The 144,179-nt window shown below is 36.3% G+C and overlaps 2 protein-coding genes and 1 pseudogene across 10 annotated transcripts; 2 read left to right on the top strand and 1 right to left on the bottom strand.

Annotated features, from left to right (window-relative positions):
- Positions 1-5,946, top strand: part of LOC108406447 (carboxymethylenebutenolidase homolog pseudogene) — a 7,109-nt pseudogene extending 1,163 nt beyond the window's left edge.
- A 27,170-nt stretch (positions 5,947-33,116) lies between these two features.
- Positions 33,117-38,706, bottom strand: CCDC59 (coiled-coil domain containing 59). Of its 2 annotated transcripts, none has more exons than XM_017675146.3 (4): positions 38,545-38,706; positions 37,346-37,631; positions 34,769-34,868; positions 33,117-33,684 (listed from the first exon to the last, which is right to left on the bottom strand). In XM_017675146.3, exons 1-4 carry the CDS (start codon positions 38,699-38,701, stop codon positions 33,523-33,525), a joined length of 705 nt encoding a protein of 234 aa, XP_017530635.1. In that variant the 5' UTR covers positions 38,702-38,706; the 3' UTR covers positions 33,117-33,522. The 2 variants fall into 2 exon arrangements, with proteins under 2 accessions (XP_017530635.1, XP_073070885.1); XM_073214784.1 differs by lacking the exon at positions 38,545-38,706 and adding an exon at positions 38,379-38,538.
- A 181-nt stretch (positions 38,707-38,887) lies between these two features.
- Positions 38,888-131,629, top strand: METTL25 (methyltransferase like 25). 8 transcript variants are annotated; one of them, XR_012121983.1, is made up of 14 exons: positions 38,888-39,146; positions 53,971-54,135; positions 54,740-54,846; positions 56,020-56,619; positions 59,950-60,097; positions 74,875-74,975; positions 78,226-78,255; positions 82,393-82,466; positions 109,046-109,139; positions 118,705-118,823; positions 119,329-119,510; positions 119,774-119,878; positions 125,231-125,305; positions 125,871-125,932. XR_012121983.1 is itself a non-coding variant. In XM_073214783.1 (13 exons), exons 2-13 carry the CDS (start codon positions 49,635-49,637, stop codon positions 127,572-127,574), a joined length of 1,578 nt encoding a protein of 525 aa, XP_073070884.1. In that variant the 5' UTR covers positions 39,020-39,146; positions 49,488-49,634; the 3' UTR covers positions 127,575-131,629. The 8 variants fall into 8 exon arrangements, 4 of the variants coding, with proteins under 4 accessions (XP_036866531.2, XP_036866532.2, XP_073070884.1 ...); XR_012121984.1 differs by lacking the exon at positions 119,329-119,510; XR_012121982.1 differs by having other exon boundaries at positions 118,705-119,510.
- Positions 131,630-144,179: the final 12,550 nt, after the last annotated feature.

The following is a 144,179-nucleotide window of genomic DNA, read 5'->3' as shown; positions in this document are numbered from 1 at the left end:
AATATTTTGCAGAGATGTATTTCATCTCTTGAAAGTTCACTAAATTATGAGATTGGATCTTTAACTTGTAAAAGTTTTTAAATCATTTCACAACTCCACAAGAGACTTTCCTTATATCCCTGTTACATGAAAAGGTAACCTATATTAACTTGGAAGGATACCATCATGGTCTAGAGCTGACAACAGGGACAAGAATGAACCAAACATCTTTGGTTACGGAACAGGCTGAACTGCATTAGAAGATTTCAGACTGTTAATTATATATTTTTAAGTAGAAGCAAAAGCATATTAGAAGAGATTGAAAATCATCCTAAAGTAGCAAAGCCTCCAGAATAATCAATTAATGGTTACTTGTTTATTTTTTTTTCACTTCAATCATCGTAAAAAAGAAAGTAATTTTTAAAGAAAAAAGATGACAAATCTGTAGAATAAAAGGAAAAATCCCAAATGGATTTTGTTATCTGAGACCTAGGGAGAGAAGCTATTGACCGCTAAGCTAAGTTCAATTATATTTCAGAGAAAAAGTCAGAATTAGCAAATGCTTAACAAGCCACTCTGGTAGGCAGTTAATTGTTGATTAAATAGTATGATTATAAAGTGAAGGACTTGAATTTATAGGGATCCAAATTTGTATGGCATCAAAATATACTACTTATTTATAAGAATTAAAGAACAACTTAAAATAGCATAAAATGATGTTTTTCAGTAGCATTAAAAACAACTTAACTGGCACCACCTAATGATTTCTGGTTAATACTTAAATATTAAATATTAGCATGGGTTTGGAAATGTAATTCCTACTAATGTTCTTACACTTCTGCTTCAAACACAGCAAAATTTTCCATTGCTGATTTAAACACACACATAGCAATAATGAAGAGAAAACTAGATGAGGTATCAAAAGATTTAGATGGCTAGATTCAGATCTTTCTCCAAGTATTTATATCTTTAGGCCTCAAAATCTTTTATGTGAAAAGCACTGGGCTGAACTAACTTGAGTAGAGGATTAAGCTAAAATTTAATATAAAGATATTCTCTGATTATACAGGATAAAAGGATAATGATTAAATTTAAATGGTAGTCTGTTTAAGCTTCTATTCTCAAAACAGAATTTATAGAAAAGCTGCATAGTGAAAAAAGTATTACCTGTCTGTGCTGAACTGATATTTAGATGAGGAAAAAATATGTTACTATATTGTAATGTTACTATATGACATCACCCAACCAGATTTTATTCCAAAGACTCAACAGAAGCCATTCTAGTGTATCTTCCTAATTATTTACTTTGTAATAACACCTCTTAATATATATTTTGTTGTACTTACAATTAGTATTCTCTACTTGGAATGCAATACTTAAGAACTCCAGTTATTGAACTTTTGAGAAACAATTGTGATGGGACAGGATTATTTCATACAACTGGGAACAAAGCTTATTTCATTATAGATTCTGAGTAGGAAGCAGAAAATACTCTAGACTGATGTTGCTCAGTGTAGTCTCTGGTTCAGCAATCTGGGAATTTCTTATATGTCAGAATTCTTGGATCCTACCGCCCCCACCCTCACTCCACTCACTCCATGCCTGACAAATCAGAACTTCTGGGAGTGGGGCCAACTAATGTGTCTTAATAGGTCCACCAAGTCATTCTGAGACACACTAAAGTTTGAGAACCACTGGTTTAGATACTTTCTGTAGGAATAAATTAAATACAGGTTGGATACTTACAAAGAACAGGATAGAACTATGGAATTCCTCTAAGGAATTGCCACTTCTGGATTCACTGATGGACCAATTGACTGCAGGGAGTAGCAGAATGATGAAATTAAGAAGCCACCATTGCTGCCTCCACAAAGGTGCCTCTCCATACCAGAAGCTGGAGAACAGAACCTGAGAAGCAGCGGTGGAATGATCTCTCCTCCAGTGGAAGGATCTCAAAGTCTTCACAAGACTTTGTTTCCCACAGAATAACAGCCAAACAGGAAGATTCCTGCTGCCTCCCAAATCTTACACCAGTGTGTATGATTGGTAGATCCCAGTAGCATCCAGACATATGACCAACAGGTTAAACTTAGTGTTATATACTTTAGGGTATCCAATAGGGCAATATAGTTAAATCACTACCTGGATATGATTCACACTATTTTGAAGTTTGTTAACTAGAATTATCATTTGGTTTCATCACTGTATCGATGCATATTTTAAGAAATACTTAAGGAAACAAAGGTTTAGAAGCAATTGAAATATTTAAAAAGAATCATTGCTAACTTGTTACATGTTATTACCATCATTTATTAATTTGTACACTTTTAAATTCATCGGTGAAATTGACCAAGTGAAACAAAGCCTAGCTATACCTTGGAAAACACACCCAAGCAATTTATATTAAAGTGATTGATAGAATGATAGCAGTAACTTACATTTGTAAAATGAAGTCCCTTACTCTTTATATGTTGTAATGGAAATAGAGTATAATATATTCATTTTCTTATGAAGAAACTCAGTTTCAAAGTTATAAAATACCACATGGTCACAGAGTTGAATAATAAGTAAAAGAATATACATCTTCTAACTCCTGGGACAGTGATTCCAACATACTTTAATGCCCTGTCTACATGTACTCTGAGAATTCTTGTAACAGCAACACATTATGACAGAGAAAAATGGGTACCAAGCCTAGGGCAGGAAAATAGTATGAGTGCAGGCCCAACAGGAACAAAGCAGTGGCCTGGGGGAGTTTAAAATAACAGATCAAACCCAAGTGAAAATATTGCAAAGCTAATACAATTCCAGGTATATTTACATATTAGTCAAGCAGGCTTGGCTACACTGCGGTAGAAGGAACTGCAACATCTCAGCGACTGAAAACAATAAAGGTTTATTTCTTGCTTCATTGAGATATATGTGGGGATGCTAATCTGGCGTATCTCCATTCAGGAACTCAAGCTGATGAAGTAGCCATTAACCGTAACATTGCTGAGCATCAAGGCAGAGGAAAAGCACACCCTCGGGAATCTCTTGGTGGTGTTTAAATGACACACATCACTGCTGCTCACACCTCATTGACCAGAATGAATCACATGGTCTCACCCAACTAAAATGGAGCTAGAAAGCACAATCCTATCACCTGCTTGCAAGGTGGAAAAGAAAGTCAAGTATCTGATGAATAGTGTTAATGATTACCACAATTTCAAAGCCAAATTCATAAAGAAAGCTTTTATCAACAACTTGGAAGTGACTTCAGAGACAGCCCATTAGGGCAGATGAAACAATGTTGATTTATAACTTGGCATCTGTGAACCATTTTTTCCAGCATGATCATGAAGAAACAGAAGATGCCAGTCTACAAAGAAAGAAAAAGTGAGGCAGATGTTCAAAATAAAAGAGAAAAGTGACAGATTAAAGTTAGGAGTTCTGATGGCTTTCTTGATCTCGACTCTAATAATTTGAGAGCCCTAGCTACCTACCTACCCTTGAGTTCCATTGGCTAACTCAGTATCATTAAATTTCCTAGTTTTCCTAAATTCACTCAAGTTGGTTTCTGTTGTTCACAATCAACAGAATTTCAATTAAGGCAATGATATTAACTAATTCCTTAAGATTTCTCCATCAATTAAAATACAATAGAGAGTCTAACACAATGTACTGAAGTAATTTCTCACATTAGTGGGTCTTACTTTATTTTCCATATATCAATATGCTGATAGAAAAAATTATTGTGAATTTGGAATTACTATTGCAATATTAGAGAGGAAGATAACGGCATTCAATAATTTGGATTTTCTACTCAAAATTAAAAAGCTGAATCCCATTAATCTAGGTGAACATCCACTAAAATAAATCTTCAATTTTTAAGATATTTTTCTCAAAACAGAAACAAAAACACTATAATTTTTTAAGAGCTGAGAAGGTAAAAAGCCAAGCAGCTCTCATCTAAAACTTAAAATATTAAAATTCATATCAGCCATAGACAAAGTATTGGAATTCACAATGATATTAAGACAGAGAAATGGAAGACAGAAAGCTTTAAAAGTGTTCAAGTCAAGCAAACAAAAGGAAAAATGTTCAAATTCAGAATGAAATACAAATTCTCCCAGAGAAAGAAGACAAAAGAAGAAAGTTTCTGAAGTTCTTAATATGATTCTTCTACTAATATTTCATGTCAACTATTTATGTCCTTGAGCACAACTATGATGTTTCTATATATTCTCAAATTGTAAAGTAACAACTGTATGGGACAACACTTTTCTTTTATTAACTATATGCAAGAAAATCATTTGGTTCCTACTGTGACAGTCATGGGCAGGGGCTGTGAGGCAGTCCAAACTGTCAGTTTGATTTAAACATTTCTGAAAAAATGAAGTAATTTGACCAGAACTGCCAAAAATATGCCAACTATTTTAGTTCATGCTTGAATGAACATGAAATAATATTTGGATATATTGATTAAAAGACAAGATTCTGCTATGTATTTATTATATTCCATTCAAAAAGTGTTTTTGTAGAGCCAATAATGCTTTAGAATATCAAGCAAATACTGAAATCTGTTTCCTAGAAGATGTGACATAAATTAGAGTACGATATTAATTACACAAAGGTCAAATGATCTGAATATAAACACATATTGCCTACCATGAGACTGTCAGTTGATAATTACATCTTCTGGCTTAACATCCCAATTTTCAGCAGCAAAACATACTTGTCCACACATAGTATTTTTAAATATTTTTCTTTTCAAGGGTGTACAAATTGTGGTTTTCTTATCTTCATAATTTCTAGTCTCAAGAAAGTTCAAGAATACTGACCAGCTACCCCCTCCTCCTCCCTCCAGGCCCCCTGCTCCCTCCCCCTTCTCCCCTCCCCCCAGATCCCCTCTTTTTCCTGTGCCCCCTCCACACTCCCCTCCTTTTTCCTCCACCCCATCTCCCCTTCCCCCCACCTCCCCTCCCTACCTCCTGTCCCCTCCCTTCCCCCCTTCTCCTCTCTTTCCCTACCCCCTTCGCTCCAACCTTCCAAGGAGCCGGGCACGCCAGGCACTGCCACTGACCCTGGGGTCCCGCCGTGCTCCGTCACCGTGCCCACTTCTGTCCAGAGGGTGGTGCCTCCGACAGCCTCCCGGGTCGCCGACCGCCTCTCGGGTAGAAGCTGTGTCCAGGAGGCCGGACCAGGCTCCCAGACACTGAATGTAAAAGAATAGAGCCCAACTTCATTACCTCCAATAGCTAACGAAGCTCAGCCTTGTCCATGTGACATCGGCCACAACATACAGTATGGCAGGATGGGGCATAAAGTCCAGGTCCAGCACATCAAGGCTTATGTCGCCAAAGCCTCCATTGACATGGGCAAGGCCATGGTTGTCATTCAAGATATCAGCTGGCAATTGCCCAATACGAGATACATGGCTGGCATGATTGCAGGAAATGGATACACAACCATTGCTCCAGACTTCTTCATAGATCAAGAGCCCTGACACCCCTCTGGGAACTGGTCCACTTTCCCCAAGTGTTTGAAAACAAGAGATGCCCAAAAGATCAATAAAGAGGTAGAGGTTGTCTTGAATTATCTGAAACTACAGTGTCACGCCCAGAAAATTGGCATCACAGGATTCTGCTGGGGTGGAGTGGCTGTCCATCACGTGATGATGAAATACCCAGAATTCAGGGCAGGGGTGGTCCATCTATGGCATTGTCAGGGACTCTGAAGACTTGCACAGCTTAAAGAACCCCACGCTGTTCGTCTTTGCTGTAAACGATGCTGTGATTCCTCTTGAGCAAGTCGCTTTGCTGACTCAGAGGTTGAAAGAGCGATACCAAGTGGGAATATCAAATTAAAATATTTTCTGGGCAAACCCATTGGTTTGTGCATTGAAAGAGAGAGGATTGTTTGCCTGAAGACAAGCCCTATATTGACGAGGCAAGGAGGAGTTTAACTGAATGGCTGAATGTTTAGCAGTGGCCAAGTGCAAACTTCTCAGATTAGTTTGCATCCAGAAATGTGCTTTGAAACACCAGGTCATTTGATTTAATTTTCACTTTATATAAAATAAATCAAGGCATCCTGAAGCTCATTATTTCATGTGAAACACATATTCAGTAGGAAATGTTAATGTATTAAATAATTTAACACACACATGAATCAAAATTTAAACAGCAGGTCAGTACCTGCATAATATCCTAACTACCTGGCTATTCAGGGGCTGACCCAGCTCAGGCCTGGCCTTTCTGGTCTTTAACTGAGCACATCCTGTGAAATGATCAATATGGCAAAGCTATAAAGAATGTGAACTATAAACTCAGATTAAATGCCCAACTTAATTAGACATTTACCTCTATCTTAATACAGATTAACTTCTCATGCATATATTGCATTATGAGAAATATTGAGATTAAAATAGGGTTCCATTGACCTAATGATGTCAAACCAATAAACCTCCTTTTGAGTTTTTGGGAAAAAAAAAAAAAAGGCAGCATCTGTCTGGTTTTCCAAGTGAAGAAAAGGCAGAACCAATAAGGCAACTAGAAGAAAGTGTGAAGTGCTGAGGGCACCGGGGAAGTGACATCACACTTCTGACACCCCTTACCAGACGCATGGCCTCAGCAGTTTTCTACCACCTCAGAAACTCTGACCTGAAGAACATGCCAAATGTGGGACAGCGCAGAAACTGCTCATACCCCCATATGATGAAATTAGAAACGAATGTCAGTGAAAGAAAACTGCCAAGAAGAGTCTGAAGAACGCTTGTAGTGTCACGCCCCACCTCCACGCAGCCTGGAGGGAAGCTTGGCTCTGTCCTTACCAGGAAACAAGAGCATTCAGCATATACCTGCTTCCATACTACTGCCACATCACAAAGCCTCTCACCCAGCCCTGCCAGTTTTGATCAAACTAGAGGCACACACACATTTGTTTGCTTTCTCCATGGAAACAGAATTGCCAAGGAAAGTTCCATGGAGGCCTCTTAAGAGTGATAGTTTCACAACCATAAGCGAAGCTATAATATAGTACACTTTTCAAAATAAAAGAGAATTGCATCCAAAAAAGAAAAAAAGAATACTGACCAGCCACAACATCAGCAGACAGAGACCCAGCAGTGCTTGGCTGTCTACAATGTGGTGGTACTAATTTACTTTAAAAATAGTTGAATGTTTACTGAGTGCCAGTTGTTTTAAGTGCTTGGTATTCAGCTGGAAACATGGCAGGCAAGGTCTCTACTTTAGTAAGTGTTACTAACTAGTTAGGAAAATATTTTAAACAAAAATATGTGTGATATAAGTGCTGTGAAGAGAAATTAAGTCGGGCAATTGACAGAAATAATGCACCAATGTCCCTTTCAGGACTCAAATTGGGTATTCCAACACCTCTCTTAATCTCACTTTGTAACTTCAACATTATAGTATTCACTTATCTATCAACATTTTTAGTAGATGTACATAGTAATCACTGTTTTTCCACATAAAACCGTGGTTTAAATATATATTTGTTACCATTAGCCTGTTCTATCCTCAGAATGGAGTAATAGCAACTTTTTAATATCCATTTTATAAACGGGAGACAGCAAGCCTTAGGGACCTTAAACGGCTCACCCACGTCTATGTAATTCAGCTGGGACATGAACCTAAATGCACTGAAAAAAATTTTATTGAAATTCTTTGATATGTCAGGCACATGATGGATATTATAAACAGATATAGCCCTGACTTAAGAAGGTTTTGTCCAGGAAATGGTTCACTGTTCTTAATCCCTGGGTAGAAACAATCATGGTTCTAAAATAAATCTAGAAAAAAATCTAACCCCTGGAAATAAGTCAGAGGCTCGGTTTCATGCTTCCTTCTGATAGACTATTGGCTCACCTCCAGAAGTCATTGAAGATGGCACAAAAATTCAGGTTATCTGTCTTAAAATTTAACTTCCCTTTTTATAACTTGCAAACATTATCTAAAGTGAATGGAAGAAACAGAGGGAGCTCAAGGGGGCACATTAGCAGACTTCCTCATCTTCCCCTCACACGACTGACGCCCGCTGGAAGGCTCCTCACACTCCAGTGGTCATAAATAGTTGTTCTCAACATCCTGTGTGGAACAGAAGTGGCTCTTTTTTATCAGTTTAAATGTGATTTGATACAAGTAGCTCGTAGAGATCATTGATGTGCTAAATGACTTTTTGGAGAAATGGACTTAGAAAGCTAATTGAGAGGCAATCCAATAGATTTCCCTAGAGGTAGACCAGATAGGTTTTCAAAGTGACAAGAAGGGTTGTTATATTCCTCTAGGTGTCATCTTTTGAAAGAGATTCAAAATGGAAGTGTTTTTGCTGTTGCTAAAAGGCTCAATACGGGCTGATGTCCACAGCAGGACAGAACAAATAGGAAATTTAGAAAATTGCTTTCATTTATGCCTCTAATAATACATGTAAGGTTTCCAAATCAAGTTCTTCCTTGCTTCAGTGAATTCGTGTTTATTAACAAATATGTAAGTATCTTTTTAGAAGTATATTTGACTTTATTATAACCTAGCTCAGTGAACTCTTACATATTATGTCAAAACATTACAAGTTGCATAAAATAGCATCGAACCTTTAAAATTAAAATACTGGAAGGGGAATAATTCACTCATTTTCTAGTTAAATTGTCTATTTTTACTCTCCTTCCAGAATTGTCTAGTGGATATGGCCAATTACCTTGGAGAATATGCTTCTATACAGCTTTTTGCACATAGGACCCCAGTTGTTGGAGGAGGTCGTTGAGAGGATGTGACTGCCAGTTGACCTCAAGCTGGACTTGGGCAATCAGAGGTTCTTTACCTCCTCCCCTGTCTTGGGTGTATGTTTTACCCATCATTCCCATAACTGGAGCCATTTCAAGGACACAACTTTGAGAGAGTAATGTGTTGTTAGGACGATCTGGACTGTACACATGACTGAACCCAGTTAAGGCCTCTAAATAAACCTCTAAGATTATGGTAGGCAGGTGTGGGGATCTACTCATCTTGCAGCCACCCAAGACAACCTTCATATGTAAGTTCTCTTTTTTAATAAAACTGGAGTGGCCTGCCTCTCTCTTCAGTCTCTCCTTGTACTTCATGCATGGGGACCAGTTTCAAATTTTACCTGGGAAATTCCCAAGGCTGGGAACTGACACTGGTCAATCAAGGTTTAAGTAAATGAGGACAGGATTCCAGGAATCTCTGTGACAGTTATGCTCACAACAATTCCCTCCAAGGCTCCCATCTTATCCTGGCACAGTCCAGACCATCTTTGGAGCTATTGAGTTCAAAGAAAGTGGTGGTGTATGTACTATAAAGAATAAAGGATGTTGATTTTTCAGATAGCCAAAACGTAAGCCCTTTGTGTGGGCACCTCCTCCCAAACTCAGGATTAATATTTTCCCAAACTCAAAGTCACTTGGCACTTAAGAAGCACTAAATAAATAGTTGTTTAATTAATTAATGGTTAAGGGAAAATGGCAGAATCCAAAAAAGAATCCAGAAATTTGAGTGTAATGGTATCAAATTTTAAAAGCAAGCAAAACAAAGTCAAGGAAAGATAACTTCCTATTTAATTAATATGCCTTTGATAAATCATAAAATGTGCAATATGCTAAATGTGGCAAAATCCTTAGACCACAAGGGAGCCTAAGATTGCATTAGCTCCACTTCCTTTTTTTCAGGAAGGTAAGCTTCTAAACTTACCAAAAGAATAGTTCCCTTATCTCTTCAAAAAAATCTCTATGGGCAAAAGACTCCACATCTTCCTGAGCAGATTGACATAAAAATTTCATGAGGATAAACCTAATGGTGTTAGATATAAAAGAGATCATTAATCACTCTGTCCTTTTAAAACAATTTTTCTTACTTTCCCAATAAATCATTTATAAGGTCTGTTTCTATTTAATTTTTATTTACTTTTTCATAACAGAATTGTAAATATAAAAATTAAAATTTATTTTCTTTAGACATTTTGGAAAACTCCAGAAATTATGAAGAGAAAACAAACCACTTGTATTCCTATCAACCAGCACCCCATTAAATTTTCTTTAATATTTTGGTAGATTTCCTCATGGACATTTTTAACTCAGAAACTTAAGCAAAATTAGGATGATTTACTCTGTGTGTGTGTGGCTGTATATCAATTCACAAATACACATGCACAAAAATAAACATGGTTTGCACCATCCTTTCTTAATTAAACATTACATCATGAACATTTCTCAAGATTTAAACGGTAACTAAGATTTTTAATAGCACTATAACAGTGTAACATTATTGTAGTATGTTGAATGGTGGCCTCCCAAAATATATGTCCTCTGGGAACTTGTGAATACGATCTTATTTGAGAAAAGGTTTTTTGAAAATGCAATTGAAGGCGTTGGGATGAGATGAGATCATCCTGGATTCGAGGGGCCCTAAATCCAGTGACCAGCACTTCATGAGAGGAGAGAAGACACAGAGAGGTAGTGAGAAGTTTGAGGCAAAGTGATGTACCAAGGATCGCCAGCAGCCACCACAAGATAAAAAACATGGAACGGAATCTCCCTCAGAGTCTCCACAAGGGCCAATCCTGTCAGCACCTTGATTTTGGACTCCTGGCCTCCAAAAATGTCAGAGAATAAATTTCTGTTGTTTTAAACCACCTAGTTGGTGGTAATTTGTTACAGCCACTCATGGAAACTAATACACATGTGGATACAACGTGATTTATTTAACCACTCCCAGACACACTGGAATTTTTCCCTTTTATTTTTTGCTATCATAAATAATCCTGCAGTAAACATCCTAGATAGGCATTTATTCATTCAACAAATACTTATTAAACATCTGTATATGCCAGATGCTCTTCCAAATAATCGGAGGAACAAGACATTGGGGAACAAGAGAGACCTTTCATTACTTGTTGAGCTTGTATATCATGAATACACCTGATAAGTACATAAAATAAAGTACGTTGGCAGGAATTAGGTGCTACTAATATATAGAAATAAAGAAAAAGAGCAGAATAAGGAAGCAGAGGATGGAAGGGTGGAATCTGCAATTTAAATAATGGCTACAGAAGGCCTTACTGAATAGCTGATTGAAGATGAATGAGAGGTCAGTTAAGGGAACTAGCCACATAGTTATCCCAGAAAGAGCTTCCCAGTAATGGGAAAAGTCAATGTAAAGTATCAATTCCTGATTATGTCTTTAAGATACATTTTTAGAAATGGAATTACCAAGTCAAAGTGTGTGGATATTTTTAAACTTCTTGATACATATCATCTGCCTGAAAGATGGCATCAGATTAGATACCCACTACAAGTGCATATAACGACTTCCCCAAATTTAAACACTGTACAGTTTTATTTACCAAGTTGAAAAACAAAAACAAAAAAACACCTTCATTGTTCAAATTTGTCTTTTGTGGTGAGAATGTATTTTTCATGTATTTAGTAATCATTTATATTTTTTGAGAAATGCCTACGTTAGAAATATACACTTTTTAAAAATATTGAATTGGAAACATTTATTTTGTGATTTGCAATCTTAAATACATGGTACAAATGTCCTTTCCCATTTGGAGGTTGCCATTTAATTTTGATTATGTTTATTTTTACATAAATAAATATTTTTTAAGTTCATGTAGTGAAATATCTCCACCTTTTTCATTATGATTATCTCAAAGATGGTCATTTATCTGCCAGAAAAGATAATGAAGTATATTTCTTCTAATTGTTTTGTAAACCTATTTTCTATTGAGTATATTTTACAAGAATACTTGCAACTTTTCATGAAAAATGAATACAAACTTAAAAGTAGTTAAATTTGTGTTTCTTGCAAAGTTCAAAATTCAAATGCTCACCTTGGGTGAAATATTTTGAAAATGGAAATGTGGGAAACAAAGCAGTAACAATAGTTAAAATGTATTGCTCCAGATGTTTATTTCAAAACTGAATCCTGGCTGCACTACGAAGTATATGTATTTGGGAAATACTAGCTTTAAAGTGAATTTTTAAATTATTGTAACACATTATTGTACTCTTAAATATTTAATTTATAATATCCTGTATAAAATACATACTTTATACATTATATGTATATTAACACAGCATATAATATACTGATAACAAACAAAATGTGGAACAAAAATGAAGTGGATGTATCAAACTCAGAGTAATAGAGTTACCCTGATAGAGCATTAAATTTAACACTAATCTTCCTGACCTAAAAATATCTGATATAACAAAATCAGGTCCACCTCAGCTATCACATAAGTAGTGGCCCACAGGGCTTTTGCAACCTTTGTTTGATTGAGTTACTGCTTTACTGCTACCGTTACTGACAGGTTCAGTGAAGCATTTTCTGCTTCGGAGTGGTGGCCATCACCCTGATATTTATAAATATCAAAGAGCAGCAGTCTGCAGACAAAATCTTGCATTGGAATAACAGCTTTTTCAAAATACCCAGTGTAAATTAGCCGATCTATAAATTCCTCCTAAAATGTCAACCTCAGCTTATCATGTTTGCAGTATTTTCTAATTTTCTTCCACTTTAAAGAAATAAGTACCTCAAAAATGTTTGGCTATGTTATTCATCCAAGACTTTCATATGTTTATATCTATGTTCTAGAATTGGAAAACTGTGCTATGTGATCAAAAATAAGTGATGAAATAATAAACATTTATTAACTATTCAACAGTAATTTTCTCTGAATTTTTCCAGAGTTTGGTTTTCCAGAATAAGTCTAAATCCCATTTACGATACATTATTTCAATTTTATGTTATCTTCATTGTTATACATAAGTTTACACCAAAAATTCCCCTCATTCAAAAGGAAGTTTAGGTTCTCCTCTTAATTACGTGATTTATAGAGGATCTATAAAAATTTAGACAAGTTTTATTAGGTTGGTAGAAACTTTGATCAATAAAGATATTGGATAACAAATATTTTTGAATATTGAAATTTATTCCATAAATCAGTTAAAACACATTTTAAATGATTTTTAATTCCTCAGTAGTAAAATGGTGCCTTGCACTCCCTCTGCTGGCTTTAAAGAGCAATTTAACTTCAAAAAGACCATGTGTTTGTACCAATCTAGCATAAAAAAAACAGAAGCTCTTAGAAATACTTTACAGTCATATAATGACTACAACTATGATAAAAACTCAAGTAAATATAAGCATATTTATGGCCTACCACACTTAAAAATTATAGCTCAGTATAAGAGTGAATATTGAAAGAATATTAACATAGAATAACAGTTATCAAAACTGGACAGGACAAAGAGAGAGAGAGTTCAGAGTAAAGCGTCTTAACAAGTGTTGTAGGAATTTAACAAATGATAAACATAACAATTTCCCCACACAAGGGGGGAATAGGAGTTTGACAACAACATATACTGACACCACTAGCCATGCGTCTGGAACAAACAAATGTTTCTCTACTTCATATTTGATACAAAAGCACTTGAAATTTAAAGTACCTATAAATTCTAAACCCTTATAAACAGTAGAATAATATTTCAGAGAGCTTCATATATCTAGATGGGAAAGTTCTTCAATAAGACAGGAGATTTAAAAGTCATGAGGGAAAAGGTAATCCTAGTTAACTTCAGATTCATTGTCATAAGAGGGAAACACCATAAAGTCACAGGAAAGTGGAGGACAAATACTGCAACAGGTATAATAGGTAAAGGCATAAATTTCCTAACATATGAAAAGTTTTCATAAATTGGTAAGAAAAAGAAAAGGAATGTAATAGAAAAATAAAGTTCATAGCGGAAGAAATCTAAGTAATCAGTAAGCATATTAAAAGCTGCTATCTTCCCAAGAAGTCAAGGAAAATGAAAAACACAGTGAGAGCTATAAACCATTAATAGGATAATTACCTTAAGCCTTTTGCTAATTGGCAAAACTTCGATATATAAAAACATTCAGTGCAAGCTGTTGCAATCTTTTTCAAAATATTTGTCAATATCTGTAAATCAAATACCTACACACACACATTTTTGAGAAAATACTCCCACTTGGGGGAATTTATCCTATAAAAATCCAAGTACCCAGCAGCTAGGAGCATGTGTCTAGTGACATTCAATGTAACATACTTATAATGGCAAAAAACAGAAAATATTCAAATATCAATCAAAGATAAAACATGTGGTTAAATGTGTTAGTCATTCTATTATGCAATTACTTAAAGGAAAATTATACATATATTTATATATCAGAAAGGAGTATGTATTGATCATGATAAATCATTAAGATGAGTCATGATGAATGATTAAGGAAAGCAATAATAATGGGCCATTGTTTTGCCAGTGGGTTTCAGCTCCAGACAAGTTCCCTCTTGATTCAGTGAGCCTGAAAAATGACAATTGAACATTTTTGGGGTGAAAGGGTTTCTACTCAACTTTATTCCCATGGTGGTAGGTCAATCACTAGAATCCCGTCCACTCAGAGCGAGTCTGCATGCAGCGAGCCGGTCTCTGCCTCCGAGCCTCTCTGCTCCTGCAGCCGTCTCAGTGTCTGTCCTCAGCGCTGCCACCACTCCAGCCTCTGCTCTCCTGCAGCCTTGCAGCCATACCATCATGCCACTCAGAGCACTGAGCGGAGCTCTTTATATAGAGTCAATAACAACATATTGCCCACACATGTGTAGTGAGCAAGCCGACCAGGGCCAGGTGAGAATCCCGGCCACAGGAACCTTCACTTTCTCCATAATAATAAAAATATCTCCTTCTCAGGCAAGATCTGTTTGTGGTCATTAGATATTCACAACTAAAGAAATTTTAGTTTAGGGTTGCTCAGCGGTTATTAAAAAGTCCCACAGCACACACAGCATCCACCTCGCCTTCACTACGTCCCCTGTGGGAATTAGGGCTTAGAGAACTGGTGCAAGAAAATATACTCTGGTTACTGCTATTGTTTTAAGTAATCAACTGTCCTTTGCCTCAGAGTAAGGAGTCTTGTATCTTCAGCTGGCATCCACAAAATGTGGAAAGCTAACTTGTTAGCTTTATAAGTAGGGTAAAACTTGAGCTCTTCCATCATTCTTTACAGAGGGCTACAGTTTCTCCACATCTTCATCAACCCTTCGTATTGTCTGTTTTCTATTTTAGCCATTTTGGTAGGTATGATTTAATTTGAATTTCCCTAATGATTAATTATACTGGACATCTTGCCTATTGTTATCCATATATGTTAACTGATGATGTGTCTGTTCAAATCCTTGGCCACATTATTAATTGGGTTGCTTGTTTTCTTATTGAGTTATAAAAGTTCTTTATATATTCTGGAAATAAGACCTTTATAAAATATATGATCTGAAAATACTTATGATTTCATTTTCTTAATGTCTTCCAAGAACATAATTTTTAATTTTGAGGAAGTCATATTTATCAATGCTTTATTTTATGGATCATCCTTATATTGTCATATCTAAGTAACGTTTGCCTAAACCAAAGTCATAAAAATTTTCCTCTAGAAGTTTTATAGCTTTAGCTTTTACATTTAGGTCTATGAGACATTTCAAGTTTTACATAGATCAAGATTCTTTCTTTCTTTTGCATATGGATATCTTATTGGTCAGTACCATGTATTGAAAAGAGAATGCTTTCTCCATTGAATTATCCTGTCACCTATGCAAAAAAAAAAATACTGATCATTTATACATGATTCTATTTTTGGACTTTATGCTGTTCCATTTATGTTTATGTCTATTCTTATGCCAATAGCACACAGTCTTGATTACTGTAACATTGTAGCAAGCTTTGAAATCAGATGGTTAAGTTCTCCAATGTTTTTCTTCTTTTTCAACATTGTTTTGCCTGTTCTAGGTCCTTTGCATGCCACTCTTTTAACGGTAGTAGCAATAGATCCATTCAGATGACAGGTTGGAGTTGTTGGGTGTATGTTCAAAGGAGTTGAATAAAAAGAGATGCTATAGATTGTTGGGCATTAAGGCTGGGAGCATGTATACATGAATCTGGTTTGTGCAAGGTCAGTAAGTTATTTTCCTTTTGTGGTATCAATGAATGGGAATCTTACGGTCTGACCATTTGGTGATCTCTCCTAATTCTGAAATTTGTGGTTGCTCTGATAGATTAACTACTTCCATTCATCTGTCTTAACAACTGATAATTTCTTCTTTCCTTTGTTTTTTTTTTAAGGCTCTGCTATATACTATATGCAAAAAATGAGTCATTCTCAGACTCTGAAAGAACTGTACCAAGTAAACTTTCTAGAAATAGACTCATGATTACTTTGGAGTTTAAATAGACATTGCTCAGACAATTTTCAGGCTGCCCAGAAGACTAAATTTTGATTTCCAGAAATCGTTTTAGTTCAGAAGCACAAAACTTCAAGAGAACGGATCCATAAAAACAGGAATTAATTGCATAGAATCAATACACTAATGGGGCATATTTGTCCTCGTCTTTTAGCATATTGTTAGTATTTTTTAATGCTTGAAATATTCTTGAACATTTATTCAGGTTCATTTAAGATATAGTTCCATTAAAGTTTGCCATGAGATTTACTGGAAGCTATAAATCAATTCTCATTTTTCATTCAAATGAAATGTTCTTGCTCATTGTTACTTGTCGGTAACAAAGTAAACATTTCTCTGCTTGTTTACTCATTTACACTGAATGTATATTAGATGTAGATTAGCTTAATCTAAATGTTGTGAGTTTCACTTTTTTTCTTGTTGAAATTATAGTTGATATACAATATTATATTGGTTTCCGATGTACAACACAGTGACTCGATAATTAATACTGTTAGTGTTATTTCCATAGTTCTATTTTCTGATGGACAGGAAGTCTTTTCCTTTTTTATTAAGTTGTCTCAAACCTTCAATTTAGTTGGCTATGCTTTTGTAAATTGAAATGAAACATTTAAAAATGATATCTGATTCTCACTGACCTCTCAGAATTCAGAAATAGATGCTATGATTGAGTCTTGTCACTATTCATAGTAATGAATTTACTCCTTGGGTTAGAAAGAATTCATCATTCCTTTTACCAGGACACAGCTGACAAATTGATAGTGGAACCAAGGTCATAATGAAGTATTACACTTACTAATAAATCTCAGGAGCTTCTCATTAGGGGATAAGTGTTTCCCTTCACATGTGGAACCAATACCACAACAACTTCATCCTAAATTGGACTGGCACCTATCATATAAATTACAAGGTCCCAGACCCACAACTAATAAGAAAACTAAACTTCTTAGGAAGCCAGGGATCTCAAGGCTCTTTTGGTGATTTCAACTGAAGAATTTATCCAAACGTACAGGCAATGCAAAAGAGACTTTTGTGCTAGGTTTTCTAAATTCTAAATAGTAGAGCCAATAAAGAGGATTTTTAAAGTCCAATCCTACAGTCCTTATGAAACTTTCAGACAAAGGTAAATTTCTAGCCTTAATTTACTCAAATTTGTATGTTCTATATGTTCTATGAGGCTTGTATTAATTAACAATTCTCAGTGCACCTATGTAAAAATTCAGGTCAAAACACAACAAGACTAGCCACTTTTGTGATTAGGAATAATCTTTGGAGATTACTTGAGATCATAAAGGGAAAACTCTAAAAAATTACCCAAAATTCAGAAGTAAGATATATTAGAATATTGTTTAACAGATCAACCCAAGGAATTATCGAGGGGAATCATTATTGCTATCATTTGTTTAATTCATTATCTACTATTGATCAAAGATTCGGCTGTATGATTTTATGTGTTAGCCTGTATATTTTTTGCCTGGGATTTTCTTTCAGTAAAAAATATAATTCCCCTAAAGTATGGTTTGATTTCTCAGTAGGATATTAGCCAGTTTTGTATCTAACAATAAGCTTATTCACTATTGTGTTTCTAACAATAAAACTCCAGTTCCTTTGAACCAGCTTAGACTTCCTGCTAGTTACCTTATTAATGAGTTGAATAAATTTTGACAGGTGTTCATTCAATATTTTATGGTAATAACATTCTTAACCTTTAGGAAAATATACTCTGACATGTTCAATGATAAAAAATTTTTAAGAGCCGTTGCTCTAGCTAGATGCTTGAAGTCAGGGAAGTCTATGAAATTGATAACTGAAATTCATTCATTTATCATTCAACAAGTCAATCAAAAATGTTTCTTAAATATCCACTATACCAAGTATGAGGTTCTCTTTTAGACATTATAGATATAGAGGTAATTATGGCAGATCAATTCCCTATGTAAGAGAACTTATATTCATCTGAAAAGACATACAGTAAGCAAACACCATACATGTAAGGGAACAGTAAATTTTGAAAAATAAAGCAAATGAGGATAGGGGATACATGTTTAGGAAAAAAGGATTTCAGTTTCACTTATAATAAAGACCTAAGGGAAGTTGAGAGAATGTGCTATCTGGCAAAATAATGATCTAAAGTACTGTTGCTTAAATGTTTTTTTAATCTGACAACTCCTCCCCTTTAAACTCTTAAGACTTGTCAAGGGAAGAACTGTTATAATGTATATCTATATCTATATCTATATCTATATATATATATATATATCACTATTTACTGTAATATAAGTTAAAACCACACAATTTCAAAATATGTATTTATTACTTTATTTGAAATTAATAAATCAGGTAGTACAGAGGCTTACATGTTAATATAAGTAATTTGGTTCGTGAAGATAACTGTATTTTCTAAAAAATATATATACAGTGAAAAAAAAAGACACTGTTCATATTTTCACAAAACTCTTTCATACCAGGCTTAACAGAAGACAGGGTGAAATTCCATGTATGCTTCTGCAATCAGTTTGTTGCAGTATGTTGTTTTGGTTGAATTATATGAAGAAATTCCTGCTTCACACACATATGTAGTTGGGGAAAGGATTATTTTAATAGCCTTTCAGATTGTTTATTTTATTTTTAATGATGGCCATGTTTACTAACCAGTTCACATCTGCCAGGCTGGTAGCTTCCTCAATAACACATTGTTCAGTGCCTTGATGAAGGAAACATCCTCAAAGATTCTTTTCTGGGACATGGTAAGAAGGGGCTGGGAGCCTTCCCAAAGGTTCTGTCTTCTTGAACAGTGTTGCCAACAAAGTTCAGGCATTTCCCGTTTATCAAATATGTATGATTAATGAACCCAGGCTCCAATTAGCCAATTTGCAGGTTATTAACACCTTTCCCACATTTCCCACATACTTCAGCCAATATATAAAATTCACTCAGCCACACCACCACCTTATATTTTGTTCTCCTTGATCTAATTCCTTAAGATCCACTCCCACACACAATCTCTGGTTTCTGACCCATATGGATTAGAGAGGAGCTTCTGAAACCCTTTGGGTGTGGGCTATCTCCTCTTAGGGCAAGCCTTATACTTTTCATCCATGCTGTATCTGGAAGAAATGATGGGTGTGTTAGGAGGCAATTGCAGTCATTGAGGGGCTTTCATGCAGAAGAAGACTGCTCCTTTTTTTTCTAGATATCTTTGTATTTAAGGGAATTGGTTGTAGGAGTGTGGAGAATAACAAGGTTCTGAGCTTCATCCATGATGCCCATGTGTCCCTTTCTTATGGTTTAAAACTCTACCCCTTCCCCACCCACCCATTTCTGTAAGTGTAAGAGACCTAGGAAGCTTGGGAATTGTTTGAGTTAGAGCTCTGAAACCCTCACAGTTGGACCGTGGACTTGGCCCTCGCCCGTATCTCCACTTTGGTCACAGAACATAAGGGACTCCTTCAATAGTCCCTTTAAACTTTTTGATCATCCATGCCAGATATTTATAGTTTTCAATTGCTTATTTTCCACGTACATACTCTCTAGGGCCATCAGAAGGACCTAGGCAACACCACCAACTTTATAATCACTTATTTTACAGTAACCACTGACTTCTACCATCCCTTGATACCCAAGTGCCATATCCTGCCCATGTACTTTATCTCATACCAACCTCGGTGATGGTCTGAGCGATCATATCGTCAGCGAACGTCACGTGTTACCCGCGCTCCGTGCCTCCCAGCGCTCCTCCCACATGTGAGCAGTCAGCCCCACGGATGTGAAGTTCTGTTTCCTGGGGTCACTTTGGTATGATTGGCACCCAAGGCCCTAGCAGGTAACAGAACACAGACACCGCAGACCGTAAGGACACTGTTCGCACAGGTACAGACAAGGTGCGAGGAGGCCACAAGGGAACATGCGGAACCCTGGTTACGGCGACATTTCCAAGTTCCTGCCCCCTCTTCTTTCAGGACTTCATTTTATTGTGTCACACAACATAAAAATTTGGGAGTCATCAAAGATTATCCCTTAAATATTAATTATCCCCACTTTCAATCAATTAAATACCACATCCTCCTGAACACACATGTAGATTGTCTTCTCTTCCCCACAGTACCGCCCCACCCAATGTGGCATCGTGGCTCACTTCTTAACCTTAAGAACTTGAGCATAACAGGTTGCATGCACAGGAGCGGCAGGAGAGGGAGAGGGAGAGACCAGAGGGATACTAGGTCGTGGAGAATAAAGGAGAACTTTATTCTCCTTTAATTGACAGCAAAAAAGAAAATTGGGATTGTCAAGCCCTTTGTTTTCCCACATTACTTGTGCTATTGCGACTAAACTCTCAACTTGAGAAAATGCATTAATACCACATCAGCAGGAAAGATGTGAATTTTAATTCACATCTCACCCAGTTACAGCAGAGAATTAGGAGAAAAGCATCTATAAATATGCATCTTCATAGCTTAAGCCATGTCACACTGTGACCAGAGAATGCACATTATCTGGTCTCATCTCATTTTAGAAATGAAAATGCATTATATTGAAGGCCAATCTATATGGTGACCTGGGAATTATAAACTTTAACACAATTCAAGGAATATTTAGACTCGGTTCTTCATTTTGATCAGTATTACTGAAGGAAATGTTAAGCTATATGAGACAGACAGGGCCAACATATCTAAAGGTCTTCCTATTTCAATTATGGTATCATTTATTAACAGTAAAGTATCAAGGTGAAATACGTCCACTGTGCCCCACCTAGGGTGTATTGCCTATATCTTTTATATTAACTATAATATAATATAAACGTTGATATTAACTGTAAAACATGAGGGTAACACATGACCATTGGTGTCCTATCTGTGTTATAGTAACATTTGTTAATAGAAAGTGTGGATTGCATGTTACATGTTAATTGCATGTAAGCTAAATTTATGGATCTACATCTTGGTTATCATGTAAAGGTTATCATTTTATAACAATTTGTGTTTTAAAATAGAACATAATAAAGAAGTAGCCTTCTATGAGACCTCTTTAAGAAAAGCAGAGTAATACCCAAATAAAATATGAACCTGATGCCTCATCCCTGAATTTATTTATCCTATTTTTCTTCACTTAATAGCACGTCTCTGGCTCACTCACTTCAACCCCAAAACAGAAGACATAGTCTGTGAAGAAGAATCTGTGCCACAAACAGACACAACTTTCCATAATACTAGACACACCTTGCTGTGTTAAGCACTTTGATTGCTAGGGGAAAAAAACAACAGATCTTGGGATCCTGAGCCTTTATAAAGCATTGTAGAAAAGGACATTCATGAAACAAGATGAGGCTAAGTAAAAGGATCATTTTACCTTCTCTTCTAAGCTCTATAAGGAATTTATCAGGCCAACAGCTGTTAACAACTGTCTAGCTTTGCTTCAAAGAGGGACACCTCTTAGAAAGAAAGAATAAAAGTCATGTGTTCCAAAAAATGGATTCACTAGATGTCAGGATGATAGCTGCATGGTGCTATTATTCTGAAATTAATCATTGCATTGTTAAGGTTCTTTATGTGCACAGGAGGAGAAAGAAAACTAGACTTAAGGATATATGTATACAGTCCAGGTGCCCATTCTCTATATAACCTCTGCACCTCAAACACCAATTCTTAGGTTCCCCAGTCTGGGTTTACATCCTTTTTTCTTTTTAAAGCTACTGTCCTTAAATCCCAAAATGTCATTTTGAGGTCTCATGTTAATTGCCTTAAACAAAAAACAAAAAATTGTTTTTCATTCTGGAAACCTGGATAAAATGGAACCCTCTAGAGGACTAAAAGTTCCAGTAGCACACTACAACATGTAAGGTAATTACTGAAAAAGAATGTGGTAATTATTTTGTTTCATGTTTTTTTTTGGACCCTAAAGCCAATGGAATGAAATGGTTTTTTTTGCTATCTCCCATTTGTATGAATTGCCTTTTGAAGTAATTGGGCAAATAAAACACCATTTCTTTAAAGAAAATAATGAGAATTATTATCACTTTACAATAATATTATTAGGAAATTCATCCTTCAATAAACCTATGTAAGAAGGGGCTGGAAAAAATAATCATATTTTATTTCACTCTTTCAAAACTGAAAAATATCCAACATGATTTTTCTCCATTTTTTCCACTAAAATTGATTATTTGTATGATGAGTTTTTTTAAAAAGCTCAAAAAGGAATACTTGGCAACATGCACTTGATAGATATTTATGGTGGTAGTTAATATGATAAAGCTTCCCAAATACTTAGTTTGACATGAAATGTGGTACGAATTTCTGTATAGATAGATATTTTATATAAAATAGAAATCTGTAAGGAAAAATTTATACAAAAAGTGTTTAAGGATTTGTATGTGCACATTTTCATTACATTGATTTTTTTTTTAATTTTAGGATAGTCATACTCTAAAAGTCAATAATTTGCAATTAATTGAAAGATTATGGTTCAACATTATAATAAAATGCATTCAACTATAAATCATTAAAATGCTGACATTATGTAATGATGCAAAGATGCATTTGTAGTATAGTAAGTAGAATATAAAATTCTATACTAGGAAATTGTATGCCAATGCATTAATAGTTCATAATTCTATATAATTTTCCTGTCTTAAAAATTTGCATTTTCTTCTTTAATACTTAGAAAAATATAATAAAAATATACATTTATAAAATGTAAAGCTACTCAGCTTCTTCTTTAACAGAATTAATACTGTAAAAAACTGATAGCTGAGAACCTGTTTATGTATATATTTGATACTATAAAATAAGAAAAAGCAAGTAAGTATAGTTATTCTTTGACTAGGATTTCTTTGGAAACATATTATAAGTAAGTTTGAAAGCTTTGGAATATCTTTTCTTTTTCATTTTTGAAATTGTAAGATAAGTCATTGGCTTAAAAGAAACTTTTGTCAAATCAGTAATGAATATCACTCCTCTTTGGACACAAGATGCTTAAATCAACCAGGGTACAAATATTGAAAAATTTTTACACTCAGAACAAATTTTGAGGAACTTAATTTGGGTGAATACTAATCTGTGTATGAAATGTATGAAGCCTGGCTAAACGTCAAATAATTTACCAAATATGATTAAGGAATTATAACACAAAGAATAATTTCCTCAACTGAAAATGACAACAGTAAGAGTATTTATCAGAGAGTTGTTAAAGGGATTGAGTGAGATTATGTATGTCAATGTCTTGGTATAATGTTGGGCAATATTAATGGTACTATTTTCACCATCATCATATTATTGTTCAATCAATCATAAGGTGGGGTGGAATCATACAGTTCACTGAGGATTAAATGAGATAATATTCATAAATCTGTTAGCATAGTGCCAGGTAATATACTAACAATAATGTTATTATTTGTGACATGTTTCAGATTAATAGTATCTCAGTACTGGTTTCTCTAAAATTTCTCTTTCATGACCTCAGATTACTAGATTACTATTAATTAGCCTCAAAATACCTATATTTCATGTGGAAATATCTAGTAATTATAAGAGGAAAAATAATGTGTTTAACACTAACAAACTAGTTTCAAAAGTCCAAAATGTCTAAGCTCTTAGCTTATATGGATGTAAAAAAATATTTAGAAATCTTCATTTGCAAATGGATTTCAAGTTAAATTATATTTTTACTTTTTAAGTGCTGTAAGAATTAGCCTACTTAAAGAAGTCTTTGCAATTTAATTTGGAAAAAGATAAAGTTGAATTCATATCATATACTTAAAGTCTTATTTTTTAGGTAACCAAATTTTCAAAAGATTTTAGGTATATATGTATAAAAAAAAGGTGGATATTTTAAATATTGATAAATTTTTACCTGTATGACATCCAGAACTCTTAAGTGTCATTTGGAAATTTTTTATGGTCCCTTAATAGCCATTATTAGTTCAGTGGGTTTATATAATAAGACAAAGACAACTTGCATGACTATCAATGGCCATGTAAGAACTGTTATGAATATTACTGATACAGAATATAATGTACTTTATATCGCAAATATTACAGGCAAATAACTGCAATTATAGGCAATTGCAAGTGCTTCATACTGACAACATATATGCTTTTTCTAACGTTTTTATCATTTTGACTATAAATTTTTTCTTTATAACACAAATTTTGTCAACAAACCAACCAAATCAGTCCAAGGCATATTTGGTGTGAACTTTGGTTAACTGACCATATTTCATTACAAATAAGATGGTTAAATCACTGTGCAACACGTCAAAGAAAAAGTGAAACACACAATATTAAAATAATAATAGAGCTAACATATAGAGAACTTAATATGTGCCAGTTACCATTCTAAATGTTTTGCAAAAAATAACTTATTCGCACACTTAAATTACCCTATGATGTACATGTTATTTCAGGTTTATGACCTTTACCTACAATTTGGAAAGGAAAAAGACTCTGAGGACTTTGTTTTGCTTTTTCTCACATAGGCAGAAATTTGACCTGAATTAACATGAAGTCATTTATGTTCTTGATTTATGTCTTTGTTTGAATATTTATTCATTTTGCTACAGTAATTTAAATATTTTAATATGCTGCTTAAGACCCTGCTGTGACTGTTATATAAATATATGGTGCTTGCACTGAGTTGCCTATTTAAAATCCAAGACATTCTGAATTTGAAACACCCTTAGACTGAAGGGTTTGGAAAATAAGTTACAAGCCCACATAATCACACTCATTTTACAGGTAGGTAAACTGGGGCACAAAGACAGTAAGTCATTTTGCAAAGTCACACAGCTGGTAAATAGTAGAAATGTGAAATGTTCATGTAAACATTGAATATGGTTTTAAATGTTTTTCCCATCCCTCCTTACTTTTCAATGGGTTCCAAAATCTCAAACATGGAATGTTAGATGGAGGCCTATAGATATGAGTGTCACATTAAAATGAAAAAAAAAAAAGACAACTAGAAAAGTTTACTGCTCCCCATGTTGCTAGCTAATAATTTTGTATCCTAGGGAGGAGATCACATTGGTCAACCAGTGAGCCAGCTGAGACTGGGACATTAATTTATTTGCATGTGTGTGTGTCATGGTTACTCCCAAAGGGTGCCAGTGCTGTGCCATCATGTGCTGCCAGAAAAATCCAGAAAACAACAAAATCCCCACTATGAGTTAGTGTATAACAATTAGTCTGAAATGCAGAAGTACAGTGCAAACAAAGTTTCCAAAGGGCTTTAAATACATCTGTCTTGACTGAAATTTCACAGATGGAATTTCCAGGTATCCATATGGCATCTTGGGATGGATGTGAGGAAACAGTTTCTTGCTCAGAAATCGATTGCTGTGTAACCTTGAATAAATACTTAAATGATATTTTACTTCATATATTTCCATTTATAAATTACATTTTGAATTCTGTTTCCATGAAATATAGATGAAATAAATGTACATCAGTACAGTTAATTGAGCCATTTTTTAGGAAGGATTAAAAGTATATTTTTTACTATTTCAATATCTGATCCCGAAGCAGTTGATCTGATTTCCATAGTATGGAAGTGAACCTCAGATTTGTCATCTGCAGGAGGTCCCAAAATGAAACTTTGAAGCTAGTTCTCAAATTCTTTAATAGCTTCTTTTAAAGTGGCAAACAATAATTTTGTAATCACAATTCTACACATAGATTCCATCCAGTCAAATTGTAAATATATGTTAATAATTCAAATATATTTATCCCTATCACACTGTGCATAAATTCTTAATGTTTCCCAGTTTCAGTAATTGTTGGGACCGCAAACTTTTAAAGTATTTCAATTAACAGCAAAGAACAATTATTTCCTTTTACACTAGATTAGTGGCTTCTGATTTCTAGAACAGTATATACTCCATTATTGCTAAAACCTCTACGAACACCAAAGAGTTGTCATCATGACTTATGTGGATGGCTCACTTACTAGGCCACTAAGGTAAAAACATTCTTATCAAATCAAGAAATCTGGATAAGCTATTAGAGCTGGTGATAGATATCCTGAAAGAATATATCAATGTTCAGAATTGTGAATTACTGTAATTGATATTGCAGAATACATCCCAAAACCTTTTTAAAGAGCAAGGCATTGGTTGCTGTGAATTACAAGCTCTCTTCTATGATTCAAAACTGAAATTTGTTATTAGGTTCTTAATAAAGTATAGCAAAAATAAATTTGCTGAAATGGGGGTAAGAATCTAATGGATGAATTTCACAGTAGTTTTTCACTTTTTACTAAAGGAAGCAGTTTTTGTGAATGTTTATAATTTAAGATGAAAGATTAATACTTCACCAAATTATATATATAGATTAGGAAAAAAAAAAACCAAAATACTCTTCTTAATATGCAAGCATAAAATGCAAGTCACACAGATATGCTGTTTTTTTTTAAAGGAATTCAAATTTCAATCTACATTTCAAAAAGCATGAAAAATAACCTTCAAAACCTACAGCCCCATTAATTAACTCAAGCAGAACTTCCAAAAGACTTTTTCCTAAGGATGGCAAGAGGGAGTAGATGGTATTAAAGATCCTCTTGACTTTCTCCACTGCTGTGAACAAATAATTGGAGGTTTACTCAGACATACATCCAAAAAACTCAACATTTTTCAACCCAAGCCAGCTCCTTTTAATAGTTTCTCTATTTCTTTTATATTAATTATATATATATATCATATAAAATAACATATAATAAAATATTAATGAAATTATATATACATAGTAACAGACCAAATACAGGAGGCTTTTATAGAAGTTTGGGGGAGGAGAAATAGGGTAAGTTTTCTATAACGACAAGATCACGAACTACCTCTGTTTCATATTAGGAAAGCAAGATCTCTCAAGAAGTCTCAATAGACTGGTTGAGGCTGGTTTTATCTGGATTAAGTAAGCACTGAGCTGCTTGGAGTGTTTGTATGTTGCCCATTGTAGGATTATACCACCCAAGTATAATTTGGGATTACATCAGCTCTGCTTTGTGTGTGATTTCCCCAACTGGGGATTATGGTATTGGCTGCCTCTGATGTGTGTGTGCTGTGCTGGAGAGGTCCAAGTTCACAGTCCTTTCTTATGAATAGATATCCCTCTGTTGCCAGGCAGCTGCATCTGGAGAGGTCTCTCCCTGTGCACTAGGTGAAGCACTAGGAGAAACCTCAGCCTGCACGTGAGTTCTTGACCCTGAAAGAGAAAGAATTCTAGAGAAGGTCAGAAGAATGTAGGTAAAGAAGGAATTCATTAGAGCAAGAGCAGCAGGAATGGCAGCTGCCTTGCAGGCAGCAGAGAACAGGATAGAGTGAGATTATGTTCTGAGAACTTCCCAAAGAAAGGAGGTTTTCAGGCAAGCGACTAAGAGCAGATGGCACAGCTGCAGTTGCGTCCAGGTCATCCAGGTGATAGAAACATGCAGTTTCAAATCTGAGCACTTAGCTCTTTCCTACTTATTAGGAGCAAAGTGGAGACAGAGTGAAGACTTGAAATAAAATGAAATAGCTCAGAGACAGACTGCAACAATCTGAGCGGTGAGAAAGCTTTATTTAAAGGTAGGCACTTAAAGAAAGGAAAGTGCAGATGTCCTCAGAGAGGAGGCATACTGGAAGTTTGGGGACTCTGTCTTTTAAGACTTTCAAGAATGGGGCAAAGAGCAGAGGGGAGGTTGTTGGGCATAGGCTTGACTCGTGGTCTCAAGATGCTTTTCTCTGGTGAGAGACACTGTGTCTCCTCCTCTATTATCAATCTTCCAGCTAATTTTGCTAAATAAACAAACAAAAGTGATTTATTTATCCTGTTCTTCAGCAAGATAGTGGTTACCTCAAGCAGTGGGGACATACCAGTTAAGACTGCCTGCCCTGCCTGAAGGTAGGCTGTTGGGCTATTTCTGATTACCAGAGATTATGTTAGGAATTTTACTTCTCAACTCTGCTTTTAAAAAATGGAATCTTAGCCTTACAATGGGGTCCCTGCTGTTCTTAACTAGACTATTTATATCTCAGCATTTTTCATCACAGACAGAAAAAGTTAATTATGATGCTTGTCCCATGTCCCTGCCCCACCTCACCTCTATCCCGTAGGAGAAAGTTGACCATAGGGCGTTTAGTCTACTCTTGCACAGAATCATCATTTGAGTGTCACTGTATACATCAGAGATTCAACTATAGAGCTGGTTCACTGACATAACAATTTTCTGAAACCTATATAACCGTACAATATTAATGTAAAGACAACCACAGGTAGAAGTCAAATGAATGAATCCTTCCAACCAGTGATGAACTTTTCTTGATGGATGAAATATTGCTTTGCCATATCTAATAGATTCTGTACAATATGCAAAGCTTGACAATAGGTAGGTGAACTTACTAAGACTAATGAGTTAGCAGGGAACACCCAATAAGCTCTAGTTCCACAAACCAAATATAGGGAGAAAGAAGTTACTAAAAAGTCAGCCCTTTAGAAACTGGCACTAATGTCCTTTCAGGTTATTCCCTCCTATCATTTTTATATTATTTTTCATCCCTTGAACATTACCGAAAGTGGCATGTGTTTGTGATGCCCATTCTCAATAGTTTCCAGCCACTGAAACTGAGTTATCAATTTTAAAGCCTGTGTCCACTCAGACCCCATGACCTGTGTGGTTTTTGATCAGGTAAACTGGGCCTCAGAACTACAGGAAGGGTTTCACAAACCTCACGTGAACTATGGTTACTGGGGACCAAAGCAATCACACACGCCTGTGCATAATAACGGGAATTACAAGGGACTGGTAGCATGGAGGTGTTCCCTGTATGAAAATAGAAGTTCCCATATACCAAACCATTTTTACACGTATGCCATTACAAATGCATGGGTTACTGTAACCTTGTGTTTCTGAATATACTAAGAACTGAATATGATTGAAGTCAACTATGCTGATAGAAAATAATATCATGATATTTGCAATAAAGGACTAAATACCAGAACAGTAGTTACAAAAAAAGAAAGAATTTTATTTTTAAAAAAATTCATTCTGGAATGTCTCGTTTTGTCAATCTCAGGCTTGAACTAGATATCCATTGTCATTTCCTTGGTTTGGAGTTCTTGGACAGTCTTCAATCTTCCAACAAGGAGATTTATTTTAGCCTCAGTTTAAGGTCTCCTATGAGTGAGCGAACATCCACTGATTTGGGTTGGTAGTTTGCACTGTGACACATGAGCCCATTTAAGGACTAGGAATGTTCCAGTAATTGTGGTAAAGCACTTTCATGTTGGTATGTGGAATGGGTTGAACTGTGTTCCCTAAAAAAGATATATTGGAGTCCTAATCTCCAGGACCTCAGCATGTGACCTCATTTGGAGATAGAGCTTTGTAGAGGTAATCAAGTTAAAATGAGATAATTAAAGATGAGTCCTAATACAACATATAATATAATATAATAAAAGTCCTTAGAAACAGGAATTTTGGGCTCAGAAAGATGCACACAGGGAGGGCACCGTGTGGACTGGCGTTACGCTGCCATAAACCACGGAATTACCAGAGCAGGAAAAGACACTTGGAACATCTCTTTCCCTAGAAAAGCATGGCCCTTCTGACATTTTGACTTCAGACTTCTGGCCCCTATCCCTGCGATGGCCAATTCTGTCTTTCAGAAGGCTGCCTAATTGCTGTCCATCAACCATGGCCAGCTTAAATTGAGACAACTATCCACCTGAATGTTTGAAGAGAAACAATCAACTAAGAATCTCATATGGTAGGGATGGCAGAGACTGCTCATTTAGCACGTAGCACTGCAGGGGAATGTTGCTGGCTTTGTCTGACTATGTGCTTCTCCCTTAGTAACCATTGTTTCCTTGTGAGTTTTTAATAGTGTCCACTAAGTCATTGTTATGTTTCCCACTATTAGTCAAAACAATTGAAGTCATAAGTCCTTTAGGGTTCATAACATTTTCAAACCATGAACAATTCTTAAAGCCTATCTACTGTCTTTGGTCTTTTGCCACAATAGGCTTCAGTCTGAGGTATTAATTCTGCTCTGGGAAGATCAAATACTATGTAATAGAGCTGCTTTAATGGTTACATTTCAGAAGACACAATAAGATGTCTTTGTCATTTTAAAAATAAAATCCATCTATACTATATTAATTATCAAGTGTGGGGAAGTGGATGGAGTTAAAATGGATGGAGTTGAAAGGTACAAACTTTCAGTTATAATGTTAGTCATGGGGATGCAATGTGCAGCATGATAACTATAGGTAATGCCATGTTACATATTTGAAAGTTACTGAGAGTAAATCTTAGAAATTCTTATCACAAGAAAAAAATTCTGTAGCTATGTATGGTGATGGATGTTAACTAGACTTACTGTGTTGATCATTTCACAATATACACAAATATTGAATCATGATGTTATACACCTGAAATGAATATAATGTTGTATGTCAATTATAACTCAATTAAAAGAATAAGATTGACCAAAAGGGTGTCTGAGATCACATTGGGGCGTGCATTCCTGAATTATTGCTACAGCCATGTTAAGAGGGAATCAAGTTCCAGGAGTATGTCTGAGTTATATTAACTGGTGGTATGTAAATAAGGAGATAAAAAGGGTTTTTTGAGTATTGCCTAAACATAACAAAGATTGCACAGCAGGGGTAAACCACAGGTAATGAGAAGCAAAGACCATATTGGCAGAAGGTTCACCCAGTTTGGCAGGTGCTGGTGGGTCTTAAAAGCCTAAAAAGTATGCTTCTATCACCAAGACAAGGGACAAAGAGGCAAAGCAGTACCTGCTACGATGATATTCCTGCTGCGTGACCTTGGCCCGCATCAGCAGAGGCCATCAAGGAGGCCCGGCATGCGTTCTGTACCTTTGCTGAAGCCCTCCACCACTCTCACCTGCCATTCTGCTGGTTTGTTGAGGCCTTTTACTAACGGCCCAATACTGCACCCTGCCTCTGTAGAAAAAAAACAACTTTCTATTGACAAAGCTACTGTAAACTTCACGTCAAAATCTGGCGTCCCTTAAGGCTTAAAGCATCTTGCCCAAACCGCAGCAATTAAAAGCCTACTGTACGTTTATAAAAACGCAATTAAGTCTAGTATAAGCTTCTACAAACTGCCAAGATCAAAACTCCCCATGTGCACATTGAAGTCTAGGTCTGAAACCACAAGCTTTGGCCACCCAAAACTTCTCCACTGTGTATTATGTCCCATCAAATTTTATTTACTTCTCGATGTACTGACTCATGAAAGCCCAATTTGGAGTTTGAGCCATTATATTCCCCGTCTTCCCCCTGCTCTGCCTCCATTCCTATCCCTCTCCCACCCTTCACATACAGCCTTTTCTTTAGTTTTCAGTGTAAGAACAGTAATTAAGCCTCCACACACTGTGGAGACCGGGAAGGTCCTCTCCCAAACTTATGTAGGTAAGTCACAACCTCCCTGAGGGGAACACGCACAAACAGTAAGGAGCCCGAGGGTGCGGGCTGAGGGCGCCCCTCCACGTGGAAGGAAACATTGCCATGGATAGGAAGTGATAGCCCCCTCAGTAATGATCACCTATCTTTTTAACTATGCTTAAGACTTTAACATAAACTTTTAAATACATTCCCAACTTTCTTCTTTTTGTAATTTTCTTCTCAACCTTTACGGATTTTCTCACGTGCCATCTCATCCATGAAACTTTCCCTGATGTCTTCAACCAGATGAAACCTCTGAAGACTGAGGCCTTGGTCCACCACTTTGTAGAATGTGGTCTGAGGATCCCAACACAACCACAGGGGATGCTTGTTGAAATGGGTTGCTATTGAACCCATCAATCCTGTTCAAAACTCAGGGCAGCGCCCTGAATGTGCACTGAAAGCAGCTCTGCGGGAGGGTCTCTGGTGCAATAGTCTGAGCCTTCTGCTTGTACCTGATCACTGACCGCTTCTTGTCCTATGTTATTTGGTGTCTACTGCCCTTTAAGTTCCTTGGAAGAAATTATTTTTTTTTTAAAGAGTAATTTCTTAACATGGACCTCACATATATAGCAGCTGTTCCACAAGTTAATATGAACTTTACTGCTTATTCATACATCAGTAGTTAATCCTCTTCCCATGGAAAGTAGATCTCTTTCCATGTTTTCTCCTATCCTGACAGTCTCTAAAGAAAAACATGTGAAATCATAAAGCAATTAACTGAAATAATTTACTCTGCTTCACAATGTACTGCCTTCACCAACAGAGCCAAATTTAGACTGAGTTGGTTGTTTTAACGCAATTTAAAAATGTATTGCAAATTTCTTAGCACTATTTTTCTATGCAATAAAGTCCTTTTCTTTATTAAGTTGCGCTTCCTCAGCATTGCTTATCAGACTTTTAAGTTCAATGATCAGTTCAGTGCAAAAGGCTCCCTAAATCAGGCCACATCATTACCATTATATAACTCTTACACAGTGCTTTACAAATACTATAGTTCTTTTTGTTTATAAGGAGTCAAGCCTTTCTCCTTGGCTGAGACGCAAGTGAACAGGAGAGCAGCCATATTCCAGCACTTCCCCAGGGCTCACAGAGGTACCAACAGAGACCCCACTGGTGCCCGGTGATGATGTTTGCACAGTGGGATGCACAGGGTCTGGAAAGCTTGATTCTTCCTGTGACACTGCTGGGTTTCCATTATCATTCACAAGATCTTACACTAACAAGCATGTACTTCCACTTACAGGAATGATCTTAAGTATCAGACTCTGAATTCTTACACCAAACTCTACTTTATAAAGACCACACTGTAATCTGGTGGGGGCAGAAGGCAGTTCCAGCTACCTGGTAGCTGCTCTCAAATTCCTAGAAAGCCTATCCCTCTAGAGCATGTGCTGAATTTAAAATAAAAGGGGAGTCAATCTCCTTCATCATTAAAATGAATTTTAATAACATAATAATTGATTACTAAATTTAAACATTTCATTGAAATGATTCATTGAAAGCTGTGTTCTTTTAAAAATATATTTCATCTGAATTTCATATGGTACAAAAGTATTAGATACTTAAACCTGTCATTCCAATTGAAGGTTCTTTCAGTTTTTTAGGCCAACTATCCTTGAGGCAAATAAAACACAAATCATATTATGTAGAACTTATGTAGAAAATTTTCTTTTACAAGAACAAAAATATTTGGACATTTTATATGCAGTATAACTTAGCAACATGTTTGTGTTGACAAGTTTAGTTAATTGTTAGAAGGTATAGTACATATACAAAATTACTCAACAGACAGCAGCTATTTTAACCGATGATTAAAGACATGTCTGATTTAATTTTTTTCTTGTATTTTTTTAAGAAGATACTCCATTTGTAAATTCAAGTTTGGTTGGCCCTTTTTAGTCTTTTTACTCAATATTTTGAAAACTTCCATTTTCTTCTTTTTGTAGAGCCTTTGGGCTTCTTCTCTCTCTTGTTTTCTCTTCTCAAATTCCTGAAATAATCGACATATGTAACCTTCATTAGTAACAAACAGTAGATGTACTTCAGTAATTGTGTTGAAATAGCTGTCATCCTGCAAACACTCTAGGTTTGTCTTATATTTTGTAAAATGTAAGGTGTTATCCTTAACTGAAATAGTGCATCCTCTTTGCCTTTATGTTAACATTTAATTATTTGTATACAAATAAAATGAGAGCACACCGCTTCCAACAGTGGCAGATATCAGATGGTTGATTAGAGAAAAAAACAAGCTCTGAAACAAAGGTCCAGTATGTCCGTGGAGAAACGCGACTGCTTCATCCCAGTCTGCCATCAGTTGAAGAATAATTGTAAGGATTTCAGAGGGTAAACTTCCAGATTTCTTAATTATACAAATTCTAAAGCTAAACCATGAAAGAAATATGTCAGTGACATCTCTGGGGTATTTTTGACTGATTGATGTGCTATCCTTTATTTAAAGTAATAGATTAATACAGCTTCCATACACAAAATAAGAACTAACCACAGATTAAACAAAATAATTTTGTTGAAGCTGTGTATAATTTTGTTCTAACTCATTGAAAATAGCTATTATAATTTTGGATTTCTGAATAATAGTGTAACTTTATGCTAAATTAATCTAACAGGTTTTTTAATAGGCAAGACCTACTCTTGAGAGAATAAAGAAATATTTTATTCTAACACCTTTTTCTGGCTTTACTTGCTTCAATGTAAAATTCCTAAAATCGTTTATATTTTTCTTATGTCAGTTCTCAAATTTTATTATACATAAGAATTTTATTGAGACATTTGCTAAAAGTGTAAGTTCTTGGTCCATACTTTTGTAAACATTGTCCCAGGTGCTCGTATTATTAATCTAAGAGCAGTATCTTTAAAATCTTACTCCTGAACTACCAATATCACCTCTCCAGGAATCTGGACATTTTGAAATTTTCCAGCTCTGCTCAGACCATTCACTTATTCAACAATATTCATAGAGGACGTACTATGTGCCCCATACTAAGAAGCATAGCTTACATACACATACAAGAAAATTAAGAGAAAATGATCTTAGTTATTTTAAAAGTAAACTTTACTTGTTTCTTAGCAGCACGCTTAGCTTGTATCTGTTCATATTCTTCCTGTGCTTTTTGATTCGATGTTTTCTTTTTCTTTTTCTTTGGAACAGTAATGGAGCTTAATAAGACAAAGACAAAAAAAAAATCACAAGGATGAAAAATGACATAACCAAAAACCATTACACAATTATGTCAAATATAGCACTTCATAGTAAAATCTCACTAATGCAAATACAGGGGGGAAGGGAGGTTGAAAGAAGACAGAAATCTCATTAGTAAAATGTCCAAATAACATACTAAATATATAACTTTCAAAACATAATTAAAAAGTGGTTGAATGTTATTTCTCCAAAAGACCATTAGAGCATATTTCAAGCAGGGAAAATGCAGAAAGTTTTGACAAGATTCTAATATATACATATGTATATAAAAGTAAGTCAGAACAAAATACAGGAAACTGGTGTATGAATGGTAGAAATGAGACTGAAAAGGGCATTAAGTTGAAGGAGATGTGGGGGTTGTGGGTATATCTGAAATTTAATCCTACAGTTCCCTGACCAGTTCGTCTCTATTCCAGTTCATCTGCTTAGTTCTGAAGGACCACACCTAAGGGACTAGCCCCTATTTAGAACTGTTCTATCTTGAAGTACTTCTCACTCTTGCCTAAGCTAATTCTCAATCACCCAGGCCCAGATTCCATCCATTTCCTCAGGGTATCTGATTCTGTAATAATCTCCCTTCTCCCAGTCACTCAACTTTTCTCTATACCAACTCCAAGTCCAATTTAACTTTAGCAGCTCCCTTCTTAAAGTAATCAAATATGCAAATTACTCATCAACACTCTACATCTCTCTGTTACTTGTCTCTCACTCCCTGTCTTTTCAGTCAGACACCCAGAAGGAACAGCAGAGAGACAGCAATGGTCACTGCCAGTGCACTCCTTGCCTCTCCTCAGTCTGACTCGCTCTCACCTCTCCAGTGAAACTGCCCAAGCCTAGACAGTGCGGACATTCTAGCCAAACAGGGTCATCCAGTCAACGGGTACTGAATATTCAGTCTCATTTAACTGACCATTCACTGCTTCTGAAAATGCCACTTCCTTAGTCTCGGTGACATTCTCCTCCCCTAGAGCTCTTTTTCTTCCTTGCTCCTGGTTTTTCCCCAAGTGTTTTTCTTTTCTTGGTCTCTGTATCTGGGCAGTCATGTCCATGCCCATGACTTCAGATGCCACATGTATGTAAGACCAGAGACTTAACCAGGATGATCTACTGAAAATCTCTCAAAGTCACCAATGATTGCCCAGATCACAAGTCACGAATCCATAAACCTGTTCTTGGTCCTGTTTAACTTGGGCTTCATAGTATTTGACAGTTGACCAATCCCTACTTCGCACAACTTTCCTCTGCTGCTTGGCTGTCACTGGATCCCCCTCTCCAATTTTTGACAATTCTATTTAACTTCTAAAGCAACTTTTTCCTGCTTTTACCTCAAAAGAAGTAATCTTTAGGAATATTATTTTTACCTTTGTGTCTTGTCTCAAGATCTAACACTCTTCACTTGTCTTATTACTAGGAATGCCTCAAATCTACACTCCTATTGCTACTCACTTGCCAGAGATTTATAGCCGTTATTCAATGATATGATGGACAAGTGTACCAAACACTGAATTTTCAGTGTCTCTGTCTTTACTCCTGAATGCACTTTTTTCTAGGGTCTTATTTCCCGTTACTTTTACCACAAATAGTTCACAACTTTGAAGTACAGAATTTCAGTGAAACAAAAAGTTATCGTATGTAACAACTAGCTGCTCTGCAAGTTTAGATTTAAGTACAGTTTTTTTTTAATTGAAGTATGTGCAGAGAATGCTTTGTAAGTTTGCTTTTATAAAACTGAAGTTTTATGGAGATGTGTCATTTGCTTTTTAATTGCAAACCAGTCTATGTCCTATGGAAAAAATTCTGTTAATAGTATTAATAATAGTAGTAGTACTAGGTAACATTCATGTACCATTTCCTATGTACCATACATCTTTTTAAGTACCTCATGTAAATGATAAATGAACTCATTCAGTCTTCATAACATCACAAGATAGGTCGGTAGTACCATAGAGTTTACGTGGAGTTGTGTAACATGGCAGCTCTGAATCACATACTTACTATCACTTTTTTCACTGTAGAGAACAGGATATTGGGCACCAACATGTTAAGTCCAGCTCTGGAGTCCATGATAATATCTCTCAAAAATTAGTTATTTAAACACATATTAATGTTTCTAAAGCATATATATATATATATATTAGTAACAGGAGTTAATCACGGTCCAAGTTAAATGTACTTGGGAGGCTGAAAGCAAAACCTAGATCTCCTAATTCCTATTCCATTACTTCTTCCATTAAGCTCAACTAGCCTAATTCACTCATGTAAGATAAAAAGAAAGCCTCCATGAAAATATTTTCACACGATTACACTGTGAACTTCTAAAACGCTTCAAGTAAGAAAGTTTAAAATTCCTACATAAACTGTCCTATAATCTTTTTCATAAAACACTACTTACACCTAAAATAAAAGATTTCAAAAGATGATAGACAATACATACTTTTCTTTTGTGCTACACTGTTCTTCTGACTGAGGCTGCTCAACACTACAGTGTTCTTCACACAAAGCCTGGACAACACTACATTGCTCTTCTAGCAAAGGCTGGTGAACTTTCCGAGGTTGCTTCCTGAGTCTTTCCTCTTCAGCTAAATAGAGATGCTTCAGATGATCAGGGTAGTGATCCGTGAACTGTGACTCTTGTGAGGTTTGAGCCTTCTTTCCTCTCCACTGCAATTTCCTGTAATTGTGCTGAATCTTTAGTTTTCTTTGAAACGCAAAGCCTTGTCCTAGTGAAGAATAACAGTCATAAATTACTTTCTCATAAAATTGCACAATAAATGTAGCTGGTTAATTTAAAATGAAAAACTTTTTCTATCACCGTATCCAGAAGCTAGAACTACCTTATGTTTTACTTTTAAAGGTTCAAGGAAACAAGTTTAATCTAACGTAATCAACAGCATGTAAGTCTTCTGCAAAATGACCAGGCTAACATTTGTCCTGCAGGCACTCAAATAAGAATCTTAAAGAAGGAAAAATGCAGTGTTGCGCAACACCAATTTATTGTATTCACATATCAAAACCAATTGCTTAATTCGTCTAAAACACTCACTCTAGGTCTTCAGTACGTACAGAAGAAAATCACCCTCGCATCTATTACTCTACCTTAGTGAATAGGACTAACTTTCGAAAGTAATTCTGCTCAAAAGAGAGATGGTGTACGACTTTCTCAACACCTAGAAATTATCAGAGGACTGAACTTAAATTTTATACATTCCAAATGGGAAGTGAGGGAACTTAAAAGACAGCAAGACAAAAATAGAAAACTAAAGAGAAGAGCAAGATCAGCTTCTGGGGTATTTGTCATCAGAAAGGGACTGGGGCAGTTTATTTCCAGCCCCGTCCTGCTCTCCACCCTTCAGTGCAATACAGCACAAACGGTCCTTACGGTTTCTCGGAAAAAATGTAAGAAGGGCTCTGATCAAGAATGGGGCTAAATCCGGGACGGTATTTAAAGATTTAGCTGGCAACCCTACCTCGTCTTCCCATCCACAGGTCTGAGAATCCTGCGGGCTTAGGAACGCTTTCCTCAGTTCCGAGTAGAGCCTGTCGGGTCCCTAACTCCTTCCCCGCTGGGGCAAGCCGCGTATCCGAAGAATTTCGCATGCTTGAGTACTTGTTAGAGGCTGTCTTCTTACATACCTTCGCGGACGCTCCCCACGAAGGCCTGCGGATGGTTAAGTCGCCACGTCCTCTGCTTCACATTCTTATTCCTGAATCCGACCGAAGAAACCCTTTCACCGCTCGTCCGCGAACTCCCCATCGGGGGCCACCTCGTTGCCGGCCTCACCGGCGCCATGTCCGACCAACTGCGTCGCTAAAACATCACGACGGACGCGGCCAAAGTACGTCATCTCGTAGAAGCAACCGAACACCCTACTGACGTTCAGCTCGGAGTTCTACTTATTCGGCCTATGCTACTTGCGACCAAGTCCGCGCTTTGCGGCCGCATTTGCGCCACCTACAGCCTGGGAGGGTGAGCGTCATGGCGGCTTCCGGCCCACTCCCAGTGACCCAGGACCTGTCCACGTTGCGTGCCACGCTGCAGGGGCTGCTGCGGTTCCTGAGGGAAGCCCTGTCCATTTCCAATGCACATACGGTGGACTTCTACACAGAGTCCGTGTGGGAGCAACTGGTCGACTTGCCGCCAGACGTGGTGCTGGCGACGCTGAAGCGGTCCGCGTCGGAGGCGGAGGCGCCGCCGTCTGATGGGCGCCTCCTGCTGGAAACCAAGAGAGGATCAGGTGAACGGCGGGCGGGCGGGGCCGGGGCTGGGGTGGGGCTGGTGGGCGGATCTTCTCCCCGGAGAAGCGTCTCCGAGGCACAGATGGGGCGGAAGCGGGGCGGAAGCAGGTGCGCGGCGGGGCGGGCAGAGGCCGGCGCCGGTGCCGAGGCAGGGAACGGTCTTTCCGCGTCTCTCTTGGGTCCTTGGGTGCTTGTGTATTTCTACAGTTTAAGAGAGTAAGAAGCAGAGCAGGGGCGTTTCTTTAATTAATAATTCACCAGTGTTTGTATGACCGGAGGGAAACAAGGGGAACTGCGCTTACAGATCACATGTGGAACACGGCAGAAGATACGTAACACTTAACGAAATACGTCATGATGATTTCAAATGAGGGTAATGGCCAGGAGAAAATAAGTCAATTATGACAGCGGTTGCGTAGAGAAGCTGCTTTCGCCTCGGTGTTCAGGAGCGTGACAGGGCGCCAGGCGGCAGTGAGCCACGGAGGGATTTCAGGCCTCCAATACGAGGCCTATTGTTTGTATCAAGGATGAGCATTTTTTTTGCTCTTTGGCAGGATTTGTGTCTTACTAAGGCTTACATTACATAGCTGCTATGTACAGTATAATTAAGCAGTTGTTATATTTTAGAGTCAGATAGGATACGAATTCCAGTTCCATCACAACTAGCTGTGTAACCTTGACGAAATTCATTCATTCAGCTAATGTTTACTGAGTGTCTACTATGCGCTAGCTCTCTTCCAAGAGCTAGGAAAAGAGCAGTAAATAAAACAAGCAAAAATGCCGTCCTTTATTTTGCTTGCATTCTGGAGGGAAGAGGTAGACAATTTTTTTAAAAGTGCTACAGAGAAAAATCAAATGGAAAAGGGAGGAATAGACAGGGGAAGTGTAGGAGAAAGTATGTTTGCAATTTTAAATACGCTGTTCCAACAAGACTTCATGTAGATAGATGACTGGGAAAAAAAAAACCTCAGGAGAAAATGAGTCATGAAGCTATCTGGAGGGGGAGCATTTGAGATAAGGAGAGCAGGGAGTGCAAAGGCCTGAGGTGGGAGCCTGCACAGTGTGTTTAAGGAGCAGCGGGAGCCTGGAATGGATTTCCATCTGAGACTCAAAAGAAGTATGGCTTTCTGTTGGTTCTATAGGAGGAGTTACAAATAAACACAATTCCCAGAGCTGTACTGAGTTCATGCACAGTGTGTGAAAGTACACTAACAGATGTTTGGCACAATCATTTTGGTGTTTTATGAGACAAAGTTGTTTTTTGGAAATCCTTAGTGCAGCCATTTCAGTAAAATGACCAGGGGGAACTTGGTCAAGGTTCTGAAAGCCTCTTCTCTATTCATCTATAAAGGACTGGAGAAAATAATCTTAATTGTCTGAAATAAAAAGGCAAGATATTGAAAATACCTATATTTCAAAGGCACACATTATGTGTGTTATGGATTGGATTATGTTCCCCCAAAGTTCATAACTTGAAGTCATATTCCCAATGTGACTGTATTTGGAGGTAAGGCCTTTAAGGAGGTAATTAAGGTTAAACAGATCATAAGGGTAGAGCCCCAATTTAATAGGAAGAGGAAAAGACACTGAGGAAAACCATGTGAGGACAGTTGAAGGTAGCCACCCACAAGTCAAATATGGGGGTTTCACCAGGAACCAGCTCTGCTGGCACCTTCATCTGAGATTTCCAGTTCCCCAAAATTGTGAGAAAATAAATTTCTGTTGTTAACAAGCCACCCTGCCCGTGCTGTTTTGTTATGGCAGCCCCAGCAAACTAATGCAGTGCAGATGGCCTGGGTTCAAGTCCTGATTCCATGCTTATTAGCTTTGTTAACTTGGGCTTCAACTCTTTGTGCTCCAGTTCCTCATCTATAAAACAGAGATGATCATAGTATCGACTTTGATGGGCACTATGAAAGTTACATGAGTTAGTAATGTGGAAAGGTGAAGAATAATGCCTAACAAATAGCACACATAACCCATTCATTCGTTTTCTGAGAACCTTCTATGTACCAGACTCTTTTCCTAGGCTCTACAGTTATGATATTGCGCACGACAAAATCTCTGCCCCCATGGAGTTTATGTTTCAGTGAGGGTAGATGCATAGTGAAGTGTGTGTATACAGATATGTAAGTGAATGATACCAGGGGGCAGTAAACACGGTGAGTGTGATGACTAGGAAGGAAATGCTGTTTTAGGTGGGGTGATGAGGGAAGTGTTTTCCAACAACAGAATTCAAACAGATTGAAGAAAGTGAGGGAGGCAGTCATGCAGCCAGCCGAGGGGAGACAGTGTCTGTCTGAGTGAAGGGGAGGTGCCCAAGCTGGAGCGTGCTGGGTGGGGTTGGAAGCGCACTGGAAAGGTCCAGACGAGACTGTAAGAGATGGTAAGAGGTAAGGTTTGAGAGGTGGCCTGGGGCAGCTTCACATAGTGCTTGTAGATGATGCCGAGGGCTTGGTTTCTACTGAGTGACATGGAGAGTGCCCAGGATTTTGTGTGGAGGTGGTATGTGATGGATGTTTCAAAGGGATGAGTCTGGTAGAATGTGTGAAGAGGCTATCGGAAGGTGAGGATGGAAAGAGGAAGACATGATAGGAGACTAATAAAATGGTCCAGGGAAACTTCAGGTAATGACCTCTTCAAGAGGTGAGGTAATGTCTTAAGCAGATAGCAATGATAAACACTGGCAAGATTATTTAAAAAAAAATTACTAGAAGGCTCTGGAAGATGACCAAAGGTGGATAAGAAGAATTTACTGTAGAAAGATTCTACTGATTGAGTAGGAATTGGGAGTTAATGGCCTTTTTTCTGGGGTTCCTGCAAACAACCTAGATCTGTCCGTGGAAAACTACATCCCTACCAGCTCAAGGTGGTGATGACGAAGTTCAGAAATCACAGCAGATAGAAATTTAAGAGGTACATTCTGGAAGCATGAGAGCCACTAAAATCTGAGTATAATATCTGCCTACATTCCTGGATGACCTCTAACCTATACATGCATGGGAGGTTCCAGAGAGTCAAAAACAGAGGTAAAACTAGGGGCATGGTGAACCTTTGAAAGAGCTCTTGGCGACATTTGCAAATTTGGGGCACCTCTGACAGAGTGTGTTCCCCAAGTGCACATCGCGTGGGTGGCAAATATCAGAAGCTTGATTGAATTCATGTATCTAAGGGCAGAATTCAGAATGTATTTAGGCAGAGCAAGTGGAAATTGAGGCTGGGGAGCCTTGGAAACAAAGGTAATAACAGTGAGGGTGAGCCCCACAATCTGACTATAACATTTATCCAAATCTGCTAAACTATACAAGTTCAGGGATACCATCAGGGGGCAGGCTGGTACCTCAGCCACTGAGTGGAGACTTCACTGCTGCACTCTAAACAGGAGATCGATTTCACTTTAAGTCCAGGCAAGTTAATTTCTTAGTAGAACAATAACAAAATCTTTAGTGAAACAAAATAGATGCGCTACAAGAAATGATCCCCATCTGTTTGTATTTTAATTACTAGTAGTTTAAAAACAAGGTGTGCAAAGAAACAGGTAAGCGTGACTCCTAGACAGGAAACTGATTCCAAATGAGCCCTGATGCTGGGTTTAAGTAGTTATGGTCAAACAATTAAAGCAAAGTATGACCCAGGGGGGAAAAACATGAGTTAATAGGAGCTGATCCTGACTAGGCTCAGATGTTTGATTTAAGTGGCAATTGTAAATATGTTCAAAGAATGAAAAGAAAATATACTTTAAGAATTAAAGGAACATACAGTATTAGTATTTAATTCTATGCCCTACCTTATAATTCTTCTAACTGGAAACATACTCATTGATATATGGTTATGTTAATGTTACATATTATCTATTGCTCATAACAAATGACTTGAAACTGCACCATCTCATACCGTTTCTGTGGGTTAGGAATTTAGGGGCGGATTGGCTGAGTGGATCTGTTTTGGGGTCTCATGAGGTCACTGACAAGATGTTGGCTGAGGCAGCGGCGGTTAAGGCTCGATGGAGGCTGGAGGATCTGCCACACTCTCTCTCTCACGCCCATAGTGGCTGGCTGTTGCTCCTGAAGGCATGAAGCCACCGTTCTCTCCACGTGGACTTCTCCGTGGGGCTGCTTGCATGGGACTCATCTGTGTTTGCACAATGCTCGTGTTTTTGTCTGTGCTCGGGCATGATTACGGAGGTATCTGACCTGGTATTGGAGTGCTGTGAAATCTTTCATGTTCAGTAGGGAAGACTGTGGCCTGGGTGTTAGTACCCGGCCAGGTATGAGTTGACATCTGCCTATCACAGCTGATACTGTTGGTTTTTCCTTTTTTTCAAAAATATACTTTTACCTATTTTGCAGAGTTGTACTAAAAATTAAAGATGATGTAATATGTAGCACCTAACGTAGGACTGAGAGTATAGCATGGGTGCAGAAAACCAACCGCGGCTGCTGAATGATGACGGAGGGTTATGGTGATGATGGTTGTGGTGGTGATGAGGTAACTAGGTCTTTTCGTGAAAGAAATAAATGAGGAACTTCTGGAAATGTATGTGTCCTTGTAACAACCTGTATTTTCTGCCATATTAACAAACGTCACACCGTTAACGTCATCTATTAACTTGTCTGTAGATGCAACTAGGTCATAATCTCCCTAAAAACAAACGTACAGAGCTTGCCTTTTTCACTGTTGTATTCTCGGCACCTTGAACGGCTTCCGGCATATAGATTAGTAAAGCAAGTGATTCGTAAAGAATTAAGTGAAGTGTAGATTTATAAAGAGGGTTACCAAAGCTGTCCTTTGTGAGACTGCAGGAAAAAACCCGTAGAGATAGCTTCTGTATAATTTCTTGTAACTTTGTTAAGAGTCAATCGTGGCAAACCTGTTCAGCTCTCAGGAAGTCCAGTTTGTGTGCCTGCAAAGCTGCCCTTGGTGACGCTGCCAAAGCCCGGGGATGGTCTGACTCCGCCCCAGCCTCCAGGACCTCTCCTGACTCTCTCCTTTCGGCTTCTCGAGGCCCTAGACCACTTCTCCTGTTTCTTATTATTGTCAGTTAGATGATGCTTACCAGACTTGAATGCTGAGTAAATATTTAGAATTGGTTCTTTTTGGTGAGCATCTGCGTGATTCATTTACTGCCACTTTAATTGAACAACATCATGCCTGTGATAGATTATTACGTAGTTGAGCTTTCTCTTCGGTTACTTTGATTGCATCTTAATGAAATTTCTTCTTGGCCATCCTCAGGAGTGTTTGTCGTTGGTGGTGAGGTGGTGACTGCGGTGCGTTGAAATTGTGCACACGTTGAATTCGTACACGTGAAGCCAGAAAGCACGTTGGAAACAAACTGAGAACAGCAGAGAAATAATTAGTGTCTCGTACTCTGTTGTCTTTTAACTTTTATCCATTTATTTTCCTTATGTATTTTCCTGGACTCTGTTTTCCATTTTTCAGTTTTTCTGGGTCCTTTTAGGAGACTTCAAGTGCAGAAGTAATACCATACCACAACAGGATAGTGGCAAGTGACAGTCCTATTTCTAGGTTGCTCCTGTAATTTTAAATAAGGGACAGCAACAATGCAAATAAACCTGGGAACTCAGGAAAATGTATCATCCTACTTTGTTTTTTTGATATGTAGAAAGTGCTGTCTGATTGTTCCTCTTAGATGAGACCATCTAAAAAACTTGATTTTATAACCTAGTTTTTAATGGTATCCCCCAAGTTTTGATTACTTTTTAATGGTATCCCCAACTTTTGATCTTTCAGTTATTAAGAAGTTCAGTAAAACAAAGTTCATGAAGAATACAACTATCTATGTCATTTTTCTCCTCATTCTACTTAAATTATACTTATGTTTAGCCAATCGGAATGAATTTGAGTGCCTTCTGTTTGTTTAGATGTTCATTTTCTGTTGTTGTTTGTTTAAGTTATGTCAAATCATTACCCTTTCCCTGGAAGGTTACAGTTATGGTAACCTATCCTCATGTTTATCATTATTTAGATTCTTTCCCAGGTTAACAAAAAAACCCTCCTTTCCTACATGGCCTCTTGATTGCTGGGCTCTGTGTTTATCTTTGATTTTTAACCTCATCACCTCGGTAGTTAAAGAGCTCCTCTGTAAGTGCCATTAACATTCTTCCTGTTACTCAGATTCACAATCTCCCAGCCCTTCCTCCTCCATCTATTCACTGCTTCCCATTCCCATAGTGAATAGTTCAGTCACCTCCTTTTTTAATCTTGTAACAGGATTTTAGCAATAACTTTGAGCTGTTATTCTTGCCTTCATACTCTTATGTTTCAGTTGCTTCTCCATTCAGGCTGCTCTCCAGTCGGCTTCCACAATCATAGTTCTGGTTGGTTCTTTTGTGCTCAGAAGCCAGCAGGAGGTCTCCGCTCCCTACAACATGAAGTTCTTCACCTCTGTCCTCATCTGCTGTCTCCTCTCCAGCTGGAAATGGAGATGAGTATGAGCAGATAGGAGGGGACGGGAAGAAGATGGGTTCTGTGGCCATTGCATAGAGTTCTGAATTCTGACTCTGAGACTTTAGTGCTACATAATCTTTTGTGAATTAGTTTAGCTTTAGAGCCTCAGTTTCCTCATCTGAAAAGTGAGAATCATAATTCCTGGCTGAAAGGGCTGTGTATGAGTAAATGAGATACATGTTAAAGCCTAGGACATAAGTGAATAGGCATGTAATAAGCATTAGCCATCTTTTCTATTTCTGCTTCCGTCAAATAGAGGCCAAAGAGGCCCAGAGTCAGAAGACGTGGTTCTAATCCATCTCTAACTCTGATTAGCTGTGTATCTTACACAGGACATGTAACTGTATGCCTTAGTTTCCTCATCTGAGAAGCAACTGCTAGGGTGTTCATCAATAATTGAGGTGTAAAAATAGCTGCCCCCAGCCCCTGTGTCTTATCAATATGTCTTGCATGACTTACAAGTGTTTATATATATATTTTTTAGACAACATTTCAATTTTGAAATATTTAACACACACATAGACAAATCTAGAATTGTAACTTCTCTTGGAGACACAATGTCTGGCTGTTTTGTTGCATTATCTCTGTGTGGTAAATAACTCCCTATATAGGGGTGTGTTCTCATCCCTTAGCTAGCTTCCTGATCTGAAATAATTTTCCTGGCCCCCAAAAGTACTAGAGATTATGGCTCTCAGTTTGTGGGCTTCAGCCAGTTTTCGTTGTGCCCCCTGAAAATGAATCCAGGAGTTTGTTACTCCAAATCAACTTTAATGAAGATGGCTGAAATAATTTTATGTCAGTTCTCAATATTTAGGACATGTCTTCAGGCAGAGCTGAAGGGAGGGCGCATGGGGATTGTTAGAGCATTATCAGGAACTCTGTTGGTTTCTCCCCCGACCCATATACCTTATACTTGTTCCCTCGATGTGCCATGTCGTGTCTCCCCGATTTTGTTCCTGCCATCCTCTTTTCCCCACCCCAACTATTAGTGAACATCCGTTTATTTCTCTTCTGTCAAAGCCAAGGTCAAACTATATTAAATTAATAACGAACTAGTCACTCTCTGTTCAGTCCCACCTTTATTAGATCACACAGCATGTGTGTCACAGGGGTTTTCCTGAGACTCTCCTGGTGTGTGAGTTCTGGGGTCCAGCAGACAGGGAAGCCACATGGTTGGCTCTCCGTGTCTGTGTGTGTTGAACTTAATAAGGCTAAGTACAGAGTTAACGGGCATTCCAGTAGGTAGAGCAGTGCCAGCAAACAGGTGAAGGTGGGAACCTGTGAAACATACATGGCAACAGTGAGGAACATAGAGCATAGTATTCATAACATTTTACATAGGTAAAAATAAAGTAAAAAAAAATACTGCAGTCAAATTCAGTGGGACCCTGTGTAAGATCCTTTGGCCAGTCTAGAGATGAAGGACAGGCCTGGGGCAAGACAGGGACAGTGAACATGCAAAGGAAGTGACAGTTTGAATTGTACAGAGAAAATCGATAGTTCTTGGTGACTGATACTTATATTGGGTTTAGAGAAATGGAGAAATCAAAGATAATTCCAAGATTCTGATTGTGGGAATGTTTTGAAGATTATAATGATACCATTAGCAAAATCAGGAAAATCAAGAGAGGGAGCTATTTGGGGCAATAATGTATTCAGTTTTGGGTATACTGTGTTTAAAGTCACCTAACTAAAGAGATGTCAGGATTCACCTTCATTGCCCCCTTACCATTCACTTGCTGCCATAAGTTTTTAGAAGTAGTTCATATGTCTTATTTGAGTAATGTACATTATCACTGCTCTGGGCTATAGGAACCGGAAGTAATTGAAATGAATTTACCCCCGCAGATAATTGAGAGCAAGGAATAGGCAGTCCTTGAACTCCTCTTGTATGACCTATGACCTGTGGGGGTTCAGTGTTCTTCAAAAGTGCTTTTCAAACTTTATAAATTTTTTATTTAGCTTCTAGCTCTGTGACAGTGTTTTTTTTAATCCAAACTCAGTTTATTTCATTTTCCAAACAAGATTTTCATCATTCTTTATATTTGAAATCTAATATGTCCAGCTGTGTCTATTTCAATTGTTGTATTGCTTTCGTGTTGTATTTTTTTTTCCATTTCTCCACGACGCAATTCTGGTTTTCCCTCCTGGCATGGCAAGCTGTTCCTCATTTATTGTTTTATTCTTCTCTATATTTCTTAAGATTTTTTATGCTATTTTAGTGAGAACTGAAGTAATCTGCCTTGACAACTATTTTTTTTTATTTAAAAAGCAACAATGTTTTTATAATTTATTCATAATTTCACCACAGATGGCTCTGTATCTGTCAGCAGTTATTTCTTCAAGATTATTATTCTTAATTAACTGCTCTTGGCTTCTGTTGATTATGAAAGTGTTACCAAACACAGTGAATCTATCCTTTTTTCTGCAACACCTGTACTTACAAACCTTTAATGCTGTTTAATGTTTTATAATCTTTTCTACCAAAGACAGGTTTAGAGGTATCATTCCAGTATTAAATTATCTTGAAATAATTCCCTTTTGAGGAGGAGGGTCATTTTTAATCTCACAAGCTTTAACAGTACAGTTTATTTATATTTCTGTTTGTTCTTTTCAATCTTTCTTTTTTTCCAGTTCACCGAAGTATCTGTATTTCTTTTAAGTTAATTTTTTTAGTCAAGAAAGAAAATATTTTATGTGGTTTGTTCTTCTTCGGGATCAAGTGGGTGTATATGTCATTTAGGATATCTCTGGGAATATGCAAACACAATTTATTAAAACCATTTTCTATTCTTAACATATATTTTGTCAAATGGAACAGACTTGTATGTTTTGGTACCTTAAATTATTTGTATTTTTTTACTAAGTGAGAGTTACCTAAAACACTCAGCCTTGTAACTTAAACCAATACAAATATAGGATCTATTTGATAATAAAAATACTGGAGAGGAAAGGATTATCTTTTCAAAGTTAAATTAACTTTAGAAATATGAAATTTATGTTCAGAATAGTGAAAAAAAGAATAAGAATAATCCTAGGTTGTTTTGGTAGTCACAGTTAATTTTCATGTTGTGAACATTTAAAATGGTCTCTAGAAGCCAGAGGAAAAATACCTGGTTGAATTGTTTGTCATAATATTAACATTGGGCAAAACAAAAGGTGAAAAAAGAGTAAAAGATGGTTATTCTTGGCCTCTTAGGTCACACATCCCATTGTTTATTCTCTTGTATCAAGTTTTTTTTTTAACTTACCAGATCAGTTTCTAAATTGCTGTTTCTTTGTATATTCTTCTTTTCCTTCAAATAAAACTATGAAAAGAGCCTATTAGAGTTAAAATGCTGTAGTGATGTTTTTTCCATTATTATTTTTAGTATTTTCTTAAATAACTTCAATGTGAAAATGCTTTCAAAATGGTTATGTGTATTTTATACATTCAATGTGAGTTAATATTAGCACAATAAGACATACATGCCAATTCTTTGTTAGTTTTATTTTTTCTAAGAACATGGTTTACATGTTGGAATTACATGTTTTTGCATTTCATTTGCAACCAGAAATTGCCCTAATGTGGGCTGGGCAGAAAGTTTTGTAGCATGTAATTGGGTGATACAAATCGATTTTAAAAAGCAACAGTATATATTCTGTTTTCCTCTTTACATAGATGATAGGATTATGGATGTATTCAAACTCATAAAATTTAACACATCCCACCTATAATTTTCATGGTTCAGTAAGACAGACTTTAACTTTTGGTTGGAGTCTACTAAGCAAGTATAAAAGATTGAAGTCTAAAGTCAGTGATTGTGGAAGCCACAGCCTTACAATGTGTAATTAAATTTGCATTGAATCTAAGTAAATTTCCTTTTTAGAAAACATGTTCATTTAAACTCAGCCAACACTTATGGAGCATTGTGCTATGGAGTTTGATCAATAATCACCTATGGAACTGTTGCAGTAATACTGGTGGAGAGTTGAGAGTTGAACCTCGGCAATGACAGTGGAGAGGGGTATCCCAAATGAAAGACATTAAGAGTGGTGAGTGGCTGGGTTGTGGATTGAGGGCACAAGGAGCATTTAGGGTAACGTGAAGGTTTTTAACTTCAGCACTCAGTGAGCAATGACACTATTAAACAAGATGGGAAATAGGACGCAAGCATGAGAACAATACAGCTCAGTTTTGCACCTTTTGAATTGGAGACGTCTATAGGATATTCATGTAGAAATGAATACAAAACATTTGTATGTCCTTGTGAAGATGTTACTGAGAGGGCGCTGTTGTTTTCTTCCTGAAGTTCGGGGCCATGGGACAACTGTACGCTGTGTGATAATAGCAGTAGTGGCTTTGCTTTGACCCCTGTAACACAGGTAAAACTTAAAACTTAGCACCTAATTGCATTTTATCTTACATAACATTCAAAATGTTCTGTCACTCATCTCACCTTGTGACTCTAAACGTTAGAGCTGAGGTGATGTTTCGTGCCGTTGTAACAGGCTCAGTGGTGCCGTTGACACCCTTCTGGGACCTCAGTGGTCACGACCCGCACGGAGGCCCAGGGTTTGTATCTCCCGGTGAGGCTGGTGATGCTGTGGTAGTAAGTGTGCCATGGGGCTGCTGTCGTTCATTCTCGCATCCGTTCACTCCCTGCTAACTGCACAGGGACCGCTGTGTCTACGGTATTCTTAGTTTAAAGTGGGCATGAGGCAGTTGGGTTGCTTTGTTTCTGGAAGTAGATACCATGATAAAATCTTACCACAAAACCTTTTCATTTCCTTTCCAGAGACATAGTTGTTTTAAATATATAAAAATTACTTATTTGATTTCTTGAAACCTTACCTTCACTTCTGCTAGACAGGAAGGTGTTAAGAGCAGCAAAAAAAGTGAAAGAATTAAGAAGGTAAACAAATTCAGTATGAACTATCTTAAGATACTACCATGCATTGCTCACTCCCGCAGGGAATTCTCGCTAGACCTGTGCTGACAGATCTGCCCAGCAGTTTTGTTAACCGCTGTCTTGCCTGTTTTCATTTGTTGCCCACTGAACTTAGAGCTGTGGCAAGCTAATTGATTGAATGTGGGAATTAAGAGCAAGGTCTACCTTGCCCCTTGGTGTCTGTGTGAAGCAGGCTAAGCTGCAAGGTTCTCTATGTCTCCATTTCTTGCTCTGTAAGTGGGGAGAAGAGCACCACGTCACCACCTCGTAAGACTGTTCTATTAAAGGTACACTGTTTAGCACAGTAGCTGGCATATGGTATTAGGCAATAAACATTAGCAATAATATTGTAGAGTTATTGTGAATCTTAACAGTACTCTGTTATCCTGGAAATGCTGGGTAACTTTCCAGGAAAATAACACTTATTTTTGAAATTTCATTTTTACTTATTAAATGTAAATATGTATTTGTTGAGTGTTCCTATTTTACTTTTAGTTTTGAAACATTGTTTCTCTGTCTTGAGATTTTTCACAATCCAAGATGTGTATGTAACTTTTCTATCTTTCCTTGGACATTGATTTCTGCTGTTATAAAAGGAGATATCCTGACTTCATACTTACTGCAAATAACTTCTCCCCTGCCTTTTTTGTTCCCCTCACTCTATCACGCCCAGTTAACCTTTAAGAAACCCCTTGGGATAGTGTGCAGGGTGCACAAAACGAGAGAGTAAAAAGACAAAGCCTTCAATATTCCAGTAGGGGGAGATATTGCCAAAATAATCAAGCCACATGATATGCAGGTGCATTGGGCAGCACATTTAAAAACAAAGCTTTCTCTGTGTAAAAAATCTAACTAATAAAGAATTAACTAACTATAAGATGAGTAACACTGAGGTTTCTATTTACTAGTTGCCAAACCCTAACCTACAAGTACCTAGGGAAGTGCTGTGACTACACACACCCTTACCACATTACTTCCTCACATGTTTCAGAGATGGAAGTAAAGAAAAGATCATTGATAGATATCTCTCTTGCTCTGTGTCTCTTAATTTCTAAAGATCACAAGTAATGGAAGTTCCAGGCTGGATTATTTGAAAACAAAGCACAGAAGCTATCATTTCATAAACCAGAAAGATTTTTTTCATGGCATTCTAAACCAGCTTGGACAAACTGGTATAGCCTTAAATGACATAAACTAATGGACTGAACCAGAAAATGCTCCTCTTTTAAAAAGCAAACTTTGTTAAAAAGATACATCTATAATTTAGAACTCTAAATTTCTGAAATTACTGGAAGGCCTATAATTAAAAGCAAATTAACATTTAAATCAGCTTGGATTGGGTTTTTTTTTTTCAAGTATTTTCAGTGGGATAGGTAAGTTGGTTTGAACCTTTACTTTTCCAACAGAAACATCACATTTCTTTCTGTTGGCAACATTGTCCAATAACTGACTACTCTAACAGTCCCTCTGCACTTTAAGACTTAATACTCTTATTTTATCACACTCTAAGAAATTGCTGCCTTGAAACTTGGGGATGTTGAGACTGCCCTTAAACCTGAGAGTCTTACTTAATAGTTGACTGAGTTTTCCCCTCTGTATCATGCCTAAATATTTTGATGTGGATTTTATTACTTTTGGCTGCATTAGTAAACTCAGTTTGTAAAATGTCCAAAGAACTTTCTATAATATATAGACTATATCTTTAATAAATTTACTGTAGTAATTTTGTAGTTTAAATTTCCATTAGTTGATGTGGAAATAGAAGTTACACATCTCTGCTGATTTAATTACTAGCAATTTATTTGGTAAATACTACCACCAACAGCTTACTAGATATTAGCTTTAAAAAGATACCATCTCAAACATGTAGACTTATTTAGAATTCTACAAGCCTACATCAGTTTTGTTTTTAATTTTTGCCAGCGGTGACGTTATTCTTTGTGTTTAAGTGGATTTTTGGAAGTAACTATGTAGGATGAGTTATGCTGGCATGGACTTTCTAGCATATAGTGTCATTTTTTTTGGTAAAACCAGAGTTGTTTCATGGATTGGTCCATTCTTTTGTGAGGTGGACACTTTGAATACTTCACTTAACCACTGGATTTGTGGTTTCTTTAAATTATTAAAAACAATTTTCAATGAACAGACTTAATTATAAGTAGACTGCTCTATCTGAAGAGTTTCTTCAAACCCCTACAAAGTGTTGGAGTGCCTTTTTTTTTTTACCTTCATAAGTAAGTTAACGTGGATTAAAAATAGCCATAGAGAAATGAGATTGAACAAAGAAAAATCAAATCTGTCAGTGTGCCTGAGTGTTTCCATTAGAATAGGCGAGATTATGCTGCAGTAATCAGCCTAAAAACTCAGTGACTAAAACCCAAGTTGTTTACTTTTGTACAGGCTGCGTGATCATTGTGGTCTGACAGCACGATGGCCTTGTCGTGGACACGGGGTCACTCAGGTTCCATCCTGACCATCCTGTAGTGATTTTAGTTCTGGGAAAAGAAAACCTAAGTGAACCTTCTGATTCTCTGAAAACTTCTGCTTGAAAATGGCATAGTTCAGCTCGGCAAGGTGTGGCCACAGTGAGTTCAACAGGATGAATGATCCTCACACAGGAAGGGGCACCAGATGATTGTAAACGGTGTGATAGGCCACAATAGTCTTCCAAATGAGTGAGCATTTGGAATCTATTGGTAGTGTCTCTGCAAAACTACAGAATGTCTGGTTTAAAACTGACCATGGGAAGAAAGTGAGCTGTTCTTTACCTGATCATAATATGATTAGTTTTGAACTCATATTGACAGTGTGTTGAGTATGCATGCACACGCACATGCGCACACACAATTTTGTATGGTCTAAATGATGCAGGAACTGTTTCACAGTAACGTTTATATCACTGGGGCTATTGCCATTGTTCCACAGACAGCCTAGACAGGGAGTAATGGTGTTGTGTGGGCTGAACTCTATTAAGTTCACAGTTGTAGGTCAGCCAGGACTATTCATAAATTTCATGACCACATTATAGTTAGCAGGGTTTTTAACTCCTTTGTTTTTCTTTCCCTCCCTCCCTTCCTTCCTCCCTCCTTCCCTCCTTTTCTATCCTGTCCTGTCCTTTTTTTGTCTTTATCTCTCTTTTTTTGGCTCTTAGAATGGAAAAAAGGGGCTGAATTATAATCTGGAGTTTAAATTATAATTGTATGCAGCATTAAGAGAAAACTGGGTAGCTCCAAATAGCTAACAGTTAAGTCACAAATATAGTGGAACCATTAGAGATACTTTCAAAATTCACACCAAAATGAAAATATTGTAGTTTTTTATAAAAATCTAATGTTCTTCATTTATTTTTTTAAATCTCACATAGATTAGCTATTAATTAATTCTTGCTAACATTTCACTTCTTATCCTGATTTCTTTTTAGATCTTACCAGTTTTCCCAAAATATTTTGTGAAACTTCCCAGAAGCTGGTGAATATTGAAACCTTTGCTATAGCTGTGAAGTATTATTCTGTGCAAAACTTGGGACTATGTACTCCTTTTGAACAGTTACTAGTAGCCCTTCGAGGAAATCAAAAACAGAGAACTGGTAGGTGTGTTTGTATGTATAGATGTTTATTTTTTTTGGTACTTAGAAGTAGTATATTGTTTATATATATATATATGTGTGTGTGTGTATGTGTATGTGTGTGTAGGTATCATATATGTGTAAGATATATATATATATATGTATATGTGTGTATATACGTATATATATATGTGTGTGTGTGTGTGTGTGTATTTCCAACATGTTCTTAATTTATTGTCAGACCTTAAACCATGAACACTGACAGACTGGCTTGTTCCTAAATGATTTAGATTTACTCATGCACCATATTAAACAGAACAGCTTAGTTACAAATCTCCACCGTTTTCCCTATGTTATAGTCTAGTTTATAAGTCTTTTCCTTTATGGTTAATTGTTCTTTGTGTCATAGGAACATTTTTAATAAAGTTTTATGGGTCTTCTTATTTATTTTGTTCATTCAAATTTTGATCCATAGCAGCTAAACTAATAGAGATCTATCATGGAGACACAATAGATTCTATTATTCTTATATTTACTTAGAGAAAACATGAACATGAGCTGATGATTCTTATTAAATTTTTATTCTTTAATAACAGTATTTTAATTTTGTTTTATTTTTGTTCAGATGGAAATGTGAAGCCAGATGAGTTTATGAATTTGAAAAAATCTCATGAAGTTCAGGCAATGTCAGAACTAATCAGCAGCATTGCTGATTACTTTGGAATAAAGCAGGTAACAATAGTTTCCTGTTTTCAGGTGTTAAAATTATTGCTATTTTTTGTATCATTTAAATTTCCTTTTGTACCATTGTTGTCTAGTCTTGAAAGCTGATGTAAGATAGGTCAGACCCTTTGAACATGCACTCTTTTCCTAATACGCTGTAATTATGACAAGTTTATGCTAAAAACAAGATGCACCTACTAATATTTGCCACAGACATCACTCTTTTCAGAGTTGATAGGCATCCAGATAATCTCTTAGATACACTGTAACTCCAGCTTCAGGCGGTATTAGGAAGGCGACATTCCATACAATCCTTTGCCTCTGGGTCTTCTCAGGACCTAGGTTAGTAAACTGTGGTCTGGGGCACCTGCTTCATTATAGTAACATGAAGAGACTACATCCTAGAACTTGGATTCTTCCGTAAGTGTCAGAATCACAGTGTAAAAAAATAGCGTTTGTAGCTGTGATGTCTGGAAACAAAATAAAGTCAAAGATTGCTTACAAAGGCTTACAAAAGCAGTTATGTTTATTACCCACCAACAAGAACATCTATGGAGGATTTTCCCTCCTGCTGTATTTATTAGGTGTTAAAATCTTTCCACAGATTCTTCCAGACTTGTGGAGAGGTTAAAAACTGTTCCAGCTTGGGCTGCGCATGTGAAGATCCTTTCATGTATAGATCCTACATAACCTCTGTTAAATTTATTCCTAGGTATTCTATTGTTATGCTATTTTAATTCACTGGTCCTAAATTTTATCTTCAAATTGTTTTTTGCTTCTATATTTTATATATTCTGATGGTTCATTATTAATTTCTAATGATCCTGTATCCTGACACATTGCTTAATTATCTTACTAGTTCTGTTAACATTTTTGTGTATTCCTCATGATTTTCTGCAGACACAATTATATCATCTGTGACGACAGAGAGTTTTATTCCCATCATCCATGTGTTTTGCATCTTTTCCTTGACTTATTACACTACCTAGAACCTCTTTTACAATGTTAAATAAAAATGGTGAGAGTGCTCTTTTTTTAACAGGAATCAAAAAATTAGAATTAAAGATAAACGTAACATGTTGTATAAATCATACAACCATTTGTTTTTTAAAAAGAGATCAAGGATGTTTTCTGTTATCATCTGACTGAAATCCACTAGTCATTCTGTTTTTCTTATTTTAGGTAATTGACCTGGGTTCTGGAAAAGGCTACCTCAGCTCCTTTTTGTCCTTGAAGTATGGCTTAAACGTCTATGGAATTGATTCCTCAAATGCCAACACTCATGGAGCTGAGGAGAGAAACAGGAAATTGAAGAAACATTGGAAAGTCTGTCATACTCGGTCAAAATTAGATGTCAATGGACTGGCATTAAAAATGGCAAAAGAAAAGAAAGTACAAAATGAAAGTAAATATAAAGCAGATACTGGGGGACTATGTAACAGCAGTCCTACAAGTCAAGAAAAGATGTATTCCTCAGATTTTTCGCCAGATATTTCAGATGCTGTGATTTCTAACATCAGAAAACAAATGGAAAACCTGCATGTTTACTCACATCAAGAAGAAAATTTGTGTTTTGAAAATGCCTCTTCTCTCATAGACCTTTTACCTGTTAATGCCATAGAACCTACTACTTCATTCCAAATTCCCAAGAGAAAAAAGTCTGAAGCAAATAGAGAGAGAAGAAAAATGACATCAACGTCAAGTGAATCAAATATATATTCACCTTTAACATCTTTTATCACTGCCGATTCAGAACTTCATGATATCATTAAGGATCTGGAGGTGATTTCATTTTTGAATTTCTTAATTTGATTTATAAAAATGCTCAGAGACAGAATTAAATTTTAATAGTAGCATTCTTAACCTACTTATTTTCTTCAATTTCATTAATCTAAAGGACCAAGAAGATAAAATTATATGTAGGCTTTTGTGATTCCCATAGCTGTCAAAATCTGACAAGTGTACAAAATCTGACAATCTGACAATTACAGTTTTCCAGAGTAGAGTCCCCCCACTCACTGTAAGTCTCCTAAATCAAAGATAAGTACTAGCACAAAAGCTAGTAAGCTGAATTCTTACTATGTAATTAGAAACTGGTAAAATTCCAATCCAAGAAAACTTTTGTATTAGTATTTAAATTTAAAGTAAAGAGGTATCTAGAACAATGTTATGTTTAATGTTAGCCATGGTAACCAAATATGCAGTTCTTTCAGCAAGAGTTGCTACTGAGTAGTCTTAATTTTGAACTTTTTCTAAATCACAAGTGTATCAAATTATGTAATTGAAAGACAATGTATCTTAAACAAAGGCAACATTATATGTTAATGCAGTATTGGAGAGGAACTTCTAGAAATCATTTAGCCTACCTCATTGTCTTAAAAAAAACAAGGTAGCCTTAAAATTATAATATTCTTCTCTTTTTAAATTTTTCAGAAGTTTGTCCCTAGAGAAATGAATAAACAAAAGCTACCAGACTTCTTTATAAATTTGAATCCTTGTTTGATAGCTGATAGTGTTTTGTCATTTTCTCATTTTAGAATGGGGAATTTTTCTTTTACCAGGTATTTTGGATTTCACTAGGTAAGGGAAACTGGTTAATCCTCCTTGTTTTTCCTGTTCAAGAACAAAGTAATTAGGTTATACCTTCACTTTCTCTTAAGTTTAAATAACCCTCATTATTTTAACCTGACTTCAAAAAATGTAAGTTTTTAGAGCTTATTATCACATATTTATTTTTTCAAAATCTTGTTGAAAATAGATGATCAAAGCTATGCAAACTTTTATAAGAAAATGTCTAAAGAAATATTCTGGAATAATGTTTCTTGGGTTCTGTAGTTAATGTACAATTTCATTACCAGAATTAACCAGTACCTCCCATTCTCTCCCCACCCCACAACACATACACACAATACTTAAGTATTTTACTATTAGGATATAATGGCAATTGCATATTTTTGTCTGCCACCTACTAATATTATTAATGGATTTCATATGATGAATACAGTAAAGAATGAGATTTTATATTCTTGTATTATCTTTAGGGAAAGCTAAGCTAAGCTTTGGAAGAGAGAGATTTATATATTTGTTGTTTACCATTAATTAGCAATAAACCCTTTCTCTCTGAATGCCTTTTTTTAAATAACATTATAACATCTGAATAAAACCTAACTGAACTATTTGATCATTAAAGAAAGTAAAATAGTGCAATACTCCAAAAACTTTGCCTTGAAGAGAATGATGGTTGAAGCAAATGTATGTTCCATCAAGTCAAAGCTGCTTATAGGTACAATTTTTTCTTTGGAAAGGTTAGGATTCATCTGTGCTTTATGTCTAGATTATAGGCTAAAGTCATATTTTGGTAAAATAACTCAAAACAATTGTATTTGTTCTGAGGACATAAAAATATATTTGATTCACAACTTAATATGCCTATTATTTTAAATTTATGATAACATGATGATGATGATGTGGGGAAAATTGAAGTTCCTATGGCCAGGATCCTCACTTGACCCTAAACTATTTGACGATGTAATTGGCGTCCTGCTAGGCTACTGCTTCCACACCCATAGGCAATAAGCTACTATTGACTAAGTCACTCTATGTATAGAGCTCTGCCCAGTGCTCTGGGAGGAGCTCTCTATATAATACAAATTTTACATGAAGGAGGACGATTAGAGACCTGCAGGCTGCTGGATGCAGTAATTCTAGTGTTTGACCTACTGCCATGAGAATAAAGCCAAGTATAAACCCTCTTACCCCTAGAACGTTTAGTCCCGTTGTCATTTTTCAGTCTCACTGAATCCATAGTGAACTTGCCCAGAGCTGAAACCCTCAGGCATGACAGATGATAAGAAGAAAATAGTTGCTGAATTTTGTGTGCCAGACATTGTACTAAGTCACAAACCTGTATTAACTTATTTAAGTCTTGCAATAACGCATTGAGGTGAAGTACTATTATGCTCCTGTCTTGCCAGTGGGTTTCAGCCCCGGGCAAGTTCACTATGGATTCAGTGTGACCAAAGAAATGACAGTAAAACATTCTTGGGGTGAAATGGTTATACTCAACTTTATTTCCATGGTGGCAGGTCAATCACTAAAATCCCATCCACTCAGAGCGAGTCTGCACACAGCAAGCCGGTCTCTGCCTCTGGGCCTCTCAGCCTGCACAGCCGGCTTCTGGGCCTCTGTCCTTGGTGCTGCCACCACTCCAGCCTCTGCTCTCCTGGCAGCCTCGCAGCCATGCCACTGTGTTGCCCAGAGCACTGGGTGGAGCTCTGTATATAGAGTCAATAGTAACGTATTGCCCACATGTGTATAGTGAGCAAGCTGACCAGGGCTAGGGGAGAATCCTAACCACAGGAACCTTCATTTTATCCACACCTTTCTTTATAGATGAGGAAATTATGGCACTGAAGACTTTAACTTGGTATATCGATCAAGTTTCCATGAGTGTATGCATGTGTACCCATTTCATATGTATATACATTTAAATTAGGCTTTGGGTAATTATAAGAAACATAGGAGAATTTTTATGTAAAATTTGTATAACAAAATTTAAAACAACCTTTTTATTGAACTTAATATTGCAATATTTAATGTAATGAATGGACTAAGTATATTTTTTTTGGTGCTAGAGTAGAAATGCCAGCTTAGCAACACTTACTTGTTTTTTATAATGTCTTACAAGTTTTGATGGGCAATGTGTGAAGAATGTTAAAAATTGCCTAATAAGGTGTAAGTGTGTCTCAAATCACAAGTTTGTCCTAGTAATGCTACATTTGGTCAGTCCAACCTTTACTTTGGCTAGTTGTTGAAGCAAATGTTGGTTGTAAAGGAGATCAGAGAAAACTTATATGGTTAAGTAACCAAAAACCACTGGAAAATCAACTCAAAATTATGTCAGTTGTGATATAAGATCACAGTTATTTTGTCTATAAAGTAATTAATTGTTTGTTATGAATATAAAAAGCATACACTACCTTCCAGGTAGAATATTTTATTTTAAAAAGGTCCACATACTCTAATGAACATTTAAAATCTTCACGTGAAATGTTTTTTTTTTAGCCCTCCTTTTAATTGTCAAAATTAATTTTTTTCTTCACATTTTTAAAGGACTGTTTGATGGTAGGTCTGCATACTTGCGGTGATCTTGCTCCTAGTACTCTGCGAATATTTGCTTCCAAGTCTGAGGCCAGGGGGCTTTGCAGCATAGGTTGCTGTTATCACCTCTTATCTGAAGAGTTTGAAACCCCACGTGAAGGTACGAAGTTCTCCATACCTCATACTCTATTATTTGAGCACAAGGGGTGCTTTCTCTCTCTCCCTGTTTTTTTTGTTGCTGAAATTATTGCTGTTTTGAATTAACATTTGGGAAAACATCTGATATTCTTCAGTTTTAATGTGACATTGAATGAAGTTTGATGCCTTGTCACTTTATGTATTTTTAGCAGTTTCTTTGGTCTTAAGATGGTCTTAATGAATGCTGAAAAACATAAATATTTGAAAGTCTTTCGTGGTGTATTTTAGGAACTTTTATTTTCATCATGAATATAGAGTTTCAAGATTTACTTTCATTTCCAAGCCTTTTCCATGTACTAAGGAGTATTGATATTTTTCAGACAAAAAGCTCCTTACTGTATTTTGAAGAGGCAAAGTACTGTAATTTTAGAAAGGTGCAAACTGCAGTTGCATTCAGACTTGCTCCCGGCCTGCGGATCGGGTGCCAGAAGAGCAAAGTACAGAGTATGTTGACAGGATTTAAAGAACCCCACAGCCCTTCATCCAGAACATCCCTGAAATTCCTCTGTTTGATCCATTTTATATGTTCTTTCTCTTCCTAAGGTATGGTTTCAAAACTGCTAGCTCAGATTTGATTGTTATTCAGTCTATTAAGATTAGCAGTTCGCTTTTCTCTTAGTCTAACTACGTCTTTATTGCTGGATGCAGTCTGTGAGTCTGCCACATCCAGTGTCCATACTAAGAATTTTTAGATCAGGAAGCTGTGTGCATATGGATGGCATCGTTTGCTCTTTTTCTCAATTTTAAAACTCAGACGAATATGAAACTTTTGTTAATTTAGTCATGCCCAAGAGGTAAGAATTTTATGACTGTATAATTCTGCTGAAATTTGACTGGTCATCCTTAGAACTGGTGAAGGTTTTTGTGAAATAAAGGTAATCGAATTTGAATTCTTTTATGTCAAAGTTTTCAAAAGTATCCTTTAAGAAGGGTGACACAAAAATAAAGTTGTGACTACATAGTGATACACTGAGTGAGAGAAATAAATCAAATTGCACAAAGTTAGTAATAGTTAAATTTAGATGGAGAATGTATGTTTGTCATGCCATAATTTATAACTTTTCTCTGAATACAAAGATTTTCAACATAAGAATATGGGGGAAAAGTGAACTTAAAAATGGGAAAAAATTAATTATATAAATTAGGTACTCAAATATTTACATTATTTTGCAGTGTTTTTGTGCATCTTTCCTAAATGAAATGAAGAAAAAATCTTTAATCAGAGCTTTATGAAGAAAAAATCTTTAATCAGAGCTTTATAAAGATTTTAAAATATTAAATGTGTAGTGTTTTCCTGGGTCAGCAGTGGCATGTGATTCTATGTGGTGGAGGTTTGGTTCTTTATTCAAAAGCTTCCTGTTCTGTACATACAATGAAATGGGATTTCTTTAATAATTGGCTCAGTTAGGGTAGGTGTAGACGCTTGATGCGTGTTTCACTTTAGAGGTACTGTCATCTAGTGTAAGATCTTTAATTTCAGGGGCCTGCTTCCTCCTTTCACTTTATCTTCCTGCCCCCAAAGATGCCTTCATTTTCCGAAGGGCCTCCCTCCCCTTGTCAAGCAGTTCCTTCTTAAGGCTGCCATCTCTCGTCCTGTTGGACCCTTGGTGCCATTGCTCTGTCTCATCAGATCTCAGACCTAATGTTACTATGGTAATTGTTTTGGAGCTTCACGAACTGTATCCATATAAAACAGCAAACTTCATTCCTAAGCGTTGTGTATGTTCAAACTGCTCCATCCATAGCTGTTCCTCTGTGTCTCTCATTCTCCTTAGGCCTCTCTCCTCCCTGAGATAGAACAATGTTGAAATCAGGCCAGTTATTAACCCTACAATTTCCTCTAAGTGTTTAAATGAAAGGAGGGGTCACACATCTCTCATTTTCAATGAAAAGCTAGAAATCATTAGGCTCAGTGAGCAAGGCATGCCAAAAGCCGAGATAGGCCAAAAGTCAGGCCTTTTGTGCCATAGAATTAGCAAAATTGTAAGTGGAGAGGAAAAGTTCTTGAAGGAAACTAAATGCGCTTACTCCCATGAACACAGCCTGATAAGAAAGCGAAGCAACCTTATTGCTGAGATGGAGAAAGTTTTAGTGGTCTGGATAGAAGATCGAAGCAGCCACAAAATTCCCTTAAGCAAAGCCTAATTCAGACCAAGGCCCTAATTCTCTTCAATTCTGTGAAGGCCGAGAGAGGTGAGGAAGCTGCAGAAGAAAAGTTTGAAGCTAGCAGAGGTTGGCTCACGGGAAACTAAGGAACTAATATGAGGAAAAAGGCACGTCTGTTACGTAAAAGTGCAAGGTACGCCAGCAAGCTGTGGCAAGTGATCCAGACGATCTAACTAAGATCATTAGTAAAAGTGGCTACACTAAACAACATATTTTCAAAACAGCCTTTTTGTAGGAAGAAGATGCCATCTAGGACTTTCATAGCTAGAGAGAAGTCAATGCCGAACTTCAAAGCTTCAAAGGACTGACTTCTCTTTTCTAATAGAGCAAGTGACTTTAGGTCGAAGCTAATACTCGTTTACCATTCCAAAAATCCTTAAGAATTATGCTAAATCTACTCTGCTGATACTGTAGAAATGGAACAACAAATCCTGGATGACAGCACATCTGTTTACAACATGCTTTACTGAATATTTTAAGCCTACTATTGAGACCTACTGCTCAGATAAAAAGAGTCCTTCTTTCAAAAGATTACTACTGGATTGACAGTGCACCTGATTACGCAAGAGGTCTGATGGAGATGCTCAGCAAGACTAATACTGTTTCCATGCCTGCTGACACCACATCCCTTCTGCAGCCCATGGAGTAATTTCAACTTTCAAGTCTTATTCTTGAGGAAATACATTTCATAAGGTTACAGCTACCATAGCAAGCGATTCCTCTGATAGATCTGGACAAGGTAAGGGGGAAACCTTTTGGAAAGGATTCACCATTCTAGATAACACAGAGAATATTGATGATTCATAGGATTAAATATCAACATGAACGGGAGTTTGGAAGAAGTTATGCATGTCCAGCCCTCATGCATGACTTTCAGGGGATCAAGACTTCAGTGGAGAAAGTAACTGCAGATGTGGTGCAAAGAGCATGATATTGAAATTACCAGTGGAGCCTAAGGGTGTGCCTGAACTGCTGCTATCTCATGATAACACTTTAATGGATGAGGAGCTGCTTCTTAGAGATGAACAAAGAAGTGATTTCTTGAGAAGGAATCTACTCCTGGTGAAGATACAATGAAAATTGTTGAAATGACAATAGGAGTTAGAATGATACATAACCTTAGTCGGTAAAGCAGTGGCAGGGTTTGAGAGGATTGGCTCCAGTTTGAAAGAAGTTCTACCGTGGGTAAAATGCCATCAGCAGCATTGGGTGTTAAGGGAAAATCCTTCATGAAAGGAAGATTCAACTGATCTGGCAAACTTCATTGTTGTTTTAAGAAATTGCCACAGCTACCCAATCTTCAGCTACCACCATCCTGGTCAGTCAGTAGCCATCAACATTGAGGCAATGCCTCCCACCAGCAAAAAGATACAACTTGCTGGAAACAGACATGATATTTAGCACTTTTTAGCCATAAAGTATATTTTAATTAAAGCACATACATTGTTTTCTAGACATAATGTTAACACTTAATAGACTACCATATAGTGTAAACATAAATTTTATATGCTCTGAAAAACTGAAAAATTCATTCGACTATTGCAATATTTGCTTTATTGCAGAGCTGAACCTGAAATACCTCTGAGGTTTGCCTATAAACAGTTCATTACCTTACCCTTCACTTAATGTATTTTGATGATCTTTCTATATCAACACATAGAATATTGCCTTATTCTTTTTAATGATTTTAAGGTATTTCATAAGCTATTTTATTTAGTCCTAAAATTCTTAGGTTAATATTTTCTTAAAGCAATAGTACTCTTCTCTCAGTAAGCCAATATTAGTAAACAGATGGTGAGTTCAGTGTAGAGTTTTGAGGAGCACAAAATATGGCACAAGCAATTGTCCTTGTTTTCTAATCCTCAAAGATGAGTTTCAGAATAGTGTAGTAAGTGCTGTAGGACAAAATATAGCTATGAAAAGCCCGTGGCTCAGTCTGTGGTGGGGATGGAAGGAGAAGCTTATGTTCCCAGTGTGGTGATACCCACTGTGTCCTGAACAATGAGTAGAAGTTAGTCAGACAAAGAAGTGGTGAGGGTGTTGCAGACAGAATAAACAAAGGCATGGGGTGGTAAGTGTTGAAAATCACGTTTCCTTCTCTTTGCCTGTCAGAGTCACTGTTTCTTTGTTACCTTCTTTTCTCCCATCCTATTCTTCCAAGTAGCTTTCTCAGACAAATACTGAAAATCCTAATCTTTCAGTGGGTAGAAAGGGCAATTTTTAGAGTAAACGAGGTCTCCATTTTCTCTTTTCAGTTTACCCTATAGTTCATTTCCCCAATCTCTCCTTTTATTTAGTATTCAGTCATTCATAAAATAGGTTTTGAATCTTCTCAGAAAATGAGTTGAACAAAATAACTCTAAATTTTCCCTCTGGAAAGGGAAGCCTCCCAGCCAACAGAGTCTCTAGTCCAGGCTTGGATCCTGCCTGGGTAAAGGCAGTTGAGCCTCCTCATCTCCGGAATGAAAGCTGCCATTCATCGTTCACTGAGTTGATAAGACATTTTTGGCTTCAGGATTCAGACAAGAAAAAGTGTTGGAAAAGTTTGTTAAAACAGTGACTGGCAGCTACAAAGTCTGATTTTCCTTCTGACAGGCCGTCTGTTCATAGAAAGGCCTTCCTGTCGAAAATTTCTTAGCCATTGATAATCGTTGAGATCATCAGGCAAATAGTACTAGGTTTAAGTGATAAAAGGTAACAGTAATACCTTAGTGTTATTTGCTTTCCTCATCCATATTTGAAAAGAACAGAGAGTTGGGAGTTTCACTTGTCAGGAAAATGAATGAGCAGCAGGAAGAAACAAGACTCAGTTAGCTGTGATGGAACAGATGGGGGGCGGGTGCAATGTGAGCGCCTTAAATACTTGGGCGGTCAAGTGATAGGAGAAAAAAGACAGGAAAACCAAAAGATAAGAGATAAATGTGGGAAAGTAAGTGATGGGAGTAACAGAAGCATCCTCGGTTCTGTTCCTGTTCTGCCTAGCTGTGGCCCACACCTCCTTTCCATCTCAAAACCAGATGCCCAAGTGAACTTACTCCCTTCTCTCTTTCCCACACTCCTGTCTCTGGTTTCGTTGCCTTATCTAAGTACTTTCAAGAATCTCTGTAGGCACTTTTGATGAACAGTATGGTTGAAAGCAGTATTTATTGTGGTTCCATAAATAGAAATACAGCATTCTAGGAGAGGATTTGTAGAAACAGAGTGAACATTCTTTTGGTTAATTCAGCCTCTCCCATGCAAAGACTTAGGTGGAGTCTTACTTACGTGCCGGTTTGCAGATCCTAACCAAAGACTGACCCCAGAAGGGCCCAGGAGAGTCGTATATCAAAGTCCAGCTTGCAGAAAGTCAGAGTAATTAGCCCCTGAATAGTCCTTGAAATATAGAATTCAGACTGAAAACTTGGGGAAACCAAACATAGAAGGCGGAATACTGGGTCATAAATACATAATAAAGTTAGGGACTAGAAACTGGACACAATCAAGGGGAAAAAATCTAGAACAAACAAGGGATGTCCAAGGTAATTACTATGAGTACCGCTAGAATTTTGAGAGGTTAACTTTAGTGATGAGCTGGGGTGGGTGTATGTGTGTGTGTAGGCAGCCAGTGGGAAACAGTTTGTTCTGGGCTATATAGCAGTGACTAACTGAACAGATGGATTATGGCATGGATATAGTCTTATTTCATATATATAGCATATACATATAGTCCCAGTATTCCTTACTAAAACAGGAATCCACCACTGTGTAGTTTGGTCACTATGGTAAACCAACTGACTTTACAGGGTGAGGGACTTGCACGCACAGAGTTAGCACATTTCCTGTCGTGTATCCAGCACTAGGTTCCATGAAGTATCTCTGAGGGGTCAAGTGAGCCATGGGTCTCTCCCTTCATATCTTGTACACCTGCCCCTCAGCCTTACTTGTTTGCACAGCTGTGTTTAAGTTTGAACTGGGGCAGTGTTGCCCTTTGGGATGTAAATTTGAGTTATTAGTAGTCCAGTGTAGTATAGTAGAAAAGTCTGGGATATACCCTGCAACTTTTTATGATGCTATGTGCTGTGTAAACAATATGTGTTTTATATGACTATGTTTATCCAATACGCTGTGGTAGACCATAGAGGTGGCCTGTCATGAATGTTAATTTTCAAAAAAACCTCAAAGTTCTCTGAGTCATTATGAACTGAAGTTCTACCATGTGTTTTCAAAACTGCTTTTAAATCATACATTATGAGCCGGTAGTTCCTAGGAGAACTAGAAATACCAGAAACTGTTTTATACTGCAGGGGTTTATAGAATATATGTATTTTCACAGGCTCGACTTGTTTCAGTGTTTTGTCTTAATATTGATTATTACTACCTTAATTAATTCGAAATACTTATTTCTTCCTCTAGAAGTTGGTGAGAGAATGTCTCTAGGTTTCTTTCCATTAATGGTGAAATATGCTGTAGGAAATATTTTCTTTTGCTCTTGAAACTGAACAAGAGAGGACCATCGCTGTTGTTCTGCCCCTGGACTTGGTCATCTCTGTGTGGCTGTTCGGCCTCACAGAGGTATTTCTGTATCTGCCCGCTATTCATTCTGTCAGAATTGGTGTCAGCACTCTGCGTCCTTTAGGCCCTGTGTGAGGGATGAAAGGTAATTTTGCTTTCCCTGTGCATTAGTAGGATCCTTTCAGAGGCTTGGGAGTGCCGGAGGAGGGGAGAAAGAGCTGGGACGTTCGGAGGGCCATTAGGTGGCTTCACGGTTTCTTCCCTGGCCTTAACAGGAGGCCCTCCTGGGAGCAGCCCTTGTTGAGGCACAGATTTGTGCCTGGTCTTTCCCCACCTCCTCCCAGCCCAGGGCTAGGGAGGCTTCTCCTCTTAGTAGTGCACTCCCTGTGCTGCTCATCTGCAGAGTCAAACACAAATGACGCAACCCTAGAAAGCCCACAGCCCATCTTAACGTTTACCCCCAGCATTGATGTGTTACAGGGTGATGAGGTGAATGATTCTCCAGTAGATCCCTCCATTTACTTTTGTTGTTATTTTTTAAATCAAGAGAGGGCTGAAGATCATCTTTTAGTGGCATCTTTCAATCTGGTCCTGCCATTTCTATATCAACTGGGATATAGAAGTCCTGTTTGAGCAAATGATACCTCTCCTATTGGAGATTGTTTCTCTATTTAAGTCACCAGTAGGATAATTTTAAGGGAGGAGGCTAGATATTTATATGGTCATCTTCACTGTCTTTGAGGATTAACAATTGATATCATTGCTTTAAATGTAGAGGTATTTCACCTAGAAAGGTGTCTGGAGATAGACAAAACTATGTTGAGCATATTACTTGAAAATGTAACATACTGTTTAAAGTATGTTTATAAGATAAGCTTATGCTTGTATTTTGAGATCTTTCAGTTATCCAGTATATGGTATTAAAAACTCCTATGACAATATTAGCTAGTTAATATCAGCATTAAGCCATGCATTGTGTCATACAGAAAGGTATGGCTAGTTTCCTGGCCAAGTTAATAGAAATGAGTTAATTCCATCATTACAGCTATGCATACTGTTGCTATCTTTTCAGTAACAACAGTAATTTTCTGTCTCATGCAATATGTATTTTCCTAAACAGATTTTTTGTCTGCTTTGGTCTTTCAGTGCTGAATGTAGAGGAATATCGGGGGTGCAGAGAAATAAAACATAGTTTCTCTTTTCAGAACAGCGTGTGTTTGACTTCCATTTACAGCAGTGTGGGAGATGTGATTTTTCAAGGAACCCTCCTATTGCAGTTCAGCTAGATCCTGGCTAAATTAGAACATATATATATTTTTTTAGCATTGCTGAATCTACAAAAAAAACAAGGGAAATCTCTATGGGTCCAGAAAAATCAAAGCCGAAAAGTTGAGGAGAGAAGAGGACGAGGAGTTAAAGCCAGAGTAGGGATTGTGAGCCTAAGGCATCAGGCAGTGTTGTCCTGGGGCAGTCACACTGCGATCAAGAAACTAATATCGGACCTCCTGCATGTGTGGTGGGGGAGCAGAACTTGAAAAGTCCATACTAAGCATGACCTTGAATGAGACAAAGCAGTCTTTAGCTCCATGCAAAAGCAAATTCAAATCCTTGTGGAGTCATACTTCCCAAATTCAGATCGTTGGAATGTCTATAGGTTAAAGTCTACCAAATAATAAGTTCAAAACTTAAAAAAGAAGAACAACTAAATCACAAAATATGTCTGGTTAGGCATCCTGTCTGCTCCCCTCCACCTACCCCATTCACCTAAAAATACTGAATACACTTAACTTTTATTTCTTAAAATCATTGAAATACCAGGAAGATACATAGTATTTGTCGGGTCCATATATAGAAGAATGCAGGAATCCACAAAGATGATGGAAATACTGAAACTATTGAAAGTATTTGTTTGTCTTGGCAAACCTGAGCTTTGGTTTCACAGCCCTACAAGGAGCAGAGTACAAATGATACAGCCAACCCGTCCTTGGCACGGACAGAGGGGAGTCTCATAGGACACACTTTCATAAGTTGGGACCACAAAGGTGAAGGCTGATGTTAGGGGAGCAGTAGTAGGAACAGAGTAAATGAGAAGAATTCAAGAAACATTTAAGATTGTTTAGGGAGTAGGAGATAAAGAAGAAAGAATTATCATGGATCATTATCAGGTTTCCATTTTTTAAGCACTGGGTAGGTGGTGGGGCAACTTATATGATAGGAAACACTTAGGAAGGACTAAGTTTCAGGGCCAAGGTCTGAAAATGTTAATGTTTTGAGATGGTTCTATGTATAAGCAATCATGTTTTGGGTAAGTTTTATAAGTACAGGCATCTCAATACATGGAAATGGAGCTATTGTAGCATAAACACATAGGATTTGTTTTTCTCTTATCTCCAGAAAATCTTTAAGGTAGTAGCTGATACTGGTTCATATGGTTCAAAGGTGTGAGGACCAAGAATTTTGGCCTTTCACTTATGGTTGCATAATGGCTGCTACTGCTCTAGCCATTATTGTCCAAATGGAAGGAAATGTGAACATGGAAGAGCTTCTTCCTTCTAAGATAACATCCTTTGAAGAACTTCCCTGGAAATCCTACCCAACAACTCTCCTCATAGACTACTTTTAAAAGGCTAAGATGTGTGCCCTTCTGTATGGACACATTATAGCTTCAAGTGAAATCAAGATTCTGCGAGTGACAAAGGAGGGGAAACTGGATATTGAGTAGGCAATTAGCATTCTGTGTTACGGGGTGTGTGTGTATGCATGTGTGTAATATTAATGCATGAATAAGGCACTAGAAGGAGAAAAACTGAAAGAAGAGTAGGAAATGTATCTGAAACAGAATATAATTGTATCCATTGTCTTCTCTCTTTTAATAATATAAGCCCTCTTAATTTTAACAGTGCAAACCACCCATCCACCCAGCTAGAGTACCTATCTCCCATGTGACAAAGTTCAAGTCAATAGAATATCAGTCAAAATAATGTGTGCAACTTATTTAAAAGGAAGCTGCTTGTCCTCCATTTCTTTCACCTTTTCCTACTGTCTAAGAGTAGCAACAACCGGATACCAAAGTTGGTAGCTGGCCCTTGAAGATTGCAGAGCAGCCCTACCCATCTGGGTCTTTGATTAGCACACTCCGTACTGTCTGCCTTCTCCTGAACAATGACAAGAAAGGAACAGACTCCTCTTCTGAGATGGTCTGAGATCCTTTGTGATCTAGTACAGGTAAATCTAAGGTCTTGTTCTGAATGCTCTTCTGGATGAAACTTTTACCTTGAGACTAACTATATTTATATATGATGAATATATAATAAGCCATCAATAATAGCAACAATAAATAAAATTATATCTGATTTATTAATTATATATGAGTATATATGGTTTATAAGTGATTTCTTAGAGGTAAAAATAAAAAGGAGAATATGTTAAGAACTATTCCAGCAAGAATGTAAAGATTATTTCCTGTTAGGAAACCAGGAAAAACTTTATGAAGGCAGTAACTTTTGAATTGCACTTTGTAGGGTAGGCAAAGATGTGCAGAGGAGCATTTCAAAGTATAAGGAACAGGGTGGGTTTAGTTACGGAGTGCTAGGTGACTCATTGGAAATGTATGAGTTCTCCAGTTAGGTGGTAACCGGATTCATAGGTAGTAGAGAAATGTTTATCAGGGGAAAAAGAAAAGCAGGGGTCAATACAAAAGGACCTCATATGTAAAGTCCATTTTGGTAATGAGAATTTTTGAGCAGGACAGCAATGTAACCAAGAGCAGAAATTGACAGGACCTGTGATTCACAACCATAAAATTTGCTGGGATTCTAAGAGTCGAAACTGGGAAATGGGAAATAAGTCAGAAATCCCCAACCCAACAGAAGTACTCAGCCCAAAGAAGGTGGCCAGCTGCCTACATTGCTATTCAGAAAGCAAAAAAAAACATGTTAATAAATGCTAATCTTTTAATGAATATATGCTATGTGTAAAGCACTATTCTAGGTACCCTTATTAATTCTTTATTTCTTGTAACACTTGTATGAGGCAACAGTGTTATCATCTCCACTTTCATTATTGCTCATATCCCCCCTTTAAGTAATATTGTGATCATTATATCCATTTTCAGATGAGGAAACTAAATCACAGAAAGGCTAAGTAACCTGCCTAAGATTGCACAGTTAATAAGTGAAGGAGTTAGGATTTTAGCCCAGTTAGTCTGGCTCTAGAATCACACTCTTAACATTTCAGTCAGTAACTGGGATAGAGAGAGAGAATTAGTCCTCCTGGGAAGATTCTATTAAATTAAAAAATAGCTGGGCTATTACCCTATGTGGTAGCCTTCTGGACTGGTTTCTAGCCTTATCAACAGTATCTAAACTAGAACCTGAGAAAACGCTTCGGCAACCCTGTGTGAGCGACATGGGGCGAGGAGGGGAGCACCAGGAGACACAAGTGCTGATGCCGCCTGGGTGTAGAGTAGAGCCAGCATGGAACTAAGACTCATTCCAGTGCTCACCTGTTTTCAAGTACAGCACGCCTTAAATACGGAAAGGGCTGGTCAGCCTGTGTTTAGGACCTGGGTAGGACGTTGATTTGGCCGACTGAGACTGTTTGGGGATTGGCAGATACCCTCACGAACACTGGGTTAAGACAGTTGCCTGATGTCTGCTTCTCTCTCTTGTTTTAAACCCTGTAACTTATTCTCAGTCAAATGAAGTGACATCGTGCTGTTTTCTTTGTCTGGAATATGAAAGCGGTGAGGTGTCCCTGGGTGTCCCAGCTCATATATACTCACATTTTGTCTTTAGGAGCAGCATTATCCTTAAAGGACTCTATTTGGTATTATAGTTAATTAAATATAGAGATAATCATTATAAGGTAAATGTGGCCTCCCATTTATATTTTGTGAACTGTCTTTTTATATAGATACTGGATATTTTATTAGGATTAAGATTTTATTGAATTGACACAATCTGAATGGCTATGTCCTGCTTTAACCTTTCATCTTTCTTTTATCGCCTGTACCACAAAATTAGCTTCTTTTTTTAAATCTGTTCATTTTCTAATTGTGTGGGCCACATGGGCCTTGAGGGAAAGGAGACTGAGAAAGTTTTGGGCCAAGTTCTGCTGTAATGTAGGTGACATGTGACTTCTGAAGAGCCACAACTTGGAAGGAAAGAAAATACTGGTTAGCCATACCTGGAATCTAAACCAGAACCTGAGTTTTAAATACTTCTGGCTGTAGATGCTGGCACATTCACCTAACATTGGCATAGCAATGAAGTCATTAATTTTGTCACATAACCAAAAGTCAGGAGGTAGCAGTTCTAGGCTTGGTTCCCTGACGGTGACAGCAGGTTGCTGGGTTCACAGCTGGACTTCACTGTCAGGGCTGCAGGGGGACAGTGGTCATAAGCATTATGTCTTCATGAGAAGTGGGCATGAGCTAGAGGCTTTCTTCTCAGCTATTCTTCCCTTTTGTCAAGGAGGAAAAAAAAAAAATCTGTCCAGTGGAGAAATGTGTCACGTCTCATTGTCTAGACATAGCTCACAAGGTGATTTCTAGCTGCAAGAGAGTCTGGGAAGGTGACCTTTTGACTTTTTCAGCCGTTTGGTGAGGAGGCACGGTAGAGAGGCATTAACCATGACTGTTGAATAGCTCACTAACATCTGAAAAACATGCTTTTTCCCTTCTCTCCTACCCCTCCTCCTCCTTCCTTCCTCCTTCCCTCTGTGTTTCCTCTTTTATGTCCTGATTTTGGGGATAAAGAAGTGTAACATGAGAGCAAAAACCCCCAGGAGGAGGGCAACAACAATCTCTTCATACGTTCCTTTGCTTCAGCAGCCCCTGCATTATTTAATTGGGGTAGTTTAGTATTTATCTCTCACAATAGACTCTGAGCAACTTGAAGACAGGTGCTTCTCAAAAAATTTAAATGCCTAATATTCACCATAATATGTGACATATGGCAAGTATTCAATAAAGGGATAACATGAAATAAAATTAGAAATTAAGAAAGAACTGATTCACTGGTTAAAATTAAAACTAAGGAGGAAACAAAGGTATTTGATGAGATATCTTGAGAAGAAATAATGTTGACATAAGCAATTTGGGAATTCTTAAAGTATTAGTCTGGCTTTTGCCCTTCTTCATAAAGATAAGAAACAGAAAGTTAGAGGTTTACATTCCAGAGACTGCTGAAGTAAAACAGGAAAGCATACTATCACTACCATGGTGAGACAGAGGTCTTATTCAATTTTAATTCTATATAAACTCAGACTCCTTTGTTATCATAATTATAATTCCTCTCTTTGGTATTACTTGAGAAGAAACAAAAAGCTTCTAAACATTCACCTATTAGTTATATGAGTTTTTATTTCTCTCCTAAGCATGTAATCTTTAACCACAAAGCCTGTGATGACCACAAAGGTTGTAAAACATGTTTGTGGGAGAAAATATTTGTTCTCTTATTTGTAATAGTGGGATCACATTTTTTTACTCAAACCCACAATAAGAAATACATTTTACATCACAACCTAGTATATATATATATAGATAAAACTGGTACTGACCTCTTACAAAAAAGTACTTACTCTTTTATCTTCTTGGTTAATATTCATCCTTCAAAAGGTGTTGTACCTGTGCATGCTAATGTTTTTATTCTCTTTTTATCAAACTTTATAAAATATTGGTCATAATTCACTAACTTGATTTCATGACCCATTAGTGGGTTGCAGCCAGTGGTAAGATGATAAATGTTTGGCTCTGCTCCTGAATAAAAGCCCTTATATTTTAATAACATGGATTTCCTGATATCCATGGTGTAAATATACCCAGCTTGGCCAATTTCAAGCTACCAATGTGATGTCACAGGATGCTGAATTGGAAAGAGATGACAGTTAACCTTCTCTGGAGCCAGTATGAGCCAACTTCACCACACCACTGGCTGTGACCCACAGTTTAAAATAAATGTAAACTTGCTGTCTTTTATAAATAAGTGAATTTGCTCACTTAAGCTGCAAGTCATCTCATCTGTTAAGCATCCCAAACAGTATCAGGTAAACAGCAGATGCTGAATATATATTTGTTAAGATAATGAGTTGCTTTATTTTGACAAATATAAAAGAGTATTGATATCTCCCTAAGTACTTCTTTTTCAGTTGCACAGTTTTTCACTTAAGCACTTCAGTTTCTCAACTGAATGTCACAGGAACTTGCAGGTTCATAAACTTCAAGGTCAAAAAGGAAGTATTTTACTTAGTTTATGTATGATGGTGCCCGCTACATCACATGTTCATCTTTCAGTTGTTTCTAAGAATTTTACATAAAATTTGATAAAATAAAAATGTTTTATTATTAAAAACAAATCACAAGTGATTATATTTTAAAGTAATTATTGGTAAAGGAGAAAGCTTTAGAAACAAATTATAAATAATTATTTTTCAAATTAATTGTAGCTGAGTTGGACAGCAGAGATATGGGATTAAGCAGTGAATATTATTTTTTGTCGTTCCTTGAAGCATATATGCAATTGAGTCAAATTGGACCACAACTGAAAATATTACAGCCTCTTAACAGAATGAAGAGAGAAGAGGCTATACAGCTGTTATTTTTCTGAAAAGTGAACATAGAACCTAGTGGTTGGGAAAAAAGGATGTTTCAACATTGTTAGGAATGCATCGATATTGTTCTATAATGAATTACCAGATGTCATTTTTAGTGAATCATTTTTTTAGAAAGTCAGGTCAGCAACAAATGCCCAGTTATCTCATTACTCATCTCCTGGAGTTACACTGAGCATGAAGAGTACTCCATTTTCAGTTGCTTTTACTAAATCTTAGAGAAACAATTTGGTAAATTGGTTGGTATCAGACCTGTAGCTCAAACACAAAATAGCTATTGTTGAGAAAATGCCATTTTCATAGCATTAATATGCTTTCAATTAACAGAGTGAAATGAACTGTTAACAATTACCACCTCCACGTTTAATTACTATTTGACTCTCTCAATTACTGATTTGCTTTCTCCATACATTATTTAGTTTAAATGAAGGAAGAAGCATTTTATTTAAATAATCCTTATTTTTGCCCCAGCTGCAGCATGTACCCAAGAAAAGTGGGGATTTCCAATGTGCCAATACTTAAAGGAAGAAAAATGGTGCTGTGGTCGTAATGCCAGGATGTCAGCATGTTTGGTATGATTATGCTCATTTTTGGATTAAGAGTTTTATCCAGATGTTGCAGAATTTATTATTTTTGACTAATATCATGCATTAAAAGCCTGGTTTTATAGCGCTCATTACTAATGCTTTTGTGCACTGCAAATTTTGAGAGAAAGATGACTTGCCCTTCTTACATTATCCACTCTACATGCGACATGGTAGCTATTTATAGTTACACTATAATGGGAAGTTATAGTATAACTACATTTTACATATAATTACTTTATCGTATAAAATATACCAGCTACTAAATCTTAAGTGTAGAATTAGTCTGTATGTTATCCACAGCTCTGTGGTATGTTGGTATTTGTTTATAGTAGATTATTTGGTCTCCTAATTTTTAATCGAATGGGAAACAAGCTACCTAGTATATGAAATAACTATCAAAGAACCTTATGTCCTTATTTGGCTAATTTCCTTAGACCTAGAATACTTTTGCCCATGCTATTCTCTGTTTATGGTGCTATGTTAGTTTATAAAGGAGTAGTTGCAAATTACACAGTGTAAGTGGATTTTGTTATCTGAAATTTAAATTATAAATGATTAAATATGTATTTAATGTCCAACCCTAAGATAAACTAAGTATTCTATGGCCACTATTTTTATGCCAGTTACACAATATAAAAAATAGTGTACCGATGTGTAGTTCATGTATCTTAGAATTATCTTAGAAATTATTTATGCTCAAATAGTTTCCTTTTGTAAGTCATCTTAAAATACTTTTCTGGGAAATTGTCTTGTTTTTTCATTATATCTGTAAATGGTATCTGTTCAAGGTCTTGTTAGAATGACCTGGTTCTAAGAAAGCTGGCAGCCGGGATTATGTCCCCCAGGCCAGAAATTGAAGTAGTCTCTTAAAGTGAACCTGACGAACCTAAGAGAAAAACCCTAAGATACTGTTACCAAGAATTTCACAAACAGGACACATCTCACCTTTATGGTGAAGCCCACAATTAATAGTTCTCACCTGTAAGCACAGTGCTCCTAATCAGGTTTATGATACTCCCATTTTACTTATCGGCAGGCAGCCAAGAAGCACTAGATGTCTAAAGGAAATCCATCGTACAAGAAAAGAGATCAGATAAACAGAAAAAAAGCAACTTGGAGGGATTGGAGACTATCCAAAATAAAATGACATAAAGTAACTATTAATATCTCTTAGAAAAATAAAAGAATATATTGTATCCACAAAACAAGGATGTTTGCTGTTAAAAAAAAACTCAGAGAACAGCAAAGAAGAGTTTTGAAAAAGTTCCAAAATACAGACTGTGTAGAACATGCTGCACTTAGGAACTTTACTTGACCAGTGTCAGCTTCCCATGACATTACCCTCTCCTTAGCTCCATGCCAGTCCCTGTGCACCTTGACTTCTTTTTTTTGATATTAAAATAATCTTGGAAAGTCTAAGGAACATTTCTTTTTTTGCCTTTTGCTTCATGACTGACTGTTTCCAGAAATATTCAAGGCTTAAAGTGTTTAAGATAAAAAAGAGACAGAGAGAAACTTTTCTGGCAATGCTTTCAGATAAATTGTTAAGGGTACTAACCAGAAATAAAATTTTAATTAGATTTTCACAATCTCATCAGCATACTGTAAACTTGATAAAACTGTAAAGCATTTCAGATTAGTATGAAATATTCCATTGTCTTTATTTATTGGCCAAGAAAAATATTGTTTACAAGAAACTGCTTATTACCTCCCTGATTATATTGTACTATATAATCAAAGTTATCATTTGTATTTCTCAAATAAACTCATCAGCAACACATACTGAAAGTAGTCTCATATTATATATTTTTATTAACCCAAAATAATTTATTAAGAACTCTCCTGTTTCTTTCTTTTAGCAAAAGCCATACACAGAAATCTAATCTGAAATTAGCACACCCAGTATGTAAATAAAAATTCAGTGTTTTCTTCAGTAATAAACATGTTTTTGGCCTGTTACTTTTAACTCAATATGAGAATTACATAATAAACTCTTTCCTGTATTCATAACACTCTGGCTTTAGATGTTCAGCAAAGTATCCTTATAGTTAATGGAAAAAATCACATCTTTTTTTTGAATTTCTGTGAAGCAAATTTTCATACAGTGAGCTCATTTTCCCACTGAATCTTCATGGTGTGAGGGCCTGAGATGTAAACCAGGGTTCAAAGAATAGATTTTTAGTTCCTGCACACATGCTAACTAGCTATGAAAAGTTACTTTACCTCTCAGTGACCTTGTGCATCTGAAAAATTGCACTTACACAAAATAATATGTAAATTATCTTTCTGTCTTGAAAGTATATAATTTAGTTATTTCTAAGAAGAATTATTTATGAGGACATAGCAGTCTGAAGCAAATATGGGTATTTTAAATTTGAGCAGTAAGTATATGCAGATCTCTTATATCTGCTATATCTACTATTTTTCTCTATGTTCGAAATATGTTCTGATCAAAATTTTTCAAATAAAATTTCAGTCAAAATACTTAATTCAGTTATAAAACTAAGTTTTGAAATATATGTCTCTAAAAAAGTGAAAGTTTCAGAAGGCTCTATTCCATATTTAAATTACAACAAATCTTTATGTGTTGGATTATGAGTATTGGAAATAATGGGAAATATTTTATAAAAATGTTTTGGATCTTGAATAAATATAAATGTAAAAGTAGCCACATATCAAATTTAAAAAATACGTTCTACTTTCTCTGCTACTGGGCACTTGACCGTACGTGAATTTGATGTGAATTGCAGACTATGCAGACCAAAAATAAACATACTTTATTAATGTTTCAGCTCTTCAACATAATTTGTTTAATAAAAGAGGAAACTGTATGTTCATAAAAAATTAGAAGAAAAGTTTAGAAAGTACAAATACATTTATACATGCAAAATAGCTTTGAATTTGTTTTAGCTACACTAAAAGTGAGTCAAGAATTTGAGTAATTTCCTTCCTATTTTCTAATTTCCTCTAAAATTCAAGGACTGTATACAGTTGGGGAGTGTATGTGTTTGTGTACATGACACACATCCATTATAAATCCACCTTAAATTATACCAACTATACCAGTTAAAATTCCTTAATGATATTAACACTTCTAAGTGTATAAACTTACATGTTGTCACTTAATTAATCTTTTTAAAAGTCACTTTTACAAGCCCTTATACAATGTCTTTATTAGTCTTTTAAGACCAAATATATCAACAGTCTTTGTCTTTTGTTTTTTTTTTCCTTAAAGGCACTGGAACGGGTTGCAGTTGGCCAAGGGGTAAGTAATCTAATCCAACTGATGAACATGATAGTTTTTCTTAAAGCACTCTTCATATTTGACCTGCTGATGAACTTAAAGCCTGATGTGTATTTTAATAAGTAAAAGCTCTCCTTGTCATCCCTTTATATTTTGATTTATACATTTTCCATAAGTTTACCTTAAAAGAGAAATGAACTTTGAGAAAAAATAAATTTACTCTTTAGGAAAACTTACATATTATATTCTTTGTTAATGTCTCATTTTTTCATGTTATACTGAAAAGTCTATAAATATTTCTGAAGAATGCTGTTACTGACTGTCTGGGTCTTTGTGGGCTTAGTTTAAGTGAAGTTAAATAAGGTATACATTCAGCTGATTTTTTTTTAATTGTAGTACAAAACACATAATTCAGTTGGTTGTTTCTTGTTTTTTTTATTGACATGATTAGTCCTTAGTTGTAATAGCTAAATGGGTTTGTACACAGGGACAGGAGTTAGATGCATCCCCAAATACCATGTAGTTGCTTTATTCTCCATCATGTGATGCGTTAAATGTATTTGGAATTTTCAGGTTTTTGTTTTAGTTCTTCTTAACCTTTTCACAAGATTTTTCTTGTTGGGCCTAAATTTTAGAACTCTCTTTGCTTCTTTTCAAAAATTAGTGTGTCAATTTGAATTTTTTAAATAATAATTTAAAAATAATAATAGCAAAAAGCATTATTTACTGACTGCTTAGCCTGGGCCAAGTACAATGCTAAGAATTTTGGGATTTTAAAAAATGTGTTCATTGTACCTATCTAAAAATTGATAGAAATGTATTTTTTAAAGGCATTAGAGCATAGTGTAATTGTGTGAGCTAGAGTCCCAAGCTCCTGGTTTATATCTTGAGTTACTGGTTTAGAGGCCTTGGACAAATGTCATAATTTCTCTATAGCTTAATTTCTCTGTAAAATAACAATAACCATAAGAAGAATAAGAATAAAAATACCTTCCTCACAGAGTTATGAGGATTAAATGAATGAAAAATGTAAAATGCTTTAAACAATGTCTAGCACACAGTAAATGCTCAATAAATGTCAGCTATTGTTGCTGTTCATAAGGTAGTTAATAATTATGCTCATGAAAATAATAGCTAATTTTAACACAGTGTTTACTGAAGTATTGATCAAAGTTTTCTTCATCACCTAAAGTACTACATGTGTAGGACTATAAATACTATTATCATCCCATGACTCCAGTGAGGAAAGTAGTGATTACTGAGATTTGAATCTCGCACTCTGGACCCCAAGCTCTTTACTGCCTATCAATTTAGTGGTTCCCTAAGGATCTGAAAGAGGAAAGAGCCTTAATGATAATAATATCCAAATGCATTTCCCTGGTATTTTTCAGTTTTCCAAGTGCCTGCTCATGTTTATAGTCAATCTTATGAGTTGGGTATTATCCCAAACTTACATAAGAACATGATACACAGCAGCAGTTTAATAGTGCATTGTAGCTCCCCTAATTAATTGCAGAGTACTGACTTCCAGCTTAGTGTCCTCTCCACTAGACCTAAAAAGTGCGTGTCTAATATGTATAGATACACATTAAGGCTGTACTCTTTCTGCTCCTTCCATTTAAAATGCTTTAAAGTGTTAAGCTGATTTATCACCTGTGAAGGACAGAAAGTAAACTCTGAGCCACATCCAGTTTATTCCTGGAATAGTCAGGCATAGGCCGCTGGGGAGATGTTGACTCCCTTCCCACTTACCCCCCCATCTGTATTACCAGGATGGATAGTCCTAGTGAGTCCAGGAATGCACATTTGAAGTCATTCATAACTCTCTCCCCTTTCTCTTAGGAAACAGCTGTAAGTCTCTTATTTGCTCAGGGTAACTTGGGAATGATGATTTATTCTATCCTGTTTGTATTTCTCTGTGCATTCCATTTCTGTATTATCTGTTGCTTAAAATGTATTTCTTGCACGTTTTTCTGTTCTCTCTACTATCAGTTTTTAATAACCGTATAAATACACATTTATATCTAAATTATCTTGATACCATTTATATATAAGTTTTCTCAAAGGCATGGGAAAGGAGAGCTTTATTTTTAGGAGGATTTTTTTTCCCTAAATGATACAAAATAAATTAATGACACCTCATCCCTGCTCAAGTATTAGAGAGGCAGAATAGCATCATGACTTTGTACTGGGACATCAGAGATTTCCTCAGTTTAAACACTAGCTCGAATATTTTTAAATATTTCCTATAAAATTCACATGCAATTAAAGTTCCTGTCTATTGAATAAAAAGTCAATAACTTTGTAAGATACTTAAAATACTAATAATAGTATTTTGCTTAGTGTAATATATTTCTCCAAAAGCCTTGAATTGCAGTCGAACAATATAAGAGTAAGTATTGATACCTGAAAAGGAATTTCAGCATTTTTGTAAAAGTGCTGAAGAGCTATGGGGGTTGGGGGGGAATGAGGGACAGATGATAAAATGGAGATCTTTTGGTACTGCAGAAAAGAACTACTGAGATGAAAAAAATGTCAAATGGAAAATTTTATCCAGAGATGAGAAATTCGAATGAAATGTTTTGGGTCCGTCTCAGGAAAGGAAAGTTTAGAAGTAGTAGAGTTTGTCTGAAGTCAAGGAGTTACATTTGAAAAGAGATTTTTATACAAGAAGTGTGCCTTTTGAAGGTTATAAATTTTCCTGTGGGCACTCAGGTATGTGTGTCTGTCTGCCTTCAGTGAGTTATTTTGGGAGTGGAGTTAGGGACTATGGTTTTCCTAGCACCATTTCCTACTGGAATGTCCCTTCCCACTCCTCCCACCACCCAGAAAGGACTTAATGTGTGTTCTTTCAAAGTGCTCCGTCAACGTCCTACAAGTCAGACATTCTCCAGCTACTTAAGAAAGCAGTGCCGTCAAGTGAAGACCCAAGAAATAGTGGTTGACCTTCAGTCTCCAGCTTGTGTTTTTTTTTAGTCTCGGCACCTGGGGAAGAGGGCACTAGAACAGGTTTTCTGCCTGAGCACACAGGCAGAATTTTATTTTGTGCTGAACTCCATCTGAGTCTAAATGTATTCTTGTTGAAAACAGGAGAAAAATAACAATTTTAGGTTCTGAAAGAGAGTGCAAGTTACAAAAGGATATCTGAGTGGATACTCACTGAACTTCAGCAGTCATTGGATACGTTTTAGATGTCACATAATTTGGCTTCTCAAAAGCATGTTCCGTATTGTGGATTTGCCTCCATCCATGCTGCTTTTTCTTTTTTTTTTCAATAATAATTGCATGTAAGTAGGATTGTTGCTGATATTCTGTGTTGGATTTTCCTATACTATCAATATTAAGAGGTCTATGGGGACGTGGATCCAGTTTTGGTGACCTTTGCAGTTTCTTAGTGTACGAGTACCTCTTCCCTTGCTTCGCCTAAATGCTCTTCCAGGTGTACTAACTTTTTACCTCCTACTTCTTTGAAATTATTTCATGGGGTCCATCTCTTCAGGCATTCCTACTTTCCTTTGGGAAACCTTTGCCCCTTCGTGGACACTCCCCACCTCTGTCTCCCCAGGACATGAAGCCTGGCCAAGACTTTATTCTTGGATCCTGTGTCTCTTCCAAGGTCCTTCTTTTCACCTGCACAGTATCTAGTGATGGGACCTTCCAGCCTCATATTTTTAGAATGTCCTCACTTAGGGTAGTGCCTTTCCTTCCTGGGAATGAGAACTAGGTGACATTATCTTTATTCCACCATCATTAGGACAAACCCACCTTCTCTTCTCTTTTGCATGTATCCTACCTGACTGCTTTCTCACAGGCTCCAGAGCTGACTTGGCTGGTTGTGGATGTTATTTCTACATGTTTAACTGATCAGTGCTCCATTTGGGACATTAACTCATTTTCCTTTGATTATGCCTTTTCTTCCCCATTCACTACTATTTCTTTTATAGTTTCTTCTATTTTCTTGGAAAATTACTTTCTCAGAGTTAACCTCAGGGTAACGTGGCTATGGAAACTTGAAATGGAAAATTATGAAAGTGTCCTGTATGTTTTGCAACAGTCAGGTTTCTAACATTCACTTACATGGCTGACTCTAATATTGATTTGATTTCTGTTTTTTATTTGTGCTTTCTTGTCCTTATACATATCTGCATTTTTTTTCAGTTGCCTACTGAATCACTCTTCTATCGAGCTGTCCTTCAGGATATTATTAAAGATTGTTATGGCATCACCAAATGGTATGAGAATTTCATTTTAATAAGAATAACTATGCTGTTTTGTAAGTGAAGTGAGTTTCAGCTTTCAGGGGAATTTATTCAGAACCACTGTTACTAGCAGGAGAAGCTTTGGATTTGAGCATATTGTCAATAAGTAACAAAGAATTATGCAGTAACTGTATCTTAGGTTAATCATTATTAAAATGGGGCTCTAATGATTCTTTTTTGTCCTGAAAGGTTGTTGTATTGATAAAATAATTATGTAAAATATACTTTAGAATTTTATAAGTATTGAAATGTTATAGGTAAGTAATTCAGTGAATATAATATTATTATGTGAGCCGGAGTTACATTTAAATGTTTCACAATCAGTACAGCATAAACAATTAGAACAAATGTTATTATGAACAACCATTGTAGCCATTCGGGTCTCTACTGATAGCATAGTACCTCAACATATATTTTGTTTTTGTTTCTGTTTTCCCCAAATAATGCATTGCTTATACAGAGATACAGTGATTAGGAGAATTTTTTTCTATAATGTTGGTTCAATACTCAAGCATACACACTCAAGCATACATCTGCAGTGATGGAAAGATTCGTGCTTGTCCTCTTCCTAATTAAAGCTTTCGAATTCAGGTAACTATTTGGTTGTAATAGAAGTCTTCAAATTAAAACGGGGCAATTTTTAGGTTCTCAAAAAAAAATCCATACTTGTCAAGAGTTAGAAGCTGTTTTTAGATTAGCTGTTACTTCTCTTTAAGAGCAAATCTGTTTTTTACTGATAAACATTACAACATATAAATATCTACATACACCATTGGTTTCAAATGCAATTTCTATATAGGTAACTCCCAAGTCTATATTCCAATCTTCATTCTCTTTTTCATATAAATTTAACAATCTTCAAAATGTATAAAAGTGAATTTCTCAAGTTTTCCTGAAAACTAGCTCCTCTTGAATTCACTTAAAGATACTAACTTTGTTGAAAAAAATTAAAGAATTGTCCACATTCATGTCCACCTAAATATTGACTGGCTGCCTTCTTTTAAAACCTCAAATCTGCTAATAGATTTCTTTATTGTTCTCTTAATGACCACTTAAAATTGTCTACATTCTTTTCTAAGTGGTCTTTCTCACTTAAAAATTCAACAGTCTCCAACCCCCTACATTCCTGCCTTTTTTCACTACTCAGAAGATAGATGGTATTTATTGTAAGACTTCTTTCATTCCAGAGCCTCGCTGACCTTTCAGCCACATTTGACTATGTGGGCAATTGTTTTTTCTTCAAGCTCTCTTCCTCCTTATCTTCCAAGTTGCAGTCTTCAAAGTTTCTTATTTCTACTCTGAGCATCCATCTATTTACTTTAAGAGGTTTTCTTACTTCTCCCCTCCATGCATCTAGGCATTCCCTTGATACTGGTTCGCCCATGCTCAGGTAAGGGCCAGAGAGTTTGCCCATGCCCAGGCAAGGGCTAGCCCCACCTGCTGTAGAGAGTGTCTGTGGCCTCATCTCACCAGAAGGGCTGGTGACAGCTCCTGGGATCTGTAAGCCCAGTGGCTCTACAGCCGAGAGGCAGGTGGGCAGAGCTGATAACCCCTAGGACAAAGCCAGTGCTGGGCATGGAAGGTTCCTGTGCTATGCACAGGTACAAGTATTAATCATAGCTGAAGCTGAGGGCAGCTCCCTCCCACTCCCATCCAGGCAAGGGAGCTGAGATACCCCACCTTCTGTAGAAGTATCTTCCAGCCACACCTGACTGGTAGGGCTGGCAACAACTCCTAGTAGTAATGTGACCCAATGGTGCTGTAATCTAGAGAAGGGCAGACAGAGTCAATAGTTTACAACGCAAATCCAGTGGCCCTGTTTAGCCAGGGAACTTGGGCTGTGGATTGGTTTGAGCTAAGACAGCAAACAAAGAGCTTTACCTGCTTTAGAGCTACTTCTCCTGCTGTACCTGGGCAGGAAATCTAATTTGTAGCTCTGCTCATCTCTAAATACAGCCTTCAGCCTGTCCAACCAAGGAACCTAACTAGAGCACACAGGAAGCTGGATAGTTCACTCAAAAGCCCTCCATCGACTGGCACTTGAACAGAGAGCACAGCCTGTGCCATCCCCTCACCTTACCAGGGAGTTCAATGCACACCCCGGCCTGAATGGGGTCTACAAACAATGGCCTATACAGGTCTTAGGTCCTGTTCTGCTGCCTTACCAGAACAGGGAAACTAATTCATAGCCATATGTATTAATGAATATAATCCCCAGTTCCAACCACCTAGTAAGCCTGGCCAGAGAATCCAGGCAGCCATGGATCCCATAGTACAGCCTCACTTGGGTAAGGGACCAAGTCAGCAGTCCTGTCCAACTGTCCTTAGGCAGAGGCACATAGCCCTCTCCATCCTCAGAGCTTGAACATTTGCCTCACCTCAAAATGTCACCCCAAAATAAAAGCACATCTTACATACCCAAGGACATCATCAGCTCACACATCCAAACTGAGCTGACTAGAAAAGAGTGGTCTCTGTCAAAGCAAACCTATAAAGTCTGGAAGAGAAGCCCAGCTACTTAACTGTGCAGATCCCAATGTAAGGAATCAAAAATCTTGAAAAATCTGGTAATACGATACCATCAAAGGAAACTAATAAAGTTCCAATAACTGACCCTAAATAAATGGATATCTATGAACTGTCTGCCAATGAATTCAGGAAAATTCTCTTAAAAGAAAGTTTAGTGAACTACAGGAAAACACCAACAACTTAGCAAAATTCGGAAAAGAATACATGAACAAAATGAGAAGTTTGACAAGGAAATAGCAACCATCCAACAAACAAACAAACAGAAATCCTGGAGTTGACAAACACAATAACTGAACTGAAGAATTTAATAGAGAGTTTCAAAAGTAGATGTAACCATGCAGAAGAAAGAATCAGCAACCTGGAGGACAGTACACTAGAAATTACCAAGTCAGAGGAGCAAAAAGAAAAATAATGAAAGAATAAAGAAAGCCTATGTAAATTAAAAGACACAATGAACAATTAAGGGACACAATGAACAGAAACAGTATTTGTGTTGTGAGAATCCCAAAAAGAGACAAGAAAGAGGAAGGGATAGAAAGTATACTTAAAGCAATTGTGGCTGAAGACTTTCTTAACCTGGGAAGAGAAGTGAACATCCAGATCCATGAAGCCCAAAGGATCCCAAATAGATTTAACCCAAATAGGGCTATACTGAAACAGGTTTTAATTAAATTGTCAAAAATCAAAGATAAGAAAGAATTTTAAGAGCAAGAAGGGAAGACATGCATCAAATTATCAGTAGATTTCTAAGGAGAAACTTTTCAGGCCAGAAGAGAATGGGATGATATATTAGAAATCTTGAAAGAAAATAACTGTCAGTCAAAAATTATATAAAAAAGTGAAGCTGTCCATCAGAAGTGAAGGAAGGACAAAGACTTTCCGAAAGAGAAGCTGAGGGAGTTACCACCAGAATTGCCTTACAAGAAGTGCTAAAGGGAGTTCTTTCAATGGGAGTAAAGGAATGTTAATTAACATCTTAAAAACATGAAAAGGTACCATAAATCTCACTGGTATTGGTAAATATATAGTGATAGATTTTGTAATATGATAATAGTGGTGCATAATTCACTTACAACTCTTAAAGGTTTTTAAAAAATGAGTATAGAAAAAATAACCATAATTGCAATAATCTGTCATTAGTTACACAATATAGAAAACATAAATTGTAACAGCAATAATCTAAAATTTAAAAGGGAGAAGATAAAGGATAAAGCTTTTGAATTCTGTTGAAGTAAAGTTGTTATCACTTTAAAATAGGGTGTTAGAAGCTTAAGATATTCTATGTATGCCCCATGGTAACCACAAGGGAAAATCCTATAGTAATAACACAAAAGACAATAAAAATGTCAAAGCATACTGATAAAAAAAGATATCAAAATATACAAAAAAGACAGCAGGATAAGAGAAAAGGAACAGTGGATCTAAAAAACAACAAAATGGTAATAATAAGTCCTACCTACCAATAATTACTTTAAAATTAAATGGATTAAATTATCTAATTAAAAAACATAGAATGGTTGAATGGATTTTAAAAAAAAAGAAAAAGCAAGATCCAATAATAGCTACCTAAAGAAGATTTACTTTAGCCTTAAAAATACACATAGACTGAGAGTGAAGGGATGGAAAGAAGTCATTTCAAGCAATGGTAACCAAAGCAGGGGTAGCTATACTTACATTAGACAAAACAGATTTTAAAATAAAAATGATAACATCATTACATAACAATAAAAGGGTGACTCCATCAAGAAGATATAGCAAGTGTAAATATTTATGCAACCAATGTCACAGTGCCTAGATATATAAAGCCAAAACTATTAAAGGAGAAATACACAGTAGTATAATAATGGTTGAGGATGTTATTACCCCATCTAATAATGGATAGATCATCCAGACAGAAAATCAATAATGAAACAGCAAATTTGAACAATATTCTATACCAAATATACAGAACATTTTATCATTCTTCTCAAGTGCACATGGAACATTTCCTAGGATAGACCATATATTAAGCCATAAAACAAGTCTTAGCATATTGAAGGAGACTGAAATCATACCAAGTATCTTCTCTGACTACAATGGCATGAAACTAGAAAGCAAAAAGAAGAAAACTGGAAAAAACTTATGAAAGCATAAAAATTAAAAACAGTTCCCTGAACAACCAATAGATCAAAGAATAAATTAAAGGGGGAATAGAAGTTTCTTGAAACAAATGAAAATGGAAACACAACATACCAAAACTTATGAAATGTAGCAAAAGTAGCAGTACTAAGAAGGAATTCATAGCAATAAATGCCTGCATTAAAGAAGCAGGAAAGAAAGTTCCTAAGTAGACAACCTAACTTTATGCCATTAAGAACTACAAAAATAAGAACAAACTGAGCCCAAACTTAGCAGAAAAAAAGGAAATAATAAAAAATTAGAGCAGAAGTAAATAAAATAAAGAATAGAAACAATAAAAGATTAACCAGGTAGTTGGGAGATGAAAGATGGCAGCATGAGTGGTGAGACAGAGGCCTCCTCCTAAAATGAAAATATAATTAATACAACTAATCCTGAAACAGTAACAAGAAAGAGGGCTGTGCCAGACTGCACACACCTGGAGAAAAGAATAAACCTCACGGAACAGGGTAACATACCAAAGCCATGACCCGGTGGGACCCAAGCCCTTCCCCCACCCCAGCTCACTGGTGGAGGAAGAGAAATGGAGTGGGAAGGAGTGGAGGCCTGGGACTGCTGAACGCCTATCTCTGGAGATCTGCTCTGGGAGCAGAAACCTACATTACATGGTGCTCCCATGATTAGGGGGGTTTGAAAGCTAAGACAGGGAGAATACCTGGACAGACTGAGATTCCAGCCACTTGTGGAAAACAAGTATCCATATTTGGCTGCCCTGGAACAAAAGAAAGGTGGGCAGTCTGAGAGACTTCCTAACAGTGAGAGGGCTGCTAAAGGGGCAAGGATTGTGCAGAGCTTACTACTCAGGAGAAAGGACAGGTAGGCAAAATTGTCCAGGTGCACTCTGCCCAGCAGGTTGGGAATTTTCACGAACTTTAGGTGCTCCAGCTCCCTGGCTAACTATGCAGCTCCAAGGCCCACCTCTGTGATATGCAGCCTGCTGTGCCTTCCTCCAGGACAGCCCAAAAACCACATCGCCAACTGGCAAACTCTGCCCTGGTGTTAGGTCACCCAGAGGGAAGCCCCAGCTATAGCAGCTACAAAAGCAAAGCATAGAGGCTTATACCTGTGTGCTTGGCCCACTGGTTCTGGCAGTGGAGACAGGCATAACAGCTGGGAAGCAGGAAACAGCTCTTTCTTAACCTGAGGCACCAACACTGCTCCCCTGTGACCCCCAACATTGCTTGAGGGGCTGAGCAGCTCCAGAGAGTAGAGCTACTGGGCACTAGAGGGTGCCATATAGAAATATGAAACTTCAAAGGAACCGGGTTCAAAGCAAAATTATAAATACACCAGAGAAAGAGTCAAATGAAATCAACCTCATGAATCTTCCTGAAAGAGATTTCAAAATAAAAATCATAAACATACTCATGGAGGTACAGGAAAATATTGAAGAACTCAGGAATAAATTCTGGTCAGAGATTCAATCATTACAGAAAACAGTATCAGAAGTGAAGCATACAAAGGAAGATTTAAAAGGAGGTTAGACATGGTGGAGGAGACGATAAATTAAGTAGAAATTAGAGAAAAGGAATACAAAGAAGCTGAGGCATAGAGAGAAAAAAGGATCTCTAGGAATGAAAGAATATTGAGAGAACTGTGTGACCAATCCAAACAAAACAATATTCATATTATAGGGGTACCAGAAGAAGAAGAGAGAGAAAAAGGGATAGAATATGTCTTTGAGGAGATAATTGCTGGAAACTTCCCCAATCTGGGGAAGGAGATAGTCTCTCAGGTCATGGAGGGGCACAGATGTCCCAACACAAGGTAACAAGGAATACAACACCAAGACATATAATAATTTAAATGACAAGTATCAAGGATAAAGACAGACTATTTAAAGCAGACAGAGAGAGAAATAAGATCACATACAAAGGAAAGCCCATTAGGCTATCATAAGACTTTTCAGCAGAAACCTTACAGGGCAGAAGGGAGTGGCATGATGTATTTAATGCAATGAAGCAGAAGGGACTGGAACCAAGATTTCATTATTTGGTGAGATTATCATTTAAATTTGAAGGAGAGATTAAACAATTTCCAGATAAGCAAAATCTGAGAGAATTTGCCTCCCACAAACCATCTCTACAGTGTATTTTGGAGGGGCTGCTATAGATGGAAGTGTTCCTAAGGTTTAAAAGGTGTCACCACAGGTAAAAAAAAAAAAAAACACAGAACAGAAAGTGGAACAGTTAATTACAAAGCAAATGCAAAATTAAATCAACTACCCCCAAAGTCAGTCAAGGGATAGATAGTGAGTACAGAATATGATACCTAATATATAAAGAATGCAGGAAGAGAAAAAAGAATCTTTAGATTCTGTTTGTAATAGCATACTAAGTGAGTTAAGTTAGACTCTTAGATAATAAGGAAGTTAACTTTGAACCTTTGGTAACCACGAATCTAAAGCCTGCATTGGCAATAAGTACACACCTATCAATGACCACCCTAAATGTAAATTGTATGAATACACCAATCAAAAGACATAGATCACTGAATGGATAAAAAAACAAGACCCATCTATATGCTGCCTACAACAGACTCACTTTAAACCCAAAGACATACACAGACTAAAAGTGAAAGGATGGAAAAAGATATTTCATGCAACTAATAGGGAGAAGAAAGCAGGAGTTGCAGTACTTTTATCAGATAAAATAGACTTCAAAACAAAGAAAGTTACTAGAGACAAAAAAGGAAATGACATAATCATAAATGGGCCAGTCCAACAAGAAGATGTAACCATTATAAGTATCTATGTACCCAACACAGGAGCACCGACATATGTGAAACAAATGTTAACACAATTAAAAGGGAAAATAGAATGCAATACATTCATTCTAGGAGGTTTCAACACTCCACTCACTCCAAAGGACAGATCAACCAGACAGAAAACAAGTTAGGAGACAGAGGAACTGAACAACACATTAGAAAAGATGGACCTAACAGACATCTACAGAACTGTATACTCAAAAGCTGCAGAATACACATTCTCAAGTGCACATGGAACATTTTCAAGAATAGATCATATATGAGGACACAAAAAGAGCTTCAAGAAGATTGAAATTGTACCAACCAGTTTCTCAGACCACAAAGGTATGAAACTAGAAATAAACTACGTAAAAAAAAAACAACAAAAAATCCCACAAACATATGGAGGCTTCACAAAATGCTCCTAAATAACCAATGGATCAATGACCAAATAAAACATCAAGCAATATATGGAGACAAATGACAATAATTCAGCACTGCAAAGTCTGTGTGATGCAGTGAAGGCCGTGCTAAGAGGAAAGTGTGTATTGCAATACAGGCCTACCTCAGGAAAGAAGAACAATCCCATATGAACAGTCTAAACTCACAATGAAACTAGAAAAAGAAGAACAAATGAGGCCCAAAGTCAGTAGAAGGAGCATCAGCAGAAGGAGGGACATAATAAAGATTAGAGCAGAAATAAATAACATCAAGAAAAATTAAACAGTAGAAAGAATCAATGAAAGCAGGAGTTGGTTCTTCAAGAAAATAAACAAAATAGATAAACCCCTAGCCAGACTTATCAAGAAAAAAAGAGAGTCTACACACAGGAACAGAATCAGAAATTAGAAAGAAAAAATCACTGTGGACACCACAGACATACAAAGAATTATTAGAGAATATTATGAAAAATTATACAGTAACAAACTGGATAACCTAGAAAAAATGAACAACTTCCTAGAAAAATACAATTTTCCTAGGCTGACTCAGAAAGAAATAGAAAAGCTGAACAGTTCAAATATCAACAATGAAATTGAATCAGTAATCAAAAAAGTACCTAAGAACAAAATCCCTGGACCAGATGGCTTCACCGCAGAATTTTATCAAACATATAGTGAAGACCTAATACCCATCCTCCTTAAAGTTTTCCAAAAAGTAGAAGAGGAGGGCATACTTCCAAACTCATTCTATGAGGCCAGCATCACTCTAATACCAAAACCAATAAAAGACACCACACAAAAATAGAAAATTACAGACCAATATCCCTGATGAGCATGGATGCAAAAATACCCAACAAAATATTAGCAAGCTGAATTAAAAAATATATTAAAAAAATAATCCACCATGATAAAGTAGGACTTATTCCAGGGACATAAGGATGGTACAACATTTGAAAATCCATCAACATCACCCACTACATTAACAAAAAGGATAAAAAACACATGATCATCTCCATAGATGCTGAAAAAGCATTGGACAAAATTCAACATCCATTCATGATAAAAACTCTCAACAATATAAGACAAACCCCCAGCCAGCATCATACTTAACAGCGACAAACTGAAAGCCTTTCCTTTAAGCTCAGGAACAAGACAAGGATGCCCAGTCTCTTCACTTTTAGTCAACATCATTCTGGAGGTCCTTACCACAGCAATTAGAAAACACAGAGAAATAAAGGGCATCTAAATTGGTAAGGAAGAAGTTAAACTGTTTGCAGATGACATGATCTTGTAAATTAAGAAAAGCCCAAAGAATCTACTCCAAAACCTCTAGATCTAATATCTGAATTCAGCAAAATTGCAGGATATGAATTTAATACACAGAAATCTGTTGCATTCCTATACACTAAGGATGAACTAGCAGAGAGATAAATCAGAAAAAGAATTCCATTCACAATTGCATCAAAAAGAACAAAATTTCTAGGAATAAACCTAACCAAAGAAGGGAAAGACCCATGCTTTTCAAAGTAAAAGACACTCATGACAGAAATTAAAGAAGATACCAATAAATGGAAACACATACTGTGTTCATGGATATGATGAAATAATATTGTCAAAATGGCCATCCTGCCTAAAGCAATCTACAGATTCAGTGCAATTCCTATCAAAATACCAACAGCATTCTTCAATGAACTAGAGTAAATTGTTCTAAAATTCATTGGGAACCACAAAAGACCCCATATAGACAAAGCAATCCTGAGAAGGAAGAATAAAACTAAGGGGATTATGCTCCTCAATTTCAAGCTCTACTACAAAACCACAGTAATCAAGACAATATGGTACTGGCACAAGAAGAGAATAATAGACCAATGGGACAGACTAGAGAGCCCTGATATAAACCCAACCATATATGGTCAATTAATATATGATAAAGAAGCCATGAACATACAATGGGGAAATGACAGCCTCCTCAACAACTGATGTTGGAAAACTGGACAGCTACATGCAAGAAAATGAAACTGTATTATTGTTTAATCCCATACACAAAAGTAAACTAAAAATGGATCAAAAACCTGAATGTAAGTCATGAAACCATCAAACTCTTAGAAGACAACATAGGCCACAATCTCATGAATATAAACATGAGCACCTTCTTACTGAACACATCTCCTTGAGCAAGGGGAAAAAAATGAACACTTGAAACTGCATCAAACTAAAAAGCTTTTGTATGGCAAAGGACACCATCAACAGAAGAAAAAGGCATCCTACCATATCAGAGAATATATTTGTAAATGCCATATTTGACAAAGGGTTAACATCCAAAATATGTGAAGAACTCACATGCATCAATACACAAAAAGCAAATAACCCAATTATAAAATAGGTGGAGTATATGAAGAGACAGTTCTCCAAAGAAATTCAGATGGTCAACTGACACATGAAAAGATGCTCCCCATCACTAATTATCGGGGAAATGCAAATTCAAACCAGAATGAGGTATCACCTCACACCAGTAAGAATGGCCAGCATTGAAAAGACTAAGAACAACAAATGCTGGCAAAGATGCAGAGAAATGGGTACCATCCTACTCTGCTGGTGGGAATGTAAGCTCGTTCAACCATTGTGGAAAGCAATTTGGAGGTTCCACGAAAAACTAAAATTAGAAATGCCATTTGACCCAGTATTTCCACTTCTTGGAATTTACCCAAAGAATACAAGTTCTCAGATTCAAAAATACATATGCACCCCTATGTTTATCACAGCACTATTTACAATAGTCAGGATATGGAAGCAACCTAAGTATCTATCAGTAGATGAATGGATAAAGAAGAGGTGGTACATATACACAATGGAATACTATTCAGCCATAAGAAAGAAACAAATCCTACCATTTGCAACAACATGGACGGAACTGGAGGATATTATGCTGAGTGAAATAAGCCAGGCAGAGAAAGACAAGTGCCAAATGATTTCTCTCATTTGTGGAGTATAACAATGAAGCAAAATTGAAGGAACGAAACAGCAGCAAACTCACAGACTCAAAGAATGGACTAGTGGTTACCAAAGGGGAGGGGTTTGAGAGGGCAATGGGGAAGGAGGGAGATGGTTATTGAGGCGTATTATGTTTAGTATACATGGTGTGAGGGGTTATAGGGAAAACAGTGTAGCACAGAGAAGGCATATAGTGAATCTGTGGCATCTTACTACACTGATGGACAGTGACTGCAATGGGGTATGGATTGGGACTTTATAATATAGGTACATATGGTAACCACATTGTTTTTTCATGTGAAACCTTCATAAGAATGTATAGCCATAGTATACCTTAATAAAAAATTTAAAAAAAGATTAACTGAACAAAGAGTTGATGCATTTAAAAGAAATAAAATGGACAACCCTTTAGCTAATCTCATCAAGGAAAAAAGAGAACACAAATCAACTAATTGTAAGAGAAAAAAGAGACATTGCAAGTGGACCCACAGAAATTGAATGGATCCTAAGAAGCTGCTATGGACAAGTATATACAAACTGAACAACCTGGGGGAAGTGGGAGAATTCTTAGAAACATATCTTAATCAAGACTAAATCAGGAAGAAATAAAGAATATGAATAGATCAGTTACTAGTAAGGAGATTGAATCAGTAATAAAAAAGTTCCTGAAAAAGAAAATTCCAGAACAAGATGGCTTCACTGGTGAATCGTACCAAATATTTAAAGATTAACACCAGTTCATCTCAAACTCTTCCAAAAAATCGAAGAGGAGGGTATATTCCCCAACTCATTTTATGAGGCCAGCATTATCCTGATAATAAAGCCACAGAAGATTAACATAGATGCAAAACTCTCAGTAAAATACCAGCAAACCTAACTGTGCAGCACATAAAAAGGATCATTCACCATGATATAAAAAAAGTGATATTTTCCCCTGGGTTGCAAGGATAGTTCACTGTATGCAAATCAATTCATGTGATATATTGCATTGACAGAATGAAATAAAATAATCGTATGATTGTATCACTGGATGCAGATAAAGCATTTGATAAAATTCAACATCGATTCACATAAAACTCTTAACAAATTAGGCACAGAAGGAACTTATCTCAACATAATAAAGGCCATATATAACAAGCCCACAGCTAATATCATACCCAAAATGGTAAAAGGTTGAAAGTTTTTCCTTTAAGACCAGGAACAAGAGAAGCATGTGCGCTATCACCAGTCTTAAACACATAGTGTTAGAAGTCCTAGTTAGAGCAATCAGGCAAGAAAAAGAAATAAAAGTTATCAAAATTGGAAATAAATAAATAAAATTGTTTCTATTTGCAGATGATGTGATTTTATATATAGAAAATACTAAAGACTCAACCAAAAACCTGTTATATCTAATCAATTAATTCAGCAAAGTTGTGGGATACAGAATTAACATGCAAAAAATCAGTAGCATTTCTATACACTAACATATTTTCAGAAAAATAAAATCCCATTTATAATAGCATTAAAGGCAAAAAATGTAAAATACTTAGCAAATCTAAGGTGGTTAAGGATCTCTACTCTGAAAACTACATGACATTAATGAAAAACGTCAAAGACATAAATAACTAGAAAGCTATCCCATGTTCATGCATTGGAAGAATTAATATTGTTAAAATGTCAATACTGTTAAAAGCCATATATTAGTTCAGTGCAATCCCTATCAAGATTCCAATAACATTTTTTACAGAAGTAGTACAAACACTCCTAAAATGTATGTGGTGCCACAAAAGACCTTGAACAACCAAATAAATTCTAAGAAGAAAAAAGCAGGAGGCATCATATTTCCTGATTTTAAGCTATACTGTAAAGCTATAGTCATCAAAACAGTATGGTACTGACCTAGAAATAAATAGACTAATGAAACAGAACCGAGACCCCAGAAAAAAATCCAAGCATATACAGACAACCAATATTTGACAAGGGAGCCAAGAGTGCTCAATGGAGAAAAGACAATCTGTTCATTAAATTGTGCTGGGATAATTAGATATGTAAAATGTAAAAGAATAACTTAGACCCATATCTTACATACTCACAAAAATTAACTTGAAATTTATTAAAGACTTAAATATAAGACCTAAAACCATGAAACTCCTTGAAGAAAACATAGGAATAAAGCTCCTTTGCATGGTTCTGGGTAATGATTTTTTGGATATGACACTAAACAAACAAAAATACACAAGTGGGACTACATCAAACTAAAATATCAAAAGAAATCATCAGCAAAGTGAAAATATAACCTACAGAAAGGGACAAACCATACATCTGAGAAGGGGTTAATATCCAAAAATATAAATAACTCATATAACTCAATGGCAAAAGCAAATAAGAACAACGATAAGTGAACCAATTTAAAAATGGTTAAAGGCTCTGAATTAACATTTCTTCAAAGAAGGTATATGACAGGCCACCAGATATATGAAAGATGCTCAACATCAGTCATTAGGGAAATGCAAATTAAAACCACGATGAGAGATCAGCTAACCTCTGTTAGAATGGCCATCATTAAAAAGACAAGAGATAACAAAAGCTGATGTGGATGTGGAGAAAAGGGAACCCTTGTGCATTCTTCATGGGATTGTAAAATAGAGCTCCCATATGATCCAGCCATGCTACCTCTGGGAATATATCCAAAGGAAATGAAAATACTAATTTGAAAAGAAATCTGCACCCCCATGTTCATATCAGCATTATTTATAATAGCCAAGACATAGAAGCAACCTAAATGTCCATCAATGGGTGAATTAAAAATTGCAGTATATAAACCAAGGCATATTATTATTCAGCAATAAAAAAAATAAGTAAATCCTATCATTTATGACAATAATTGAAGACATTATTCTAAGTGAAATAAGTCAGAGAAAGACAAATACTATATGATCTCAGCTGTATATAGAATCTTAAAAAAAAACGAAAAAAAATCAGGCTTGTAGTTCCAGAAACAGGGTACTATGGGAAGTAGAGATTGGAGGAAGGTTGTCAAAAAGTATAAACTTCAATTTGTAAGATAAATAAGCACTAAGAATCTAATGTACAGCATGGTGACTATAGCTAGTAGTAATGTATGATATGTAGGAAAATTGTTAAGTGAATAAATCCTAAGAATTGTCATCCTCACAAGGACAATTTTTTTTTATTTTTTGTTTTTTTTGGTCTTTCATCTGTATTGTATCTATATGAGAAGATGCATGTTAGCTGAACTGTCATAATCGTGTCACCATATATGTAAACCAAACCGTCATGCTGTATACCTTAAACTTATGCAGTGATATATGCCAATTATTTCTCAGTAACATTGGGGATAAAGAAGATAAGATTTTCATTTACCTAGGTTCTTGAATGTCACCAGGCATTTTATGAATTGGTTTATTGATACTTGAAGTGAGTCCTTTCCTAAGACACTTGGAAGAATGAGACAACTTCATTTTTTTAAGTTATTTTACCCAGTATTATATTTATTTATGTATTTATTTATGTGTTTATTTATTTATTTATTTATTTATTATTTTGTTATCATTAATCTACAATGACATGAAGAATATTATGTATACTATGGTCCCCACTTCACCAAGTCCCCCCCACACACCCCGTTACGGTCACTGTCAATCAGCATAGTAATATGTTGTAGAATCATAACTTATCTTCTCTGTGTTACACAGCCCTCCCCATTCCCCCCACACACATTATACATGCTAATCATAATACCCCCTTTCTTCTTCTCTGCCCTTATCCTTCCCTTCCCTTCCATTCTCCCCAGTTCCTTTCCCTTTGGTAACTGTTAGTCCATTCTTGGGTTCTGTGATTCTGCTGCTGTTTTGTTCCTTCAGTTTTTCTTTGTTCTTATACTCCACAGATGAGTGAAATCATTTGGTACTTGTCTTTCTCCACCTAGCTTATTTCACTGAGCATAACACCCTCTAGCTCCATCCATGTTGTTGCAAATGGTAGGATTTGTTTTCTTCTTATGGATGAATAATATTCCATTGTGTATATGTACCACATCTTCTTTATCCATTCATCTACTGCTGGACACTTAGGTCGCTTCCATTTCTTGGCTGTTGTAAATAGTGCTGCAATAAACATAGGGGTGCATCTGTCTTTTTCAAACTGGGCTGCTGCATTCTTAGGGTAAATTCCTAGAAGTGGAATTCCTGGGTCAAATGGTATGTCTATTTTGAGCATTTTGAGGAACCTCCATACTGCTTTCCACAATGGTTGAACTAATTTACATTCCCACCAACACTGTAAGAGGGTTCCCATTTCTCCACAACCTCACCAACATTTGTTGTTTTTTGTCTTTTGGATGGTAGCCATACTTACAGATGTGAGGTGATACCTAATTGTGGTTTTGATTTGCATTTCTCTGATAACTAGCAATGTGGAGCATCTTTTCATGTGTCTGTTGGCCATCTGAATTTCTTCTTTAGAGAACTGTCTGCTCAGCTCCTCTGCCAATTTTTTAAATGGATTATTTGCTATTTGTTTGTTGAGGTGCATGAGCTCTTTATATATTTTAGATGTCAAGCCTTTATTGGATCTGTCATTTACAAATATATTCTCCCATATACTGTCGGGTACCTTTTTGTTCTATTGATGGTGTCCTTTGCTGTACAGAAGCTTTCCAGCTTGATATAGTCCCATTTGTTCATTTTTGCTTTTGTTTCCCTTGCCCAGGGAGATATGTTCATGAAGAAGTCACTCATGTTCATGTCCATGAGATTTCTGCCTATGTTTTTTTCTAAGTTTTATGGTTTCATGACTTACATTCAGGTCTTTGATCCATTTTGAATTTACTTTTATGTATGGGGTTAGACAGTGATCTAGTTTCATTCTCTTACATATAGCTGTCCAGTTTTGCCAACACCAGCTGTTGAAGAGACTGTCATTTCCCCATTGTATGTCCATGGCTCCTTTATCATATATTAATTGACCATATATGTTTGGGTTAATGTCTGGAGTCTCTATTCTGTTCCACTGGTCTTTGGCTCTGTTCTTGTGCCAGTACCAAACTGTCTTGATTACTGTGGCTTTGTAGTAGAGTTTGAAGTTGGGGAGCGAGATCCCCCACACTTTATTCTTCCTTCTCAGGATTGCTTTGGCTATTCGGGGTCTTTGGTGTTTCCACATGAATTTTTGAACTATTTGTTCCAGTTCGTTGAAGAATGTTGTTGGTAATTTGGTAGGGATTGCATCAAATCTATATATTGCTTTGGGCAGGATGGCCATTTTGGCAGTATTAATTCTTACTAGCCAAGAGCATGGGATGAGTTTCCATTTGTTAGTATCCTTTTTAATTTCTCTTAAGAGTGTATTATAGTTTTCAGGGTATAGGTCTTTCACTTCCTTGGTCACGTTTATTCCTAGGTATTTTATTCTTTTTGATACAATTGTGAATGGAATTATTTTCCTGATTTCTCTTTCTATTGGTTCATTGTTAGTGTATAGGAAAGCCACAAATTTCTGTGTGTTAATTTTGTATCCTGCAACTTTGCTGTATTCCAATATCACTTCTAGTAGTTTTGGAGTGGAGTCTTTAGGGTATTTTATATACAATATCATGTCATCTGCCAATAGTGACAGTTTAACTTCTTCTTTACAAATCTGGATTCCTTGTATTTCTTTGTTTTGTCTGATTGCCGTGGCTAGGACCTCCAGTACTATGTTAAATAACAGTGGGGAGACTGGGCATCCCTGTCTTGTTCCCGATCTCAGAGGAAAAGCTTTCAGCTTCCTGCTGTTCAGTATGATTTTGGCTGTGGGCTTATCATATATGGCCTTTATTATGTTGAGGTGCTTGCCCTCTATACCCATTTTGCTGAGAGATTTTATCATGAATGGATGTTGAATTTTGTCAAATGCTTTTTCAGCATCTATGAAGATGATCATGTGGTTTTTGTCCTTCTTTTTGTTGATGTGGTGGATGATGTTGATGGATTTTCAAATGTACCATCCTTGCATCCCTGGGATGAATTCCACTTGTTCGTGTTATATGATTCTTTTGATATATTTTTCCATTCTGTTTGCTAATATTTGTTGAGTATTTTTGCATCTATGTTCATCAGGGATATTGGTCTCTAATTTTCTTTTTTGGTGGGGTCTTTGCTTGTATTTGGTATCAGGGTGATGTTAGCTTCATAGAATGAGTTTGGGAGTATTCCCTCCTCTTCTATTTTATGGAAAACTTTTGGAAGAATGGATATTATGTCTTCTCTGTATGTCTGATAAAATTCTGAGGTAAATCCATCTGGCCCAGGGTTTTGTTCTTTTATTTCTCTCCCCTTTTTATTCCTCCTCTTCCATTCTTTATATGTTGGTTGTTTTATTCTGTGCTCTTTGGTGTTTCCTTTAACTGCTTTTATTTGATTTTATTTTTTGCTTTTAGTTAGTATTTGGTTGGTCTGCTTTCTTTGCTGTGATTTTATTTTCTCTGGTGACATCTATTTAGTCTTAGGAGTGCTCCCATCTAGAGCAGTCCCTCTAAAATACCCTGTAGAGGTGGTTTGTGGGAGGCAAATTCTCTCAACTTTTGCTTGTCTGGGAATTATTTAATCCCTCCTTCATATTTAAATGATAATCATGCTGGATACAGTATTCTTGGTTCAAAACCCTTTGTTTTATTGCATTAAATATATCATGCCATTCTCTTCTGTCCTGTAAGGTTTCTGTTGAGAAGTCTGATGATAGCCTGATGGGTTTTCCTTTGTAGGTGACCTTTTTCCTCTCCCTAGCTGCCTTTAAAACTCTGTCCTTGTCCTTGATCTTTGCTATTTTAATTATTATGTGTCTTGGTGTTGTCCTCCTTGGGTCCGTTCTTTTGGGAGTTCTGTGTACTTCTGTGATCTGATTGATTATTTCCTCCCCCAGTTTGGGGAAGTTTTCAGCCATTATTTCTTCAAGGGCTCTTTCTATCCCTTTTTCTCTCTCTTCTTCTTCTGGTACCCCTATAATGCGGATATTGTTCCTTTTGGATTGGTTACACAGTTCTCTTAATATTGTTTCATTCATTGAGATCCTTTTATCTCTCTGCATCAGGTTCTATGCATTCCTGTTCTCTGGTTTCTATTCCATCAATGGCCTCTTGCATCTTATCCATTCTGCTTAAAAATCCTTCCAGAGATTGTTTCATTTCTGTAATCTCCCTCCTGTTGTCATCCCTTAGCTCTTGCATATTTCTCTGCAGCTCCATCAGCATGGTTATGACCTTTTTTTTTTAAATTCTTTTTCAGGGAGATTGTTTAGGTCTACCCAGATTCCTTCTCAGGGGAGACTGTCTGTGTTAATCTGGTCTGTATCAAATTTTTCTGCCTTTTCATGGCAATAGAGGTAGTTCCTGGAAGGTGTGTGTCGGCTGGGAGAATGTCCCTTCTTGCAGGTTTGTGGCCTTCCTCTCTTGGGAGAACAGTGACCTCTACCGGCTTGTGCTGAGCAGCTGTGCACAGACGGGGCCTCTGATTCTTGCCCAGCTTCTGTGGAGTTAAGCTCCGCGGTTGCTGTGGAGTTAAGCTCCGTGTTTGCTATGGTCGTGGTCAACCTCAGTCTGCTGCTCTGATATGGTGGAGCTGCATTGGAGGGGAAGCAGACGGGAGGCTGTTTATCACTGTGGGGACCTCCAAGCTGCACTGCTGTCCATGGGGTTAAGGTGCCCGGATTTCTGTGGGATTCACAGCTGCTGGGCTAAGTGTCCCGGGATGCTTCTGTCCAGCTGTGGGGTCCCTGTTCCTTTAAGACTTTCAAAAAGCACTCGCTTTTCTTTCTCCCAGGGGTCCCGGCTACAGGGACCCACTCACAGGTCTTACTGTCCTGCTTCCCTAGTTTCCAGCACCCCACGCATGCACTGTGTCTGCACTCTGGTCCGGAATCCTGGGGCTGGGTGTTCAGCAGTCCTGGGCCTTCTCTCCCTCCCTACTGACTCCTCTCCACCCGCCAGGGGCTGGGGGGAGGGGCGCTCGGGTCCCACCGGGCCGGGGCTTGTATCTTATCCCCTTCACGAGGCACTGGGTTCTCGCAGGTATGGATGTAGTCTGACTGTTGTCCTGTGTCTTATGGTCTCTCTTTTAGGAAGAGTTGTATTTGTTGTATTTTCAAAAATATATATGGTTTTGGGAGGAGATTTCTGCTGCTCTACTCACGCCGCCATCTTGGCTCCACCCCAACAACTTCATATTTTTGAGGTCAGAATTAAATCTTGAAATAAAGTACTTCTTGTCAATGTAAGAAAAAAAAGAGCTAGGGAAAATACCTAGGAGAAGATTAAAACTAAGAGAGATAGGTCTAGCTTTTAGGGCCGCATCTTCCCTAAAGGTATCTACCAATTTTTGAATAGGCAAAGGACAGTCAGCAGAATGGACGGAGAGGTGGCATAGCTTTCAACAGAATAACATCTCTAGTGAGTTAGAATTTAGAGTTCATGGCCTGCCAAGAATGAGGGCTCCATAGTGTGGATTAACCATTCATACTTTGAGTTAGTTCCACTGCATGAGTGAGGGTGAACTTGGAATTATCTCAGGCCATGATTAAAGTATTTCAGATTACTGCTGCTTCTAGCTGGCTGCTATTAGCAAATCCTCTATAGGCAAAAATAGTAAATATCTGTGTGCAAATTACCACTAGTTTGGTAGACACGGCATGTGGAATCAATCCAAAGGAACCAGTCATAAGATGAAACAGGGTAGTATGACCAAAAACCAAGATAAATAATAGTCGACAGAAACAGCCCCTTAAAACCCAGAAAAAAGGTTTGGGAAACTTCCACTCTGGAAAATAGGATAGATGTACTTTTATCTATTTTTTATGCTAAGTGCAATTAAAAAACCCAGAGTATTATCCACAAAACAAACATAAGAGGACTCTGAAAGATGGACAAAATAAGGCACACTGGCTTGAGATATGAGGACCCAGGGAACAACACAGCACTGAGTTCCTTGGGTTTTCCTTTGGCTCCCTGTAGTCCTGATTTGGAACTGAAGAAAATCAATCTAGAAATGCCATGGGCACAGATGGAAAAAGCTGCAATAAAAACCTTCTCTTTTCAGCCAAAGAACCAGGAAAAGGCAGCCACAGAAAAACTTCTTGACAAGCCTACCATGATATACTGCAAATGATACACTGTTTTAGAATATCTGAAACACTATTTTAAAAGTTTAAGTGTAATTGTGTATGTAACCTGAGGTGATGAAGTAAACTTTTTTCATGAACTTACATATAGCATTTTTACTCTATTAATTGTGATATACCTTTTAACATTTATATTAAAACTCAGTTGTAAAAAATTATTTTTTGTATAGTTCTTTTCTGGAAACTTTCTAAGGGGAATAAAATGCTCAAGAAGGAATTTTGTGCAGTCCTAAAATACTTGAAAAAGGGCAGGGAAAATATCATGTGTACATTTCATTCTCTTTCATAATGAGTACTTTGTACACTCTATAAGAAATATATAACTTTAGTGCCTATAATTATGTATTACCTAATTTAATTTTCATTTTGGTTTTCCTGTAATCAAATAGGAAAGTGAAAAGCCAGACTGTAAAAACTAGCTTACCCAATTTAATTATTTAATCCATGCTGCTTGGTCAAGTTGAAATTAGTAAGTCTGCATCTTTGAAGACGTTTGGAGCTCCCTTAACTAATCATCATTTTCAGTAAAATATTATGTAGTTGACCTTTTAAGTCTTTCAATATGCATTGGCATATCCAAGGCACAAAATAATTCCATAAATATTTTGTGATGGTAGAGAAAATGCATTTTGGTACTTTCTGTCCTTCATGTACTTGTTTTCATTTATTTAATATACCCCTGCTTCACCTTTTCTTAAAGTTTCCTACCCTTATGTTGCTCCTTTGGAAAGTGCTATAAGTAAACCATGTTCTTACAATTGTATTTTTGGAAAAGTATGTGGTTGGTATTGGATTCAGTTGAGTAGAATTTTAAGTAGATCTACTTCATTCACTTTTATTAAAAGAAAGAATACTAAGTCCTTTTTAGCATGCTGACCATGCTTTATTTGGACAGAGGGCTCCCTTTAAGTCCCATCATTTATCTTTCAGATACAGTCATTCACTTTCTAACTTCAAAATGTTTGATAATTCCCCTTCTTTATACTCAAAAATTAAAATACCCTTCTTATAGCATTCAAGGCCAGTTCTAACCTGTCGGTCATACACTGTCCAGCCTAGTCCGTCACCCCATTCTCCCTCCTCAGTATCCAGGCAGCTGCCCGGGCGCTCTGTCCTGGTGCACTGGACACTGGATGGTTCACCATTTCCCATGCAATTAATTTTACACCTTGTACGCTTGCTTAGAGCTCCTCCATCTGCCTGGAATATTCTCCCCGTTTCTGGCGCTGTTTCTTCCAGTGTCTGGCAAGTGAATCCTCAGCATTCTTTAAATCCCAATTTAGAAGGCATCTCTAGGATGCCTTTTTTTTCTCCACGCCCTCTTCTTTTCTCCCATAGGACTTAATATGGAATTCACAGCTCTCATCAATCCTAATTGTATAATCAGTTGTGTCTACTCCTCTTCCACCTAGTGAGTTCCTTAATAGCCAGTTTTCAGTCTTACTAAATGAAACAATGTATTATAGTGGTTAAGGGCATGGATTCTGAACATTCTCTTTGAACCCCATTTTCCCTTCCAACTGTCCTTTATTCTTTCCTTTACCAGAAAATTCCTTAAACATGCTGCCAATTTCTGTCCTGTTTTATATTGCATATCAGTCAAATTTTACTTCTGTCACTCCATCAACCAGTCTTTCAGGGGCACTAATTAACACATGTTGCCAAATCCCACAGTCAGTTCTCAGTCATCATCATTGTCCTGCCATCAGTGTTTCACACAGTTTCCCACTCTCAACTGAAACGTTTTTTTCTCATATTCCAGTGAAAGTCCCTTACAAGATACTCAGCTTTTCCCCTTTCTCTGCTTTGGGTTTTGCTGATCGCTCTTATCCTTTCAAACCTCTATCTATTTTAGTACTTTGTCTATTACACCCATTACTTAGGTGATCTCTTCCATCTCCTGGCTTTAAATACCATCTCTGTGCTGAGGAATCCCAAACTGTATAGTCCAGTTAATGATAATCTTATTCCAGTTGCTCTGGTCAGAAATTTTGAAGGCACCCTTGACTCCTCTCTTTCTCCACACTGCCTAGATGCAGTCCTTCAGCAATTTTGTAGTCTCCCATCAAAATATACCTAAAATTCTACCACTTCTCACCATCATCAGGGCCACCACCATGCTCTAAACCACCATCATCTCCATCCAGATTATTGTAATAAACTTCCTAATTGGTCTTTCTGCTTCTACAGTAATCCCGTATATTCTATTCTCTACAAAATAGCCAGAGTGATCCTGTTAATATCCATGAGATCTTAGAATCTTCCCATGGTTTCTCATTCACTTGATAGTAAGGCTGGTATTTTTACTATGACCTGCAAAGGCTTATGTGATGTGGCTCCTTATTATCTCTCTAAATTTCATTTCTGCCATTTTCCCTTTATTTATGTCTGCACCGAATTCCTTGCTATTCCTTGAAAATACCAGAAACACTTCTACCTTAGGGCCTTTGCATATGCTGTAGCCTCTGCCTGGAATGCTCCTTGCCAGATATCCACATGGCTAGCTTACTCTCTTTCTTCAGATCTTTACTCAAATTCATCATCTCTGTATCACCATCCACCATCACTTCTCTAACATTTCATATCTACTTTCTCTCCTCTATCATCAGCCTCTCTGCTTTTGTTACTATTTAATGTACTATATATTTTACTTGTTTCATTGATCAAAGCTCAAATGATTTTTTGTTTGTTGTATTTCATTCATAATGAGTGATAGAACCAAATAATCTAGCCCAGGAGTATTGAGAAATGCTTTTGAAAGAAAATCAGATTTTGACTATTCTATAGCAGTGTTCTCCAGATTGCTGTCCTTAAGAGCAGTGATGCTGTAAAAATACTTGGACAAAAAGCACTTCTTAATCAAGTAAATGCTTCATGTAATGTCAACCCTTCTTAAGATTCCTAGTGCACATGTATTTTTAAAGACTCCCAATAGAGAAACAGCAGAGAAATGGTTAAGAGCATAAGCACAGGAGCTGTGCTATCTGGTTTTAAATCTCAGTCCTCATCAGATAATAACACTGTGATCTTGGGTACATAACATCTTATTGCCTCGGTTTTCCCATCTGTAAATAGGGGTTAATGATAGTACCTATCTCAAAGGAATGTTGTGAAAAATAATATCTATAAAGTGCTTAAATCAGTGCTTGGAACATAGTAATTGCTATTATGATTAAGATATCTATTTAATGTTGAAATCAATGTTTATTTGTTCATACAATATTTCTTCTCTAAACTGTATATACATTTAATAAATATTTGTAGCACTGTTTAATTGGACACACTCTAAAAAACACAGAAAAATCTTGAAAATAATTATTTTAATTTCTACTTGGATCTCATTTGTGATTTATATAATTATCAACTTCAAATGAAATGACAATAGCAAAGTTCTTTTGATTTTCTTTAATGTATATATTATTGACAATTGACGATAAAATACTATGGAGTATTCTTCAAAATATGCATAGTTTCTAAAATGTTAACTTTTTTTAGAGATAATAAGCCCAGGCATGTTTGAAATCCATAATGGGAACAAAGTGCAAATCCTTTCCCTTTGTTGACTGGTTTTTGCTCTCCTTTTACTCTTTTATGTCATGTCCACTGGATGACAAAATTTCCTATACCCATAAGGCTCTTAGTATTAAAAAAGAACTTCTGGATTAAGATATTGTTACATAAATATTCATACATGTAGATAACATAAATTGCAAATCTTTATTTTAAATTATTGAACATGATGAGTGAAAGTTTACTGAAATGCATCTCCTGTTGAGATGGATATGGTTGGCATTTATAAAGCCTTTAATAAAATGATTATTTTGTCACTGATGCTTCAGAGGTTCTTACACCTCATAGCAATGCAACATAGCAACATGGGTAAAAAGTACGCCTTTCCTTTGTCAAGTTAAAGCAGGAGAAGCGCTGCTTGTGAAGGGAGATGTGGAAAAGTATGTGAAGAAAAAGTTCTCTGTGTTAGGAGCCTGGTTTCATCGGGATGGCAGGAAAAGGCTTCTCTAAGGAAGCAACATTTGGGATAGGATCTGAAGGAAGAGTTTGGCGTACTTTAGGCCAAAGGATGGAGAGTGGAATGTTATAAGGATAGTGTTTATAGGCAAAACCAGGATATGTTCAAGAAACTGAAAGAATGCCATTGTGGCTGAACAGGGAATGTCATAAAACAACGCGGAGGGGTTGAAAGAGAACCAGATGGTACAAGGCTTATCATATAGTATGTTAAGCATTTAGATCTTAATCCTGAGAGTCATGGGAAGGTCTGGAGCAATTTAAAGAGAAATAACGTGATCAAGTAATCACCTTTCTAGTTCTGTTTGGATGGTCTTCTTCTCCTTTACCTCTTATTACTAAAAACAGGTCTGAAATAACACACATTGACAGGATTTGAAGATAAAGTCTTATGCAGCAAATAATTGCTTAGCACACAAAAAGTAATTTTATAATCAGGCTGTGAAATTTTGCAGTAGTAAAAGGTAGCATGTCCTGAAAAGGTAAAGTAACACAAGGACAAATTAAAATTTAAAATGTTTCTCTTATTTTCAAGCAATCTAATATACAAAATCTAGGAAATAAATCCTTACCACCTACACTTACATCATACTCTCTTCAGTTTACGTGGTTAGCACTTACTTGTGAGCGTCTTACTGTGGTTCTTTTAGTGTTGTAATAAAAGAAGAATCCAGACTATAATTCCAGTAATGATAAAAACAACAATAATAAAGACAACAGCAGCTCACGTTATGGAATGGTTCTGAGCACCTTTTATGTGTGCTCTAATTTAATCTGCACAGTGACTATGAAATAGGTACTATGGATGGCCTGTATTTTATAAACAAGGTTTATAAACACTGTATTTTATAAATCAGTGTTGCTGGAAGTCACACTGTTGTCTACTGTTTTATGCCTTCTCTTTTGAGCTACTCTGTTAGGCAGTGATGAATAGTGTAAATAATGAAAATCACTGGTTCGTAAGAAAGAATTGCTTGCTCCTTTGTTTTTTTTTTAATCAAGGTTAAAAACCTTTCTAAGGGCAAAAAGTTAATATTAAATACTATCTTTTTCTTGGAGCACAGTTAATCAATTCAATATACTATGGTAAGATGCACATATCTATTATATGATATTTGTTATACATAAGATACTTATATATGCATGGGATCTGAGAATTATGCAAAAACTTGTAAAAAATACAATTTCTGCCACTTGGAACCTATACCTACTCAAATGACTATTATTTCAAATAACAAATGAGTGGAAGAAGGATAAGGGCTATAGAAATTAAAAACTATGAAAGATTATTGTTCATCATGTTACCAAAAAGAGCACATAATTTGAACTTGGTCCTAAAGAGTGGCTTCAGTTTCACTAAGCTGAAGAAAGGAGCAGACAACTATCTAATCTGTTAGGAAGTGACTCCATGAGCAGATGCACCAAGACAGAAATGTGGACAGTGTGAAACAAGGAGTGGAGGAAATTGTTCTGGAATATAATGGGAAGATGTGGTAATAGCCAGAAAATAGGGGGCCTTATGGCCTAACTATAGAATTTCAAATATATCCCAAGAAATGAGGGAGGTTTTGCCAGTTTTTTGAGCAAGAAAGTGGCAAGGCAAATAAAAATGTTCCTCTAAGAAAATAACATGATAGTGTAGGCAGAAATGTAGGGTGCAGCCTTTCTTCTTAAATAGGAAGTAGCTGTAATAGTTGGGACATGAGGAGATAAGTGGAACTGAGGAAGCTGTCTAGAAATGTAGCTGAAGGAATATATTTTGAGATATACTTCAGAAGAAGAATTGATAGAACTTCATGTTTAATTAATCACAGAGATTAATATTTATACTGCCAAAGGTAGATGAGGTATTAATTCATTGTTTTTAAATAATTTGGGTGTGGTGAATTTTTTATTTTTACATTATACCTAAGTTGCAGCCAAAATTTTGGGATAACCTAGCATTGCATTATTTAAATTCAAAACTGTCTCATGACCTGTTTAAACTGTAATGAAAGTATAATGAATAAGTGATTTCCAGTCAGACCCAACTCAGCATATGGTGCTTGATCAATGGCTGGCATTGGGTAATTCTCTTCATAGCTGTTGAATTATTGCCACTATTAGCAGATGTTATAAGGAAACGTGCACTGTAATATTGAGCCAGTAAAATTAAAATGTGTTCTGTAACACAAAGGAAACTATTGAAAGATGTATAGTTCCCTTTAAAATGAATCATTTTAATACTATAAGTTTATGTCATCTTTCTCATGGTATTATCTTCATAATATTGTCTTCCATTACTATATATTGAAGGACTTCTCAGAAGCAGATCCTGAATACTGTATAATATGTAACTTAAAAATGTTCACATAAATATTACTACAGTTTTATCACATCTGGGGCTTGTGCCAGATACACAGAAGTTATTTTAAAATACTTCATGACTGAATTTGAAGTCATCTATAATTAAATGGAAAAACTGAAAAGTGATTCAATTTTGTCTTGCAGTGATCGCCATGTTGGTAAAGTTTATTCCAAATCCTCTTCCTTTCTGGATTATGTCAGAAAATCTCTAAAGAAGCTTGGACTAGATGAGTCCAAGGTCAGTATGCGAAGACCCCTAGTTTTCACATAAAAACAGGTGAACTTCTATGAGGTAATTAATTTTGAGCTAACACAAAATTATTTGTCTTCTACTTTTCTCCTATTTGTAAAAAAACATCTAACTTACATTGAAAACAATCCTCCATTATGTTTGTTCCAGTTCTGTTTTGCTGTCAGTGTGGCTAATCTGCTGTCACACACCACCAGAGGGGTTCCTCCATTAGGTTTATTCAGGTAAAAATGTGCCAATTCTCATATCAAAATAGAATTAAAAAACAAGATAACAAAACAAATGAGAATTATAAGTAAAGCAGTAGACAATGGTTTTAATATTCAACTACATTTATTTAAAGATTATGTAACCAATTAAAATTTAAAATCTTAATTCAAAAAAATCTTTTAAGGGGAGAATCTTGAAAATTAGTAGCATCATAGAAGCCCGAAGCTAATAAATTGAAAACATATTGTTGAAGACAAAAGGTAAGCTTGTTGACTAGTAGTAATAAATATTCGAACACAGAGAAAAAAATAATAAACTCAGTGTGATTCAAATGAGTTATATACTAAAGTATTAAGTTGAACTTAGACCACTGTAGTATTTTGATTTGATTATAAATTGAAATAAAGAATAAATAGATGGTTAAAGAAATGAAATGGGTTTCATGGAAGAAAATGACATGGACATGATTAAGTTGTATCAAAGCTAAAGGGTGTTATTTATTGTACCAATTATCCATTTACTCCCCAGTTACTTTATTACTTAAAGCAGTTAGACTTCTGCTAACATTTCCTCTCCTGTAAAATAGCTATTAAAAAGGCATTCCTAACTAATATGATTTAAGAAAGATTAAATGAGGTAGTATATGTAAAGCAAAAGCAACGTTTGTATATAGTAAATGCTAACCAAATAGTACTCATTTTTATTATTACAGTCTTTTTTTATGTACTGCTAGTAGTAACCCAGTTAATATAACTCTTGTGTTTATTTAGTCACCAAAACAAAGATCTTCTTGTCTTATAAAATGAATGAGAATATACACTGTTGTCCTACTTTCTTTATTTCTGTTTTGTTTTTTAAATGTTTTTAATATGTCACACCGGTCTTCCAGTAAGTCTTAATTAGTGCATATCTTTATTGCCTATCTCAATTTCACCTACACATTATTTTCACAAATAAAGAGTACGTTTTTATTTAAACTAAAAATCGATTTCCTTGACAAAAACCAAAGAATAAAAATCTAGGAAAAGTGTTAGTTGACCTTCGTGATGGCTTTCTTTTCCCAGGTTTATCTTTAATAACAACCATAGTGTCTCTTAATATGCTTAATATACTGATAAGCATATTAATAATAGATAATTGAGCAGCACGTGCTATGTGATCACAGTAAGGACATCACGTTGTCTCAGGTACTCTTAACAAAAACACTTACTGTAGATCAATATCATTATTACTAATGTAATGATCTAGAGAGACTAGAAAAAGGCAAGTCATTTTCCCAGGGCTGAAAAGCCAGCAGGTGGTAGAACTAGAACTTGAATATGAATTGAACTATTATCATAATCTGAACTGTTAACTTCCTGTATGATGAGAAGTGGAATTAAAAACAAAAGAAAAAAAGACTAATGTAGGAAATGATCACCATGTAAAATCAGTCTTAAATTATTCTTTTTATTAACTTTAAGTTATGAAAGGCAATAATAGTACTTCACTGATTTTCTCATAGAATCTGCTATTTAAGTTCATTGAAAACAGATATGTTGAATAAAATGGGGTAGAAAAAGAAAAGGAACAAAAGCCTAAGCTGGAGGACACTGGGGCAAGAGAACACAGAACAGCATAGTTAAGGTGTCTGAGAGGATGTGCTGGTGATAGGAAACAAATATATGACGACATGTTTGGGGGGATTTTTTGTTTTAATATTAGCAAGGGGAATTAATAGAGTTGTGTCTGTCTGGCCAGAGTGCTTGGAAATAAGGTAAGTTATTACCAAGTTAAGTTGTTTAAAAAGTTAAGTTTCTAATCCAATACGAAATCCTACTATTTTTCTCCTACAACCCAGGAATTACCAACGCTACAATGAAAGTTTGAGCACAAGCACTGCCAAAAAAGATTTGTGTGTAGCTTTTATTTTAAAAATAACATTTTCACATGAGATTCTAACCATTGCAAAGTATCAAAATCATTTAAGTTTAAAATATTAAATTTACCAAAATAGTTTAGAGATCTTTGGACTGAATTTGAAATCATTTATTAACAAATGTTTATATATAATGAAAGGTGTGGTGAATGCACTGATGCGTTTCTGAAATTTAAAGCACAGCTCTTCATATTCAAAACTATGTAAGCAAGTGAAGTGCAGAACATCTAACGTGCTCTGAGCACGTTCTTAGTCACAAGAAATCATGTCGTACATGTGAAAGTGAATAGAGAACACTGCCACACAAATCCTCATTCCAGAGGAGACCAGAGCTCATGAACTAAATAAAATATATAAGGGGCTCATTCACAGTTCAACAGATTAATCCACAAGTCCTGTGGTCAGCTGTGGAAGACAGCACAGGACATTCTCAGAGCAGGACCTCTCAAACTCAGCAGTGTGGACACTGTATGATTCTTGCTGTGGGGGCCTCCCTGTGCATTGCACACTGTTTAGCGCCATCCCTGGCCTCTACCCACTAGATGTCAGCAGTAGCATCCTAGTGGTAACAATAAAAAAAAAAATTTTTTTTTAAGTCTCCAAATGTTGCCAAAAATGCCCTGGGGGCAAAATCACCCAAGATCCACTGTTTTTGAGTATTTGCCATCTCAGTGATTCCATTTGCAGTCATCTAACATTCCCATTATAAACTCTGTATTATTTTTTTATGTCATTTTACCTGCTAACACCAAGAAGCATGGAGAGGGGCAGGAGGGAAGCCATGATTCTGTTCATACATTTTGAAGACGTTTTATTCAAAACTATCCCTTCATGTATCATTACTTAGTATAGCTCTAACCATTTAAGGGTAATATTGTTTCAGCCCTGCATAGAATATAGGTCTGTTTAAGACTGTTTAGACTCCACAGTAAAGTTAAGGTGACTCTATACCACTGAAAATGGTAAATTGTGGCAGAGCTTCAGCTCTGTGGTATCAGCAAGTATACTGTTTATAATAGATGGATTTCTTAGAATGAAATGTTACAATGAAATTCTTGCAAAGCTCACTTCTTTGAAAAACACTTAATAGAACTTTAAAGTGTCTAAAATAACAAAATTCTAGTGACTAGCTTTACCTAGACCTAAAAAATATTAGGTATTCTCAAACTTTATATTCTGCCCTAAACTTTGGTATCTCGGCAAATTTCAGAAAACCTCCAAAATTGTCTTTAAGGTTTCATGACCCACAGCATTTTACCTTCTTTTGTGAGTTCATATTACTTTCCTGTGTCTTCCCCCATGCACATGAATGCACAAACGTGCACACACATGCATTCATAGGACATTAAAGCATCAAAATCCTTATTATTTGCTAGAGAAAAAATGAGCTAGAGTATTTATGCATAAGAAGAGGGAAATAAAAGGAGCTTATATTCTAGAGCCTAATTAGGAGTCATACACTTAGAATACTCACATTGAAGAAGAAATCAAAGAAATGATTCAGATATTGAGAAGTAAAATAAAGACAATAAAACTAGTGATTTGGTTGGGGGGGAGTGCTTTGAATGGGCAAAAGCTGAAAACTGCTAAGCTTATTCTGTAATGAAAGTAAATAAATCATAATGATTATTTATTTAATAAAGAATAATTCAGAAATAAAGAATAATAAATAGGGAATAATTCAGAAAAATGTCCTTAGATTTTTCCTAAAATGGCCCAGCAAAAACAAAACTCTTGAGAACAAACTCACTTAGTTATTCACCAGTAAACATTTATTTTGGAAAATCTCCCATGTGTGTCAACAACAGTGTGAATTCTGGAGTTGCAAAGATAGTTAAGACATAACCCATGAAAAAAGAAAGCCAGTAATTATAGTATGACTGTCCAACAATAGGCTCATATATATAAAGTGTTATGGAGGCACAGGGAAAGGAGTGACTCATTCTCCGTGTGAGGACTTCACGAAGGACACGTAGTAACTTAGCTTGGACTAGAAGGATGCATGGGAGTTCACTGAGCAAATAAGGTGGGAAGGTAGGGAGCAATGAATTCATTTCAGGTGTGTGGTGGGGAAGGAGGGGCTTGTGCACAACCACAGAGATGTGAGAAACATGATTACTAAAATATAAATAAAATAAATAGAGGAGGCAGCAGTGAAGGATGAGGCTAAAGGGTTGGCACATATATGAGGGGACCAAGTAAACTGATCTTTAGATATTAAATCAGTGATTAATCAAGACTAAACATAATCACCAAATGGTTTAAATATAGGGGTGAGGGCAGGAATTGTTCCATAGGAAGGTAGACAGCAAATGTAGGGAGCTCGTAAACTCTTCCAGGTGGTAAGGTATCTACAAATGTTCTAGATTAAATGAGTACCTCTGACCCTAAAGGATCAGGAAATTCCTGAAATGGACTAAATATATAGAAAATCTGTCACCTTTTATGATGAGAAAGACATGTGCATTCCTGTGAATAAGTTCCTGTTGCTCTTTGCAACCACCATAGTAATAATTGATTCACAGGGGAATCAGCAATGGATTAAAACCACTGAGTCAAAGATTTGGAACAGGATAATCACAGTCTCACAGTGCACCCCACAGATCATTTATTAATTTCAAGAACTTGATAAACTTGGTCAGTGCCCCATACCAAGTCATCAAAGTTAGCATTGCCAGCAGTGGAATAAACGGACATCATCTGCTCCATAATACAATGCTTTGGCAGGGACAAGACATCGCTTATGTGATACTTGTGCCAAAAGTGCATGGCTTGAATCTGCCCGTGACAAAACAGACAGCTGGCTTTTTCAAAATAGGTCAGTGTAGCACAGAAAGCACACCTTCAACAAAATGAAATGGCAACCTACTGAATGAAAAAAGATATTCACGAATGATGTATCTGATAAGGGGTTAACATTCAAAATATAAAAGGAACTAATAACAACTCAAGAGCAAAAAAAATCCACTTAAAAAATGGGTGGAGGACCTGAATAGACATTTTTACAAAGAAGACATACAGATGGCCAACTGGCACATAAAAAGATGCTCAACATCACTGGACATCAAGGAAATGCAAATCAAAGCTACAGTGAGTTACCACCTTACACCTGTGAGAATGGCTGTTATCAAAAAGACAAGAAATAACAAGTATTGGCAAGGATGTGGAAAAGAAACGTCTGTGCACTCTTGGTTGGAATGTGAATTGGTGCAGCCAACTATGGAAAACAATATGGAGGTTCCTCAAAAACTTAAAAGTAGAACTACCATATGATCCAGCAATTTACTTCTAGGCATTTATCCAAAAAAAGAGAAACGAAAGAAAGAACAAACACTAATTCAAAAATACACATGCGCTCCTATGCTGATCTCAGTATTACAGTAGCCAAGACAATGGAGAAAACTTAAATGCCATTGGTAGATGAATGGATAAAAAGATATGATATATATTTTATATATATATATATGTGATTATTATATATATAATGGAATATTACTCAGCCATAAAGAAGAATGAAATCTTTCCACTTGTGATAAAATGGATGGACCTATAGGGCATTTTGCTAAGTGAAGTAAGTCAGACAGAAGAAAACAAATACTGTGTGATTTCACTTATTTGTGGAATCAAAGACAAACAAGCTAAACAGAAACAGATACAGATACATAGATACAGAGAACAAACAGATGGTTGCCAGAATGGGTGGAGAGTGAGGGGATGGATGAAATAGGTGAAGAGGATTAAAGTACAATCTTCCAGTTGTAAAATAAATGAAACTATGTAATGTACAGCATAGGGAATATAGTCAATAATATTGTAACAAATATATATGGTGACAGATGGTAACTAGACTTGTCGTGGTGACCATTTTGTAAATGTATATAAATATAAAATCACTACGCTGTACACCTGAAGCTAATACAATATTGTATGTCAGTTCTTCAATTTTAAAAAAGTCGATGTCATAAAAGACGGATGGAACTGTTCCAGATTAAATGTGACTAAAGACATGACAACTAAATGCGATGCCCCCTCCTGGAGTGGGTGCTTGAAAAATAAAAAAAAAGCTATAAAGGACATTATTAGGACAACTGGTGAGATTTCAATATAAGCTACAATAAATAACAATGTATCAGTGAGAAATTTACTGAACTTGATTTTTTTTTTTGAGAGGGCATCTCTCATATTTATTGATTAAATGGTTGTTAACAACAATAAAATTCTGCATAGGGGACTCAATGCACAATCATTAATCAACCCCAAGCCTAATTCTCAACAGTCTCCAATCTTCTGAAGCATAACAAACAAGTTCTTACATGGTGAACAAGTTCTTACATAGTGAATAAGTTCTGACATGGTGAACAGTGCAAGGGCAGTCGTATCACAGAAACTTTCAGTTTTGATCACGCATCATGAACTATGAAAATCAAGTCAGATTATTCATTTGACTTTTATACTTGATTTATGTATGAATCCCACATTTCTCCCTTATTTTTTTTTAATAAAATGCTGAAGTGGTAGGTAGATGCAAGATAAAGGTAGAAAACCTAATTTAGTGCTGTAAGAGGGCAAATGCAGATGATCAGGTCTGTGCCTATAGACTAAGTATTAATCCAAGTTAGACAAGGGCAACAAAACATCCACGGATGCAGCATCGAACTTGAAGTGAATTTCACATGAAGTAAAGACAACAAAAGTGTTTTGAAGAATTAAAAGTGCAGCCTCCATTCTTGGAAATCAAAGCCTATCCTAAAATGTCTTAACATTTTAATACTGAGAAGGGTGGGGGCAATTTAGAGAATATGAGCTTCCTGTGTGGTCAAGGACAGCAGTTGATTCAGGTCTTTTTAGAGGCTTTTACTAGGTCTTCTCAGAGATACTGTGACCTTGACCCCTATACTGTGACCCTGACATCTGCCAGCTCTACTGGTTACTGGCTGTCAAAAACCACATTTGGACAGATTCCTCACCCAACAACCAAATTCCCTTTTGCCTCACATAAAGTATTAATCATTGTCCACATTTTGTAATTATAATTTCACATGTTAGGAAAACAGAAGCAGCAATATAGTTTATATTCAAACCATCTTTTCCACTGCTTCTTTGCAGAAGGGTTCTTTGCATTATAATTCATAACTTACTGAACTTGATTTTTTCCTGTAGGAAAATAGCTATCCAGATCCATTTGAATAATAGCCTCTTTAAAAAGCAGACCCCCTCTTTACTACTTAGATTGCCAGTCATCAAAAACACCATGGATGTGAAACTTCTGTTTGATGATTTCCTGTGCCAAGTTCTTCCTGTTCATGGATGCTCCAGTTTTAGTTAGGAAACTGGAATTTTAAAAGGAAAAAGAAAAAAGAATAGGCTCAGAACAAAATTATTTTGAAGGTTATAGTGAAATTTCAGTGGATGTTGGGAGAAAAGAAAATCATAGGAAAGTGATCTGGAAATCACTGTTCCGGGAATTAGGCAGTAAATTATTCCCCCCTCTAGAGACCAATTTTCTCCCATACCAGGGACCTGCAAGCTCCAGAGTTCATTTCCTTACAAAAATGTCATTTTCCATCTATTTCGTATCCATCAAAATGCTTTGCTGCTGTCGGTGACAAATTTCCATACTGTACCTGAGTACTTTGTTCAAGTGCTTGAGCAGCCCAAACCCTGCTTCCTTGGGAGAGTTTTGGCCCTGCCTCTAGGCACACGTACAGTTCCTTTCCTGCGGTCCGGAAGGCACTAAATTTCAGAGTTTCAGGGAACCTTAAAGTCCTGTTTAGAAGTCAGAAAGTGTATCAGCTTTTTCCAAGTGAGAATCCAGACATGGTAGGGGGCCCCGGAAGTCCAACCATGGCAGGAGGCAAACCGTCTGGTAGAATTTGTCCAGAGCACTATTCAAATTCTTGCCTTTGCGCCTGGTACCCTGATATCACCGTCTTCTGACGCAGCCTCATCATCAGGCTCTAAGTTTCTAGTTTTCCCCTTTGTTCAGGTTTTTGTGCTATTTCTTCTGCTTGTGAGCCAGAAATTATGCTACCTGTCTGTCATGTTTTTTTGATTCTCAGCAGTATCCTGATTCTTAATGATAACCCCTCCATCCCTACCTATCATAGCTCCTAATTTTATCTCAGTTAAGCCCTCATCACTTTGGAATATGACTTTGAATCCTCCAAAAACTACTGAATTAGCGTATCTCATGAATGTCCCGTAATTTCTTGATCTTGCCTCAGTAACAACAGAGAACTCTGTACTAAACTCCACTCCCTACTTTTAATAGACATTCGATCCATACAAATTCTAAATACCCAAGCCCCATCTCTATATCAAATCACATGATTAAAGAACTGTATTCCCCTGTTTTACCCCCATACACCTGCAGTAGTTCATCCCTGTAGGGATGCATTATCAGAACTAACAGTTTGCTTTTATTAAGATCTTAAGAAGGAAGGTGTGTGGCTATTTGATTGCAAGAAATAAAGATTTACTCAGATTTTTTCAATAACTGGTGGGAGGTTATTCCAGGAACACATACACTTACAAGAAAGACGGGGATCTCTCAGCTTCACAAGAACCAAGAGATGTACAGCTTTGTCTCATCAAGGTGTATTTTGTTAATGGGAGCAGGATTTAAAGCAGCCATAGTGACTGAATTACTACTGTTACTTTGTGAGCATTATGTTTTTTCATCTTTCACCATTACAGTGATTCAGCTCCTGGACTACCACTATTTCACTTTTTGTCCTAGATAGTGTTTCTCTCCAGGTATTTACTTCTTGTTAGGCTGTTTATTCATGACCAGGCTTCCCACTTCCAACAAACATCGTACATCACTTTGAGTTCCCTTCCCCTCCCCCAACATCCACCTAAAGAGAAAGAAGGTCTAGTTGATTCATTTGATGTCTTTCATACCTGTTTGGATAGACTTTTTATTCCACACCACTTCTTCAGCACGGCACCACACAGGATTATGTGATTTTTGCTCTGCACAAAGGCATCTAGCTGAGACACAAATAGAGCTAAAATTCTAGCCTCTGTTCCATTTAAGACAAGTGCGCTGGCCCAGGACTGCATCCACCGAAGGCGGGTGGGGAAATCTTTTTCTAATTCTCACAGAAACACTATTTCAGCTGGCAGCAGCCCTGTCATATGTCACTAACACCCTATATCCAATAAGGTGAGAGACGTAGAGAAGAGAAACGTGTACCTGCAGGAAGTCCTGTACATAAGTTGCAGCCCATGACCCTTTCTCTAAGCAATGGTAGGACAGGAACACATCAAAATGTGTTAGGGTTGGAGACATTCTGAGTCTTAACATATTTGGTGTAAAGATATTTCTGAACATTCAATAAAGACAGTATGAAGGCTTTTTATGTTATCTGGGCTCTGTTACATAGGAATCTACATAATCATGTGTTTAATTTTTCATGATAGGATGAACTCTAAAGAACAATTTCTTTGTTTTATTGGAATGTGGTGGATATACAATATTATATTGGTTGCAGATGTTCAACATAGTGATTTGATAATCACATACATTACTAAATGCCACAGTAAGTATAGTTACCCCCGTTGCATACCAAGATATTACAATGTTATTGCTTATATTCTCTATGTTGTACTTCCACTCCTATGACTAATTCATTTCATATTTGAAGTTTTTACCTCCTTGCCCTTCACCTGTTTTATCCATCCCCCCAGCCCCCTTCCCTATGGAAAAGAACAGTCTCTTGTTAGTATTTATGGGTCTGTTTATTCTTTGTTTGCTTGCTTTAGATTCCACATGTAAGTGAAATCTTATGGTATTTGTCTCTTTCTGAATTATTGTGCTTAGCAAGATAATTTCTAGGTCCATCCATGTTGCTGCAAATGGCAAGATTCCCTTCTTCTTATGACTGAGTAATATTCCACTTTTTATATGTACCACATCTTCTTTATCCATTCATCTGTGGATGGGCTCTTGGGTTGCCTCCATATCTGGGCTGTTGTAAATAATGTAATAAGTATAGATGTGCATGTGTCTTTTCAAATTAGTAATTGTGTTTTCTTTGGGTAAAGTCCCAGAAATGGAATTGCTGGGCTGTACACTACAAAAAAAAAAAAGAAAAGAAAAGAAAAAGAGCCACAAACCAATATCCCTGATGAACATAGATGCAGAAATCCTCAATGAAATATTTGCAAACCAAATTCAAAAGTATCAAAAAGGATCATTCATCATAACTGAGTGGGAATTATTCCAGGTATGCAAGGATGGTACAATACCCATAAATCAGTGTGAAACACCACATTAACAAAAGGAAGGATAAAAAGGATAAAAAACATGACCATCTCAATAGATGCTGAAAGAATATTTGACAAAATTCAACATCCGTTCATGATGAAAACTCTGAACAGAATGGGCATAGAGGGTCTGTACCTTAGCATAATAAAGGTCATATATGACAAAACCCACAGCCGACATCATACTCAATGGTGAAAAGCTGAATGTTTTCTCTAATATCAGGAACAAGATAAGGATGTTTATTCTCACCACTTCTATTCAACATAATTCTGGAGGTCCCAGCCACGGCAGTCAGACAAGGTAAAGAGGAAAAAGGCATCCAAATTGGTAAGGAAGAAGTTAAACTGTCGCTGTATGCAGATGATATGATACGATATGTAGAAAACCCCAAAGACTCTGCCAAAATAGTATTAGAACTAATAAATGAATTCAGTGAAGTTGCAGGATACGAAAATCAATATACAGATACCTGTTGCATTTCCATACATACTAATAAGGAACTATCAGAAAAATAAATCAGGAAATCAACTCTATTTACAATTGCATCAAAAAGAGTAAAATACCTAAGAGTAAACGTAACCAAAGAACTAACAGACCTGTACTCTGAAAACTGTCAGACACGGATGAAATAAATTGAAGAAGACACAAAGCAATAAAAATATATCCCATGCTGATAAATTAGGGAAAATTAATATTGTCAAAATGACCATCCCGCCCAAAGCAGTTTCCAGATTCAAAACTCAACTTATTTCTTGTTTGCCTTACGTATCAGGAGCCTCAAAGTTACCCTTATGCTTGATGCCAGCAACTGTCCTTAGCTAGGTTATTTGGTATCACATTCTCCCTTGATTTATATGTTTCATATTGTAAACTACGAAATTCTTCTTGAAAATAGTATTAATAACAAGTTTCTTATAACTTATGATTATCCAGATTTGGAGCAATTAAATTTTGTAAAAGAAAACAAGAATTAACAGTTATACCTCTTTCAAATTGTGATGCAAAACATTATGTCAAAATTATATGCAAATATAATTTTAATTCCAAATGCACAGAAAACAAAAGGATATTTCCATTAAGAAATACAAAATTCTCATATAAGTCTAATTCATATAAGAGCAGCCACACTGCCTATAAAAATTATCTTTATTCTCCTAGCTAACCTTAGAGAAGCAAGAGGTACAGAAATGTCTCCCTAGCAACCAAAAGCTCTAGGGAGTAGTAGAAGATAAATCATTGAAAGAATAGAAGAACACATTACACCCTTTATTTATTTTTTATTTATTTAAGGAAGAAAAATAAGAGCTAGGTAATTATCTTATTAATACTGTTGTTAATAGAGGAGAAAACATTGATTTCAATGTCACACTATGTTAGATTATTAAAATTGTTGAAGTGTACAAAATTTGCAAATGACTAATTCAAATGAAAAAATATGTAATACATGGTGTATCAGTAGTCATTTGTAGAATGATTGTGAGCTGAACTTAATATTTTATATGTAAGTTATGTTCAAATTTTATTTCCATTAGCTAGTCATTGAATAAGGTGTACATTAAAGAATATGGAAAGAACTTTATGCAGTATGCTTTACTTTCTTTTTAAGAGAACCTCCATTTTATTATCCATAAATTTCAAGCTTAGGGAGATTGGTTACATGTATAATTACATCATTTCTAAAAAGTAAAAATACTGATCACCTTTGCACTATGCACTCCAGAGTATTTGCAGTAATGCTAATCTTTTGAGTAATAACATGGATAATTTCCTCTGACAGCCTATCAGGACCACCTCAGCTTCATGCCACTGGCTTTGTCTTCCCTAGGCTCCCTAGCCAGGATCAGCTAGGGGACTTCACCTCCACATCCACCTACCTTAGTTCTTAAGCCAGTTATGCCCTAGCCAAGGGTGTATCAGCAGCCTCAGTCCCGCCATCTAGTTTTGAGAGCTAATCAGTTGCTAAGCCGTCTTCTGATCATGCATGGGGCTGGGGTGGGTCCTCTGAACAACTATGTATCTCTCATCCACACATCCAGCCCACCCTCTTCCCTTGAAATTGCAGTCCAGTTCTGCTTACCTGGGCCCCCTTATTTAGATCTAAAAAAGGCAATAAATAACTATGTGAAAGAGAAGAGACAAATCTTCCTGGAAAATAATTCTAAATAATTAGATACTCCACCCCCAAGGAGATAGAGTAAAACTACCCATTCGTTAAATATGGGCTGCACCTAGTGACTTTCTTGTAAAGTGTACAGTATGGAGAAGAAAAAAAAGAGGAACTTCATAGTGAAGAAACGTGACAAACACTGTCTCAGCCAGGGAAGCAAGGTCAGTGTCAACAGTGGTAAGTCATGTTGATACATATACCCTGGTATGACGTGAGGGGCATCCCTCTCTGCTTCTGTGGTCTTCCTCTGCAAAAAAGCATAGTCTCAGTCTAATTATGAGGAAAACATCTGACAGATTCCAGTGAAGGAACATTCTACAAAATATCTGACCAGTAAGTACTCTTCAAAACTGTCAAGGCCATCATAAGGCAAGTCCGAGACCCTGTTGCAACCAGTAAGAGTAAATGCAGTGTGATACCCTGGATGGGATGCTGGAACAGGGACATCAGGTAAAGTCTTTCAAAATATGAATAAAATATGGACCTTAGCTAATAATAATGTATCAATATTTGGTTCATTAATTACAACAAATAACCATATTGTAAGGTGTTACTAATAGGGGAAGCTTGATATAGAGTATATGGGAAGTCTGTCCTACAAAATGTCTCTAAATCTAAAAATGGTATGAGGATTTTTTTTTAAATACGATTAAAGCTAATGTTCAGTGAACCTTTGCTTTGTGCCAGACACTGTGCTAAAAGCTCTTGTGTATGTCATCTCACTGAATGTTAAGGATGACCTTATGATAGGAGTACTATTCTCATTTTATAGATGGGAACATTGAGACACAGGTTAAGCAGATTTCTTAAGGCTTAAGATTTAGGAAACTGGGGAAGAGGGATTCTAATCCAGACTAACTCTAGTCCGCATGACATTTTTGTCATATTTATATAATTTATTAACAGACCTTGAGCAGAAGACAAATGCTTGTTTAGCATTTTTCCAAAACTAGGAGTAATCAGATAAATAAGTCTCTGAGGAAGAATATGGAGAAAATCCATGCTTGCCCTCAGACACAATAAATGTACTTCTAGAGCAAAGTGAAGAATTGAGGTTTGAAAAAAGGCAGAAGAAATTCAAAATAATGAATCTCATTGAAACATTAAAGAAGAGATGTTTAGACAGGATGAAACAAGTGTATGAAGTGTGTTGACCATTAAGACATATACTATCTAAAACATAAGCTGTATTGGAATTAAAGTAACTTGAAAAATTGTAAGGAAGGTGGGGAAAAAATCTATAGCACCTGAACATGACTGCTCACTTAGTGTCTCCCTCAGTTTATCCTTAGGACTAGACATCTCCCTGATTTAAAACCATAACCTGCTGAGCTAGGGCCCTGTTACACAGTTTAACTCATATCAATCTCTTTTTCTTGAGTCAAGGAGATGTGCAGCAGGGGGCAGTGGAATTCATGGCCCATACTCCCAATCATCCATGAATGTATATATGTTACAGATTGGTGTTAAGATTAAAAACTGTTCTTCATTTAACATTGCCCATACATTCTCTGTGATCTAATCTGATGAGACTGTTAGTTGACTAATTGAAACATGGAATCATACCTTAAACAATCAAGTTTTCATTTAAAAACACTGATATACTTTTACTCACCAAACTTTTGGTATAAAAATAACGCATTTGTTTTGCTTTTTTGCACATTGTTTTGTTTTTAGGAAGCAATATGCTGGTGAGGCAGGAATGAAAAAAGATTGAGTTCTTTGTCCTGTAACTACTCTTAGATGGCAAAAGAGAAGATGATAGTCTATAATCCACACACACACACAATTTTGTGAGATGAGAACTTTTTTGGCTTGTAGAGCAGGCTTGCATAGTTTCACTGTTGCAGTTCTACCTTAACTTTTTTGCATCAAACATATCTATTATGCATAGTCTACAATGTTCAGCTTTGGTTCACCTAAAGTGAAACAACAGACTTTAGTTTTGTTAAATAATGGAATTTTGATGACCTTTGCAGAATCACACAAAAGAAACAAATAGAAAGAAACCAAACCACAAACTCCTTTGACAGCATCAAAAGCATTTTAAATCTCAAACCAAGTATACTGTGAAGTACAATAAAGGTAAAGAGGGATGCAGAAAGACAAAGAGATGCAGGCTTACAGATCACCAACAAAATCAATAGAACACAATTTCCAAAGTGCATATCCTGAGGAGCAAAATCAACAATTCCTAGTTTGTAACAAATTCAGGGTGGTGCTTCCAGTCTAACAAAGGAGAAACAGAGAATATTAGAGAACCCAAGCAATCACATTGGAAAACCACGTTTTTAGGAAGCAGTATGCTGCTGAGGCAGGAATGAAAAAAGATTGAGTTCTTTGTCCTGTAACTACTCTTAGATGGCAGAGGAGAAGTAAAGATGATTGTCTATAATCCACACACACACACAGTTTTGTGAGATGAGAATTTTTTTGCCTTGTAGAGTAGGCCTGGATGCAGCCCAGTATACTCTACTGCAAAAATTTGGTCCAGGAGGTATTCATTTGATTCAAAGATGGTCAAAATTTTAAAAAGGGTTGGGGAGGGGAGCATAACATTCCTGGGTTCTGTGCCAAGGGGGAGATCTGGAGCGCTGCGTGAGAAATTGGATAAGATGAAGCCTTACTTTTCAGTTACCCTTTGGTAATTTTTAACTTCAAAAGAAATTTAGTGCCATAAGAAAAAGAATAGGGGCTCTGAAAAAAATTCACTTAAACCTTTGCAAGAAATCTGACTATACATCCTTTCGGATATTTTTTACTCTTTTTTGTCCAATTTCTTCTGGTGACTTTGCTTTACCAAGCCTTTCACAAAGGCATTCAGCTTATAGAAACAACTTTTCCTTTGCATTCATATTTCACTGGTTATGTTACATTTACTTACATCATTACAATAATATAACTGGCATAACAAGTTTAGAAACAAATACACTTGACTCAGTAAGCAAAAAGCTCAACTGATGGGACTAAAAACATGTAAGTGATCTAGAAAGTGGTCTGCTAACTACAAAGATTCAGTGTACTATATAGGTTTAATGTATTTTAGAGGAAAAACAAAGTAATGCCTGTTGACAGATTTGTCTAGTGGACATAGGAAATTACCTTAAATATGAATATACGTTCATGTCATGTTCCTGTTGCCTCTGAATTATTCTCTAGAATAGTTCTATATATTTTTTTAATCTTAATTTTATTCAAAAAATACTTGTTGAGCTCCTGTGTACCTCAAGAATAGAAGCAAGTGAAAGTAAATATTTCATCACTACTTGTTGAAAGTAAAGCAGTATTAATATGTTATTTGTGATTTTATTTATGATATGCTGAATAACCTCTATTGGTATAGAAGATTTAAGTGAAATAATTATATTTACTTGCATCATGAATATATTTAGAGCTCTTCAGACACCTAAGGTTGTTTTAAATTGTTACATTCATTTTACTTTATTGTATGTTTGATAAGGAAAAAATATGTTTACTATTGTTAACTTTATTGTTGCTGTTTTATCTTGAAGCTGCCAAAAAACATTATAATGGACTACTATGAGAAGTATAAACCTAGAATGAATGAGCTGGAAGCTTTTAACATGGTAAATCTCAGAACTTAACATATTAATTTGAATATGTTGCTAGACTTGAATAGGGTACTATTACATTTTATTATGGGGCCAACAAATCTAGGTTGTTTTTCTCTTACTGCAGAAAAAACTGTTTGGATCATTTCCTATTTCAAAACTATATGAGGTGTCAGTAATGTAATAAAGAGAGCACATGGTAGATTTCTCTTAAAATATATTATAAACGCATAGAAAGCAGTCTCAGAGTTCTTTGAACACATATTGGTCTCAATGCAGTTATTTTACAAGCATTCCTTTTAATGAATTTCATTCTTAGTAGCTTAAAAGCTTTCTATCACATATGTATGATGGCTTTTGGATTCTACATCACACTCACTCAAAGGACATTCTTTTCCTATTATTATTAAAGAAAACCTTTTGATCTCTGCAGTGTTAATTTTCTTAGAGGTACATTGGGTGGTAGAGATATGGCCCTATATAAATTTTCTGTAGATACATTTTCTTAAACATAAATGGTAAGCTAGTTGTTGTTTATGTTTTTAAAGTATCACCATCCTACCTTACTCTTATCTTTTAGTTGAAAGTTGTTCTGGCTCCTTGTATAGAGACACTGATTCTTCTGGATCGACTTTGCTACCTTAAAGAACAGGTAAGTTATGTTATTTTTAAGTGCATAACAATTGTCTTTATTAAATTCAATAATATGGATTCACATATGCCTAAGATAAGATTCTTTGACATACAGCTAGTAAGATAATTTTTCTCATTATATTTTCCAAGTTTAAATATTCATTCCATCTCCTTTTAAATACAAACATATGTATGACAGATGTTTTCAACAAAACTGCTATAATGAAGTTTAGGTTCTTTTAATTGTATGGTAATTACTATATGGTAGGTAGTGAACGCCATCATACATATGATATATTATATAGTTAAAATTAATGAAGGCCAGACATAAAAGATATCATGTATGTTTCATCTGTAAGAATTCACCTTTTACTTCACTTTTGGATTTTTGGACATATTCATTCTGCAATATAGAAACTTCTTTCTGATCAATGAAAATTGCTTGTTTTTTCACCATCTTATTTATTTTATGTTCCAGTCAAAAATATATTTTTTTTTACTGTCTTTAGGGAAAATATTTTTTGCAGATTCTGATCTGAGCTGTGATCAAAGTAGTTTTCTGAACTGTTCAAAATTAAACCTATTCATGGATTCAGCATTATGTTTCCACTATAATTATTTTAACAACTTTGTTTGATCATATTGGGAGGTTTACTTTCTCTTCTTTTTAATAGGTTACTTGAAATAAATGAATTTTAATGAATGTTTGCTTTTGTTCTAATTTGTATTTTTATGGAAGAAGACAATTTTTAAATATTTAGAGAATCATTTATTAGAATGAGCTACCAACTAACTAAAAATCACTGGAAAGCTTTGGTTCCCAAACTGGTGGGTAACAGAATCAGGCCTGTTTTACTAGGTACTCATCATTTACCTTTACAAAACAATTCGACCTACATAAAAAACAGTTTGCACAAATATTAAAGATTTGCATGAAGTGATAGAAATCATATAAATGTTAATGTTAATATTTTAAATAATATTTAATTATAGAAGTAATACATATTTATGTTAGAAAATTTAAAATGAAGAATATAAAAAAGAAAACTAAAAGCAGTGATAATCCCACCTTTCAGCACTATTAAATTTTTGTTATGTTTCCCAGTGCTTCTCCCTAATATATATGTCACATGTATATGTATGACCACATTATTTCCACTTTAATTAAAACTGGAATCAAATTATGAATTTGGTTTCTCATCTAATTTGTTTCACTTATTTTATGTAGAATTTTCCCATCTCCTTAAATATACTGTAAAGCTGAGCAGTGTTTCATCACATAATAATTTATTTCATACTCAACTGTTACCAAACACTTCCAGTTTTTCACTGTTGCAGCAGAGCAACTTGTAGTTCACTCTCTATGTACATTTTTATTTCCTCAGGATAAATTCCTGAAGGTAGAATTATAAATGTTAATTTTATTCAACAAAGAATAATATTGTTTCATATAGTTATTTTTTACATAGTTTCTAATACTATAATATATAGTGTAACTCATGTCTCATTTTTATCTTCAATAAATTATTGTATATTTAAATCACTTATCATTTCACAGGAAGATATTGCATGGTCTACACTTGTGAAGCTGTTTGATCCTGTGAAATCTCCCAGATGTTACGCTATTATTGCTCTGAAGAAACAGCAATGATTTCAGTTGAGGAAGGTATTAGATGCATCTTTTTGTAGAACCTGTTGCTAATTTTGCTTTTCTAAATATATAAGTTGTGTTATGTAAATATTTGAAAAACATTGTTATATATTTTAAGTAAACAATAAACAGCTTATAACAGAATGCCATAATCCATTTTTCCATTGATAAATTGCATATTATTAAAATAAGAACTCATGAAAGTATTATGTGATTGACGTACGTTCCCGAGTTAGTAGGTCAATAGAATGTAATCTGAGCTTTGTTTCCTGTTCAGTATTTGAGACTCTCGATATTTGCTACATACCACATTTTGATTTGTACTGACTTAACAACAGATGAAAAGTTTAGGTGTAGATACAGTAAAATTAGTTGGTACAGAAGGTCATTTGTGTTTTCCTCCACATTTTAGAAGGGTTTCCATGTTATCAGAAGGGGAAAAGTCAACATTTAAAGAGAAGAAAAAAGCAGGAACCAGGCCAGAAATAAAAGTGCCTGATATAAAGCATATTTTGCACTGTTTTAATCTAAGTGTTACATGAAGAAAAAAATATATGCCCTTAAATAAACGATTATGCACCTTATAAGGGATATATTCACTTTAAGGATTCTTGAGGCTATTTATTGTATGAAAATAAAAGAATGGGTCACGCTCTGTAAAACACCAAGGCAAGAAGAGCAAGACTAAATGAGCTAAGGCCAGTACTCTGCCCAGTGAGGTACAGGTTCCTTTCATTAGCAGAAAATTTGAGGTTTCTGATATACACAGAAGAGATAGACAGTTGTGAAAAAGCTCCCTTGATGCTCAGCTAGAGATAGTATAAAATTCTCCAAACAGAAAAAGTAGCTGCTCTCCAAAATTTTGGAAATCTATCTGCAAATGAGAAGAATGATGTCTTGCTTTGGGTTGGAATATTGAGTTTGCAGCCAGTATACATGTGAATGGTCAGATACTCTGAATATAGCTATATTGGGAAATACTGGGAAAATAAGGCTTTTTTTAAGCTTTTTTATTCTGGAAAATGTCCAACATGTCCACAAGTAGAGAGTTGAGTCTAATGAATCTGCATGTATTCATCCCAAACCTCAATAATTATCAACATTTTACTAATCTTGTTTCATCTGGACATACACGAGCATTGACACATACCACACATACACACACATACAGCCTGAAGAATTTTAAAGCAAATCTCAGCCAGATTGTTCTTTCACATAAATATGTTAGTATATATTTCTAAGTCAAGGTTTTTTTTCCCCATAATGTCATCTACTACTTGTACTCATTTACATTTCCATGATTGGCTCAAAAAGTCATTTATACCCATTTGTTCAATTCAGAATCAAAACAAGGTTTCACACATTTGCATTTGGTTGCAGTGTCTCTTCAGGATGTTTACCTTACTTTCAGCAGAAAGCAAAGGAATATAGTATTTTGTAGGACTGGGTCTTCATACACATGAATCCTTGCTGCAATGTTTGTGGACTCTGATTTCACAAGAACTGCTCTTTGAGAACTCATTTTACAGTCAAGCTAAAGAATGTGGTGCATTGGTGGGAACACTAATTCTGACACTTACTTTTTGGGTGAGCTAATGCAAGATTGTTAATAATCTCAGAGCCTCGAGAGAAGGGGAAAAAGATGGTGACATGAATCTGCAGAAATCTCCTCCCAAAACCACATATATCTTGAAAATACAGTAAATACAACTAATGCTAAAAGAGTGCCCAGAAGTAACAGTACACCAGCCAGTCTACATCTGGGAGAAGTCAACAGCTCATGGAAAAGGGTAAAGTAAAAGGCCACAACCCGGTAGGACCCAAGCACTCCCTCCACCCCAACTCACTGCTGGGAGGAAAAGAATCAGAGTAGGGAGGGAGTGGAAGCACAGGACTGCTAAATACACAGCCCTAGAAATCTACCCCAGGAGCATGGACCCACAGTGCGAGGTGCTCTGGAGACTGGAGGGACTGAAAGGCAGAGTCTAAGACTAAGACTGTGAACAGGTTCCCACAACCAGCTGCCCTGGAACAAAAGAAAATCAGGCTCTTTAAGGGACCTTTCAGCAGTCAGAGGGCTGATAGGGGGGCAAGGGTTTGGGAGAAGGATCAGGTGGACAAAATCATCCTGGCAGAGTCAGCCCAGTAGGCAAGGAAATTTCAGGAGCTTTCAGGTGCCCTATCCCCTTTGTTGGCAATGCAGCCCAAAGGCCCATCATCACGATAAGCAGCCTGCCACTCCTTCCTCCCCACTGGCACCTACAGGCAAACCAGCTGTCCCCACCATTGCTGCACACTAGCTGGAGGGTAGCCCTGCCTGCAGCAACTACACAGCTTAATGCAAAGGCTTCTCTCTGCATGTGACTAACCTGCCCAGACCTAGAGGCCACTCCCTGCATACAGTTGACCAGCGCAAACAGCAGAGATGGGCGCTAAGACCGGGAGACACGAAGGGGCTTTGCTCTCATGGCAGAACCTGCGCTGCTCACCTGCAAACCCCACCATCACCCTAGGTCATCCCGAGCACCATCCTGCCCAAGGCAGTTTAGCGGATTAACCCAGAGGCTGCTCCCTGCATGTGGTTAATGGGCACAGACAGCAGAGACAGGCACAATGACCAGCAAGCAGGAAGAGACTTTGTCCTCCCAGATGACACCTGTGCCACTTGCCGGTGACCACTCCCATAGCTCCAGAACTATGAAAGGGCAGAAGAACCTTGTTCAGTCCAAAATCCCTCAAACACCAGACAGAGGCCTCAGTGAGACTGAAATCACCAATCTTCCTGAAAAAGAATTCAAAATAAAAGTCATAAGCATGCTAATGCAGCTACAGAAAAATATTCAAGAGCTAAGGGATGAATTCAGGAGGGAGATAACTGAAATGAAACAGACAATGGAGGGATTTAAAAGAAGATTAGGTAAGGTATAGGAGGCTGTGAATGGAATAGAAATCAGAGAACAGGAATACAGAGAAGCTGAGGCAGAGAGAGATAAAAGGATCTCTAGGAATGAAAGAATATTAAGAGAACTGTGTGACCAATCTAAATGGAACAATATTTGCATTATAGGGACACCAGAAGAAGAAGAAGAGAAAGAAAAAGGGATAGAAAGTATCTTTGAAGAAGTAATTGCTGAAAACTTCCCCAATCTGGGGAAGGAAATAGTCTCTCAGGCCATGGAGGTGCACAGAACTCCACTGAAAAGGGACCCAAGGAGGACAACACCAAGACATATAATAATTAAAATGGCAAAGATCATGAACAAGGACAGAGTATTAAAAGCAGCCAGAGAGAAAAAAAAAGGTCACCTACAAAGGAAAACCCATCAGGCTATCATCAGACTTCTCAACAGAAACCTTACAGGCCAGAAGGGAATGACATGATATATTCAGTGCAATGAAACAGAAGGACCTCGAATGAGGAATACTCTACCCAGCAAGATTATCATTTAAATTTGAAGGAGGGATTAGACAATTCCCAGATAAGCAAAAACTGAGGGAATTTACCTCCCATAAACCATCTCTGCAGTGTATTCTAGAGGGACTGTTCTAGATGGAAGTGTGCCTAAGGCTAAATAGCTGTCACCAGAGAAAAATCAAACCACAATAAAGCAAGTAGACCAACTGAATACTAACTAAATGCAAAATTAAATCAGCTAACTGCAAAGTCAGTCAAGAGACAAAGAAGGACATTACATAATGATAAAGGGGTCCATCCAACAAGAGGATATAACCATTAGATATAAATATCTATGCACCCAATACAGGAGCGCCTACATATATGAAACAGATACTAACAGAATTAAAGGGGAAAATAGAATGGAATGCATTCATTTTAGGAGACTTCAACACTCCACTCACTCCAAAGGACAGATCAACCAGACAGAAAATAAATAAGGGGACAGAGGCAATGAACAACACATTCGAACAGATGGACCTAACACACATCTGTAGAACATTCCACCCAAAAGCAGCAGGATGCACATTCTTCTCAAGTGTACATGGAACATTTTCCAGAATAACCCACATCCTAGGCCACAAAAAGAGCCTTAGCAAATTCAGAAAGAACACATTCGAACAGATGGACCTAACACACATCTGTAGAACATTCCACCCAAAAGCAGCAGGATGCACATTCTTCTCAAGTGTACATGGAACATTTTCCAGAATAACCCACATCCTAGGCCACAAAAAGAGCCTTAGCAAATTCAGAAAGATTGAAATTGTACCAACCAACTTCTCAAATCACAAAGGTATAAAACTAGAAATAAATTGTACAAAGGAAACAAAAAGGCTCACAAACACATGGAGGCTTAACAACATGCTTCTAAATAATCAGTGGTTTAATGACCAAATTAAAACAGATCAAGCAATACATGGAAAGAAATGAAAAAAATCCTGGCCTATTTAAAGGAGGAAGAACAGTCCCATATGAACAGTCTAAATTCACAATTATTAAAAGTGGAAAAAGAAAAAATGAGGCCAAAGTTAGTAGAAGGAGGGACATAATAAAGATCAGAGAAGAAATAAATAAAATTGAGAAGAATAAAAAAATAGAAAGAATCAATGAAAGCAGGAGCTGGTTCTTCAAGAAAGTAAACAAAATAGTTAAACCCCTAGCCAGACTTATCAAGAAAGAAAGAGAGTCTACACACAAAAACGGAATCAGAAATGAGAAAGGAAAAAATCACTACGGACACCACAGAAATAAAAAAAATTATTAGAGAATACTATGAAAAATTATATACTAACAAGCTGGATAACCTAGAAAAATGGACAACTTTCTACCAAAACACAACCTTCCAAGACTGACCCAGGAAGAAACAGAAAATCTGAATAGACCAATTACCAGCAATCAAATTGAACTGGTAATCAAAACTACCCAAGAACAAAACCTCCAGACCAAATGGATTCACCTCTGAATTTTATCAGACATTTAAAGAAGACATTATACCCATTCTCCTTAAAGTTTTCAAAAAATAGAAGAGGAGGAAATATTTCCAAACTCATTCTGTGAAGCCAGAATCACTCTAATATGAAAGCCAGGCAAAAACACCACAAAAAAAGAAAACTACAGACCAATATCCCTGATGAACATAGATGCAAAAATACTGAACAAAATATTAGCAAACCGAATTCAAAAATACATCAAGAGGATCATACACCATGACCAAGTGGGATTCATCCCAGGGATGCAAGGATGGTACATTTCTAAAATCCATCAACATCATCCACAGTATCAAAAAAAGGACAAAAGTCACATGATCATCTCCATAGATGCTGAAAAAACATTTGACAAAATCCAAAACCCATTCATGATAAAAACTCTCAACAAAACGGGTAGAGAGGGCAAGTACCTCAACATAATAAAGGCCATATAAGACAAACACACAGCCAACATCATACTTAGAAGTGAGAAGCTGAAAGCTTTTCCTTTAAGATCAGGATCAAGAGAATGATGCCCATTCTCCCTGATTTTATTCAACATAATTCTGGAGGTCCTAGCCATGGCAGTCAGATAATGCAAATAAATAAAAGGCATCCAGATTGGTAAGGAAGAAGTTAAAATCTCACTGTTTGCAGATGACATGATATTGCACATAAAAAAACCCTAAAGAATCAATCCAAAACTACTAGAACTAATATCTGAATTCAGCAAAGTTGCAGGATACAAAATTAACATACAGAAATCTGTTGGATCCCTATACACTAATGAACTAGCAGAAGGAGAAATCAGAAAAACAATTCCATTCAGAATTGTATCAAAAAGAATAAAATACCTAGGAATAAACCTAACCAAGGAAGTGAAAAACCTATACTCTGAAAACTACAAGACATCATGAGAGAAATTAAAGAAGATACCAATACATGGAAACACATCCTGTGCTCATGGATAGGAAGAATTAATATTGTTAAAATGGCCATCCACCTAAAGCAATCTACAGATTCAATGCAATTCCTATCAAAATACTAACAGCATTCTTCAGTGAACTAGAGCAAATCATTCTGAAATTCATATGGAACCACAAAAGACCCTGAATAGCCAAAACAATCCTGAGAAGGAAGAATAAAGCTGGGGAGATTATGCTCCCCAACTTCAAGCTCTACTACAAACCACATAATCAACACAATTTGGTATTGGCACAAGAAGAGAATAATAGACCAATGAAACAGACTAGAGAGCCCATATATAAACCCAATCATATATGGTCAATTAATATACATAAAGGAATTATGGGTGTAGAATGGGGAAATGACAGCCTCTTCAACAACTAACATTGGCAAAACTGGACAGCTACATGTAAAAGAATGAAACTCGATTACTGTCTAACTCCATACCCAAAAGTAAACTTGAAATGGATCAAAGGTCTGAATGTAAGTCATGAAACCAAAACTCTTAGAAGAAAACATAGGCAAAACTCTCTTGAATATAAACATGAGCAACTTTTTCATGAACATATCTCCCTGGGCAAGGGAAACAAAAGCAAAAATGAACAAGTGGGTCTATATCAAACTAAAAAGCTCTGTACAGCAAAGGACAACATCAGAAAAAACAAAAAGGCATCCTACTGCATGGGAGAGTATATTCATAAATGACATATCCAATAAGGGGTTGACATCCAAAATATAAAAGAGCTCATACACCTCAACATCCTAAAAGCAAAAAAATGGGCAGAGGATCTGAACAGATATTTCTCCAAAGAAAAAATTTAGATGGCCAAAAAGCACAGGGAAAGATGCTCCAATTTACTATTCATCAGAGAAATGAAAATTAAAACCACAATGAGATATCACCTCAAACCAGTTAGGATGGCCAACATACAAAAAACAAACAGCTAATGCTGGTGAGGATGTGGAGAAAGGGGAACCCTCCTACACTGCTTGTGGGAATGTAAATTAGTTGTACCATTGTGGACAGCAGTATGGAGGTTCCTCAAAAACTAAAAATAGTAAAATCTAAAAATAGTCAAATTCTATTTGACCCAGGAATTCCACTCCTAGAAATTTACCCAAAAAAAACCACGATCCCTGATTCAAAAAGACATATGCATCCCTATGTTTATTGCAGCACTATTTACAATAGCCAAGAAATGGAAGCAACTTAAGTGTCCATTAGTAGATGAATGGATAAAGAAGATGTGGTACATATACACAATGGACTATTATTCAGCCATAAGAAGAAAACAAATCCTACCATTTGCAACAACATGGATGGAGTAGAGGGCATTATGGTCAGTGAAATAAGTCAGACATAGAAAAACAAGTACCAAATGATTTCACTCATCTGTGGAGTATCACAACAAAGCAAAACTGAAGGAACAAAACAGCAGCAGACTCACAGAGCCCAACAATGGACTAGCAGTTACCAAAGGGAAAGGAAGGAGGGTGTGAGGGAATGGAGGGATAAGGGGTAAAAAGGGGCATTATGATTAGTGCACACAACATGGGGGGGCACACATGATGTAAGGGGGGCACGGGGAAGGCAGTATAGCACAGAGAAGACAAGTAGTGACTATATAGCATCTTACTCTGCTGATGGACAGTGCCTGTAATGGGGTATCTGGTGGGGACTTGATAATTTGGGGAATCTAGAACTATGATTTTGCTCATGTAATTGTATATCAATGATACCTTAATAAAAAAAGCATCAGGGAAATATTAAAAAATAATGATAATAATAATCTCAGAGCCTCATTTTTAGAGTGAGGTTTCACTGAATGTTCATTTATAAACACTTACTAAATGCCTACCATATGTCAGAGAGTATGCTCGGCACTGTCAGTGTGGCACTAAACATACCATCAGAGAGCTCACAATCCAGTGAGGAAGATAATAAAATTATAATTTATTCTATAATGACTGTATAGGGCTGAGAGAGTCAGGGCATGGGGATTCTCAGGGTATCTTCAAATTGATAGACTTTGGGGGAAGAAGGACTCAGTAATATTAATACCACGGTTTAGATTTGTGTTAGTTAAATTGATTTGTGTCCTTGCATAAGTCACTTTTCTATCCCATGTTCCTCAGTTTTCTCATCTGTAAAAAGAATATAAGAATAGAGTAATGTTATGAAGATAAAAGGATTAAATATAGGTTATTGAACTCCCCCCAGCATATCTCCAAGCAACTTGTTAATAACGTAAAACTAAGTTTATTAGAACTCTGCAATAGTAGAGGACTCTTCCTTGACAATCCACAGTCCCTGAAGGGAGAAGGGAGGATATTAAAGGATTTGCAGCTCTGGGCTGGGGTGGCTTAAGGTGGCTCTTTTAAGGTGGAGAACAGATGGATTTGAAACAGTTGGTGATATAATAGTTTCATGATTAGTATCTGTAACAAGGCAGGGTTCTTGAAGCAAGTCTGGATAAGTAAACTCCCTTGATAAGTGAACTCTTTGCCAAGATGAGCAGATCGTCTGAGACAAATTGATAAATAGGAATTTACTGAAAAAAAATGAAGTTATTTATTAGTTTACAGGTTTATCTTTTCTGGGCGGAGTTTTGCTGTAACAAACAAATAAATCATGTTGACACAGGTATTCTCAGTTCTTAAACCCCATACCTCTGTCATATTGATGCAGCTCATTGTAGTTCTCAGTGTAAAGCACTTAATTCCTGGTATGTGATGCATAATATAAAAACAATAGTTGTGTTTGTTAAATTCCCTAGAGAGGTAGAAGTGGAAACTTAACTATATTTAGAACATAAATGTGTTCTAAATTCTAATCAAACAATTTACAAATGGATTTTTAGTGTTCCCATTTCAAAATCTGGAGAATTGTCCACATTTGAGAGTGAATTGTTGGATAAAGAATATTACCTTATGTTCAGTAGTTAAGATTTACAGTAATTTTGCTTGCTGAGATAATCTATTATTTTAAGATTAATATTTCTAAGATAATTTCTAATAGCGATTACTCTGTATCTGTAGATATAAATGTTGATACAAACTTTCACAAAAAGCCTCTCCACACTGAAGATTGTTATTTGTGGTTCTAACCACTGTGCATAATACTTTTATTTATTAGTGGTAATATTGATTATTATTATTAACCCCTTTTAACATACATTGTTATTTCAGAGTGTTGGCATGAAGTTGTTCCATTCTTTCTTAGGTGGCATGACCTAAATTGACTGCTATTTTTAATTTCTGTCCTAGCTTTCTGCTTCTGTTCTCCATTCTTTATTTTTTTTCAAAATACATGGAAACATTTTGTTTGTTTTCAAAATACATGGAAACATTTTGTTTATATCTCAACTTCAGTTAATTGTTCTAAAGCTATTAGTAATATTGTTGCCATGAATTCTTTGTAAATGCAAATGTAACCCAGAGATATGCTATTAAAGTAAATGCAGGTGTACAGGCTTCTAATCTTAACTTCACTATTGGTGATTCTGCCTTAATTAATATTCTACTAATAGTAATATAATGTTAATATTAATATCAGGAGGATATTGGTAGAATTGGCGAAAGAACACATATGAGGCTATGTATAATTTCTATAAAAGGACTCCACTCTTACACTGCTGATGTGTAAATGGATTGCATTTCTGAACAGTCACTTCACACCTAGCACCCAACACAGTGCCTACAACTTAAAATGCTGCTGATAAGCATTTGCTAAATGAATGTGTGTGTCAGTTCTGCAAAGTGTCCTATAGAAGGTAGTATCGGAGGATTTCTATCTTCATAAACTAAAAAGCATTGGTTTTTGCATATACTTTCTGGCACTGTCCTAAGGATTTTACATGTTAAGTCATGTAATCCTCACAAAAACTCATGAAATAAGTTCTATCATTAACCCCATTTTATAGATTAGGAAACTGGTAGAAATAAATATTAATCTTCTCTGAATAATTCTAGGCTTCACATTGTTTCTACAAACAACTTTGCAAATACATTGTCTGGCACACTAGAAAAAATTATCCAAAATAGGGAGGCTGAAAACAAGGAAAACTACAGGATACAAACAGACCCATAGGGCTTCTATATATTTCAGTTATGAGACAGAATCTTTAAAATAGTCATTCTTACTAAGCTGAAAGAGGTGAAAGGAAAGACAGAATTTCAGCAGAGAATTGGAAACTAAAGAAGTAAACAATAGAAATTCTAGAAGGAAAAATACACTAACCAAAATTAATAATTTAGTAGATGGGTTTCATAGAGACTACACACAGCTGAAGTGCGACTTAGTGAGCCATAAGGAAATTCTGAAATAAATATCCAGAACAAAGCATGGAGAGATATGGGGAGAGGAAAAAATCAGAAGGCAGTTAAGAAACATAGAGAATACATTGAGAAAGTCCAACATATGTATAATTGGAGTCCCAGAAGACAAGGACGAGCCCATGAGGGGACTAATATTCATGGACATAATGGGCTAAGAATATTCTTAAACTAGAAAAAGAATCAAACCCCAGATTCAAGAAGCAAAACTTTAAATATATATATATGCAGGCCTGTATTAAAACTGCTGAAAGCCAGAGGCAAGAAAAAAGTCTAAAAAGTCCAGAAGAAAAAAAAACACATTATATACAAAGACCTAACTGCTGATTTGGACAGTGGACTTCTCAAAAGAAATAATAGATGTTGGAAGACAATTGAATAATACTTCCAAAGCACTGAAAATGACTGCTAACAGAATTCTGTGCCCAGTAAAAATATCCTTCAAGAATTAAAATGAAAGAAAGATAGCTTCAGACAAACAAAAATAGATTTTTCAACAGCAAATCACGCTAAAGGTGTTCTTCAAGCAGGAAGAAAGTTATCTTGGAGAGTTGGAAATGAAAGAAAGGTAAGTCAACAAAAAGATCATAGAATAGGTGGACTCAGGTAAATATTGATTATATATAACAATAATAAGGTCTGGTGGAAACAATAGTACTAAGGTCTGATGGGAGTGAAAAAATATACACAAAAAATAATCAAAACCAGTAGCAGACAGACAGGAGAAAGTAATAAATGGAGTTCAAATATTTTAACAAGGTCCTTCCATTGACCAGGAAAAACATAATTTAAAAATCACTCAGAATTTGTAAAGTGAGGGTTGAGTATTATAGTAGCTAAGGTAATCACTGGAAGACTCAAAAAGAATATAACTTCCAAGACAATAGAAGGAAAAGAATGAAATGATACTCTTACAGGACCACCTCAAGAGTGAGTAGAACCAGGAGCAAATCTTTCTTTGCAGGATGCCTGTCCCGCATAATGTGGATCACCCAAAATCAGCTGTCAGTACCGTCTGGCCGCCCAGTCTTGCAGCGCCCCACGGGAGGGAGACAGTGCCGCCCAGAAGGAGCAGTCTGCTTACCTGGCTGCCCTCTTGGAACTGTGGCGCAGCCAAGGGCTCCAGGTTGACTTCATAGGAACAAGCCTCAGAATTTGGGGGGAGATCTGATTGAGCCCACAGTCAGGTAGAGGGTGGGAAGGGAGTGACCCAAAAGGGACAAATGAGGACTAGGACCCAAACAGTTTCCAGTTGGGACTCGGGCTGCCCTGACCAAATGGCACTGTCAACCCCGATGGTCCCAAACACCAGAGAGGACACCAACGTGCAGGGAGGCCTGAGCTGTGGAGTCCAGAACAGGGGCTTTGCTTATTCAGGTCTAACTGTGAAACTGATTTTCAATCTCTTTAAAAAAGTTGGGGGTGGGGATGGCAGGGAGAGTTATAAAAGAAAAAGAAGCATTGAATAGGCAGGACATATAGAAAGCAAACAATATAGGATAGTAGACATAAACCCAGATATATCAGTAATTCCATTAAATGTAAATTAAATGCTTCAATTATAAACCAAAGATTAATTTACTGAAAAAAAAAAGCCCAGAAATATGCTGGTTGGAAGAGACATATCTTCTCACATAAGGGTACAAAAAGTTCAAAATTAATGTGAATAAAAAAGGCATTTGCAGATACTCTTCAAAAGGTGGCTGCATCAATATCAAAGTATATTTTAATTAATGTCAGGCAATTGTATTTCATTAATAACAATATTATATTGTGTTGACATCTCAAAATAGGCAAATTTAGCACAACTACAGGAGAAATAGATAAATCCACAATCATGCTGTGGGCATTTTCATGTTCCCATTTATCTGATAGAAAAAGCAAACAAAATTGTAAAGATTCAAGATTTGAACAATCAAATAAGTAAAACTGACCCAATGGACAAATATAATAAATAATATATTAAAAATATAAAATTTTTCATGCACACATGGAATTTTTACAAAACTGAACCATGTGCTGGCTTTAAAGTAAATTTTGATAAATTTTTCAAAACTGAAATCATATTTAGCCTCTGACCACAGTACATGTAAGCTATAAATTGTTTTAAATATAAATAGAAAATTACCATATGCTTTTAATTGAAGAATTAGCATCTAATAACTTTTGAATCAAATAAATCACAGTGGAAATCAAAATATTTTGAATAAAAGTAACTGAATTGTAATGAAAATTTCACATCAAAACTTGAGCTAAACACGTTAGAAAAGAAAAAGACTGACAATCAAAAGATTAATAGTTAGGAAAGAAAAACATGCAGATAGATAATTAACACCTCCAAAAGTTGGTTCATAAATAATTAATAAAATTGACACAACTCTAGCAAGACTAATCATTTTTTTTAAAAAAATGAAGAACATTTGAAATAACCAATATCAAGAATATAGAAGGAAACATCACTATAGCTCCTACAAAAATTAGAAAGCTAATAAGAATATTATGAACAACCTTATGCTGACAAATTTGAAATTTTTTATGAAATAGAAAATTTCTCAAAGAAATAAAATTTGCCAAAACTGCCTAAAGAAGAAAAATAAAACATATGTAATCTATAACTGTTAAATTAAATATGCAATTAATCTTTTATTAATTCCCTACATCTCTATGAAGGTACTTTGTGGAAGTTGCATATAATTCAACCATAGTCCGTTAGTTTGCAACTATGTGACTAAGACTATAGTGACAGTAAAGGTTCGGGACAAAGATTTAAAAGCTACGATTTTTCTTGATCTTCAGGAGTTTATAATCCATTCATTAAAACATATGAATGAGGCATATAGAAGAGTTAGGCTTTAGATAATGACATGTGGGAGGAGGAAAAGAAAGTGTCCACATAAATACACAATCCTTTACTTTGAACTGTGTCCTAGACCGCTCATTTCTGTCCCATTCTCCCCCTTAATCATCGTTTCCTTTAGGTTGTTTTTAAATATAGTCAGAGGGGCTTGCTTTCATGGAGGAGGACTGCTAAAGAAATAATCTGCTCTGTGAAATATGTGCTCTAAGTTGAGCTGGGTCCAAAGGAGCTGAATCTCCAAACCTCCCCAGATGGTTTGTACTTTGCCAGTGATGCTTCTGGCTGCATGTGTGGGAATTTATTAGTTGATGTCTTTATCTCAATGGATTGCCTTATTAAGTCTGCAGATGTTCTGTCAATGGAAGATCTTTTTGTTTTTTAATTGTGCTGTTTTTATTTGAATTTTCCAATGTACAATCCAGAATAAGGGAGTTAACACATTTTAGCACAGACCAAAGTAGCATGTATTTAAATCTCAAGGGAGGAAAAGACTTTGCCTTGTGCTTAGACAGTTATGATTGGACGTGTTGAGTTTTAGAAAAATAAAATATGTAAATTCCAACCTATGTTGCTTTTCATTTGATAAACATGAGATTTGGTGTGCATCAGCTAATCATGTTGAACTAAACGCACGTGTATTCTGAGTCAGCTTGCATGCTAAGGAAGGAATCCAGTCTTCTAGTACTGCTAGAACTCTTTTAATAAAATGACTTGATGGTGGTTTTCCTTTGGGCAAAGTGTGCTCAAAGATGTGTTTCAAAGGAAAGATAAAACAATTCCAGATACCTTTTTATTATAATAACAGACATGCCTTATGTTCTAGTCATTTCAGAATATTTCTAATTTCAGTGGACAGTGTAATTCTGTGCAGATAAACCCGTGTGAATGAAGACACAAGGGACAGACTTTAAATCATAAAGAAAAAATATTGGTGTTCTATTTCTACGTAAACTAATTCAAGGGGACAGAACTAAAAATAAAATTGAAGGCAAAGGACAGTTCACTTGTATGTATAGGATGTCAAACATCTTTCTATGTATACAAACCCTACTTTCAAGGGACCCACATTACTGGCTTGTACTAAGTCTGAGAAGCCATCCCTTAGCAACAGGTTATATGTACTGAAGAATGATATTTAGAAGTTTTGAGGATCAACATTTAGCAAGTAAGAACTGAAAGCTTTTGCAAGGTAAATCATTTTCTTGAGTAATTTAACTTCTGTCTTATTAAAAGCAAATACTGTTGTTTATCTTGAAAACAGATTTAAAATTCTTTAAAAATATACTTCATATTTTAGATCTCTAGCACAGTTTTTAATATCCACTGTTGCTAATGAAATTATTTGTAATGTGTTTTCATTCTAATAAATTGGTTGTAAGTGCTTGGAGAAGAAAGGATTGCATTAAAATTGCTGCCATTAATAGCATAGCTCCTACCTTTAAGATTAATGAAACAATAGTAAATTCAAGATTCCCTTACCATTCGTTTATTAGGAAAATTAAATCTAAACCGCATGGAGTTTTTTTAGTTAAGTAAACAAAGCAATGTTACAGAGCTTCTGAAGGTCATAATAGCCTAATGGAGTTACATCACAGACACATTTAATTTTTGTCCTGATTTTTATATTCTACCTTTCTGCAAGATGAAAGTGCATAAGTAGGGTAGGATAGCTCTTTATTGGGGCCAAAACAGAAATGCCCTCTTGGAAAGCTAACAAGCAGAAGACCGAATCTCTATAACGTTTCAAAGGACAGGGTGTACGTGTTTCTGGTCAAGTAAGATGCATAAGGTCCAATAAAACTTCACTGAGTTTCTATGAACAGGGTGCTGGGTGCTGTCCATACCTCAATCCTTGGAACAACAAATTAACTCAATAACATGCATTAGGGATATAGACCCTTAGTATCGAAACAGCCATATGCACCTAAGGCAAGCAGTAACACTTTAGAATAGTTTATCCATTCTCCATTCACTCTAGAGATTTAATTGTTATCTAGAGAGCATGATAATTTGGATTCCCAGCATCTGCTTACTGACTTCCCTTTTGTTCTTTCCTTTTGTCTAATTCGATGGTCTCCACACTTTAGTGGACCAAAGAATTAAGCTATAGTAGTATTCAAAACTAAATGAACAAAAAAACATGTATTATCCATTGAAATGTGTTCTCAGAAGACACACATTTAAGAATTTTCAGCTCATTATTCCCTTTTAAAATGAAAAAATTCAATAATAATCCCATTGACATTCCAAGTGTATTTTGTCTTAGTACTTTTGGTCATGCATTTCGCGCATAGCTTTTATTGTCTCATGTGTATATGATGTTATAATGAGGACTTTGCAAATTAAAGTTAAAAGCTGCAGCCTGCCACCACCTTTGAAAATTCGAACACTAATGATGGGATTAATTGTAATTTAGGAAGGTCAGTGAAAACCAAGAAGCTTCCTGCCCAAGGTATTATTAACTTTAATTTTAAAATAAATCTTAAGATAATTACTAATTAGTAAATACTGTGTTCTTCGTCATTTTGCATATCATTTAAACAAGGGCCACCAAAAGAATCAGAGAGGGTTTTTTTTATAAAGACATCTGTTTATAAATGAAATTTGAAAATTCCAAAGCAAAATATCAAGAACAGCCAACCAAATGCATGTCCACACATTGTCATGTTAAGGTAATAACGTCCTGAAAAGTTGCTGGGTATGTAGCGATACCTAAGACTTCAACGTAAGAGTTACTATTTCTTAATTATATTTCTTAGGCATATTTCTTAGTTACCAAGAACTGATCATTCCAGACACTAGTGTGATAAATAAAAATCTTATTATATTGGAGTCCACTCCAGTTATACTCTAAGGAATAGTAGTTTCCAGGTTTCCAGTCATAGAAATAATATGGAAAGTAAAATTAAGCAAGAAATTCCCTGCATCCCTTCTCCTAAGGTGAGCTGAGTTTAGGGTGTTATTACTCAGCAGTGCAGTCTGTGAACCAGCAGTGTCCTCACCTGGGAGCTTGTTAAAAATGCATAATCTCAGTCCTTACCCCAAACCTACTCAATCAATATGGGTATTGTAAGGAGATCCCAAGTGTTTAATATTTGAGAAGACAGTCTTAAAGTGGCTCCTCTGAGAGAGTTTAACGCCCAAGAACTCAGAAGACCCCGCCGGGCTCCATAGTGTCTGCTTCATTCCAAGGTTGGGGGACCGATGCTCAAGATGGACTAAATGGACTCCTGCTCAACAGGTCTGTATCTAAGATTAGATTCCCTCCCTTCAGTCACTGTCAAAGAATAAATAAGGATGCCAGAATTTCATTCTCCCCTCTGCCTTCAACTGACATTCTCTAACAGACATTACACCAAGGTGACTTGCTAATAAATTTTGGGTTTAAATTGTGGAGGATTTTTGCAACTATTTCTCACAACTGACTATGGCTATGTCTTTTAACTGTAATGCAAAAGATTTAATTTTAAAGTGAAATTTAAGAATGTGAAAATGTTCCGTATTATCTATATATCCACCATAAA

The sequence above is a fragment of the Manis javanica genome, chromosome 10, assembly GCF_040802235.1.
Source record: "Manis javanica isolate MJ-LG chromosome 10, MJ_LKY, whole genome shotgun sequence".
NCBI classification, from domain to species: domain Eukaryota; kingdom Metazoa; phylum Chordata; class Mammalia; order Pholidota; family Manidae; genus Manis; species Manis javanica.
The sequence above is the reverse complement of the archived record's forward strand: the minus strand, read 5'-3'. Positions and strand labels throughout refer to the sequence as shown.

Coding starts and splice junctions, on each gene's coding strand:
- CCDC59 (XM_017675146.3), bottom strand. CDS start 38,701: ATGGCGCCGGTGAGGCCGGCAACGAGGTGGCCCCCGATGGGGAGTTCG. Junction 34,869..37,345: donor CAGTGTAGCACAAAAGAAAA/GTATGTATTGTC, acceptor TGTCTTATTAAG/CTCCATTACTGTTCCAAAGA. Junction 33,685..34,768: donor AGCGTGCTGCTAAGAAACAA/GTAAAGTTTACT, acceptor CGATTATTTCAG/GAATTTGAGAAGAGAAAACA.
- METTL25 (XM_037010636.2), top strand. CDS start 38,888: ATGGCGGCTTCCGGCCCACTCCCAGTGACCCAGGACCTGTCCACGTTG. Junction 56,620..59,949: donor ATATCATTAAGGATCTGGAG/GTGATTTCATTT, acceptor ACATTTTTAAAG/GACTGTTTGATGGTAGGTCT. Junction 74,976..78,225: donor CCAGGATGTCAGCATGTTTG/GTATGATTATGC, acceptor TTTTCCTTAAAG/GCACTGGAACGGGTTGCAGT.